The following is a 134279-nucleotide window of genomic DNA, read 5'->3' on the forward strand; positions in this document are numbered from 1 at the left end:
AAACAGCTACATGGTCCTAATCTTCTAGGAAAATAATGTTAGGGAACTCAGCCAAAATATTACATCCTGAGACTAGTGTTAAAACTACTGCTTCCTGTTTTCATATGGTTCATCAGAATGTGTATAGCAATAGGACCGGGAAGATGGAAATCCTTTAGCTGCTCCGGAATAATATTTGAATGACAGATTCGTCAGGGTTTCCTGAGGCCGTGGCATCCATGTTCTGCATGTCCCCTTCCTCAGCGCCAGGTTGATTTCTTGGGTATAATTATTGATGGCTGGGTCGGTGCCCAGACGGCATGTCTGAGGCCCTCCCTAAAACCATACTCTCTTATTTCTTCGAATTACAGCATTCCTTTTAGTTCCCAGCTCTGAAAAAAAGCTAGCAACCGAGTGCTCAAGGGGGCAGAATCCTTGCTCATTAAAAGCCTCCATTACCATCTTGACTTTCGACCCTTCTGACTGTCATTCAGCTCTCCCAAAGCCCTGGGCGGAGTTCCGCCCTGTTTAGGAGGCCCAGTTAGCAAGCAGATCTCTCCGGGGCCATCCTCAGAGACTTCCCATGCGCTGAGGCTTAGGCACCACTCAGGTTAGCACGCAGCTCCCCTGGATGCTCAGCCCACAGCCATTTATTGCTTTGCACCTTTTCATGTGGTTCTTACTTTCCCAAGTACTTTGGAAGCTCTTTCAGAGGCTGGGAACCTATCAGCTGTTTTTTGCACTCAGGGAAGCCCTGGAAATTTGGAGGAACTCAGTACGTGTTTGTGGATGATAAGCAGGTATATAATAAAGAATGAGAAGTTAGCAAGGGAAAGATAGATGAGCAGTTCCAAGTGAATCCGCAGGGCAGCGGGAAGACCCAAGGCTCAAAAGCCCTGGGTTCTGGCAGCAAGATCACGCCTGTTGCGATCCTGGGCCAGCGTGCCTTCCACTGCATCTTGTTTTATGTTTGGAGTCTGGGGTATCTACCAGGAGAACAAAAAGAGAAGCAGGGTTGTCCATACCCTAGGGAAACGTCAAGTAAACCGTTGGGGGGGAGGGTAGCTTCTCTCCATCCGGCCCTCCCCCCTGGCTCCCAACCCCAAGGTTGCTCCCAACCCAGCCTGGGACGCCTCCCACCAGAACCAGAGCCGAGGCCATGATCAAGCACACTTAGCTCTTGCTGGTGGGAAAATTCCCAATTCCACCCACCTCATGTAGACCCTTTTTAGTAGAATGTCCCCAAGGTCACAGGGTGGTGGTCAGAGGCACCTTAAACTGCTGATATCAGGACCTGCGTCAGGGCACTCGGTGGTGGTTGCCATAGAAACAGCAGCAGCCGGGCCACAGATATTTCAAGGGGGACAAGAGGGACGAGCCCTTACTGCCCGTTCTCTTCTGTTCCTCTGCCCAGTTTCATCCCTAGACGGATAGATCTGCTCGGCGACCCACTGAGGACCGAAGCTTCCAGCAAAAGCTTGGCCACTGTAGCAATGGTAGCGGGTGAGTCTGGCAACAGGGAGAAAGAGATTGAGCAGGGCGCATGGGGACAGGTGGGGACAGGTGCGGGATGGTGTCAGCCTGAGGCCTCCGGGAGGGTGCGCCCGAGGCCTGGGAGGCCTAGAGGAGGGGAGGGGGCGGCGGCCAAAGTCTGTGCGTGGCTCCTCTGGGCCAGGTTCTGAGCCAGGCATGTTGCATCTTACACGCTGATTTATTTTTACTTTTAATTATGAAATATTTAAAATATGCAAAGGAGTAGAGAAAATTACATTGTGGATACTCGTGTAAGTGCACCTGCTGTCAACGTTTTGTGAAGCTTATCCCTTCTGAGGTCTTTGTGTCTGGTCCTTAAACCTTGAAGGGGTCCCTGCGGGCCTGTTGGGAAAACAGCAACTACAGGTTTAGAAACAAATAAGCAAGTCAAGACGAAATTTGACTTCCAAAAAGGCCAGCTGTGAGGTGGTACTGATTTTAAATATTTATAGGGATATTCTATTAATGCTCTTATTTTCAAAAATATTTTAGTGATTTTTTTATTACAGGAAATTTTATTCATAATTCTCCTTCCTTACACAACTGCTGCTATTTCTCTGTGCGCTCATGCATTTTTCGCCTTTTTTATGTAGTTGCAATCATAGCTACTATGTAATTCCGAGTCCTATTTCCCCTGTCACAGCCACAAAATATTATTTCATAAACTTTCATTTCATTCCATGGCTGGCATTCATGGTAAATTGTAGTACTTGCTGCCCACTCTGTTGAGCTTATAGGCCCACATTTCCTTGGGTGGAAAATATTAAGTTATTTTGATTGGCTTTGGTTTGTTCCTCTTTTAATTCTATATATTAGGATCATGAAGATATTTTAGATGAATAGAATTGAACTGATCATGCTTCTAATTTCATGGCATATAATCACCATCATTCTATGTTGCAGCCCTGTTATTATTATATTATTTTATTTTATTTTTTCCTCCCTTTTCACTCCTGGGCCCCGGTTTCATTCCCCTCCTGTGTCTGGTGTGTATGCCTTTCCAAATGACTTATGGTGGGTCTCTTTATATGTGCATCCATGAGAGACACACAGTATTGCTTTCTATTACAGAAATGTACTTAAATGGTATTGTGTCCTAAATCAATTCTGTTTCTTGCTTTCTTTTTACAATGAACATGATTTTTAGATCTGTCCATGTTGCGATATTCACAGCTTGGTCCTCACCTCCCATCTCCTTCCTTCTGTACAGCAATCTGCTGTCTGTGTGGGGCACATTTTACTTATCCGTGCCCATTTTGATGGGCGTGGTCATGGTCTCTAACTCTCAGAAACCCCATGTGCTCTACTCGACCCACTAGGATGTAGTCGCTTGGGCATCTGTGAGAGGGTCTCTGTGATAGAGATGCAGGAGTAGAAAGACCATGTCTAAGAGCATAGATGTGTTTAATTTCACAAAATCCTGCCAAATTGCTCTCTAATTGAGCACACAAGCTATGGACCCACTAGGTGTGTATAATGGTTCTTGTTTTCCAGATCCTCATCTTTTTGGTTAAAAATCAAGCCCCAAATGTAGATATTTATCCCTCACTCCTGCTCCCCATGACAGCAAACTAAGAATTAATTACAGTTTCAGCCAATTCCAGGAATGTGACCTTCTCACAGTTAATCTGAAATTTCCTATCAGCACTAAGAGGTGTCTGCATGTTAAAAACCCTGCCATTCTCTTCCCCCCAAAGAAGATGTACTGAAAAACTCTTTTCTTTCGTTTGCTAATAACTTATTGCCCTCCTTTCCTTCTCACAGAAACTTTCCATTGTGTACATTGTGTGAGTGTTGGTATCATTAAGGGAAGAGTTTGTCTTCAAATATGATTACTCAGAATCGAATCAGCTTATACAAATTAAAATTTGGCTTTACTAAAATGTGCAACTTTAATAAGTTACAATTTTAGGAAGCTAATTCTTCCTTGTGCTTTAAAAAGTAAATTACAAATCTGACCTATTTATCAACCTAGCAAATTTCAACAGTCACTTTTAAAGGTGCTTTCATAATCTAATAAAATTCCCTTAAACTTTTACATTGCATTTATAAATTTAATATATTCAATTTTCTTTTAAGTCCTTCACATGTCTGATTAGAAATAAATCTTCCCAAGATCTTAGATATTTTGATAAATACATTAAAGCTATACAGATGGGGAGTCATAAATTCTCTTCAATGTTCTCATACTGTTTAAACCTTAGTCAACTTCTCTTATTCCTTTCATCTTAAAGATTCAGTCTAAACCACATGTTCAAATGCCTTTTTACATTTGGAATGACTAGATTAATCTGTTAGTAACTCAAATTCTCTTGAGCATTACCAGCATTTAAAGTATCTAATGTGCACTGATTGCTTTTATTTCCCTATTTAATGAGATTGCCTACAACCTGAAGTATAGGTCAGGCTATAAGGACTGGAGTCACATGCTGGGAGGGTATTTTTTTCACCATCCAGAGAGACAAACAGAGCGCTGTTTAATGGGCATTTGCCAAGAGGGACTTCAAGTCCATGCCTGTCAAATGGGGTGGCCTTACAGCCCTCTTCAAATTACACATTATTTAATTCTGACATCAAATTGGAGAATATAACCTCTGCCCAGAAGCTTACAACATTGATTGGACTCAACAGATTATTAACTCTTCGGTACCATTCCGAAGTCTTCTCATATCCTCCTCAGCAGGACCAAAATGCTCATTATAATTTTATAAAAACATTCCGTTGGATCCTGCCTGCCTCTAAACGTTTGATCAGGCTCTGCAGTCACAAATCCAAAGTTATACTAATGGCACTCTGCAGCAGAAAAAAGCCAAGTAGGACATACAACGCTAGGTGAGATAACTCACTCGATTCTGTTTATGCCATGTACCCATTTCTGGAGTCATCTCTTACCTGGGCAATGAAATATTTGGAATGGCCTATTTTTGGACAGAGACTTTCTTTTCATTAACTTGACAGTAGGAAAAAACATACACTTAATACATATATGTGTAATTAAGTAAACATAACTATATATAAACATATGTATGAGCATTCTGTTAATAGTTATATGGTACATAAAACTGATATGAAAATATACACTCTATTTTTAAAGGGTAGATGTTGAATTTTAACAATTGCATTTTGAAAATAAAGATCATATTTTTCTGATTTATAAAAGTGTCAAATTATATTATAAAATGGTAAATTATATTATAAAATGGTAAATTATATTAGATTTCCTAATATTAAAACTTCTATCACTAATATGAATCCCACCTGGCACTGGATTTTATTGCTATAAAGTATTGATAGAATCTCTTGCCAATATTTTGTTTTATTACATTAATAGTTAAAATTGAAATTCCCCAGGAATTTTCTTTTCTATGGGTTTTTTTGGTCAGGTTTTGGGATTATATGTAATTCTAATTTTAAAAAAAGGAAGATTTCCTCCTTGCTATTGTTAGTAGCTGAGATGCTGCACTTCCCAGGATTGTGTCTAGGAGGCGATGAAGAATGAAGCCAGCTGACAAGAGTACAGAGCAACCAGTTAAGCTTTTAATGAGGAATCAGAAGGAAATAAATCCTGCTAGCCAGGAAGGGCTCCAAGAGAGGATACCATTGAGTTAGCTGGGTCTAGAGGTTTATACGCTTATAGGAAGGAGGAATTCCACATCCTGTGGACCTAATAGACAATGGAACTAATGACATCACAACTCATTCCTGATTGGCTGAAAGTACAATGCTTCATTTGCATAGGGTATAACTAATCAGGGCTGAGGTCTAGCTACCTAAGTGTACCTTTGAATGGCTGGGTTGGATTGGAGCTTTTTGAAAGAAGCCCCCATGACTGGCCGAGATGGGGATTGGAAGACTTTCCCATCTTCTAGGCCGAATTTACCAGGAAGTGGTTTTTGTTGTTTACAGAGAAGCCCTGATCTTAGTTCCCTCTGGCTATGTCTTACTGGAGCCACAAGTTCTATCTAACTGCGTCCCACTAACTCTTGCCTCACTATGTGCTCTGAAGCAATTTAAATAATGTTATGTTTAAAAGAAACAAGAGACCCCAAATGGAGTCACTTATGTTAAGCCCCACCAAGATTTAATACCCAATCTAAATGAAATGTCAGCATCTCCCAGGAGTGGAATTTTAAACCAATCAATTTCCTGATCATCACTAATGAGGTAATCTGTCTGATAAGACCCCCTGCCTGTCCCCTAAGAGAAGGTGACCTTGCCTGAAACAATCCTTTCTTTTCTTTTGCTAATGAACTTCCTTGACCAGCTGCTTCCTGCCTACAAACACCTTCCATTTTGAACAACTCCTTAGAGCTCCCTACTATTTGTAAAACAGGAGCTTCCTGATTCATGAATCATTGAATAAAGTCAATTAGGTCTTTAAATTTACTCAGTTGATTTTTTGTTAACCATTGGAACAATCTGTTCTTTAAAATGTTTAGAATTATTTCTCATACTTTATCTTTTTTTGTTGTTGTTTCATTCACTTTCTCTATTTCTTCTTTTGGGGAGGAAAAATTTTTGTCTTCTCTTCAAGGTTCTTCTCGTTGGTCTAAGAATTAAACTGGGGTGAGACGGTGACTTGCTTGAGGGCTTCAGCCCTGGGCAAGTTCACTTTGGGTTCTATGAGACCGAAAAATGACAACAGAATGTTGGGAGTAAACGGGTTCCTACCAAGCTTTATTCTCACGATAGTAGGTCAAGTGTTAGAATCACGTCTGCACCCAGCAGTCTAAAGTAGCAATCCCATCTCAGTCTCTGCTCCCCTGGCTTAGCCTTGGCCTCAGGTGCTGCCTCCACTCCAGGATCTGTCTCTGCTCCTGGCTTCTGCCCTCCCGGTCTCCTCTCTCTTGTTCTCTTCTCTTAGCACCGGGGAAACTCTTATATAGCAGTATTGGCAATAATGGCTTATTGCCAACAAGTATGCAAGCATGTACCTGTGCAGTAGGCCAAGAATTACCTCATCACATGTCTTTAAGATATCAGGTAAGGATCCTGGACATAGAACTTCCATTTTCCTACAGACAGATTAACAGGAGAAAAACAGACTTACTTTTACATGCATGGAACCTCACATACATGAAAGGTTCAAAGACAGAAAGGTAAAATGAGGTCTATATGCCATCCTGAGCTAAGGAATGGGATAGGGGTGTAAGAAATGTGGCTTCAAGGAGAGGAGGGTAATTCACAGGGCAAGAAGAGATGTTTGGTAATCAGATGTTTGCCCTGCTATACAGATGGGTACCACAAATAAAATCTATCTCTGGTAATAATCTTTATTCTAGGAAGGATCCCAGTTTAGATCTAGCCAGTTAGGGGAGAGACAAAAGCATCTCTCAAGCCCACAGGGTCTCAGTTGATGTACACTTAAAATAGTCCATATGCCAAAGAGGAACATCTTGGGGGGGGGACTGTTCTGAACCCCTTCACTTCTATGATAATTTGTTTAGAAGTCTAATCTTTTCCATAGTCTCTTGGAAATTCACATTTTCTAAAAATAAAAAAGATTAATTATATATAGATTCTCAAAGTTACTTGCTTAAATTTAAGAGCTCCATAATTTTTCAAACACCCTTGAATCAGGTGACTTCTTCATCCTCATTCTTATTTTGTTTACAGGTACTTTCTACCCTTTATTCTTGATTAGATTACATCAGGGTTTTATCATCTTTGGCGTTACTGATGTTTTGGGCCACACAGTTCTTCCTTGTGGGGGCTGTGGTGGTTTTGTGGCATGTTTAGCAGCATCCCTGACCTCTGCCCACCAGCAGCACCTGTTATCACCCCAGCTGTGACAACAAAATATGTCTCCAGACATTGTCAAATGTCCCCTCTGGGTGGGCTTGGGCAAAACCTCCTGTATTAAGAACTACTAGATTAGGTAACAGCTTTCTGAATTTTCAAAATTTCACTTTGTGTTTAAAGAACCAGCTGTTGGATTTATTCTTTAAGTTCTATCATTTTCAACCCTCTGGATTTATGGATTTCTGCTTTTATATTTATGATTTCTTTTGGGCTTTCTCTGGATGCATTTTGTTTGTGTTTGTTTGTGTTTGTCTAAATACCTGGGTTGGATGCCTCACTTATTTATTAAAACTGTTCTTTCTGCGCCCACCACTCTGTGGGGTCAAGTGGGATGCAAGGGGGATGCACCACCAGGCACAGATCTTCCTGTATCACACTGGAGGCCATTGGCTTAGCCTATAGAAATTTCATCACTTTGGAGAAATCCGTGCTCTGCCAGCTCTTCCCAAAGTTCCCAGCTCTCTTTGTGATTTGAGTTTTTACTATTTTCTATTTTCCTCAAAGATTGCCATTTCTATGCATTTTCCTCGGTGCCCTCTGTTCATTTCAGACTGTAAAAGAGGGTAGAGGCTCCTTTAATCCATCATATAGTCTAAAGTCCAAACTAGTAATTACTTAGGGTCTGACTTGGGCAAACTGTATTGTTGGCTGGTAATTTTCAACGAGTATGTACAGTTCGTAGAACCATTGACTCTGCATGTCACTTGCTTAATCAGCCCCCAGAACCAACATCCAGAGCTTTGTTTTTGACAAATGAAATCAGGATATCCCTCTATTATTAGAGACTACAAGCAGACAAGTCCCAACTCTGATGCATTGATGACAAATTAACACTTTTCTTTCCACGGAGGCATTTCATGAATGATGAGCTCTGTAAATATAGTGGGTGTCAAGGAGTGTCCCTTGAATGACAAAGGCTGATTAATGGCAGCCCTCTGCTTCCTTGTGGAGCACGGAGGCTAAGGACAAAATTGTCCAACCACACATTTATGAGTTTTTGTATTCCATTTGTCTAAATAAAATGTGCTGTTTAGCTCTTAAACTAATCTCATGTTCAAAATTTAAACTTGAGATGATAGCTACCCTGTCAATCTCAAAATTCTCTGTTAGGCTAAAAGGCCTTGAAATTAAAGAATATTAAACTCTGAAAATGATCCACCACTAGGAGGCAGTAGCGACCATTTTATTAAAAACAGTCATTGTTAAGTATAATGTCAAGTTTGGGCTTGGGGTGGCACTGTAGGGGCTGAAGAAGGACCACCTAGCTGTTTTTCAGTATTTTATTCTTCCCAATTCGTATAATTATCTATTGTGTAGGGGAAAGTGTGGTTTTTTAAAAAATTATTTATAATTAATATCATATCAAATCAGACAAACAAAATGAATTATGAAGTGCTTCTGAAAGTTTCAAAAATATCAAAAATTTGGTGCAAAGTCTACTCTCATTTCAAAAGGACCATGCATTTCTTTGTACAACCCTGAGAATGCTATTAGTGTCAGAGAAATGATATCTTTATTATGTGAATCATAATTCTTGGTACTGTTTAACAGTGAAACACTATTAATAACTTTAGGTTAATAGCATAGGTCTCTTTATAGCTTCAAAAAAAGGTGATTTTGGAATTTAAGTCACTGACTTATGATGACAGTCTAGTAATTTACGGAGCTTTACCTTTCTTCATTAGAAACTGTGATGTGTGGGTAGGTGTTGTTAGAATTTTGATATTGCACAAAAAGTTTCAAGGCAAGGTTTTCTGTATTGCCCTGAAACACTTTTCAAAAATGGAAGTATTTGTATTGACTGAATTCACCACTTGTATTGAAGCAGTCAGACACAGTGATTGACTAAAACTCTTAATCTGTAACACATCAAAGGGACCCAAATGTTTTGGGGTGGAGTTGCTCCTTACTTGCTGGAACAACACTTACTAGTCCTAAGTCAACCCTTAAAAGTCCTAAGGGACTTTTCTTCCTTCCCCGTTTGCTGCAGAAAGTCCTTTATTCGCCAGGTCCCTTCCTCCTACCCGCCCACTGTACCCGCTAATCAACAAAGAGGAGAAGAACACCATGCTAGCTGCAAAAGAGATCAGATTAAGCCACATTAAGAAAAATTCTGGGGAGAGAAGGAAAATAAGGTGCTTGAGTTGGAGCTAAGGAGGGAGTATGAGGGTTGGGCTTGTGAGGGTTCCCTGAACCTTAGGAAGCAGAAGAAAGGAGGTGGGCTTTACTTTTATCCGCTCTAATGAGCTTTGACTGGGTTAAAGCCCCTTTACCTCCTAGAAGGTCCTTGATATAGATGACCAGTATGCTCCCTAGAAATGTTTTCCTACTTCATTCTCTCCAGGAGTACACAAAAGCACCGAACTCAACTAGGTCTTGCTAGCATTTCGTATTATCATTGACAAGAACTATTTGATAGGTTGACAGGAGAAAAAAAAATCATCACTATATTTGCATTTTTATTAGTAGGACTAAATTTTTTTCATATGTTCATTGTCTGTCTGCATTTCTTCTTTGCAAATTGTCTTTTTATGTCTTGTGCCCATTTTCTGATCTCTGCATTCAACCCCTTGAGGCATTGTGCTGACTGAAATTAGTATGTCCAGAAAGGAGGAGATTGATTGGGTTTTTCTGTTTTATTTTTGTGTGTGTGTGTCAAAGATTGAAAACAATCTTAGCACAACAGACTTCCTTAGGCTATAGAGAACTCTCAGCTCCGTGGTAAACTATTTCTTGGTTCCCTTATAACCTAGGGAACTCAAGTTCATATTGACTTTGTCTGGATGCAGCTGGTAAACCAGAAAGACCAGAAAAGACCCTCCACCTGCTCATTCTGGAGTCTCTAAATTCTCGGAAAAGAGTGAAGCCATGCTGCCTGATCTCCTGCAAATAAAGGCTACTGTCAGAGTCCAGTGACAATTGATTAGCTGACTGGTACAGTTGGCATGGTGTGTGAGGAAAGACCACATTTCGATGGGAGAGAACTAAGCTAGCGAGAGCCCAGGATGGGAAGGACACACCAAAAAGGATATATGAGAAATGGTAGCTCCTGATGCTTTCTGCTGCCTGCATTTATGTGTCACGATTAACCAGAATGTCCTCTGCCCATCTTTATTAAAATGTTCAAAGTGGAAGTGGGGTAAAAATCGCAATATGTTTTGACATTTGCATTGTGGTCTCATTATCCAGCATGTATTAAGAGGCATGTCATTCTGCTCTAACAGTTGTTAGTTGAGCGAAGTATCTCTATGCTTTAATTAGAGACCTGAGTACCTGCAGCCTCCACTGCTTCAGGAGTAGTCAGTCTTGGGCTGATCTGGCCAACTTCTGAACCCTCTTTCAGAGAAAATGGGGCTCAGCAACTATATGTGGTCATGTTTTCTGGCTCTTAAGCAGGATCCCTTGTAGTGTGGTTGAGAACAAAGCTCTTTGACCCGTTTGCTGCAGCCATGCAGCAGGACACCAGTCCAAGCCAAAGTTGATTTTAATGGTGAGTACATATTTAATACAGAAAAATATTCCTGTTAGCATTCTTGATAAGTCACCCACAGGGTCATCCAACTTGAGCTGTCTACACTGAAGCCCATCTGTCTACACCGAAGCCCATCATGTGATACAACTCCCTGAGAGATATCCAGGCTATGCACAGTTGATAGTTATCCATCTCTAAAGGCAATTGACTGGTTTGGCTTTAAAATGGGTTCTCTCAATTGTGACTTGAACAGTGAAATAAATCACAATCTAGATTTTCCAAAGAAATAGAAGAAAAGCTCGTATTTTTGATAAGGGGAAGAGGGGGTCAGGAGAGGTCATTTCCTTCAATACTGCTCTCTAAATGGCAAGGGCACTTGACAGTTACCAAGGGTCAAATCCAAGGTTCTATATCTTGGCAGAAAAGGGGGTTACTATCTTTTTTGGGGAGGTTCATGAAATAACCTGGCTGCTGTGATCAGCTGGATTGTACAAGTTAGAAGTAACTTCAAAACTCATGAAATTTAGGCAAAGAAAGTCTACAACAGAAAGAAAAAAAAAGTGCATTAGAAGATCATTCTCAAGACACTTCACAGTTGTCTAGCCAATTGCTCTGGCACCTAACACGGTGGACCCATGATGGGCAGCCTCTTCTTTTAATCACATGAAGTTGCCTCTCAGTTTGCTTTTAAAGTTTTGTGGTCTTTTAAAAACAGTGTCACGACCAATAAAAACTCTCTAGGTGGAAGCAATGTTTAACATATGTTGGTATTTAAACCATAGTATCTAGTTACTTTTTCTTGGAATTCCTTAGCACTTGACCTGATGTATCAGATGATGTAGCCTCTTAGAGGCTCATTCTAACGAGCTTCAGAACATGAGAGATGCTCTGTTTTGTGCCATGGAAGAACTTCTAGCCCCGTCAACTATGAATGCAGTGATGTAAATCAAGCACCTCTAATGAGAAATTAGTTTAAAACACGTAGCCTGCCCAAATGCTGAGTCAGCAGCAGCCGAGCTCCATACCAAGAGTAAGCGCTGCTGAGGATGCAGGTGTTTTGTAGAAGCTGCACCAAATCCTTCAGGCATGGAGGCCCTGTCTTGGGTCTTGAAGGTCTTATCATAATGCTGACGCCCCCTTGTCTCTCTGGCCTACCGCATGGCTAATGCCCATGGAGGGCTAGAGGTCAGACCTGGCAGGGATCTTCAAGAACATTTTGTCTGATGTGGAGCTAAGGAAACTGAAGCCCAGGGTGTTTGACTGTAGGGTTTAAATATGGATAATTGCGAATCAGAAAGTAAGACAAGGTCAAGGGGCAATGTATTCTCTGCAAAGGACACGATCTCAAAGCCGTGACTATGTCACGCTCACCATGACAGAGCCAACATTCAGTATGACAGATCCACCGTGAGCTCAGAAACTGGTAATACTAGATGCGGCTTCTCAAAAGGACTTCTTTTGCTTTCTAGGAATACGTTATATTCCGGGGATATCTTTGCAAAAGATACCTGAACTCTGAATCAGATTCCAGCTCAGGTAGGGGAATGGTCGCATGGCTCCAACTTGAAGCTCAGGCCCTGGAAGCCCAGACAGTTCCGATCCATCCTGTTGTTCTGCACCTGGAGCCGAGGTCACAGCCCAACCCCCTGGGTCAGGAGGATCTGGGAGCCAGCAGGGTCATGAGTCCCAAAGTCTGGGCAGGGAAGCCAGTAGGGCCGTGGTGGCTGGGTCCCAGTGTGAGCGGTGACACTGAGTAAGGCTCAAGGCTGCCGCAGGCTGTGCCATCCCTGTCTCAGCTCACAAGGGACCAGCCTGGACTAGCCTGGAGCAAACTGGCTGAGTCTCCCAGGAGATGCCCACGGTGGACAGATGCCTACAAGACTACAACCAGAAATATGAAGTAGATAGAAGCAAGCTTTGTGAAGAGCATTTAATAGTAAGTGAACATCAGAATCTCTAATACTTGATGTGCTGTGAGTTAATTCTATAGACTGTATGTCAGAATTGACGTTAGTCCCAGATTCTTTTCATCCCAGAGACAAAGTTTCACTTGACTTTGGGACAAATGGAATGGAAACCCACAGAGGAGGAGGGAGTCTCTCTGGATACATTTGAAAAGAAAGCTAATTTGAAAAGAAATCTAAGACACAATGGTTATTTTAAATGCGATACCACCATGGCTCATCCTGAGGAGAAGCCAACCCCTCCGTGGCTCGCCCTGAGGAGAGGTCGACCTCTCCGTGGCTCATCTTGAAGAGAGGGTAACACCACACATCTTATCCTGAGGAAAATCACTTCCAGGAAACAGGCCTATATGAACAAAGCTGTTGAAGAAAACGTCGCAGACTTAAGGATAAGATTTGTTGTAAAGACCCTTGGCCTTTAATTCTAAGGGTTTTTTTTCTTTTGGTAGAAGCTAGTTTTCCTCCATATTCAGAGGTTTGCTAAAAATATTTGTCATTTCATTTATCATTCAGAGGGTTAGGCCTCTCAAATTTAAAGTCTGGTATCCACAGCTTAAAGGTATCCTGACTTGGAAAGCTTTGGTGTTATGGTCCAACACTGAGAAATGATCCTGAACCTAATCAGCAGCTGAAACAATGTTTTATTAAAAAAAAAAATGTTTTTCTACCAAACTGCTTTAGAAGGGAATTATAACTGTATTGATTATCCAATTACCAGACCCCCAATTTCTGATTTCAGATAAATGACCAGTCCTATAGAAAATAGTGTAGATCCCCAAAGTACTTGCAAATATTAATCAGGAGGTGTACCTATGGGGCAGAAGTGTCTTTTCTTCTAAAAAATTTTACTGGACAAAACAAAGGGATTAACAAAGAGTAAATCCTTGAGATTATTTAAAAATCTGAAAAAAATTAGAATTTTGTCTTGTTTATAGATCCCTTGTTAATAGAGGGTGGTGGCTGGTTCAGCACCTCTGTATTACTGCCAATACCTTTACCCCTGGATACTTACCTGGTGTTTTTGACCACATATATATATATGGTCATTGTGTGTGTGTATATATATATATATATAATTTTTCTTTTTTCTGTGTTTACAAGGTCATAATGATACTGCCACTTACTAGCTGTGTGCCCTTGGGGAAGTTATTTAACAGCTGAGTGCTTCATCCATAGAGATATTAATAATTTCTGTATTTGAAGGTTATGAAAATCAAATGCAAAGTGCTTAGAATAGCTCCTGGCATGCAGAGTAAATACATAGCAAGTGTGAACACATGTTCTGTAATAACCATTCACATACATCACATATACCATTTTACTTGCTAAAGCGGGATCAGTATACTATGCTGGTATCAGTCAATGTATTGCCTCTTAGCTCCAAACCCACTTTTCTTTGTCCTGCTTGGTGCTACTATAGCTAAGCCTCTATAAAAACATCTCCTTTGCCAACTGGCCCAGTTTTACGCTTTGTTAATAGAGGGTGGCTGGAGGGAAGCCCTTGTTAATAGAGGATGGCTGGTAGAAGACCCACCAGTGCTTACTCTCCATAGTATTTTGTTGGCACCCCAGTAGGCAGTTGGCTGCAGACAAGCTCTGGCTCACAACACCCCAGTGAGCTTCTCTACCATCAGCTGGGCACAGACACAGCTTCTTCAACCGGTTTTAATTCCCAACCTCAGTGGAGTGGGGAGGAGAGACATCTTCTAAATTTATTCCTTCCTTGTGTACTAATACATACATTTTTTATGAGCTTATATGAGTTTCCTATTGCTGCTGTAACAAATCACCACAAACTTTGTGACCTAAAGCAACACAAATATATTATCTTCCAGTTGTGGAGGTGAGATGACTGAAATGAGCCTCACTGGGCTAAAATCAGGATGTCGGCAGGCGGGTGTTCCTCTGTGGAGGCTCTGGGAGAGAATTTTCTTGCCTTTTCCAGCTTCTAAAGGCCACCCACATCCCTAGTGGCTGTCTTGCATCTTCAAATCCAGCAAGGCCAGGCCGGGTCCCTCCCTCGCTGCCGTCTCTCTGGTTCTCCCTTGCTTGGCTCTGTCTCCCCCTACAAAGATCCTTGTGGTTACATCGGGCCCACCTGGATGATACAGGCTGCTCTTCTCATCTCAGAGTAAACTGATCAGCAGCCTTAATGCCATTGGCAACCTTCAGTCTCCTTTGCCAGGTAACCTGACATTCTGTGTTTTCTGGGGATTAGGACATGGGCATCTTTGGAGGCCCATTATTCTGCTACCACAGAGCTTTTCAATATTCCTCGTCTTCCCTGTTCAAACCTTTTGTGTCCGTCATTTCACCGCAGGGAGCTCCTTGGGCTTCAGTCTTCAGCTGGTTTCTAATCCGGGCTTGTTCTTGGGCCTATGGGAACGTTGCTTTTATGGAAAATTGATATTTAATTAAATATTTAAGTGGACCATGCTGTCATTTTTCAAACATTAAGCATATGTTGATGGAAATGCTAACTGAAGACATTTTTTTAATATGAAAAAAGTTCATGATCTATTTTTAAATGGGAAGGACAGATTGCTGGGCAGTTATAAATATAACTGAGAAAAGTGAAATTATTAATTATGTCTAGCTTATAAATAGGGACCTTACCTCATCACCTCTGTAACATTTATTAAACTACCTGCCTCCAGCTAAACCTGAACATTGCCTTTTTTAATTATTATAAAGCAAATATTATACCATTATAGGTATGCAGGAGAAGCTACCCAAATAAGCTGAAATAGTTCAGTTGGGAGAGCGTTAGACTGAAAATCTAAAGGTCCTGGGTTTCAGCAGTGGTTTACATTTTTACACTAAATGTAGCTTCCTGGCAGTCTAAACACAGGATAAGCTTTAAGGGCAATAATTAGTTCTTATTCTTTTGGTGGATCCTTCAGGCAGGAGAGGTGTCAGGCGTCTCAGTGGGCCTTGTTATATAAATCCACCAGCACCATACTTTCTGACTGTAATGATAATAACTAACTTATCTTGAGTACTTGCTATGTGTTGAGCCTTCTAAGCTCTTTCTATGTACTAACTCATTTTAAATGACCTCTAATATTCTAGGTAATTACATGTTAAATAAATGGACAGTTTATGCCTGAGGCCTGGCATGTGGGAGGGTCACAATCAATGATTTCTACTCTATCATTATATTGTTTCTATTGGCTAGAACTGTGCCAGCTAGAGCTCTGAAATGTGAGTTATTTCTAAAGACCCTCACCCTACTGTCTAATAAGGCAGCTAAAGGCCATCATTTCCCTGTACCCTCCTAATTATTTTTAAATTCTGTACTAATGGTTCCTTGTTTTTATATGGTAAATGTGAAAGGATGTTTTCTCACTGGCTTTACATTTCTGCTGAGGGATGTAGCTCCTATTCCAATGGCCTTGCCTCCATCGAGCAGGAGGGCTCTGAAGTCTCCAAAACTGAATGCAAGTGTGAGTGTCCACATGCACGTTTCCCTGGGGAGAATGCCAAGAGGTAGCATCGACTTCTAGGTTTGTATCTAGAAAAGGTTTGGAAAAGTTGAGTGTAAAAGATCTCACTGCAAACACTGGCCAATAATTTGGGGCCTTACCTATGAATTTTCCCAGGGTGCTGAGTGATGGGACTTGTCTTGATTGTTGTGTTTGCCCCTTGCCAACCAATGCTGTATCTAGAGTGAGGTAGTTTTCAAGAAAAAGTCCAGGGTGTCAATGAGCTTTCCTTCTGTCCAGGTGGTGGCTCTTGAGGGGCGAATTTCCCCTAGAAAAGCATATTTGACCATTTTGGGAGGCCTTCCTGCTACTTTGGGGCACCCTCTCCTTGGCCCATCCCTTATCACTATGTGTACTCTGCAGAGGGGGTCCCACTCCTCCTGTCTCTTTTTGGGGAAGATAAAGAGTGAAGTCTGCACATTACGTTTATTATTCTACTCTTTTCCTTTAGCTGTCATTTCTGTTGGTGGTATCTGTAGGCAGTCTGGATGTCCAGGAGCAATGGCTGCCTGTTCTTCCATCCTTATATTCTTTAATTTCCATCACTTCAATGATATGAGCATGGCTTGGCTGTGCTCCAGTCAGTAGGTAATGTTTTCAGTTCATTCCAAGCATTTTCTGGGCTTTAGGCATTGGCATAAAGGACAAATGCTGCAAGTTACCCTGTTTTGATTTCTCTATTCCCTGGGAATTTAACCACACTTGGAGAAATGTTGTTCCCTGAGAATGGATTAGTTTAGGAATTTGGTTCCCATCATGAGGCTGGAGCTAGGGGGGAAGTTCCTATTGAAGTCTGATTGCTGAAGAAGTGAGCCATGTGCATGAGAAGCATCTAGGGTCCACCACCATGGCCCTCTTCCAAATGCAAAGCCCACTGGGACAGAGGCAGGATCTGGGTCAAAATGATGAGACCAAGCATTCTAGGCCAGGCTAGCTGGGAGTCTCAGGGAAGCAGATGGCGAGCAGGCTTTAGTGGGCAACAAGGTGAGCATGGTATAAAGGCTCTGGGCAAGATGGACAGCACTTTTAATTATTCCCAATAATCTATCCATCATTATTAATGAGATTTGGTCTCTGTATTATTTGTACATGTGTGTGTATACACACACACAGTAGTATTGGTGTCTAAAGGGAATTTGGATTGTATTGACCAATATAATTAACAGAGACAATCAAGTATCTTTTAGAATTTTTTCATTGATTTTATGATTATAAGAAGTATAAACCACTGAAACATTGAAATTTTTGTAGAACCATATTGATTAAAAAATAAAAGATAGGTCTACTCTGATCCCATCCCTAGAGATAATAATTTTGAACAGTCCATGTCTATTCTTTTTCCAGAATTTTTTCTATGTATTGCTAATATAAAATGAATGTATATATACATAAATGCACTTACGTTTCATACAGGAATTAGATCACATCATAATATTTTCCATAATTTCCAAACAGCAGGACTGAATGCCTAAAACAGTAATGGAAGTTTGTGTTCTTGAATATGTTTTCTTTTTGGGCTTCCTTTAATGGAAACCAAGTAAAATATTCAAGGAGGCTCTGACACGAAAACTAAAGCCCTAACTATAGGATAGTCCAAATAAAAGTAGATAATACATCTATAAAATCTTAAATGAGCAGGCCAAATGGGTCTCCTTGGTAGCAACGACGATAATAGTAAGAGGTATCATTTGCTGAAGTTTTATTCTGTGTCAGATCCCAATGGAGCAATTTACAGAAATTAGTTCATTTAATCAGTGATGAAGAAATCTATAAAGCGAGGAGCAAATATGCATTTAAAGCAGTTTGAGAGTATCAAGGAAGGAGCTTTGTGTGACAGAGTAGGAAGTTAACAGTGTCACAAGGCCTAAGAAAGAGCCCGTGAGGACTGGCAGTGTGCAGTGTTTAGGGAAGATGCTGCCATTATGCTTTTAAGGCCAGGTGTCAAAAATTGTCCAAATACAGTTCTGTTCAGTAATAAACATATAAATAAGTGTTGATACCTTATATATCTGTTATTTAATGCATATTGATCATAAAACTACCAAACTTGTTCTTTTAATTTCTCATCCTTAGTGTGATGTTTAATTTACAATGATACACAATTTTATAATCATTAGTGTTACTAATTATTATAATTTATATGAAATCACTTTAAAAGCTGCAATGGCACATAAAATAAGATGGAGTTATATTTACATTAGCCACATTTTACAGATGAAGTTAAACTTGAGGAGTTCCAGTGACCTGTTCAAGGTCACATGAACAATGGTCAGATCAGCATTTGAACTTGTCTGATTTCCAAACCCTGGCTTCCTTGCTTGGTCCCTAACTGCATGAGTGGCCTGTCGATCAATTCCCTATGACATCACATCAAAGACTCTATATTAATCAAATAATTTCATCCTCAACTTCTTTCCTAAATTAAATGTTCACACTGTCATGGGGACAGCATCAAGTTACTGGTACTGATCATGTGCCAGACACTCAGTGGTATAGATCCACATACCTCTACTTACTCACAGTCACAGCTCAGGAGGAGAGCATTGTCACCTCCATGACTCTAGGTAAGAAGACTGATACTCAGGGAAGTAATCCAACTGTGAACAATGTGAACTAGGGCATCACATGGTGAACTCGGGACAGGACCAGGATTTAGCACATGGCAGCTGATGCCACATCTATCTTCCTGGAGCTAATGGTGTCATTTGATGACTGCCAATGTTTAATTCATGTTCACACTTCGCCATTGGCTGACCAACCAGATTCTTTCAGCACGTGTTCACTTGGTTTTTTAACAAACCACACCCAATAATTCTGGATGGACTTTTATGGGAAATAACTAAAAGACATTTTGAAGAACTAGACATTTTTCCTTTCCTCTTTGATCCTTAATTTTTCTTTTAAGTTCCCATGTAAACATTTTCATTTTTTTTAAGGATTCTCTATGAAGATACAGATCTCAAAACAGTTTTGAACATGTGTGGATCAGTAACCACACATGTCAAATCTTCTGGACTGCCATTTTATTTTTAAATAAAAATTAATCTTTCACCTGGGAATGCACTAAAAGTAAATGTGGGAGTCCATTTTGCATTCAGAGGTGGAAAGGACTTTGAAAATCTTATGATTTTGTTTACTTTGACTCAAATGTATATTTCAACCACAAAAATTGTCATTTGTGCCTGGAGAGCTGTGGAAAACCCAGGGAAAACCACTTCCTGCAGTAGATTGCACATTGTGCCATTCACACGCTGTGTACTCTGCAAAAAGGTATTGAAGGCTTCTTCCCCTGTTCAGTCAAAAACGTGTACCCATACCTTGTAATAATGGAGGTTCAGCGGTACCTTCTTCACCAATTCTGTGGAGACCCTTGGGTATGTAGGCTGTATGGCGACGTAGACCTGGCTGGAGTTCGATGCGGTAGCTGAACCCTCCAAATGCAGGCAGACCAAGCTCCAGGCTTCAGTATTTGCCAGATCCATGATAGCCCAGACTTCCTGCTTAGGTGAGACGACACTTCTCTTCTGAGACGAAGGACAATTTTAATGCCAGGTCATGGCCTCTTTTGCCTTCTTTGGACTGTTCTTAGATGTTGATCATTCCTGCCATCAAAAATGCACTTTCTAATGGTCTCTACTTGACCTTTCAGATTTAGCTCAATTCTTATCTCCCATGGAAGTGTCTCGTAATTACTCAACCTTAGGTTGATCTCCTATCTGCAAAGTTTTTTCATCAGCTAATTTTCATGTATTGTTGTTTTATGTGCTTTTATTTTATCCAGACTGGCTTTCCCTGGGTCATACACACTGCCTTTCACTACTGTTATGTGCCATAGTCCTGAGAATAGAGCAAGTGACAAAGTCTTACAACTTTACAAACTCTTAGAAATACATTATTTACTCATAGACCCACAAGCGCAGGGATCAATGTGCCATTGCCAAAGCAAATTAGTAGTTTTAAGCAATGTGTTTCACACAAGGTGATTTTCAACTTAAAAAAAAAAATAGGTCTACAACACGCTTAGAGAAGTTAAGACTTTTTGGGTCACTTTTTATAAGGAAAAACTAAATAAATAAGAGCCTGTGCAATCATCTTCCAGGCCAAGAGTCCTAGAATCCTATTCTGTAGAATTTGTATCTTTTAAATTTGTATTTTCCTTGAATAGCAGCAACCACTTTAGATATTAAAAAGTAAGTTTCAAATTTAAATTTGGTTCAGACTTAAGACTAGTACCATGTGTATTCTTAAAAAAATTTTTTTAAATTGAGATTTAATTTATGTACAATAAGCTTACTATTTTTAGTGTACAGTTTTGAGTTTTTACAAAATCAGTCACATAATCACTACCACAACCAAGATAGAGATACAAGACACCTGCGTCACCAGCCCACCTAAACCTCCCAATCCTTTATAGTTAACCTTTTCCCCCAAGCCTAACCACTGATCAGTTTTCTCTTTCTATAGTATTGCCTTTTCCAGAATGTTTTAAATAGAGTCGTGCAGTGTGTAGCCTTTTGAGTTTGTCTTCTTTCACTTAGCATCATGCATTTGAGATTCATCCCTGTCATTACATGTATTAATAGTTTATTCCTTTTTATTGTTGAGCATTCATATTCTTTGATAGATTATTGGAATCTTGGTTTTACAGGGAGTGCTTGAGAGACAAGGGTAGGTGGTGTCACAGTGGCGGGAGGTAAGATTGAACCAGTAATTGTAGCTAGATCATAAAGGGCCTTTATGCCCCACTAGGGAGTCTGAACTTGATCAAACAGGGTCACTAATGCAACTTAATTTAGAAAGTATTGCATTTCTCAAATGCTATCTTGTTTAATATTAGGGATTTACCTTAGCTTGACTATGACTTGTTGGGTTAAGAACGCTTTATTTTTTCCAGTCTAAATCCAGACTCTTTTATGCACATAGGAAGTTGAGGGTCTAGAAAACTGGGCTGCAATGCGTGCTTTCAGCTGAGTAAGAAAGAATTATGTATTAAGCATTCTTGTGTAAATATATGTGCAGGTCAAATGAAAAGTGACATTCTGCATCATCCTACCTTGTAACAAGAAAATTGTGATTAGCATATTGAAGAGAATTCTCCATGAGAAATACCTATACTGAGATATTGTGTCTTCAATAATTCCTTTCTTCAACTGCAGAGGTTCCTTTAGCCATTTCAATAAATCAAGATTCTCAGGAGAAAAAGCAAAAAAGCAATCTCTACCATCTTTCTTTGTATAGCTCCTCATTTCAGTTCCCCAGGATCTAAACTTCAGTCTTTCCTCTACCCCAAACTTTCTTGTAGTTTTTTTCTTCAGCACTGTTCAGATGTCTTTAGCCCTGAATTCAATGCATTTCAGTGACTCAGGCTGTTCAGGCCACAGATGAGTTCTATGGTGGCCTGAATGCGACAGGAAGCAAAATTGACTTTTCCAAGGATTTTGCTGATCCTTGGTGTCATTAAAGATATCAGTGAAGATTTGCCTGCTTGTTACATTGAAGGTAACTCGTCATGAATGTCCAACAAGACACAAAATGAATCATTTGGTTAACTATTGGGCTTAAAGGTTTTCCTGCAATTGCTTTCAGTAATCCAGTGACATAGGTCACATCCTTCCAGGAATCTTACTACTTATTAAAATAAGCTGTTTGTCTAGCTAAGTCTGAATGCTAGGCAAGTGATGTCCCCATTGATCGATGATCAATGATATGTCTGCCTTGTTCTTAGTGCAATAATTCAAGGGGGATGCAAGGATCCAGTGATTGAAAAATTAACTTTTGATTGCTAGAAATTACTGAAGTGAGCTTTATAATAATCTAAATAATCCATTTTTAGTACTCGACGAGATGTTCAAATTTTATTCCTTTGCAAAATCAAAATCCTATTATTATGTTAATGTGGTATTTGCAAAGCTATCACCATGATTTGAAACCCCAAGTATCATGCCAACCCCCTGAAATCCTTGCAAATCAATCAAAGAAAAGTCAGGCATTCAATATGCAAAGCCCATACATCTCTCCATCGCTGTCAAGTCAAGAAACATAAGACACGAGGTCTGATGCATGGGTTCCAGCTCTGGCTTCATCAACACTTGTCGTTGAAGTCAAAACTTAAGGCTTGGTTTTGTTTTGTTTTTCAATCTGTAAAATAAAGGACTTAAACCTACTTAATTAAAATAAACATATTAGAATTCTACCAAACTATATATCATCCTTTTGCTCTTATTTCCAGTAGCTAATAGCTTTCTGCTTTTAACTTCTAGATAATAAGCTCATAGCCTGGGAGCTTAAATTATATCATGCTTCTGAGTTAAAGAATGAGATTAATTAAAAACAATCTCTAAACTGACAAACGTAGGCATTTTCCTATTGCTTTCATTTATTTGTACCACTTGACAATTATTAACAAGCAATGACTTTTTAATAAATATAAGATAATTACAATGAGAATTTCTAGGAACCGACCTGGACATAGGTATTTTTTTAAACTCCCCAGATATGTTAATATGCAACCAGAGTTAAGAATACTTACTGTATAGGTGTTCTGATCTTTCTTTTGTACAGATTAGGTAAAGCCCACTGTGCTAACGGGCTTTATTTCTGTGACCAAAAAATAATTCAGCTGAACTAACTCATGCACAAGAAAAAAAATCACTGAGCTTCTGCAAACGTGGCTAACTAAGCCAAGAAATCTTTGAGAAAGAAAAACTCAACTACAAGTGCAATCTGCCCTCCATTTTCTCACAAAACACAAAACCACTGTAAGGATGAAGTCAGAACAAAGGGCAGACCAGTAATTGTAGATTTAGATTGTATATGTGTTTTACATTTTAAAGGGATTTCATCAAGTTCTTTGTGATTAGAAGCATTGAAGCATCCCAACACATAAGAAATTAATTATACTGGAGAATCAGGGCCATGGCCTGTTTGTTGGTTGCCATAGAAACAGACAGCATTTAGACTGGATTTCTTAGGACATTGTCAATTTCATGTATTTTATTGTTTTTAATAAAGTCCCTTCATGAAATGTGTGTGATTTGATTAAATCATTTTGTTAGCTCTCTATGTCTGTGTTTGTGTGTGTGTATCTCTGGTTAGGAAAACCTGGGGCCCTTATACAATTCTTATACCAGGGATTTTTGCCATTGATGTCCTGTGACCACATCAGCTCTTCATAAAGAAATCAGAAAGCATCCTAGAATCTCTGGAAACACTGGATCCCAATCCTCTTAGAGCTTGGAGACTGGTACAGCATGTCTGTTATACACTCACAATGACACCAGTAGGAACATTCCTTAAAATTCCTTTCAGACCAGTATATTTTTAGTTCTTCTAAAAATATTCTCAATTAGCCAACATACCATTAATTTTTAAAATTTTTAAAAAGTTGTATTTTATTAACACATATTCTTCTATAGAGAACAATAAATATTATTATTGTTAAATCACATTTATTCAAAATTCAAGATTTAAGAGAAGGCCTTCCAAAACGATATGCTTAAACACATTATTGGATCATTTTGCAGCATTCCTTAAAGATGCATTTTATCCAAATTAATTTGTATCCCAGAAATAAATTGTCTTTCATCTCCATTTGAGTTGAAGCAGCCATTCAGGGCTTGCCATTGTTTCCAGGATGAAGGTAGATTTTGTCATCTGATTTACAGAACTCTGCGTGGTCATCCCCCTACTGGCCTCTGCACCCTAGTTTCATGCCAGTTCCCCCTATTTATCCCTTCCAACCACACTCTCTTCTTCAACCTCTCATAGTCTCCAAGCTTTGAGGCCTCAGGACTTTTGCCCATGCTATTACTGCCTGGATGGTTTCTCCTGGATTTTGTGACCTCATTAATTCCTATTCACCTTGAGATCTCAGTTTACACACCTCTTGCTCAGGGAAGACTTACCAGATCAAATTTACTAGATAATATCCTCACTCAGATAATCCAGGATCCTTAATTCCACCAACAGCTTTAATTCCCTTTTGCCATTTAACCTAATATATTCACAGTTTCTGGAGATTAGGATGTAGACATCTTTGGGGACCATTATTTGACCGGCTTATCACAGGTGCCTAGTATAAATGGGGCAGGGGCAGGGTCTCTTCTCTTCCTGGAGATGTGCTATCACCATTTCTATTTCTGTATCTTTGCTTCATTGCCAGTCTGGATAACAGGACTACTTACAAGCCTATCTAATTTATTATATGTCTTTTGAGAAAATGACTTTGAAGAGTAGTGGAAGAAAATGATGTAACTTTACATCAGCCAATTGACTCTTGAGACCTTCATTTTATTTCTGAAATGCAAGGATGGAATCAGGTGTTCTATAAAGTATGCTGAGGTCTAAAATCCTAGGAATCTTCAAACATAGCATAAGAGCAAGACTTTAAGTGTTAGGATTTAGTCATCCTGAGAAGGTTAAATTGCATTGTTTCTGAGAACAGGCAACTTAAAAATGCTAAATGCCTATGTGACTTGTGTTTTCTTTCTAACCCATTTTGCAAATTGAATCATAGAGAAGTTTGGTAAAGTAAAGGAGCTTACTTGGAACTTAATTTTAAAAAATTGGATCATTTTGCAGCATTCCTTAAAGGTGCATTTTAGCCAAATTAATTTGTATCCCAAGCTTTCTGTAGATAAGCTTCTTACCTACAGAAGGATTTGGAAAATGTATGATACAGAAGACACTGAATTTTTCATTATCTGTAAGGTTTCTTTTTTAAGCCTGATATTAACTGGTTCTTTGACGTACATGGATTCCTGGATGAGGTCACAGAACTTCCCTCCATTAAACCTCAGGTAAAAGGGATTGTACCCCAGGCACTGACTTAGTGCCTCTTGTAGGATTCACCAAATTCAGAAGGTTAAGTGCCTTTTGCCCATTTCTAGATTCCAAAGAACCTGGAGCGTTGATCCCTTGATGTTTCTCCTACAGAGTCTTTGAACATAATAAGAAGGGATTAAGCAAGATTTGTTGAATGAGCACATTTATCCTAAATGGTATTTTAGGGAAAGCTGGACATAACAAAGGGACACCTAATCTCAACTCACGGTAGTAAATAGAGGTAGCAGCTAGTGTTCAACAGCTCATCGGTACTTTCCAGTGGACAAAGTAAATGGTAATACTCATTAGGGGTTGGTCAAGTCTGTAATTTGGTAGATTAAATAGCTCCCACTTTGAAGGTTAAAGAGAGGAAGCATTTCTTCAGTTAGATATCATGGATCATGGTTATTATTTTATGACACTATTTCTGCACACGTGTCACTGTTACATCACTGTTAGTTAAACTTTTTCTTGCCTTGAGGCTTTGTTACCTAGAATACTCCTCCCCGGATCTTTTAGGTCGGCTTAAGATCAGATGCTACTTTGTGTTCAGATAGACTGTTACTTTTAAGAGACACTGACATCCACCACATTTAGTATACATTCTTTTTTTGTCTGTCTTCTTTCACTCCGTGTAATTATTCTGAGAATCATTCACGTTGTTCCATGCATCAGCAGTTCATTGTTTTTAATTGATGAGTAGTATTCCATTGTATGCATATACTGCCATTTGTTTATCCATCCATTTGTAGATGGATATTTGGGACACTTCCAGTTTTTATCTATTACCAATAAAGCTTCTATGGACATTCATGTAGAAGTGTTTGTGTGGATGTATGCTTTCATTTGTCTTGGGAAAATACCTAGAAGTAGAAGAGCTGAATCATATGGTTTGTGTATGTTTAACTTTTTTAAAAATAACAAACTATTTTCCAACATGGTTGAATCATTTTACATTCTCACCAGCAGTGAATGAATGTTCCAGTCGTTCTACATCTTTACCAATACTTGGCATGGTCTGTCTGTTTTGTAAGTAGTGGTATTTCTTATTGGTAAGTAGTAGTATCTCCTTGTGGTTTTAACTTGCAGATCTTTAATGACTAACGATGTTAAGCACCTTTTAATGACTTATTTGCCATTCACATATATTCTTTAGTAAGTGTCTGTTCAAATCTTATGCTCAATTATTTTACTGGCTTTGTTTTCTTTGTTTTTTTTTTAATTTTGTTATCATTGATCTACAATTACATGATGGCTTTGTCTTCTTATTAGAACTTTTATATATTCTACATTCAAATTGTATATATATATATATATATGTAGTATACTCTACAGTCAGGTAAGATATTTGCAAATATTTCCTGCCAGATTGTAGCTTGCTTTTTCATTTAATTAATAGTATCTTCTTTCAAAGAACAGAAGTTCTTAATTTTGATGAAGCTTAATATTTTATTTTATTGATTATGGGACTTTGGTCATATGTAAGAAATTTTTGCCTAACCCAAGCTCATCAAGATTTTCTCCTATGTTTCTTCTAGAAATTTTATAACATTAGGTTTTGCATTTAGATCTATGATACATTTTGAATTTAGCTTTGTATATAGTATAAGACATGGATTAAAGTTCTACATAGGAAATGAAGAGCGCTGGAAATGATAACTATGTGATTAAAAACATATTTTTTATTATTTAATTTTCTCATTTAAAGCAAAAATAATAATGCTGTATGGTATTTAAAATATAAACAGAAGTAAAATTTATTACAATAGCATAAAGACTGGGAGGGAAATGAAAGTATATGATTTTAAACTTACACAATGTAGGAAGTCTACAGGAAGGTGAACCGTGATGAGCTAAAGAAGATGCTATTACCCCTAAAGACACCATTGCATCATGATACGGAGAGTTATAGCTGATACTCCAGCAAGAGACCCAAAAGCAGAGAGAGAAAGGAAAAAGAGAGCAAAGGACAGATGGAACAAACGGAAAACAGACGAGATGGTAGCTTTAAACTCAACTACATCAGTAATCACATTCAGTACCAGCCACAGTGTCTTTTACAACTAGATCTCAAATATTCCTCATTAATAGGCAGGCTGCGGGTAGGTGGGTAGATATGGTCTGTTGGAGTCCGTAGAAGTTTCCTTTTGATTCTTCAGATTTTCCTGGTAAGGTTGGATGTGAGATCAGGAGCTGAAAAACTGTTGTTTAAATGAGCTCTCTACCCTTCAAGCCAAGTATCAGCCTGAATTTATTTTTATTTTCTTAATTTGGTTCTGAACAGGTGAGGCATAAAACAGAAACTCCAGATAAACACTCAACTGGTTCTAATTAAACAGAAAAATGGGGAGCTAAAATTTGTTTTTGACAGCCTAAAATCTAAAAGGTAAAAAAAAAAAAAAATTAATAATTAACACACAGCTGGGGATCTGCGACCAGTGCAGCTGCCTCCTCCATTTAGAAAGCTTACTGGGAATTAATATTAATGGCGTAGTTTGCATTCAGACTTGTACAGCTGCAAAGACAATTCGATCACAGCAGCAATGCCCCCGGCAGCTTTGAGGCTCGTCTGTGCCCCTCCTTGGGCAGTGCATTGTTTACAACCAGCCTGTCTGCAAGTATTTCTTGAGCTCTGTCCACGTTAGCAGCATGATATTAGACACTTTTAATATTCCCGTAGTTCAAGGTCAAGGGTGTTAATTCTGCAGCTTGCTTCTAAGAGAATCTCTCTCATAAATTCAGCAGAAAGTGGAACATACATACTGGAGAGCTTCTCTATTCCTTTGCTTATCATCATGCCATGCAAACAGTGCTTACAGGGCCCACTGACACCATGGAAGTAGCTCCCATGGGCAAAAACATAAACATATCCCTGTGGACCTCACTTGGCAGATCCTAACACAGCACTCTTAAAGCTCAAGATCAGAACTCTGAGGAAGGCTGTAAAGTTACTGAGCAGGCTGCCGATTTGAATCAGTTCTTGTTGGTCGTGATGGGCCAAATACAGTTTTCAGTCACACCTGACAAGACCTCCATGCATTTGGAGGAAAAGTCACTTAACACCTAACTTACCTTTGTGAATCCATTTGCAGTTTGCAGATAGAATGGAGACATTTCAGTGTGGGAGATGAAGTTTGCCTCTTGAGACAAAATTTCCCTGAATTCTGACCCCATCATCCAGGAAAGAAACAGAAGTATAGATGTTTCCTGAATAAATCATCTCTATTAGCTTAAAAAAATGCTCCCTCTATCACTTTTTGACCTAAATAGAGAGTACACAATTCAGTTACCCTAAAATATACATAGCTTTAGCCCACTGTGCTCTGAAATTAAGGTCGTAAATATCTTAGATTTTAGGCGTGATTGTGTGTGTGTGTGTGTGTGTGTGTGTGTGTGTGTGTGATTCTTTTTAGGGAACATCAGCATGATGTCTTTGATAAATTAATATTTCCTTTCAACTGCCACATGTGGTTGGGTTATAACTTCACTGTTGCTAATGGGGCCAGGGGAGGGGCTCAGGGAGAGGTGAGCAGGGTGTTAAGACATGGGTTGCAGCCTCTCAGTTTTTATCCTGTTGAAGTGGCGGCTTCCTACTTTCTGCGTAATCACAGTCATGAGAAGGTCTGGCGAGGCCAGCTGTCCCAGGATGAATGATCGGGTTGCTGGCAGCCTTGCTGTTTGGTTGGGTTCCTAAGGGGAAAGGTGGAACTACAAGACGTCTCTGGCAGGAAGTTTTCTTGTGTGGATGAGGGCTGCATGGAGGGAGGAGCAATAAGTGATCCTGTGACCCTGTGATCCTTTCTCTGGACAGAACAGTTGTGGAGTGAGGAAGACGAACCACAGCTTTGCCTGGAAATGGTCCACGTCCGCAGGCGCTGTCTCTTCTCTGTTTGGAGAGAGCAGTCAACCAGTGTTCCCTAAGCTCAGTGAAGAAGTGCCTGACATCTTAGACAGCTAGACGTGGCTCCTTAGGGGTTTGCCATTCTCCAGGGTGTGACAGGGCTAGCTAACACTCTCAGTTGGCTGCATGCCAGCCTGTGTTCTGGGCCTTATATATTTTCACTTGTCTGGTCTGCATGCACAATAACCCTATGAGGTAGGTGTTATGACTCTCTTTTTAAAGATCTGGAACTGAGGCCCAGAGAGGTTAAATAGCTTATGTGAAGTCACACAGCTGCCAAGGGGCAAAGCCAAGATTGAACACAGGCTCACAGGACACACAAGACACATGGCATTCACATAAGAAACACAGCTGCTGCCGCTGCTGACGATGATATAGCCTGCATTTTACACAACTGGGACTCCATTTATGACATCACAGGTTTTTTCACAGTATTTTCAATTTTATTAGTGTTTTAATGAGCAATATTAGCTCAACTCAATGGCTAATATTAAGGCTAACAAAGGTGTATTATTAAAGTAAACTTAAATAGGCCTTATTTGACTACTGTGATATATGTTATTTTTAATTTTGAGAATATTTTAATGTGAGGAATCATGTTATTACAGATCTTATTTGCCTCCTGGGGCTGAGCAGAAAGCCCCAGGAGGCTGCTATGGGAGAGAGTGGTGCCATCGACTGGGCATTGGTGAAGACCTCCCGGAGGAGGTGACCTTTGCATCTCAATCTGACTATCAAGCAACCGTGGGCCATGCCGAGGCCAAGGGGAAGGGCATTCACGGCAGAGGGAACAGCCTGTGCACACAAATTCCTTAGCAAATAAATAAACAAGATACTTACAGAGGATGATGCAAATCTTTAACAATTAAAATATGTAAATAGATGAGATTGTGAGAGTGCCACCCTTAGCCAGTTAAGAAAGAGGTTTGCAAACCCCTGAGGAACTATGTCCACCTGTGCAACGGGTCAGCCCATGACTTCCCATGTGCTTCTTCCTTACCACCCCCCTACCCCTGCCCCCTAAAACAAAATGTTGCCACACTTAGCTTCCTGTCTCAGATTTCTACTTTGTTTACAGATCAACTTCCCAATATAGGGTGCCATCCTTATATCCTTCCTATAGGATGGCATTTTATACAAGTTATATAAATTTTTAATAAGGACTATAGCCACGACTTATTCAAAATAAGGACTGTAGCCAGGATTGTCACTTGTCAAATCTTTGTGACATGTCTGAGATTTCTTTCTTCAAATTTTGATTTCCTTTGCCCTACTAGCTACATTGTATTCGGCGAATATAAGTAGGTGGGGGAGAGAGGAGGATGTGTAGGGTCACTGGGGGGAAGATGGGTGTTCCAGGAGCAGAGAACCTGCTCTGGAGGTTTGGTGCTTTTAGAGAAGAGGGAGGGCTGGGAGCTTGATGGGCGAGCCGAGCAGGGGGAGAAGACGGGAGGAGCCAGTGGGCACCAGAGCTTGAAGGACCAGCAGGTCATGGGAGGGGCTTGGGTTTTGTCTCAGTTGACTATGGGAGAGGTAAGTGCACAAAAGACCACTATTTTTAATTGTGGAAAGAAAAAAGAAACAATATATTTAATCAAAGGTAAAATATATAGCACAAAATTGTCATTTAGATAAAGAAAAGGGTACTTTCTTCCTATTCTGTTCTGTTCTATTCATTCAACTGGACACCTTATTTTTGATCCACTTTTTAAAAGAAAATGGTGTTAAGGCTTGGACTCAGCAGAGGTTTGCTATGCTGGTTGTCTCAGCCATAGAACATGCTGGAAGAAAAGGAGCTGTGTGTATCCTCAGGAAGAAACTGGAGGCCGTTAAGACTTACACACAGATCTGAGACCTGGAAGGCTGCCATGTGTGCAAAGGGGCTGGCAACCCTGTGGGAATTTATATGGAACTTATATATAAAGTATAAAAATCATATGTATAAGCAGTTTTGCCTTTATGGTTTGTTTATGGTTCATGATTGTAGTCAAGACAGAAACAGTAGCCAAGCCAGAAAGAGTTTCTGTGTTCGTTCACCATGAGGATTTGTTCGTTATCCTTCAGAAGGTGAAACTGTTGAGAGTTGGACTTAATTAATGATTGTGCATGGAAACCCCAATATTGTTGTTAACAACAATTTTATCAATAAATATGAGAGATGCCTTCTCGGCACCGCTCTTAGGCTGTCATGCCTTGAGTCCCCTGGCTGGTCCTTAGGTCTTCGAAGAACAGTCATGTCTCTTCCCTCATCTGTGGGTCAGAGACAGGGAAGGGACCCGACACAACCCCAAACCAAATTGCTGAGCAGGCACAACCCATATCCCGTGCACGTACAGGTACAGGTACAGCCTCCTGTACCTGAGGGAAGAGCCCCTAAAGATGGTAACTGAGCACTGCACGGAAGTGGTGAACCAACCGAACCCCAGCCAGGGGGAGAAGCAAAGCGCAGCCAGCCCCTTAGAACAGCAGCGTCTCGTGTAAACAGAATACAAGCCACAAGTGTAATTTAAAATTTTCTACTGCCCACATTAAAACAGGAAAAGAAGAAACAGGTAAAATTTAATTTAGTGATACATTTAATTTAACCCACCATGCAAAACAGGATCATCTCAACATACAATCGATATGAGATAATTTATAATCTTGTTTTCCTAGGAAGTCTCCCACATCCAGGGTATTTACAGTACATTTCAATCTGCCTAACAGCCACAATGCAGCCTCAGGAATTAGGGGCTGGGGTTAAGCAGCCTTGGGGTATGGGACCAGACTATTCTCTGGAGAATCCCACAGCAGAGATTTTCCTGGGATTTGCAATGCAGAGAGCAGGTCAGGAAAAAAAAGGCCACTTCTGGATTACATTCATCAGAAAAATCACCAGGTCATGCCTATTGTGGGACTTTAAGCCACTCCAGCCATTAGCCCTCCCAGGTGCCTTCTGCATATTTGACCTTGTTCTAGAAGCCACACTCCTGTATGAGTCCAGTCAAGAGCAATTATACAAGGACTACATCAAACCAAGCATCCCCCAGTCTCCTTAGACTTCCAATCAAAATTCACTCCTCTAATTTGATTATGTTGGAAAACATAAGCTTCCATGAGCAAAAGGTGTTGTATATTTATAAAATCTATTTCTATTATAATAAGCAAAGTTCATTTTTGCAGTATTTAACCTTGCAAATTCCCTTTGAATTGAGTTCATCTGTACTAAGAGTGAGCTACACCTTTAGGAGCTAGGGAAAGATAGGTACCTTCTCATGCAACATTGTATTTTTTTTTTTTTGAGAGGGCATCTCTCATATTTATTGATCAAATGGTTGTTAACAACAATAAAATTCTGTATAGGGGAGTCAATGCTCAATGCACAATCATTAATCCATCTCAATCCTAATTCTCGTCAGTCTCCAATCTTCTGAAGCATAACGAACAAGTTCTTACATGGTGAACAAATTCTTACATAGTGAATAAGTTCTTACATGGTGAACAGTACAAGGGCAGTCATCACAGAAACTTTCGGTTTTGATCACGCATTATGAACTAGCAACATTGTATTTTTGAGATCTACTCACATGGCTATGCATGGAGCTAACTAAGGAGTGCCACCCTTAGCCAGTCACTTAGCGTTCTAACCATTGCAGAGTGTTCTATTTTATTTATAGTTCTCATTTGGGTGGGCACCTGTGTGTCTAGCCCCTTGAAACTGGAAGCAATGCTGTGCCACACTTACCAGTTTATATCTTCCTTAGCGCTTGTGAGGTAGTTTGTATGGGGGGTACTTGCACACAGGCCTGGGACTGCTGTGTGCTAAGGCATCTGCATTCAGTTCCGAGCAACTGCCCAGCAGTTCTCCAAAGGCGGTGCACACTGGTTTTCTCATGAGCTGTGCATGAGGGCCCTTATTCTCCAACATCCCACCAGGGCTTAGTGTTCTGTAAGTTTCTAATTAGTGACAGCCTGATGACAGCGGATTAGTATCTGGTTTTATTTTAATTAGCTTTTCCTTGACAATCAGAGAGGCAGGGATCACTCTAGTTAGTTTTTAGGTGAATTATCTATTAATATCCTTTGCCTTTAAAAAAAAATGTGTTTCCTAGATTTTTCTTGCAGACTTGCAGGAATTTCTTTTATATCCTAGAAGTCCTGAATCTGGCATAATTCCTTTCTAGTTCTATTAGAAATGGCCTAATTAGATCATGATCTATCTATGCATATATATGTCAACACATAGGTTAGATATAATTCACCAGTTTGCTCTCGCCACTCTAGTTGGATTCTGCATAACTCAAAAGGCTTGGCCCGTGTCTTCTGTCACAATTCAAAGGTCTTCCACTTCAGAGGAGGAAAATCTCTTTCTCATTAGCTCCAGCAAAAATCCAGGGCCAAGATCTCGTTGGCTTATGCTAGGTCCTAAAACCTTCCTAACCTCTCTGTGCTCAGGGATATGGAGTATTCTGAGACAGGTCTTCGAAACGGCTTCCATTTGGCATGCCAGTAGACACTTCCTTTTTACATAGAATACGACTCCATAGAGACACATGAATAAATAAATTAATCTATATCACTAAGATGTACACCTGATCTTAAGGAATTCCCCATCTATCCCCTCTCCCATTAAATAACTGTTATTGAATTTTATCCAATGCCTTTGGTATCTGTGGGGATGATAATTTTATTTTTAGTCCTACTTAGATTTATTAAAATGCCAAATATATATTATTTTAGTTCCTCTGATGAAACTTCCTGGCGGTCCTCCTCTGAATCCCACTGGCTGATCAGGTATTGTTATTTAATGTGACATCAAGACCTGTTTTTGAATATGGGTCATTTACTATTTCTGCCTTGAGGTTCATAACTGAATGGCTCTCTATTTTTCTTTTGACATGCTTTCGCTGTCAGCTGTATTATGCTCTATGAAAAGAATTTAAACGATTTTTAGTCCTTCTCATTCCTACCATAGTTTAAATAACCTTGGAGTTATTGTTGCTTAAAATTTTGATAGAATTAGGCTGAGACATTACCTGGTGATCCTACAGTCAGGTTCATTTTTTAAAAAAATCAGTTTTAGGGTTTTTCCCCACTCGTATTAATTTAATTTTGTTTTTTGTATATGCAAAACATTAACATAGTTTAAGAGTCAAAATGATTGAAAAAGGCATATTCTGAAAAGCCTCATTCCCATCCTCTCCCTTATAGTTCTTCCCACCCACACTCAGTAGGCAACACACTGTATTAGCTTCCGCTTGATCCTAATGCAAAATAAACACATGAAATAGCTTCTCATTTTCCTTTTCTCTGATACACCTGGAATAGTGCTAATAATCAAGGGGGAGATAGCTGCCAGTAGAGACTCATATTACTCACTGTTAGGATGACAAATCTCAGGAGAACGGGAGCCCTCTGCCTACTTCTGGAACACAGATTTTATGGGCACATTCAATCAGTGGGGTAAGTTTAGAGGTTTCCATTTTGTGGTTGTCCTTGTTATTCTCTCTCACTTTCCTTTTCCATGCTATTTTAACTCCTAACTATGCTTCTCTTTCTGGAAGTTGACTGTTTGAAAATTCAAATTATAAAAAAGGAAACCTGTAGGCAGAAGATGAGATTGGAGTGACTTTCCTAATAAAAAGATTCATATGAAGTTTCTTTTGAATAATATGTATTCTTGTACTCTAATTTCATATTGAAATTTTAGATTTTCCTGAACGTATTCAAGCAAAATGATATACCTGTTAATTTTTTTTGTGCAAAATAATATACCTGTTACTTTTTTTTGTACTCCAATGGAATTTTAAACCATGACATTTTTTCTTCTCATAGAAGCAGGCGTGACTCTTGTTAAAACAACTCATTGATGGTAACCAGCGGTCTACTAAGCTTCAGCCTGCAGTGGCAGCACAAGAAGCAAGACCAGGAGGCCCATTTTTGTTTCAATAACTTATTCTTCCTCCCTACAATTTTGTTTTTTGTCAGTTGAAAGATGTATCTTCTGTTTACTGCATTATAATTATATACTGCTCATTGTTAAGTAAATAGAATGACATTTAAAAAGTGCCTCTGAAGGTTACAAAAAAATACATGCAATGTTAAAGACTTTTATTCTTATTTAAATAAGTAAGGATTCATTTTTACCACCCTGAGAATGTGATTAGTGTCAGTGCAGTGATGCCTGTATTATATGAGGCATAATTCTTGGGAACATTTATCATAACAGACCAATAATTACATAAGGTTCCACCAACCTCTTAGCTGTGACTCTACGGAAGTGATTTGTAGTTTAAATGGCTCAGCTTTTGGTGGTGAGGTAACATTCCAGTGTAGGGGAGGAAAAAATGTTTTGCCTTTTATTCTCCTGAGCTCTCCAGATGGAGCTCTTTAAAAAGAAGACTGACAAAAGATAGACCAGCAAGAAAAAAATGGAGAAGCTTATTAGCATGTGCATTGCACATACGCATGGCAGAACCCAAAGCTGGGTAACTCAAAGAGATGGTTAGAACTTGGGCTTATATAGTATCTTAATAAAAAAAAGTCAATACATTTTTGGAGAAGTGATAAGACAAAGGAAAATGACTTTGAGTTTCTTGAGTGGCATGGTGACTTCACAGTTGTCTGGGACTCAGGTCAGTTGCAATTTTCTGATTGGACACAAACAGGATGAGGACCTTATCTTCATGGCCCAGGATGTAGGCCTGCTGCCCACATTCCAAGCGGCACAGAGAAGGAAGAATAGACTTACATCAGCCGTCTTTTAAGGACATTGCTTGGAAGCCCACACAGTATCTCTAGCACATCCTATTGGCTTGGTCAGTAATCATTAAGTCCGTGTCTGGCTGTAAGAGTGGCTGAGGGATTTAGTGTTTATTCTAGACAGCCATGTGCCCAGCTAAAATCCAGGGATTTAATTACCTAGAGATGATAGAGAGGATGGTTATTAGGGGCAAATTAGCAAGCTGTGCTGTGGTTTCTCAGCAGTGGAATTCCTGACTGTTTTTTTTTTTTGCCTTTTGAAGCCCTTGTTATTGTGAAGATAAATTGCTTCCAGAAAACTCCTACCACTCAATACTCCTACCAGTGGTACACGAGAATATCTGCCTCATCACATCCATGCTAATACTGAGTGCTATCATCCAAAATAAAAATCTTTACCAGTTTGATAGGACAAAAAAAAAATCTCATTTGTATTTGAATTACTTTTATCATAAAAAAGCTTAAAATTGTTTGTATATTTGCTAGTCATTTGTGTTTCTTTTTGAAACTATCCTAAGTCTTTGTCTACTTTTAAATTAATGTTCAGCCTTGTTATATACGATTCTACAGTTAGAATTGAGTGTATCAGAGGGAGGGAGATTTTCCCTTTTAGTAATTAGGATTAAAACAACATCTTAGGTTCATAGGAAATCTTATAGAAGAAACATCATTGAAAAGTAATGAGATAGAACATTTTATTTAGTCTTCTTTTGACTCAGGAAACTTAGATTCCAATATGGCTGTGATGTTCCAGGCACAATAGAAAGACTGGAAACTAGCATGAAGTACAATTAATTGTATTTTCTTAATTCCTTGGAAAGAGTTAAATCACTGATAATTTAGCCCTTTCAAAAATGGGCTCTTTTCTGAGGCAATAATTTGACAGCCATGGTTCTGTTCAATGTATGAGCAAATGTTACCACATGGAAGACAGTCACTTTAAAGTCCTTCGCAGTGGCAACAGGAGGAAATGACAATAGAAACGAGACTTCAAAAACTCATAGTGACTATTGCTATTGCTAGTTCCTGCACTGATGTCTCACTGTCATCCAGGTTATTCTAATTACACCTTCAAGTTGGGCCTGGTTACATGCTTTTATAAAAGCACTTTAAAAATTTTAGAGTGTAGAGAAAACGAAATTTCCTACAGCCAGGATTCTCACCTGACCCTGGTCGACTGACTCACTGCACACGTGTGGGCAATACGTTGTTATTGACTCTATATAAAGAGCTCTGCCCGGTGCTCCGGGCTACACGGCTGCAGGAGAGCAGAGGCTGGAGTGGTGGCAGCGCCAAGGACAGAGACTGAGACGGCTGTGGGGGCAGGGAGGCCCAGAGGCAGAGACCAGCCTGCTGCCTGCAGACTCGCTCTGAGTGAACAGATGGGATTCTAGCACTTGACCTGCCACCGTGGGAACAGAGTTGGGTATAAACCCTTTCACCCAAAGACGTTCATTATTTTGTCTCACTGAATCCGTAGTGAACTTGCCTGGGCCTGAAGCCCTCAAGAAAGACAAGAGTGAGCTAATGTTAGGCAGTTTATTGCTCTGTTTGGTTTTTTTCATAACTGGAGTGTGTTCGGGCCTTATCTGTAGAAATCTGTGCACTTCCAGCCATTACTACTTCAGTAGCGGGCTAACTTTGGTCAACACTGTCGGCATGAGCGGAGTGGACCACAAGAAGCTCACCAACAGCAGGCAGGTGGTGCTGGCAGTCTTTCATGATCCCTTGCAGGGCGGCTGAGAATGAAATGCCCCCCATTTGCTGCAGCCCTGGGCAGCAGCACAGTTGATTTTTATGGTAAATATGCACATAAAGATGAAAACAGTTTCTATGAGTGAATTGCCTTAACAAGTGGACCATTAATACGCAGCACCCCAACTTGAGTGGAGACTGTGCCGATCCCCCTCAAGGGAACCCTGACACAGTTGTTGCCGTAACAGCGGGTTGTGATTAGTGACAGCTTCTTAATGGAGGAAATGGTTAACATAAGTCTCAGCTGTTGATAGGGAAGAATCACCAGAGCTATTTCCAAAGAAGTAAAGGAAAAGCTCTTTATTTTTGTGGAGCTAAATTTCCTATTTCAAAGTTGCCTTTCAATTCTCCTTTTGAGTCTCTGACTTGTGGATAAACCATTTATAATTAATATCCTTCAGATGTTCCCGTGTGGATAAATAAATACCCTTGATTGGCAATTTGGGCCTCTCTGCATACATGTTCCTAATAAAATGAGTAAGGCATAAAACTTCTACTCAGTGAGGTTCTCCTTGCCAAACACAATAGAAAACAGCAACAACAAAAAACCGGGACAGACATTCTGGGTGAAATTTGCTTTAGAATTCGGACTTTTCAAAAGTGCTATAATCTGATCTGGAGAAGGGGGTTAGGCCAAGAGCAGGAGCTGGTCATGGCCATGAACCAGACGTGGTGAGGTTTGCCCTAGGATTCGGACAACTCTAATGTGATATTGGAGACTTCCAAGGACTGAACAAAAAATTGTATTTAGATCACAACCCAACCACCCACCACTCCGCCATTGAATTGTTCTAGTTCTAGGCTAGAAAATTTCGCAGCAGGGGTGGGAGTTCTTTTTTGAAGACAGGAGAATTCTCTGAAAGTGATTTTGGGAAAAGAGGATAATCTATAAACAAAGAGTAAGATTTTGTCTCAGATACGAAATTCTGGTGATGATAAAATTTACCAGCAGGGGGCGCCATCACCCCAAATTTCTTTCTCTGGGTGCTAAAGTTCATCCCTAGGCTTTCTATCTCTGCAGACAAGCAAAGACTAACTGTAAGTTCATCAAGTAGTTGTGGCTCTCAGACAGAAACCGTTCAGATTGGCATTATCCTCATGAGATGGAACCACTAGATTTCTTCCCCACATGATCTGTTTTTGTGCCATGAAGGTCTACCCCAGGCAACTGGCTCTCAAATGTCTATTTTTGGCCAGAAGGGGACAGGAGAAGATGATGTGAATAGGTTAATAGAAATTCAATACCCTTAATGGAAAACCCTCCCAACATACACTCTGCTAAGGGAAAGTCAGAATGTTTGTTTTCTTTAAATCAAAATCATTTAGATTTCTATTATGTTCATAGATTTTAAATGCTGTTTAAAGAAGAAGGTCTTCTAGCTTTAACTTATCAGTCATATGTTATCTTCAGAAGGCAGAATTAAGGCAAGGCAGGCTTGCCATTTCTTATTCTAATAGTTAACTTGTTAGCAGATAATTTTTTTCAAGCCCTTTCAGTTTGCTTCACGTTACTGTTCGTGTATTTTAACACCAGTCCACTGCAGGCGTCTTCTGGGGGTACGCAGCCAATTTGCTCCAGATGAGTCCCTGTGTGAGCTCAGACTTTCAGGGAAGAGCCTTGAACCTTGCTCAGTGTCACTGCTCACAGTAGGGACACATTGGCTTCCCTGCCCTGCTGCCCCCAGATCCTCTGACCCAGGTTGCTAGGTTGTGACCTCAGCTCCAAGAGCAGAATAGAAGGGGCCGAACTGTCTGGGCTTCTAGAGCCCAATCTGTCAGCTAGAACCACCTGCCTCTCCTGACTCCACACGAGCAGGCGTCTGATTCAAGCTTGGTTTACCCTTCACATCCTCTAGATGAAAAGGCAGTGCACAAGGGTTCAGAAGGGCTGGGCTCCAGGGCAGGCTGTGCTTATGGGGCTTAAACGAGGCACCATGCATGCTGAGGCCCTTTGTGTGCCTGAGTCCCTACAAGTCTAAATGAAACCTGAGCTTTCTCCTTCCCATTTCCTGTCTTCCTCCAATGCCATTTCTCTCTCTCCTTTTGCTTGTTTCTATTCGGCCAGCCTTTCCTCCATTTGAATATTAAAATATTCCAAGACCCTTGACATACTAACAGTGATTCTCAGCCCCAGGTAGAGGTTCGCCTGTGTAGTCCCTGCCCTGCTGCCCTCCACAGACGTACCGGATTAGACATCACTATTTCTCAAAAGCTTACCAGGCCCTTCTGGTGCACAGCTGGGATGGGGAACCACTGAAGGGTGCAAATAGGCTCTAGAGGAAGGAAGTCCTTGGAAAAGGGAGGCTCCTCCCCCTTGATAAAATGGCCTAGATTTACCTTTTTCTGTGGTGTTTTCCCTCCTTTTCTCTCCCCTCCTCATAGACGGAGAGAAGGGGTAGAATAAACATCAGATTAAAGAAGACTGGGCCAGGAAGGGCTAGGGAGACTCAATTAAAATGGGAAGCTGAGGATTGCAGGTGTAAAGACAAGTCCTGGCAGCCCCACTTGGCCACTGGCCACCCAGGCTGACAGCTCAGGGGAGATTTTCAGAGGCATAGCATCTACTTAGAGGGCCCTGGGCCTGTGGCCAAGTCGCAGGAATCCTCAGAAGCTCACTCCTTCCAGTGTTCCAAGATCCTTCGCCTTCAAAACATGCCCTTTCCTAAATTCCTCTCCCTGCAAAATGATCTCTTCTTTCTTTTACTTCCTAGAGAAAAACTTACTGAGACCTAATTACTGCCTAGACATAAGAACCCTGATTTGACAGTTGGTAATTAGCTGTCTGTGCCATCTAGGAGGTATTGTGGGTGTTGATATACACAAATGTCTCCAGACTTACTAGGTATGGATAAATTAGAGTGGTACTGCCCTAGAGATGGTGAGAGGAAAATAGATTCTAGAATGATATAAGGGGTAAATATCAGTGATGAACTGGCTATAAGGTGTGAGAAATGGGTACATGTCAGGAATACCTCCGGGGTTTCTGGCTTACATAACCTGAATGAATTTGTCCAAATTCTAGAGAAAAGTGTAACTGAATGAACCATAATCAGCCTTTACTACTCCTAAACACCGTAGGGGTTATAAAGACGGGTAAGCCTATGACTCAAGTCTAGTAAGGTCGTCTACCCTAAAAAACCCAGAAGGCTATAATAACTATTCCCCTTGCATGTACATATTCTAGAAATTAAGCAGTTAATAGAATGTTCCGATTTTAGATATAAATCAAAAGTGAGTAGAGACCGATAACTCGTTTAGATAATATCTACTTAGGATATCGGTAAGACAGTTGCATATATAATCAGATTCTGAATTGGGGTGAGTACCTGTTTGTTCCAAGCAAAACCAGACCAGTACGAAGGGCCAGAGCAAATGTGACTTATGGGAGGCAGGGTTCGGTATCATGAAAATTTGTTTTTACTTAGATGTATGGAATTACTGAAGTCCCTTCTTGTGCTGTTGGAAGGGCTAAATTTAGGTAATAATGCCCAGTAAATAAGAGTCTGTCCAATGTCAACTTTGTCTGGGAGGGGATGATGGAATCACAGAGAGTTTTGTGCAGTGGGCTAAAGTTGCAGGGTTCAGTGTTTTTCAAGGTGCATGGCAAGGCCACTTGTTTGTCTGCTGAGACCTAGCAGCTTTTACACACCTTTGATTAAGTCCAAGTGAAATCAATATCTGTTTTCTTTAATAGGTTTCAGGACCTTGCCTTTGCCCCTGGAGAAGAGCCACTTTTTAGCAAACCTACAGGCTCATGGCTTTCCTATTGCACAACCTCCCTTCCATTCTAAACAATATTGAATTCCTTAAACTGCTATGTAAAAGGAAAGAGTAGGCTTTTTCTCACCCAAGGTCTCTGATATTATAGCTACTATATAGCGACTAGCATAACAAGTCATTTAATCCTTTGTGTCTTAGTTCTCATCTATAAAATGGAAGAGAGTATCGAATGTCTCTACCAAAAATTCTGGGATTCCATCTGTGCTTTCTACTTACTTCTTAAGTATTCCAAACTCTGTCTCTAAAATATGCAGCCTTGAGTTATTAAATTAAAAACATCCAACGATTTGTCATAGAATATGCTTTCATAAAATCACAGAATAGCTAGACTTGCTAGAGTGTTATGAATACCAGGCATATCATCAATTTATTGGCTTAGTGTAGCCCCAAATTGGATCAAAATCCATGAATGTGTTTTAACATACGGATTCCTGGATCTCTCCAAAGACCTACTGAATCAGATTCTGCAGGGAAACAGGAGTGGGAATCTACTTCCCTGGTTAAATATGCAAAACATTCATTCAATGAGACTGTATCTTCTCAGGGTAAATTTGTATAAAGCTTTAAAATTTCAGTAGTGTTGAGCTCTAAGCTGCATCATAATTTCTGCCTCTGAGTTTGTTCACAGATCTCTCTCCCTGTTCCAAAATCTCTCCCTTCATTTTAACAAAATTCTGTCCAAAAATTCTATCCACTAGTCAAAACCTTGATCATGTCCTATCTCCTGATCAGTAAAAGCTCATAATTATGTGGCAGGCACTGTGCTAAGCATTTCTGGCAATTCTCATGAGAACCCGTGAGGGAGGGAGTGTTCTTATCCCCTACACTGCTAAGAAGTGAGCCAGCTGACATAACTATCACTCTGCAAACAAGTGACAGTCATGGGGTCTAACACCATCACTAGGTAACATTTTTCTGTCACCTTCTACAAACACCACTTTGCTCGCTGCACAGTACAGCTTCCAAATCTCCCTCATGTCTCAATTCCCCTGCAAACATGCAGTCCAAACCCCACAGATGAGCACTTCTCATTTATTTATAGGCTTTGCTAATCCTTCTCATGTGTTTCCTATTTGCCCAGCAGATCTGAAATCCAGCAAAGGCAAGGGCCATTTTCTATAGGTCACACACAACAGGCTTAGGTGATAATTTGTCAACTGGGGAGACATGGAGAAAACGTGTGAATTGTGCAAATGTGCAAGATCATTTTAGTGCTTACCTGTATAAGAATACCAAGCAAGAGAAATTCAGCTTCAATCTTTGTTCTAGAAATATATAGTTTTTTCTACATTAAGTTAAGGGTGGGGAGGAGGTACAGTGGTGGAAATCTCACCTGAGAGACCCATTTCCTAGCGACCGTATTTAGGTTCTTGGGGATGTTGCCCCCTGCCTCTGGGACCACTCTATGGGATTGTGCTGACCCAGAAAATATGAAAACTTTGGTCTTGTAAAATGTTTTTTTTGGCTCATATCAGTTCCACATGAGCAGAGCAATACAAGCTCTATAGAATTTACACCTTGGAATGGCAAACCGCTAATCTTTTAGCAGAGGATTGGGTAGATGAACCTGCTGATGCAGTCACAATTTCAACTTCGGGCATTTTATAACATGTATGAAGTAAAGTGTGTTTTGCTTTGTCCTGTGAATATTTTTTTTTGATGCTTGCCATATTTAAATGCCTTAAGAGTAATGTCAGCTTCAACATTAGTAACTAAAGTTAACTTTAGAAGAGAAACACTTTTAGATGGCTTCTGACTTTAAGTGAATTCTATTTGAGGGGATTTAAATTCTCTTAAGTGGAAATGCAAAATATCTGCCAGAGTAAATGTGTGCAGTGTTAATGGCAAAATATGCTCATTTTAACTTGTTCACTTGTCTTCTCCCATTTTTTTCTAATTTACCTCAGTATATCCTTAGATTCTAAAACAAAAATTGTAATGTTTATCACCAGTTTTCTCCCCCCCAAACATCTTGAGCCTTTTGAACCATTTAGGAAACTTTTTCTTCACATTGCTCTTTTGAGAATTTCCTGAGAATGTTGGGAAATCTAGGATACTGAAACACATTATTTTTATTATAGATACAAAAGTTAACAACTATCGAGTTGCTTTGGATTATTACAATGACCTAAATGGACAAAGCATCTTTTTTTCCCAAGGGTAAAAACGGATTGTGAACATGGGATTTGAATGTTATTAATGAATTGTAAAGAGTTACAACTAGAGGAAGTAAACATGTAGGAAGGAAAGACAATAGTGTAGATCTTAAGTTCTATAGAATTTCGGTTTGGGATTTAGAGGTAATGTGAAGCTGTAGATTAATTCAAAGATGTTATTCCAAATATAATTTAGGAAATGTTATTTTAAGCATAGAATGAACATATTTAGTTAGATCTTATTAATTTTTCAGAGTGTTATTCATAAATGAGTTTAATTTCCCCAAAGCCCCATTGCTATAGTCTTCAATTTTCACCCTGTTGCCCCCATCTACTGCCAGTTGCTCCCTTCGGTGTCCTACACCACCACTGATACATGTTCCAGATCACAGTGGAATTCCACAGCTTGATTACCCACTTTCCTCACCTGACTTGAGCTAAGTAGCTTTTAACTGTTTTCAAAAATCATCCAAAGGGCAAATTAATTACCATTAAGGGTAGTCAAAAGAACAAGCAATGTCTCTAAAAGCCATTCAAAAGAAGTAGTTTCCCAGAATACCTTGTGCGTGGCTGAGCAGCTGTCTGGGATGAAGATCATCTCCCAAGGGACTGCTTTGAAGGAGACCATGCCCACTGGGTATGTTTGTTCTGAAGCCAGAAACAGTATTTTATGTTCATACCTCATGCATTTAATTTAATTTTGTATCATTTCTCAGGCCAGACACATTTCTGTGAATAGCTTTGGGGAGCAATGTTTCATTTTTAAAAGCATCACACTGTGCCAACATTCTCTGCTCTACAGTGTGAAACGCAGACTTCAGCTTCTACCTTTCTGCAAAAGGCGAGTCTATCTCTAGATAGGTTATAATCCTACAAGCAGAGCGTAATCAGTGTAGAGGCCCTAGTGAGACATGAACTCAGGAAAGGGAGCCCTTGGTAGGTGTTTGGGAAACTAGACTGGAGACACATCTTAGAGCTTCATTAGTGTAAGGACTCTTAGAGATCATCTAGTTACAACTTCTCCTTTCAGATTGAAGAAATCAGCCCCTAAAAGCTTACATGACTTTTCTAAGGCCAGAGAGGCTATTTTCAGTCACCAGAATGTCTAATGCCTCAACCCTTTAGCAGAACACCAAGCTACCATCTAAACTGCCCCAATAGTGGTAGTTTCCCCAGAGTCTTCATAACAGAAATAATCTTAGACATTGTGCGTTCATGAACATGTCTCCATTTCTTTAGCTGTCTCCTTATATAGAATTTCTCATTGTTTTCAGAAGTAAATATATATATTTTTTTATCTAGAGATGCCTGAATTTCTACATAATGTGTATCCTTGACTTTGTATTTCTGATATTGCTGTTAGTCAATTCAAAGTTGCTTTTTATATAATATATAGAGTAAGAATTTTGTTCAAGGATTTCTGTATCTGCAAGAATTTTTTTTCCTGTGTCACTGGTTTAAACCAGATGCACTCCTTTTCATCCTTTATTTCTCAAAATAAGTGTCCCTTCATTGGGGAAGTCTTTCCTAATCAATCGGACCAAGTAAGATACACCTATTATTAAACTTTGACATTGGAAACCTGAGCCTCTCGCTTATAACTCAGCAAATTTGTAATCAATCGTTCATGCCGGGCTTCCTTGGTAGACTCTGGACTCTATGAGTAAGAGACCTCATCTGTCTTAGATCCCAATATATACCCAATGCATAGCATCTATGTGGCCAGCACTTCTGACCAGGACTCCAGGTTGCAAGCAACAGAAATGCAATTCATAACAACTTTGCAAGAATAAGGAATCAATGGATAATATACTAAGAAGTCTAGAGATAGAAGTAGGTGCTTTCATTCTAATTGTGACTCTGGACCCATACTTTGTCCTTTGGGTGATTTTTCCTTTTACTTTGGGACATGTTTTGCTTTTGTAGGGGCCAAGATGGCTCTGCTTGCTCCAGGCTTTTGTGATTCTCAGTACCCTATGTCTTAGAAGACAATCCTTAAGCCTGCTAGGGTTTGGGACTGCTTGGGTCAGGAGTCCATCCATGATTCATCACCATGGCTGAGGAGTGTGGTATTCTGACTGCGTTAGTTGGGGTCAGGGAACCTTCCAAAAACTAGGATCAGAGGTCAGGCTCATCTGACCCACATAGATTGAGAGTGCAATGAAAGTGACTTTCAATGGGAGAAAAGGGTTTCATGTACCACACCATGAGGAATGGATGCTGGGCAGGCAGAAATATTGATTAGATGAAGAATATTAATAGCTAATATTCATTAAGTCCTCTTTGTGGATTTACTAATTTTAGATGTCCATTAAAATGCTCCAAAAATTGGTGTTGAGGGAATGAATGAATGAAACAAAGTTCTATGCCCAAGACTCATGTTTCATGCCTATGACATATTGGTAATATTGTGACTATTAACATTATTATTATTATTATTATTATTGTTATTGACTGGCAGGAACTTTGCAAACTGAATTCCTACAAGTTGCAAAGAGATAAGTTATGTTAGTAAATCACCACTTATTAAGAAGAAATTTGAAAGGCCAATGTCCCTGTGACTCTCTCATGCCTCAGGTATAAAGAACTTTGTACATGTCTTTGTTGTGTCTTGCAATTTGCATCTTGTTTCTGGCTTTTATTTTTCTAATTTTAGCTCAGTTACCTGCTATCTCCCTGTGCTCTCATGGATACCCTGGCTAAATTTCTTTTTGTAATTTTAATTTTAATTTTGGATGTTTGCAAAGTCAACTTAGTTTCTTCCCATATTTCATATAAAACAGCTCCACCCCCTGCCCCCCCAACCTGGGAAGGGGGGCTGCTGTTCTATTGTTCTTCTGAGGAAACATTCAGCTTTACTGGATGACTTTTCTGTTTAAATTCTGGTCCAAAGAGATTTTGCTCTTTTACTAAGCCTCTTAATCTTGTCTTTCATTTTATTGTTAATTTTCCTATTTTCATTTCCCCCACAGTTTCCTTGAGAATTCTTAACTTCACACTAAGAGCTTCCTGTTCTTCCACTGAATTTTAACCTTCTCCAAGGAAATGCATTTATTTAAAGATTCTTAAATAGGGTTCTTGAAATCCTTAGCTCATGTAAACTTCTGTGTAATGTGCATCTACACATATTCAGGGGAAAGTGCGATTGTTCTTATCAGAGTTCAGGTGTAGGACTCATGAACTTTGCAGAGCTGTAGTCCCGTCACCACGATGCTGCTGATAACCAGGGCACTGATTTTTGGCTTCTTCCCCAGTGGGTAAGGGCTATGGATTTTCTTCATGGCTGCTTCTTGACTTTCGGCTCAATTCTGTATGTACACTGGGGACGGTTTCAGTAGAAAGGCAGTCCAGACATTAAGAAACTTATCTTCTGTCCTGGGTCAGTGGCCCTCAAAGGGCCAACTTCACAGCATAACACACTCTTTGAAGACTTCCCTGATGCTTTGAGGCACCCTGTCAGGATGCAACCCCTCCCTTCCTGCCACGCTTTATCCGTGAAGGTGGCACCCACTCCCTTTCCACACTTCCCTTATTTGGGAGATTAGTGATACATTATGTTTGCTGTCTTCCCATTCCCTTTGCTCCAAGTCTCCCTTTAATTCTTAGACTTAAATACATATGTACTGAACTCAGATGAACAAAAGCCACTCCAGACAGTGTGCTCCTGTTCTTTCTTCTTTATGTCCTTCATTATTCCACATAAATGCCACTTTGGTTCTGCTCCGTCCAGGAGCAGGCATTTCCAGTCCCTTGGGCATGTTTGCCAGGCTGCTTTGAAGCCCTTTCCTCCCCCACAAATTGCCCACACTTGTAGATGTCTTTTGCCCTGGCCATGGCAATCAGAACAGATGAGCTCAGAGACTGGGACCCTTTGTGAATGCTGGAGCTGGGGGCAAGAATTCCGGCAAGGTCTCTGTGTCATAGCAGTAAACCAAGCTAAGGATCAAACACAACAAACGACTTGTAAACACCAAGTTCCTAGGACTAGAGGTGAGATTGATGTCAGTGTTGCAATCCCAAGGGTTCTGAGGCAGACAAATAAGGAGTCAAAGGGCTAGGAACGGGATACAGTGGACCAGCAGCTGTGAGCTGCATGACTGAGCTGGATTAAAATGTAAGAGGCAAAATGGACAATGCCTCTGGTTTTCCCTATAAGCGAGGCTTTCCTCTGCATGATTGCAGGATTAGTGATGTGCTAATATACCCTGTGTGTGTGTGTAATGATGTAGGAATGGGATCAATATATACATATTTTTGGCCCATATGATTGGGAAGGGCATCAAATATAATTTAACCTTTATTGGTTAAATATTATGGAAGCATATTCTTTAAAAAATGAGTCTCTTGCAATCTCAATTTTCAGAGATAACTACTTAACAGCATGGAGTCTATTCCTCCAGATGCTTTCTATGCATATATTAAAATAAATGTGATGTGCGTGTACCCACACACTTATATTGCATATAGAAATGTGACCATCCATAATCCTGTTCTGTAATTTGTTTATTCAGTTACCAAGTATGTTAAGTACCATCGTTTTAAAAATAAATCTTCAAAACAGAATATATGAATATTGCCTGAAAATTATAGTGAAGAGTACTTGATCTGATTAGATTTCTAAAGAAACACCAGGGAGAAATTTAAAAGATCCTAATGACTAAGTCTGGAACCACTTATTAGAATCAATTATTTCATTTTTTAAAAAGTAAAAATAATGCTGGAGCAGGATTAGAGATAAGCAGAGCTTGATAATTGCAGCCAGCAGCTGACAGTTGATGAAACATGATGGCTCTTTGGAGAACGTCTGTGTCACAGTCCCAAGGGGGTCCAGTTTTATGTTATTTCCTACCATTTAATGGGGTTCAAATTAGAGCAGAAACTATTAGAGAGGATTGAATCAGTATTAGATGTTACAAACTGAAATTCCATCAAGTTCCACAATACTTCACAACTGGTTGTGATTATCAGAATATTCACTTTCCATGATGTTACTTTAGTAGTTAAACTGGGGCCATCAAGGTCAAAGGCTAAGGCCATGTGGGTAGCAGAAATAAGAGAACTGATATCTCTATCTCCTCTCTCCCAGCCAATGCTTTTTTTTGGTAAAATGTTTATTATTTCAAAATAATTACAGTCACAAAAAGTACAAAAATATTACAGAGAGGACCTGTGTATGCATCAGTCAGCTTCCTCCGATGGTAAGTGACATTTTACGTAACTACAGTACATTATTCAAACCAGGAAATTGACATCAGAAAAGACGGCTAACCAGATGACAGATGTTACCTGGATTCACCAGCTGCCGAAGGCACTCACTGGTTTTCTTTGGGGAGGTGTGTGTGTGTGTGTGTGTGTGTGTGTGTGTGTGTGTGTGTGTGTGTGTGTGTGTGTGTGTGTGTGTATCTGTGTCTGTCTACCCCATTGTATCCCACATGGAGATATAGCAGCCAAGATACAGAACAGCTCTGTTCCCACCAGGGATCTCCCTACTGCTACCTCTTTATAGTCATTCCCTTCTCTCCCTCTCTAAACTCTGGCAGCCCTGACCTATTTTCCATTTCTTATATAGTCATCTCTATGATTTTCTTTACACCATCCTGTGGTAGCTTCCAATCAATATTTTGGGGCAGATATTCTCTGAAATGCCCATCTAGTCCTGCTCAGTCTTTCCCCTTTTGAAACCTAGTGTTCTCTGAACCAGTTAGCCATAAACATCCCAGATGACCAGTGGCAGATGCAATGGGTAAGGCAGGGTCCACACAATCTAATGCCAATGATGACCTGACTCAACCTGTTTCACTGAAATATTTCTAGGCTTCCGCAACAAGTACCACAAACTGAGTGGTTTAAACAACAGAAAATTATTGTCTCACGGTTCTGGAGGCTGGAAGTCTATGATCAAGGTGTTGGCAGGACCACGTTCCTTCTGAAGGTTGGGGGGAAGGATCTGCTCTGTGCTTTTTGTCTAGCTTTTGGTAGTTCTTTGACTATGGCCCCAAAACCCAGTCTCCACATGGGGTCTCTATGGGTGTATGTCTTCACATCATCTTCCTTCTACATGTCTCTCTCTTGTCCAAATTTCCCCTTTTTACAAGGATACCAGTCATATTAGATTTGGGCCCCTCCTAAAGAACCCATTTTACCTACCTCTGTAAGAACTCTGTCTCCAAGTAAGATCCCATTCTGAGGTACTGGGGATTAGGAGTCCAATGTACCTTTATGTGGGGGAGCACAATGCAACTCATAACAACTAACATTCAGGGAGCATGCTCAGGATATTTTAAGCACAAGGGAAATAAACATAGAAATAATAGTAGAAAAGAAAACTGAGGGACTGTCATAGAAAATACTCCCTAAGTTACTAAATTAATCACCTCTAACCTTCAGGATTTGACCTAAAAGGAGACGCTCCTGATGGGGCCGAGGGCTGATGTAACAGATCTGATTTGGACCCCTGGGTGTCACTGCCATTGGTGGCTATAGCACCAGAAGCCCATACTCCATCGCTCAGATCTCTGGCCCAAGGGCAGCCATAGTCGCCTTCCCTTACCTTATCTAATGTAGGTAAGAGGAACTCAGAGCAGAATTTACATGTATCAAGGAAGAGTAGAAGAGAAATAAAGCCAGAAGCTTCAGATAATGCATGTTTTTTTTAAAGAGTAACTTCCAGATCCTATCCAGCCATGCCTTTCACAGTAAAATAAGAACTTCAATAGCACCCTAAATGGGCTGCAGAGAGGGGAATCTTTCTTACATTGACCATGATCATGAAGGAGTCATGATGCCTCGGTGATGGCTTCCAGGTGACCTGCTCCACACTGTCTTAGGATGTTGTTATGAACTGAATGCTTGTGTCCCCCTGCCCCTTCTCCAAGTAATATGCTCAAGCTATAACTCCCAGTGTGGCTGCATTTGGAGACAGGGTCTCTAAGGAAGTCATTCAGGTTAAATGAGGTCCGTGATTTGCTCGAATTAGTGCCCTTATAGAAGGACCCACTCAAGAGCGCTCTCTCCACCTCCCTCTCTCTCCCCTCAAATACGCATGCAGAAGAGAGGTGGCCGTGTGCAAGCCAGGAAGAGCGCTCTCCCCAGAAACCAAATCTGCTGGCACCTTGACTTGGACTTCTGGCCTCCAAACTGTGAGAAAATAAAATGTTGAAGCCACCCCAAACTGTAGAATTTTGTTATGGCAGCCTGAGAAGATTAATACAGAGGTCTACTCTTCAGCTGCAGAAGATGGGCACAATTTCTTGGGAGCTCAGCTCCCAGCCTCTCCCCAGGTGCCACCTTGACACCCTTCCCTGAGGAGCTGCTTCCTACATACCCACATGGCAGAATCCGGGGCGGATCCTCTTCCTGCAGCTCACATAGGCTCTGAGTTCTTGTTTCTGTTATAAGAAACTTCTCTCTCTTCCAGTTAACTTTGGGCATGACCTCACCCTTTCCAATGGTGCCTCGCTCCTCCAAAGTGGTCTGAGAAAATGAGAGTTGTTTACAGTAAATATAATTTCTAGGCAGCAAGTCTTGAGTGCCAAAAATAAAAAAAGGGAGGCCTGGTTTTCAAATAGGATGACTTAGCTTTTTCTTTAAGCTAATTTGTTCTCAGAGTAATTGCTGAACTACGACAGACTGTAGACTAATAAAACAGGGGTATGCCACATCTTTTGGGACATTGTTTGGTTGCATTAGGTAATGAAGATTGTAGAATTTTTTTTAAGTGCTTTTTTTTTCTCAAAACCAGTTTTGAATGTGAGAGATGCTCCAGTATTTTCTCTTTTCTGGTATTTTCAATCTTTGCATATTTTCATTTCAGTAGATCTTAAATAAAGCAAAATATTTTATTACCAAAGAATAAAAATCAAAAGTCTAAACTAAAGAATTTAAAAAATCTCACTTCTAAAAGGCATTAAAGGGAAGTGGCAAGTCAAACATTGATGATGTTATCTATAATTTATTAAGTGCTAATTTGACACAGGTACTGTTTTAAGCATTTTATGTGAATATGCTTATTTCTATATGTAATCAGGTAATCTTAAAAATAGGATATGGTATGTAGGAATTTTAGCATACTGGAAGTTTTGTAGAAAAATGGGTTTTGTGTGGCAGAGTAGGGGGCTGAAATTATCACAGAGATGTAAAAAAGGACTAGGAAAGAATAAAGACCTATAAAGCTTTGGAGAATAATGATTTGAACTCTGAGATGCAGGAAATTGAAAAGAAAATGTGAATTATTAAAGGTAACAGTCTTAGCTCTTTGGCAGATTGGGTCATGGAATAAGAAAGGCTTTGTGAACTTTGATACATCTAAAGAAAGTAACAACTTTTCTTGGAGATGAGGGCAATAGAGGGTTTTGAGGAATGACAGATCAAGGGGCAAGTCCCTGAGGCTGGGACACCTCACCGAGGCAGGTCACTCACAGGTCGTCCTGTTCCGGGTCAGCCTGGTAAACTGCCAAATACAGTAAGTACAAGGGTAGCCAACTGATAGAACAAGGGGATGAAAGCATTTTATAATTCATATTGACTTTTTAAATGATTTTTTATTTTCAACAAATTATGGACTCACCAGAAGTTGCAAAATATGTGCCGAAAAGTCCCGTGCCCCCTCATCCAGCTTTCTCCAATGATGGAGTCTTATATACTATAGTACATTCTCAAAACCAGGAGATTAATACTGCTGAATACAATTAACTAGACAACAGATCTCACTGGTATTTAACTGGCTTTTACATGCACACTCTTTTTTTTTTTTTTTAATTTGGATTGCCATTTACAGGTTGAAAATATTCGGTACAAGTTCCCCAAATCCTAATGTGCAGTGTCCGTAGTACTGTCCCTCTCTTCCGGCCCCTTCTCTCCTTCCTTCCTGCACTCTCTCTCTTCTCCCTGATTTCCATCCCCCCACACTGAGCACCAATCTAGTACCGGACATGCTATGTGCTGGACAGACTGGTGAAGGCAGACCACTGTGGCTGGTCCTTCCTCCATTTCACCCCTCCATCCTCAGTCAGCCTCACTAGGCCTTCTGATGAGTCTTCCAGGCCCCTGCCTCCCCGCCACCCCGCCAGTCCCTGTATAGGGCTCCAGATTCACCTTCCAGAAGCACAGTTCTTTTCTCACTGCTTCCCGAAAGCACTTTCAGAATCCTCTTCTTCATCCACGGAGCTGATACATTGTGTTCACTCTGCCATCATAGAACATCCCACCTTTCCCATGTTCACAACTTAGGTTCTTGCCAAATTCTATAACCTACTGCTCTGGAACTCCCCCTGCGTGTTTTAACCTCCTGCTACTCTAACCCTCTGAAATGCCACCTCCTCCATGAAGCTCTCCTGATTGCATCAAGCAGATGCAACTTCTTTCTTTAACTCCTCCCTCACCTCCATGTATTTTATTTACAGTCTGTGTTTATTTTCTCCGCTTCCTTTGGTGTCATGTGAATACATTCCTGATACTAAATCACATCCTCCTCCTTTAGGACAGAGGCTTGGCACCACCCTCTTTCTGCTTTTCTTGAATGTCAGGAGAAGGAACATGATTAGAGGTCAAGATAGGCTCATGACCCCCGATCCATCTGCTCTCAGCTTCTGCCACTTGTTATCCATGTGCCCTGGAGCAGGATCTCCCAGGAGGTGTATTGCTGGCTTCACGGCTCAGGGCTGGCATGCCCACATCAGGCGGTATTCAGTGGGGCCATGCTCGTCAGTGCCCCACACAGGGCCTGGCATGGGAAGTATTTGTCAAAATAAATATTCAAGTATGGGTGGAAAATTATCTTTCTAAAAAAGAGAAAATTGATTTTGTGAATATGGCTGTCTTCCTCAAATTAGAGGTGCTTCAGGTTAGTGATCACTCCAAAAAGCAGGAAACCAGTGTTGAGATGAGAATCCTCTGCAAGTCAGAGTCATTCTGAGAGATGAGTTGCCCCTAACTCTAGACAGCATGTGGGTGGGTACCAAGGTCAGGTTGGGAAACAGAAACTCCCAATTCCTTCTCCCCAAATGTCATTTCCAAGGATCTGAAATCCCAGAATCGTTCATCTCCACTTTCTGACCCTCCCCCTCTGTACCCCTGGATGTTTTAGTTACATGGCATCAGGTGTGGGTTACATGCTCCATCCTGTCCTCTTTGAAGTATCTGGTGGAGCCAATTCTTGTTTCTAGTTCAAGGAAAGACTTATGATTTGCATATCTGTGGCCTAATTTGCATATCATGTGTAAGTCTTTTATTACCCTGAATAATTGAGTTGAATCTATACCCATTTTTATCACTTTAAGGGTATACAAGGCCCACATTTTACCAGAGTTGAAGGATTCCTCGGGATTTCCCTGTGATTTAAAACTTAAGGGCTCTCTTTACCAACCCTTCTGCTCGAAGGGCTGGGGGACTTGCTTACTTTTTAAGGAGTGTGCCAATTTGGCTGACTGGAACTCTCTGCAAAGTTGACAGTCATTCTAGGACTTGGAAGCCAAATATTATGTGCTGACCTCCAGTGATCTGGAAAAGAGTTCAGAGGTTACTTTTGAGGCTGATAAAGCTGTTCTGCGAGAAGGCCGAAATCATGTCATTTGACCTTTTGTATATTTATGGGACTTGTACTAAATAAGTTTGCTTAGAAATGAACATTCAAGGGCCTTGATTTGTTCTGTATTGTTATTAAATAATAATGATAATAATAAGATATTATGAATAACAACTACAGCAGGCCAAGGATTTATCTCATCCCAGACTTTATACTAAGTAGTTTATATTCTTTCTCCTGAAAATTCTCACAGTATGTCAGTGTTACTCCCATCTTTACCAACGAGGAGCCCAAGCTTAAAAACTGTAAGTCACTTGACCAAAAAGTTACAAGGCTACTTAGGGACAGAATTAGAATTTCAGCCTGAGTTTCTCTAGAAACCATGTCTTAACCATCATGATCTCATTTAGTACATTTTCTTAACTATTTAAAAATAAGATTCCAAATTAATTAAATTATTTCACCCTACTTGCTTTTGTTATTTTCTAAATTAAATGTTCACAGTATCCTGGGGGAAATGTCACATTTGCTGAGCATCCTCTCTGAGTCAGGTGCTATGCTGGACATGTCCACTCACTGTGTCTCATTCACTTCTACTAGCCACACTTGCAGGTGGGCATTGCTATCTCCATGTTTAAGATATGAAAACTGATGCTCAGAGATGCCAAGCAACCTGCTTGTGTTTACACAGCCATTACAGTCAGAGCCAAGATGTGAGTTTTTTCTGCCGATAACAGCACATAGTGTTTCCTCAGTCAGCCTTACTAGGCCTTCTGATGAGTCTTCCAGGCCCCTGCCTCCCCGCCACCCCACCAGTCCCTGTATAGGGCTCCAGATTCACCTTCCAAAAGCACAGTTCTTTTCTCACTGCTTCCCGAAAGCACTTTCAGAATCCTCTTCTTCATCCACGGAGCTGATACACTGTGTTTACTCTGCCATCATAGAACATCCCACCTTTCCCATGTTCACAACTTAGGTTGTGACAAAGTGAATGAGACAAAGAATCTTCAAGGGGGGGCCCATGTGCTCATTAAAATTCAGACCTTAACTCTCCACACACCAGATTCTCTTCCTCATCAGCTATTGGCTCAGTCACTTTAATGAATCATCCCCAAACAATTTCTTGGGGTGTGCTTTGGAGTTAGGAAGCATGGTGAAGGAGAGACAGTTCTCACTGGTGCTTACATTTTTGTTTCCAAAATCACTGTTACTCATGAGAAGCTTTATTATAAAATTTCATAACATTCTTAGAAATATGTGGGTTGCCAACTACAAATTTAAAATCTGTACAGCATAGAGTTTCCTTAGGTAAAAATCTAACTTGTATTCTGAGAAAGGACCAAAAATCAATTGGGGGACGGGGGTGGATTTTTATGCACCCCTAAGGGAAGGAAAGTAGTTTGAAATTCAGGTGGCTTGCTTTTTCCTGAACTAATATATAGCTTTAGTATGAAAATTAATGCTTGTCCTTGGAAGAGCCGGATAGAAAAGAGGAATATTTGTTAATTCCGTGATACCTAATGTGATGTCATGTATACACCTGGCATTTAGCAAATTACAGAGGGTTCGGCTTTTCCTCTCACTCAAGCCAACACTGCTAATCCGTGCCTTGTAGCAATGGGGCTTCAGCAACACCAAATTAAACCAAATCCTGTGAAACACCACAGTGTAGGCCATGTGGTAGAGGGTGGACCTGTCTTTCAACAGCAGAGGTTAAAGGGGTTCAACTCTACCAGAATTTCTCAAACTGTGGATCAAGGACAATTGGCATCAAAATATCTGGAATGTGTGTTAAAAATGCAGATTCCCTGGCCTTACCTCAGAATCTTAGCTGTAGGAGGATCCGTCAGGCAATTTTAATGTAGAGTTTAAGACCCTATCTTCTGTAGTAACCACTCACATCCAACCTTGTGCCTCACCTCAATTTCACAAAAAGTCTCATTACATTTATGAACATAAATTCATAACGGAAATCCCATTTCCTTTCATCGCATTTAGTTTCTCTGGCAACCTTTTATGCATTAATAGTCAACTTCTGATTTTCTCTGCAAAGGTGGCATCAAGGACGCCTAAATCCACAGACAATGCAACAGGTATAATTCAGCCAACACATTTGACCTTTATCCACACTTGAAACTTTATAGTTTTAAATATGTAGCAAATTTGCAATTTTTTTTTACATCACCCCTTTAAAAACGTTCCTACAAAGACCCTTCGTTCTTCTGATGCTGGTTACCTACAAAAGTGTAAAATTTAGGCATTTGCATGAGAGAAAACTGAGGATTCTTTATGCCGGTGTGGGTGTCATGCCTTAATGGCTGCAGGTAGGAATACAGCATTGGATGTAACTGGGCAGGAACCCAGTCTGAATTCCTCTCTCCAGAGTGATTTTATATTTTTGTGTATAAAAGTACAGGAAATTGACTTGGGGCATTTTGCAATTTCTGAGACACTTTCTCCTGGAGATAATAGGTGCTGGCCTGAGCACTTTTCTGTTGGATGCATCAAAATGATGGGCGTAGAGAGAATTGTGAAGCCAGAAAGTGATACTGAATCTTTCCCAGCCTCCGCGGGGTGTAGCTCACTGTTTTTCAGCATTTGCTATTTTTCGGCATTGCAGGGTGGAGGGTGACTGGAAGGCCAAGCCACACTCTGCAGTTAAGTTTGCAGTTAATGTGAGGACTAGAGGCCACTTCCCCGAATGCGGGGAAGCTGACCTTCAGTTGCAAGCACCTGCCAGGCCCACAAAGCCCTGATTTACTGCCCGGCTGAATGGACACTCTGCGGCTTCCTGATTAAATCCACAGGCCCTGTTTCTGTCACAAAGGACTGTTTTACTGGCAAGTCACTTCCTCTCTTCCCCTCCTCAGAAAAAACAAACCAAACCCAAAAAACTCCCCCCAGCACCCCAAAAATAGGTTATCTCAGCATGTCAGCATAACATAATCCCCTCACTAGAAGGGGTGTTCAGAAGAAACATTCCCAGTTCCGAAATAGTATGTGGTTGGTAAAACATGTTTTTCTTTCTAAGAATAACTGGGAAAGGGCTTTAATGAATTTTAACAATTTTAACTGAGAAAAGCCACACATTTCTGCTTAAATCTCTCCCCGGATGGACGATGGCGTCTCAGGTGGTCATTCTTTCATGAAGGGATGTCTTTAAGCCAATAACTTGGTCAGTAACAGAGTGTTGGAACATCTCTCAGCCTTTCAGAAATACAACCCAAGCCACCTCCTGGGTCCCCCTTGATTACCTTTTTCATTAAGTGACCCACCTGTTCAAAAACCTTGACACCCTATTATTATTTCTCTTACATATGTAGTATTCTGTAATCTAGCCACAGTGTATGGCCAATAGCTATTTTCACTTTTTTCTTATTGGATACTTCTCTTGATTAAATAATCATATAATAATAATAATAAGTAAAATAATGCTACATTTTAGTGAATGCCCTTTGCTCTAGACAGTCTAACGGCCCATTCACCTAATCCTCACAACAACTTTAACATGAGTTCTGATTAGCTGGTTCTTATTGTCTGCACTGAACACACGAGCAAAGTTAGGCACAGCATAGTTAAGTAACATGCTCAAGGTCACACATCTAGTCCTGTCTGATTGTCCTCCTAGTCGCTGCACATTCCTATCATGACTTTTCCAGACACATTGCTTCTCTTGCCTAAAGTTTACTCCTTTTATCTCTATTTATTTAGATCTTGCAGAACCTTGCAGGCCCACCTCAATTCCTGCCTCCTTCAAGAAGCCTTTGTTCATGGCTCCAGCCTCACTGACCTCCTCTCCTCAGAATCCCTGGAGTAGCTCATCACCCTTCTGCTACGGTATGTATGTCAACTTCTCTGAGCAGAGCCCCCATCTTTGCATCTCCCATAAACTCTTGCTTTCTCTCAGCAACATGTCATATGGGTTCAATTAAAGATTTCTTATTTGTAAGCCCTTCAAAACCTACCTGAATGTCAAGAAGCTTTTGCTGAAACAAGTATTTTTATGAGCAATGGGCCACACACAGGGGTTATCACCTCACTTCTTATAGACTCCTTAACCCATTCAGCCAAGCTGATAGTAGTTTTTATATGTTGATCTCCAAACAAGTCAGTAAAGAATATTTACACCTTACTTCAAGAAAAGCCATCACTCTGGGCATTTAAAATACTTTCTGAAGTAGAATATAGTTCGAAGCCAAAAGGCATCCTATGTATATACATATATTTTTAAGGATAAGTGGAATCTCAGTTTTTGCAAGGAGTACGGAATCTGAGATCAACATTGACCTTCCTTGTGGAGTGACTAACACTTCCCTGGGTTCACCGTGTGTTAGATGTGTGACCGGTGTGAGCATAATGCTTCCAAGGATCGTGTGTCTTTTTTTCCAAGTTACATATGACCAATCCGTGGAATTCTTGTCTGACTCCTACAACCAGCAAAATTTGGGAGCAGGTAGAGCAAAAATTTGAATTGTCCTTTTGGGTTGACAAATGTGCTCACAGGAAGACAACAACATCCTTTGGACGCGCTCTGAACGGTGAGGCTGCATGAAGCGTCACAAGGAGCTAGGATAGGAGCAGGAGGGAAGGGCTTTGCCCAAGGGTGGCGCAGTCAGCTTGGGCTGCTATGACAAATACCACGGACTGGGTGTCTTAGCAGACATTTATTTCTCACAGTTCTGGAACCAGGGAGGTTCAAAATAAAAGTGCCTGCAGATGTGGTCTCTGGTGAGAGCCTGCCCCCTGGCTGGCATTCAGCCACTTTCTCAGTGTGCCCTCGCATGGCAGGGGGAGAGACATGGAGCTCTCACGCCTCTTCCTCTTCTTATAAAGGGATACCCTCATCAAGGGGGAATTCCCCCTCAAGAGTCTCTCTGTATTGCGTTACCCCCCAAAGGCTCCAAATGCCACAGCACTGGGAATGAGGGCTTTAACATAGGAATTCTGGGGGGTCACAAACATTCAGTCCACAGCAGGCAGGAGGAGAGAGTGAGTGAGTGGAAGAGCTGGTCACATACAAACTAACTCACTTTAGCAAGAGAAGCAGAAGTGCCACATGCTCGAGGTTTCAAGAAGCAAAATAAAGAAAGACCCCTTCTTCGTATTTGCAACATCAATCAAACATCATTCATTCATGCCAAAGACAATCCCTCACCCGTTTTCGTGTTCTGTCTAGAGCGCTTCTCAAATCTGGCTGTATCCTAGAATTACCTAGAGATGACAACACTGAAGGTGAAAATTAAAACTTAAAACTAAAAAAATGACACCTGAAGACATTCTTGGAATAACTGAATTGGAATGTCTGGGAATGGGCCCCGAAATCTGTATGTTTTAAAACTACGTCTCGTGATTCTGATACTCAGTAAATATCAAGAATGTGTTCTGGGTGATTTTCAGAATTTGGATGCTGCAGAGGTGATATGTAAGGCTTCTTCCTTGCTTACTTCTGACATGTGCCACCAGGGTGTAGCTTTGAGGATTAAGCCCGCTTCTACTGGAAAAGCTCACATAGTTTTTGGACCGAAGGAACCTCTATAGTGAAAATCATAAAAAAGGGATTCATGCTAACAGGTTCTTGAAATATTTTATTCAAAGGCATGTTCAGAAGGATATGAGAGGGGGACATACCCTAAAAGGGTTCCAGGTTGGGAGTCTGGAAGTGACAACTGGTGCCGGTAGAAGAAGTGATCAGAGTTCATGTAGATAGACACTTTAAGTTTTTAAAGGCTTCTTGGGAGAGGTCGGGTCACAATCTTGAGTTTCTGTTTGTCTATAGCTATAAGCTATATTCTCTAAGCTTGCTGAGGGTAGTGATAGTATTTAATTTGTCTTACAATCTCTAGCACTCATGACAATACCCGGCACTGAACAGGCAGTAGATAAACGTTGAGTGAAGTGATTCGGGCCTTGGGAAAAGACTGAGGCTAAATCCTGCAAAACAGACTTCTTTGATTTGACCACTCATGCATAGCACACATTTCCCCCACAGCCAAGGGTAGTTTGACAATTCCCAAAATTATTGATATCTGTTATAATGCAATCTATACCTTCACAGAATAGATGAAAGTTGCCAGGTAGGCAGCAAAAGTGGAAATAAAACAAGTGAAGTTGTCCATCTTCCTTGATTTTTAGATGCTGGATTTATGGAAAAGGACAGATCACCTTTGGTCAATTTTATTCTCATTGGTTCATAACCCTTTATGGGGTTGGAGGAGCAAGATATGGCACCTGACTTCAAGGATTGTCCACTGTGAATAGCAGCTAATAAATATGTCAAAATATGCATCTCTCTTCCCCCCAAAATGTACAAACCCCAAGTGATTACGGAAAAACCCATGTGGCAGCTATAATAGAGATGTCCAACCCCAGGGCCACAGTTGCTCCCTTTTCCCCCCCAACCCCAATATTTATTCCATATCATACAGGCTTAGAGAAGTTCTAGCTACATCTTGGCCGGTGGGCAGTGGGGATGGCTGGGGGCAGGGGCATGGATCACCCCCAAGTCCAGCGTTTCAGAGGGCGGAGGCAAGAGCAGCCAAAGCCAGGACTGTCCCAGCAGTAAGCACACAGGAACATCTTTCATCCTTTCTTGTCCTTCTCACTCCCCCAGTTCCCAGTCAGTGGGGTCCAGTGTGTGATGGAAATGGAGGCTGGGGGACTACGAGCTTCTTTCCAGGAACCAGAGTATGTACATGTGAGGGTATTTTATACATGAACTTGCAAAGATGCTACAATATGTAAAATATCTTAGTCAAATTCATGACAAATTTAGACTTGAAGCCACAGTTTCTCCTATCAAGGTCATCAAATTCTCAGATTTCCTAAGGAAGAATATGGCTATGGCTTAGTCAAAGTCAAGGCCATAACTGGGGCATGTTTTTTGCGTGGTGTGTATCCTGAAGGCACTTGCACCGGGCAAACTGTTGCTGTAGCCTCGTGTCTTTGGGTCCCCTCCACCAGAGGGGGGAGAAGAGCACCCTGCTTCTCAGCTTTGTTTCCTTTGAGTATATTTTTGCCCCTAGAGTGCAAGAGGGGCAATCTCACTCTCTCCTTGGCCCCTCCTTCAGTCTTCCTATGGACTTTCAGAGCCTCAGCCTTAGGCCAACCTGAAACGGGTAGACTTGGTCGGCTCCTTGGCATGGGAGGCAGTGTCTGTCACAGCTCCTGTGCTATCATCCTCCTTGAAGAGATCATCATGTTCTACTCTGAGTTTTCTTCCTACCACAGTGTCTGCAGTCAAGATGCAAGCATAGGCTCTGTGCCAAGGCAAAAAATAGTTGATTCTGCCTTCCTTGTTTCAAGGTGGCTTCTAGGCAACAGCACCTCGTGATATGCACAGCCTCCATTGAGAATGCTCTACTTTTGCATTTGGGACCAAGTGTCCTGCTAAGAAAGCTCTATTGGTGGCCATGTTCCTCTCTGCTTAATTATTCACTAGAGGAGTAGCTGGGCTAGGATGGAAAGTGATATTCCTGGGACCTCTGCCCAAAGCCCACCATAAAATATATCTAACATTCTCCAATCTGTGAGAAAATCCAATTTTTAAAAACAAAAGAATGCCTTTGATTTGCGTGCAAGTGAGGTATTAGAGGAAATTTTGTGGACATGAATATATATTTGTATGATGCCTATTTACAAACCAAACCAAAAGATCCATTTTCCTTTCATGTAAAACATATTACTCCAACCTTAAAACTTGCTGCAACAAGTTCAGCTTTTTATTGCATCTTGGGAACATTTGGAAAGGTGCTTCTCTTAACACAATCCTGTCTAAATAGCTGTACTTAAAAAAATACATAAGCTAAATTTCTGTTTATATTGAGTTGTATTCTGGGAATGAATATTAGCCCTGTTTCCTTATTTATTTACATGACAGAATGGAGATGGAAAAAGAATAAATGACTTGTACAAAGAAACCAGGTCATTAATGCAACACAAATGAAATAGTACTAGGCTTCTTAATTCAATATCGATGACTCACAGCACTTAGAAACTGGCATTTTTGGTTCAGAAAAGGACTTTTTTCTTCTCTTCAGAAAAATTCTTAAAAAACTGTAGGTGCTGGAGAGCAGGGTTGGGGAGTATAAGAAAGATATTTAAACGCTGTGATGGTGGTTGTTTTCTTTGTTTTCTTTTGAGAATCAGTGTTACTTAAATTAACTAAAAGAATTTCTTGAGTCTGAAAAGGGAATTATTGAAAACTTAATCTTCAAGTGAGTTATTTCTAAGAAATTATTTCTCATGCAAATCTATCTGATTTGTTGAAGTTTTCATTTCCGTGATGTAGACAATAATTTTTTGACACAGCAAAATGGCATCTTGGTCTGTGTCCATAGTATATTTCCTCATTCAGCGACATGCATGTTCTCTAGAATCAGCCACCAATGATCATAATCAAGATCTTGAATATGGAGTAAGTAGAGAAAAGTTTTAAACTTACAACAAAACTGAGAGGAAATTGCAGAGATTTCCCACATATACCCTGTCCCCTCACATGCACAGCCTCCCCCATTATCAATATCACTCCCAGAATGGTACATTTTTTTTTAAACCAAGGATGAACTTACATTGACACATCACAATCACCCAAAGTCCATAATTTGCCTTAGAGTTCATTCTTGGGGGTGAATTCTTGGGGGTGGTACAGGTTTGGACAAATGTTTAATGACATCTATCTGTCATTATAATATAATCCAGAGTATTTTCACTGCCCTAAAAATCCTCTGTGTTCTGCCTAATCCTCTCTGGAAACCACTGACCTTTTTACCATCTCCATAGTTTTGTTTTTTCCAGAATGTTACATAGTTGAAATCATGCAGTATGTAGCCTTTTCACATTGTTATTTTTTCGCCTTGTATCTTGAAACCTTGCTATAATTGCTTATTAGTTTCAGGAATTTTTTGGTCAATTCTTTCAGATTTTCTGTACAGATGATTATGTCATCTGCAAACAAAGACAGTTTTATGTCTTCCTTCCCAGTGTGTGTGCCTTTGTTTCCTTTTCTTGCCTTACCACACTAGCAAAGGACTCCAGTACATTGTTGAAAAGGAGTGGTGAGAGGGAACATACTTGTTTTGTACTTGATCTTAGTGGGAAAGCTTTGAGTTTCTCAACAGTAAACATAATGTTCATTTTAGGGTTTTCGTGGATAGTTTTTATCAAGTTGAGAAAGTTCTTTATTCCTCTATTCCTGGTTTGCTGAGAGTTTTTATCATGAATGGGTGTTGGGTTCTCCAAATGCTTTTTTTTTTTGCATCTATCCTTTGCAATTCTCTCAGTTTTGTTGTCATTTAAAACTTCTCTTCAAAAAGAGTCTTAAAAAATTGTAAGTGCTGTAGAGCAGGATTGGGGAGTATAAGAAAGATATTTAAAGACTGTGGTGGCTGTTTTCTTTTCTCCTGAGAATCAGTGTTACTTAAATAATTAAAGAATTTCTTCAATAGGAAGAGGGAATTATTTTTGCATCCACCAATACAATCATAAGATTTTTCTTTTTTAGTTTGTTAATGTGATGGATTATATTAATTGGTTTTTCAATACCTTACATACCTGGGGCAAATCCCTCTTGGAATGTAGTGTGTAATTCTTTTCCCTTTTATTTTTTGGGTAGCACCTACAACTTTGTCTCATTTTCTTTGTAGTGTTGTTTTCCAGACATGTTCAGATATCTCTGACTCTGAGTTCCATGGTGTTTCAGTGACTCAAGCTACTGGGGCCACCAGTGAGTTCTATAGTGACCTGAGTGTGATGGGAAGCAAAATCATTTTCCCCATGGTTCCACTGACCCTTAGCAGAGTCTGGGAATCATAAAAAGATTATCTGTGAAGATTTGCCCACTGTTTTCATTGAAGGTAACACAATTATGACTGATCAAGATGCATAAAAGAGATTAATTAAAAATTAATAAATTGCATTTGATATTGTTATTGACAAGAAACACAAAATACCTCTCAACAGGTGATTAGAAGGAATTCAGTCTTCAGTAGTATTTTATCACCATGCTGCCATCTGAGAAAGAACATCTTAAGATACTCTTAAGCACAGAAAAGAATGATGCATGTAAAATGAACCATTTGTTTACTATTATCCTTACTCCTTTTCTTCCAAGAAGTTTATGTAGTTTCAGATAATCAGTGAGATGAGGTATTTTCTTTTGTGAATCATTTTACTCATTAAGAGAAGTTATTTTGTGTAAGAGGTCTAAAATGATGTGTCCAACAGCACAGCTGTTTAATTCTTAGGGCAGTAAACTCCCTTGGACACACAAGACATTTTCATATGATCCATTTTATGTACTGGGATTTCTGAAGTTGTTTTTAGGATAATCTCAATAATCTATTTTTAGTACTGGGTAAAGTGTGTATTCCCACTGCAAAATAAAAACCTGCTGCTTATTATGCTAATGTGATATTTATAAAAGCCATCACCATGGTTTCTAGCTCAAAGTCCCTCAAAAGCCTTAAGGCTTGGTCAATGAAAACTTGGACTCATACACATACAACTCTTAATTTAAAATAAAGACTTTCTTAAATAATAGAAAAAAGGCTCAAAGACGAACATTTTTGGCAGCGGAAATGTAACAAATATATAAATTGCTGAAAGATATTAAAATAACTATATTGATGTTGAGTAATTTGATCATTGGTGAATAATAGGGTTTTTTAATCCATAAAAGTATCTTTGCTAAAATGATGTTCTGTTTGATACTTCCTCCATGATTCTATGTTTTATAATAATACAAAATTAAGCAAAAATCTTCTATTTTCTATCCAGAAATTCTTTCCTTTGTGATAATATTATTATATTCTCAAGCTTGTTTTTTTTTTCCAATAATATTCTAGGCTGTCAAAGTCTATAGTAATTTGAGAATCCCAGATAGGACAATTAGTTCTGGAAGAAATACACCCCCTTCCCTGAAGACAGTACTGACTGAACCATAGTGGCCTCATAGAAAGTGTGCTACTATAGCTAATTTACTCCAAATATCAGTTAACTGGAGACAACTTCCTAGAGATGGGAAGATAGCAAAGATATTATCTGTATCTTTCTGTCCTCTGACAATCATTTTAAGGGTGTTATTAATTTGTTGAATATTCATTAATATCTTAAAAGAATCACTCCACTTCATACATTCTCAACAGGACACTATCACCCCCGAAGTCACCATAATTTTTCTTCAGGGGAGTGAAAATTTTATGTAGGCATAAAGCACATTTATGCATAAAGCACAGATATACATGCAGTACATGAGCAAATACACAATATATCTGTGGTATTAAAATTTACCATTTTAATAAATTTTAGTAAATTTAATGGGTTGGGGGGACTGAGTAGAAAAAACCTTCTAAAGTGGCTCCTAAAGGGGACAAAAATAAAAGATGAGTTGAGAAAGATTGCTCTAGTTGTATTCAAAGGGATTCATTTACGATATCTGTATTTGTACTTCTCAGGAAGATAAATAGTTGCAAAGTTGTCAGTAATGTTTCAGTACTGCAACTCTTACTATTATTGGGTTTTTAAATTATTTCTTTGGTCCCTAGGCTACTAGCTTGGCCTCTGTCATTTAACTGTGATAACAGTAGGTCAAATTAACTTACTGTAAATTTATGTAATTATGGGTTAACTTCTGAAATACTTTGATCACTTAAGATATTTTACTTAAATATCTTTAATGTCATTTAAAAATAAAATAAACCATTTAATATTATAGACATCTATTTAAGAAAATTCTCCCTATGCCATCTAGATGTTAGCTATTCATTGAACAGGAATTTATTTGGCAACTGCTATTTGCTCTGTACAGAAATTCAACAGCAAACAAAAGAACAAATGACTTTTCTCTATGTAATTTATAGAGAGAAGAAATGGGAAATTTTATAATAGCAACTTAATTACAATTCTTACAATGCTTAAAAGATCAAAGAGTCAAGACTCAAATACCTATATGAAAGAACGTATATTGTAGGGGACTGGTCTTGTTGGCCAGAAGAACCTTCATGAAAAAGAATGTCAGCTGAGATTTAAAGGATGCAAAGACGTAGGGAGAGAGATGAGAAGACAGAGGGAATAACATGCGTGATGATTCTGAGTAGAAATGAGTTTGTCTCTGAGGAGAAACCAAAGAACAGGTGTATTTAGAGAGAGAGAAACCAGGAGAAGATGGGTGTGAGTGAGGCTGGCAGACCATGGGCCAGGAAATGGAGAGATTTGTGAGCTGTTTTAGGATTTGTGGAACTACTCAAACAGACATGGAAGACAATTTGAAAGTTTTAAGTAAGGTAATAAATTTGTATGATGTGAATGTTGAGATCTATTCTGACCATAGAATTTTCACTGGAGGAGTGTGGGCACGGAAAACTAGTGAAAAAGCTTTTGCATGAGCCCAGTAGGACTGTTCAGTAGAGATAAAATGATATTTAGAAATTGGTGATTGGATTTAAGAGGTGAAGAAGAAATACAAAATAAGAGGTATGGTTTCTACTCATGCAACTGGGTGGATGGTGGAACCATCCCTTTGATGGCATACACTGGGGGAGAACCAGTGTAGACCACCTCAGGAAGATCAAGAATAAGGTGTGGGAAGATGGGAACTGAGGCCTGAATACACTATATCTGAGGAGCCCGTGAGATATGTAAGTGGAAAAGTTGAGTAGGCAGTTGAATGTGCCACTTGCCTGACCTTGGAAGAGAGATCTGAGCAGCAGATGAAATTTGGTGTGTATAATTGGAGCCCCAGGCATAGATGAGATAACCTTGGAAAAGGATGTCAAGAAAGAAGACAGTTGGGCCTAGAAGTGAACCCTGTGTTATTCCAACATTAAAAGTCCAGCAAAGAAGACCAAGGTAGGCAGGGAGATTGCAGGAAAGCCAAAAGAGTATTAGGTCACCAAGGAGGAGAATATTCGAGATGGTGGGAGTCAGTTGGGTGGAATGTTACTGGGATTCCAAGTAACATGAGAATGGGAAAACAGCGAGTGGGTTTGGTGGCCTTAGTCTCTCCCACTGAGAACTATGCAGGTGGAGTCAGAGAAGTGAGATTGAAGTACAGGGAGAAAGAGCGGGTGAAGAAACAGAAACTGAAGCACAAACAACTCAACCATGAAGGGCAGAAGAAAGAAAGAACAGGTCCTAGAGAAGGAAGCAGGGTCATAGAGAAAGACGGCAATAAAGGGAATACTGGAGGGAACCAAAGCCAGTCTGAGCATGAGGAGCAGCCTTCGGTGGGGAGGGGCAACTCTTCATTCTACAGAAGAGAAGTTAAGGATGAGGGAAAATGAGTAAATCCACGGGATTGGTCCCAGGAATTTGAGAACGTCCCTGGGTAAGATATTTTCATTCTTACAAATATCCAGCCCAAATCAAGACACTCAAATTCCTGTACCTCGTGCTTAAACTTAGCTCTGTCTTTTCCCGGGAGAATGCAAAAGGGCATCTAACCAGTGTCCCATCTATTCTCACTCCAGATGACCCAGCAAGTTCTCCCACTCTCACTCCATCTTATAAAGAGGAAGAGGGCATGTTGGCACCTAGTGACACTAACAGAAAGAGGCACTATCACTGTCTTATCTTCCAGAGATAAAGCCCTCTCATAAATTCTTGGTGGAGAAGGTAATGCCTGATCCAAAGCTCATAATGGTTTTGCTCCTTTTGGCTCAGGGGCTACAAGTTCAGTGCCAAGAAAAAAATCTCATGTCCCTTCTTGTTTCTGCAGAGTATAGAGCCTAGATGGGACTCCAACAGGGACAAGAGTGACACTTTATTCCTCCCTTTTGCTTGTTTCTGCATAAATGCCAAGGTTTAGATCACCTCTTAATGGGAGATTACAATTCCTTTAGGGATTAATTCAATTGAAATGTCAAAAAGCTGGGTGAGGAGCATTTTTTTCAGCCCTTCGACTCAAAAGAGAAGAAATACTCTTTAAGTAGGTTCATATTTCATGTCTGGAGGGCAGAGTCTTAAAGCTTAAAGGGTCAGTGGTGCTTCCAGGAAATGTCAGGTTTTAGCAGAGTTTCTAGTTTTCTACTCTCTCTCTCCAGAAGGGATTCTTGCCCTTTTCCCACCAAGATGAATCAGATAGTGTACAGCTTTGAATCACACTCCCATGGACAAACCCAGGGGCTCACTGTGGCTGTGACATGGACTCATTGCCTCTGACTGCCATTTCTTTCCCACTCCAGAGGGATTATCACAGTTCAGGAGTAATGTTATATATTAACATAACAGAAACTTTAAGGCCAGCTCTAAATAACGCACATTACGTAGTATAAATTATATATGTTATTTACAAATTATAGGACTATATTATTCAGTAAGATGGTGAGAAAAATACCTGGTGAAGAGCCTGACACATAGCAAGTGCTCGCTGAATGGTTAACCCTGAGGAGGAACAGACAAATGACTGGGGAGAGGCCAATACCATGACAGAACCATTCTTCTGCATAAAATTATTTAACTATCCCTGTAATCTTTTATATCCTACTTCTGAATCAGTTTCCAACATGAAATTTTACAATGATTCTACACATTTTTAAATGGATCGAAGTTATTTGTGTCCAGGCACCACTGATTGCAGGGCTATCCACTAAAAGTATAATGTGAGATGCACATTTGAGTCACACACGTGATTTCAAATTTTCTAGTCGCCCCCCACACAAAAGACAGGTGAAGTTAACTTTAATAATGTATTTTATTTGACACTCTGTATTAAAATTATTCTCATTTCCATGGGTAGTTTAATATGAGAGGAGCACTAATGAGATGCTTGCATTCTTTTCTTCATGCTAAGTATTCAAAATCTGGTGTGAATTTTACTTGCGGCGCCTCTAAGGTTTCAGGAGCTACATTTCAAGTGGTCAAGAGCCACATGTGACTCATGGCTGTGATTCGGTAGTGCAGGCCACACTTCATACGTATAACCTCATTAAATCCTCTTTGCAATCAAATGTAGTTGTTATTATTTTCCTCATTCTACAGATGTGGAAACTGAGCCTATAGAGCTTAAGTCAACTGACCTAAGGTCACTGTGTAATAAGTGGTAGGACCAGGACTCAAACCCAGAGAGTCTGACTGGAAGTTCTCTTCTTTTCCCTTAATGTATCATTGATATACAATCTTCTGTTGGTCTTAAATACACAACACAGTGGTTCAACAGTTACCCATATTATTCAATCCTCACCCCCTCTAGTGCGGTTACTATCTATCAACATAGGGAGATGTTACAGAATCATGAATTGTATTCTCTATGCCGTACTACCATCCCTGTGACCAACTTATACTGTGATTGTAAATTACTTTGCCCCTTTATCCCCTTCACCCTCCCCACACACCCACCACAACCCCATCCCCTTGGTAACCACTAGTCCCTTCTCCGTGTCTATGAGTCTACTGCCATTCTGTTTGGAAGTCCGTTTCTTTAACCAGTGTGCCATATGCCTTCCAAGTTGCTTGGAGATCTAGGGTTTTTATGCCTTCAAGAAGATCTTGAAAACCTGGGGAAACTATTGCAAATGCTTCCTTTTCTTTCCTTCCTTGCCTTTTCCTAACATCTGGTGGCTTCTGGTGATCCTTGACTTGGAGCTGCATCATTCCAACGTCTGCCTCTGCCATCAAATGACCGTCTTCTCTATGTGTGTGTGTGCCTCTGTGTATCTTCACTTCTTCTTATAAGAATACCAGTCATATTGGACTGAAGGCTCACCTAATTCAATATGAGCTCATCTTACCTAATTGCATCTGCAAAGACCCTATTTCCATATAAGGTCACATACTGACGTTTTAGGTAGACTTGAACTTTGGAGTGGGACACTAGTCAATCCAGTACAAGAGTCTAGTTGTACCAGATGCTTTTTTGGACACTAGGAATGTAAACACTAGGACACTAGCACATAGTCCCTGCTTCCCGAGCGCCACCAGTCATGCATGGAGCAGAAGAGAGACATTGATCAAATAACTGCAGAGAAGTTTGCCTGGTAAGACGTAACTAACAGAACTGAAGAGGAAGAGGAGAAGCAACTCAGGCTCATCCTTCAGGAAGCAAACTCCTTGATCGTTGGGACCAGATCCTGTTCATCTTTGAATCCTTTTTGCCTGGTTCATGGTAATCGTTCAGAGACTTGAGTGCTGAATGAAAACTACTGCTCGTCTCATTACTTCATCTTCATTTACCTCCTTTTCAGCCTAAACTTGTACCATTTCTGATTGGTATTTGCATTCAATTATTTTTTTATGCTCATTGAGAATACAGTTAGATAGCTTATTTTTTTAAATGAGCAACAAAATCAAGTTGGTATAGTAAGCTGCTTTTTCTTTTATGAATTCATTACGTATGCTTAGATGTTCATAATTTCAAAACAATGATGCTTTGGGAGAGTCAGACTTAACCATGGGCCAAGTTAGGTGCTCGAAGGTTTTGAGACAATTCAATGATTGAGAATCTTGATTTTTATCTAGGAGGCAGGAAGGACAAAGTGAAGCTAGAGATGTCATGATAGAGAAAAAGTAGTGACTTCTGTTAGCAGGGAGAGGATATTTGTTGCTTTTGTGGTTGCAGGGTGTTCTTGTTTTTATCTACGTTCAGACATGATTCCAGAAGGGCCTTACTTGGGCTTGGCTCCATTGTGGTCGTGGAGTGACCTCATCTGATGTTGAAATTCTGTGAAACTGTTTACATTTTAGGGAGCCCTGTGGGTTGTAACCAGCTGTCAGTTGTCAGAGGCTTCATTTGGTTTTCAACACAGGGACATCTTGCCCCTGCTTCCCTGTTTTCCTCCCACCCCATTAGCTAGCCATTTTTATTAGGTTCTTGTTTATCCTTTCAACATTCCTTTTCTTTGCAAATATGAGCCTGTATGTTCTTATGTCTCCCTTTGTAAACCAGAGGTAGCATGTTACATACACTGTTATGTACCTTGTGTGCTTCTTATCAATATACACCAGAGATCTTTTCATATCAGTACAAAAGCCATTCTTTTTTATGGGTGCATTGTACTCCACTGCCTAGATGTATCAAAATGACTGCAGAATTTTGACTTCTCAGCAACAAATACCCCATGTCTCCAAACTCATATTGTGTGGATGGATGTTTATTTGTAAAATGCTGAGCTTGCATTTATTTCAAAGTATTTGTAACGTAAGCCAGAGTCAAGGCAGATGTGGTAGTCGTCTGCCAAACTGGCTTCTATTCTTGGGGCCACCAACAATTTTCTTGACACATCAAACTCTCTCAGCCTCAGTATCCATATCTGTAAAAACAAGGAGTTGACAAGTATTTGAAGTCCAGTCAAATTTTGTCGTCCATCTTATTCTCATAGCTGAAAACCAGTGGCTCTAGGTAGATATTTAACAGATTGCTCCCCAGACGAAAGAAAGCCCTGCTTTGTAACAATTGCTGATGAACTATGGTACAAACACCCCCACCAGGGCCAGTTTCTAGCTACTAATGGTTTAGCAGCCAGCTAGCAAAATTTCTGAAAATTTTACGGTTGGATCTTGGAGCCAGTATAGTCTGAGTCCAGCAAACGGATGGGAAAACTTTCTAAAATGAGGCACATTGAGATTCAGCCACTATAACCTCCTCAAATGGAAAATATATCCTAAAAGGTTAAGTTATATCACACTCGGATTGAAAAAAAAGAGAAAACTAAAAAACTCAATCTTCTAAATCCATTGCTTTAAGCATTCCCTGAAGCTTTCTATAGTTTATAGCACAGAAGGAAGGTTAAGTAATCTTTATCTATAAAGTTTATTTCACAGGGTCAAAGTTAATTAAATTAGTATCTAATCCTGATCCTTAACTATGGCTGCACTTTTGAGAATTACTGGTGCCCAGGCACTACCCTAAACCAATTAAGTCAGACTTCTGAAAGATGGGGCTCAGACACTGCATTGTTTTATTTTTTTATTTTTTTCTTATGGAGGGCATTTTAAAAATTGAAATATAGTTGATATACAGTATTATATTGGTTTTGGATGTATAACATCTGACTTGGCAATTATATATATTACCAAATACTGTGGCAAGTATAGTTACCATCTGTCAACATATAAAGTAATTGCAATATTAATTGGCTATGTTCCCTATGCTGCACTTTCATTCCCTGTGACTTATTCATTTTATAATTTGAAGTTTGTGCCTCTTCATCCCCTTCACTTAGTTCACCCATCCCGTCACCCTCTCTCCTATGGCAACTACTGACACTGTTTTAAAAGAGTTCCAGTGATTCTAATGTGCTGCCAGAGTGAAGGGTAACCAGTCTTAGGAATTCAGTACATAGATCTTCTCACTTCCATTTCTTTTTTAGGGGACATACACTGTGCAGATATGTGCCCTCCAACAGGTGTTGATTCAACTGAACTAATTCAAGCCGGAGAAAAAAAATATTTGAGATCCTACAAATAGGGTAAATGCAGTAGATCTCTCTGAACAATAAACTCAACAGAATTCAAAACTTAGCCTCCTATTTCACGGCTCACACGTAAAACCCACTGCCAGGGGTGACTGAGCATACCAAAAGTCTAATTCTTCCATGTGAGATCTAAGTTTGTTTTCTTTTAAAGAAAGGCCATGTTGTTTTCTGTCTTCTGCTGGCCTTGAGAAGCAGCAGGCCGTCCCAGCACATGAGGAACTAGTTATCCTGCAGGACCAGGTGCAACCAGTTAGTTGGTTGCCATGGAGACGAAAGCTATCCTTCCGGGATTTTCCAGAATGGTCTCTATTTTGTGGAATCTTATTCTTTTCAATACAGGCCAGTCACAAAAATAGGCAAATATAAGTGTGATTTGATATGTATGCATTAATAATACATAAATAGAAAAAATATTTTGCCAAATAATAAACCTTTGTCTTTAAGAAAATTTGAGGATCGGTAAAATTTGCGCGGATTAGTAAAAAATAAAAATAAAAATAAAAAAAATCATCGATCCAAAGCATTTTCACATCCTATTGGAAAAACTAGAGTCAACTTTTCTGGGGTCCTTTGGCAATTGATGAATGGTGCTGTCATGCCTACTCTAAGTCCAAGTCATGCCCAACATCACAGGCCCAACAGTGCTCGTCCAAGATTCCATAATGAGTTCTGTCTAATTAGTTTACTTTTACTTCTAAATACAACCCAATGTAGAGCTCCATCTCTAGGACTTAACTCAGGGGCATTGTTGATTAGCCAAATGGTAGTATTTTTCCCTTAAAAAAGACTTAAGTTTACACCCATTATTTGAATGATTTTTGAGACATTCCACACAATTGGAGTTTAGTTAATAGTCATGTGCTGATGTTGGTTTTTTAGTTTTGATAAATGTACCATAGTAATTTATATAAAAGGTGAACATTAAGGGAAACTATGTGGGGAGGAAATAGGAACTTTGTATTGTCTGTGATTTTTCTGTGAACTTAAAATTATTCTAAAATAAAGAATCTGTTAATAAGTAAGTTGTGGTCATTAATGGGAATGGATTAATTAATTATAGTAATAATGATACGTGTTGTATTGATTATGTTAGGTTGGCAATGGAAATAATTTGATTCCCAAATAAATTCTGGGTATCTACCTTTATTTTGGGATTTCATACTGAGTTTTAAGCATATTCTAATGAATAACCCAAACCTACAATTTGGGGACTGTTTTTTCCTTCTGTTGCATCATCTATAAATTTGGAAATATCATAACTTTCATTTGAACAAATTACTCTGGAGATTTAAATGGAAGAATTAGCTCTCTTTGAAGTACTGAATTTCTTAATACAAATATCTGATATACTAATAATATACATAGTTTACTAAAGGCCAAATATTTCCATATGGTTCTTTTATTAAGTGAATTCCTTTTGACATTTGAGTGACACATTTGCAATATACTTTTAGTTGCCCTCATTTGAAAAAAATCTGCTTTTGTTTTTCTTTGATTTCTCAAGGCAAATAACATTTGAAAGTATCTCCTGGTACTTACTATCTCCTAAATTGCAGAGAAATTTAGGAAATGTCAATGGTGACCTTCATTTGTACATATATAACATTTGAAAGTATCTCCTGGTACTTACTATCTCCTAAATTGCAGAGAAATTTAGGAAATGTCAATGGTGACCTTCATTTGTACATGTGTCAACTGAAGCTTATTTTGTAATTCATATTTAGTATCAAATGATATTGTGTTTTTAAAAGCCCTAGACACATAGTAGGTATTAATATATGTTAATTAGATAAATGAATTAAATGGTTAAATATAATGTTTTCACATTTAGCTGCTTTTAGTTTGCTTGAACCTATAAACCCGACCTATTTTCAGCAGTTTATTCCTAGGTGTATATTTATCAGTCTTCTATTACTGGGCAATCCAACCGAGTACATGACATACCACTATTGGACAACTTTCCAATCAGAGAACTGATCTGGTTTATGTCTAGCTCAGAGTTTGGGCCTGTATGAGTTTTATACTTTCTTGTGTTTTTTTTTTTCCTTTTGACCTGGATTCCAGGACTAACTCCACAAAAACTGAGTTAAATATAACTTCCAGTTTGTAATATATAAGAAAGATGTAAGGTTGGGATTCTTAATATATAAAGAAATTTAAACATCAATGAAAAGGGCACTTCCGGTCAGGATGGAGTGACAAGGGCTGGATTTACCCTCCAGACTGAAATAACCAAATCATTGGAAAATATATGAAACAAAGCTTTTAAGAATTTGGACATTAAGCAGTGAATGATCCTTGAGAAACAGGAAACAAATGAGGTGAGGCCTATGGTTACTATGGGAAACAGGAGCCCAGGAAGGCCAGCGTGATTAGAGTTTGCTGGGCAGAGTGCCACAAAGGAGGGAGCAGCAGAGAGACAGAGTTCTCGAGAACCACAGAGGGTCCCCCTTGAATCTTCAGCTGAGTGCTGAACAGGGCATGCATGTGAGGCGATGACCTGAGAGCAGGAGAACCACTGATAAGACACAGAGGAAACACTGGCCTGTTCTCATGCAGCCAGGAGTAGTTCATGTTCCACCAGCCAACGTAGAAAATCCCAAATTTCATGGAAAATTAGGTAGAGTGCGCAGAAGGCCTTTGCCTCAGTGAAATTGCTGGAGTCAAGTGAGCCCTCAATAGTAGGGGAGCATTAGGACTAGAATAATACGGTCTGGACCTACCTGACAAAACTTAGCAAGATCTGAAAGAATTAAAATCTTTTCAAGCACCTTAACTTCCAGATCAAAGCTCAAGAATATTTATAGGAATACAAAAATATCCAGCACCCACCAAGTTAAAAAATCAAATGTTGAGTATTCAATTAAGGCATGTGAAGAAGCAGGAAAATAAGACCCCAGTGGTAACAACAACAACAAAATATGATATCAACTAAGAAACGATCAGATGGCAGAGTTATTATGACTGTATTCTCTGTGTTCAAGAAGCTAGAGAAAAGATTGCACCTGGAAGATAAAAAGACAGATATAAAAATGACAGAAATCAAACTTCTAGAAATGAAAGCTACAATATTTGAAAACATACTAGATGGGATTGATAGCAGATTAGATATTACTCAAAAGAAGATTAGTACCATGGACTGAATTGTCTCCCCAAATTCATATGTTGAGGCTCTAACCCCTAAGATGATGGTATTTGGAGATGGGCCCTTTGGGAAACAATTAGAGTTAAGTGAGGCCAAGAGGGCGGGGCACTTATGATGGGATTACTGTCTTTACAACAAAAGTATAAGAGCAGGATCGCTCTCCACCATGTGAGGACACAGTGAGAAGGTGGCCTTCTGCAAGCTAGGAAGGGGGCTCTTGCCAGGAACCAAGTCAGCTTCCTAGTCTTAAGAATTGTGAGAGATCAATGCCTGTTGTTTAAGCCATCCAGTCTATGTATTTTTTTATGGAAGCTGAAGGTAATACAATTGGTGAACTTGAACACATGCCAAAGAAACTTTCAAAATGCATAGAAAAGAATTCCTTAAAAGTGAGAAGGGGAGGCGGAGCCAGGATGGCGGCGTGAGTAGAGCAGTGAAAATCTCCTCCCCAAAACACATAGAGCTATGAAAATATAACAAAGAAAAATCTTCCTAAAATAGAGACCACAGGACACAGGACAACATCCAGACCACATCCACACCTGCAAGAACCCAGCGCCTTGCGAAGGGGGTAAGATACAAGCCCTGGCCCAGCGGGACCCAAGTGCCCCTCCCCCCGGCTCCTGGCGGGTGGAAAGAAACCGGTGTGGTTTTTTTTTGGCGAGTGCTTTTTGGAAGCCTTAAAGGGACGGGCCCCCGTTGCTAGGGAGGCAGGGTGGCGGGACCGGTGTGCAGGTGCCTGGGACCGGTGCCTGAGGACAAAGAATATCCTGCGTTTCTCCCTGCGGAACCGGCGGGCGGGTGCCTGAGACCGGCGCCTGAGGATGAAGGAAATCGCGCGTTTCCCCCCTTTTTTTTTCTCTCTTTTTGGCGAGCGCTTTTTGGAAGCCTTAAAGGGACAGGGACCCCGGTGCTAGGGAGGCAGGGTGGCGGGACTGGCATATCCCACGTTTTTCCCTGCGGGACCGGGGGGCGGGTGCCTGAGACCGGCACTTGAGCACAGAGGAAATCGTGCGTTTTTCCCCTTTTTTTCTCTTTTTTGTGAGTGCTTTTTGGAAGCCTAAAAGGGACAGGGACCCCGGTGCTAGGGAGGCAGGGCGGCGGGACTGGTGAGCGGGTGCCTGGGACCGGCGCCTGAGGACAAAGAATATCACGCGTTTTTCCCTGTGGGACCAGTGGGCGGGTGCCTGAGACCGGCACCTGAGGACGGAGGAAATCGCACGTTTTTCCCCTTTTTTTCTCTCTTTTTGGCAAGTGCTTTTTGGAAGCCTTAAAGGGACAGGGACCCCGGTGCTAGGGAGGCAGGGCGGCGGGACTGGTGAGCGGGTGCCTGGGACCAGCGCCTGAGGACAAAGAATATCGAGCGTTCCTTCCCTGCAGGACCAGTGGGTGGGTGCTTTTTGGAAGCCTTGAAAGGACAGGGACCCTGGTGCTAGGGAGACAGGGCAGCAGGACCAGTGAGCGGGTGCCTGGGACTGGCACCTGAGGACAAAAAAAAAAAAAAAATCGCGTGTTTTTTCCTTTTTTTTTTCCTTTCTGTTCCCTCTCTCATTGTTGCTATTGTTGTTTTGGTTTGGAGAGTGCTTTTTGGAAGTCTTAAAGGGGCAGGACAGGTCACTTAGACCAGAGGCAGGGAATCTGGGGATCTCTGGGCACTCTAACCCCCTGGGCAGCAGGGAGCACAGAGGCCCCTTACGGAGATAAATAGCCTCCCGGCCGCTCCCCCTCCAACGGGGCTCCACCATTTTGGAGGAACAGCCCCAGCCAGGCCAAGCCCACAGCAACAGTGGAGATAAACCCCATAGCAACCGTGCAGGAAGCAGAAGCCCTGTCTGCGCACAGCTGCCCAGCACAAGCCACTAGAGGTCGCTATTCTCCCAGGAAAAGGCCACAAACCAACAAGAAGGGAAGCTCTTCCAGCGGTCACTTGTACCAGCTCTGCAAACTATCTCTATTACCATGAAAAGGCAAAACTACAGGCAGACAAAGATCACAGAGACAACACCTGAGAGGGAGACAGACCTAACTAGTCCTCCTGAAAAAGAATTCAAAATAAAAATCATGAACATGCTGACAGAGATGCAGAGAAAAATGCAAGAGCAATGGGATGAGACGAAGAGAAAAATGCAAGAGCAGTGGGAAGAGATGTAGAGAAAAATGCAAGAGCAGTGGGGTGAAGTCCGGAGGGAGATCACAGATGTCAGGAAGGAGATCACAGAAGTGAAACAATCCCTGGAAGGATTTATAAGCAGAATGGATAAGATGCAAGAGGCCATTGAAGGAATAGAAGCCAGAGAACAGGAACGTATAGAAGCTGACAAAGAGAGAGATAAAAGGATCTCCAAGAATGAAACAACACTAAGAGAACTATGTGACCAAGCCAAAAGGAATAATATTTGTATTATAGGGATACCAGAAGAAGAAGAAAGAGGAAAAGGGATAGAAAGTCTCTTTGAAGAAATAATTGCTGAAAACTTCCCCAAACTGGGGGAGGAAATAATCGAACAGACCATGGAATTACACAGAACTCCCAACAGAAAGGATCCAAGGAGGACAACACCAAGACACATAGTAATTAAAATGGCAAGGATCAAGGACAAGGAAAGAGTTTTAAAGGCAGCTAGAGAGAAAAAGATCACCTATAAAGGAAAACCCATCAGGCTAACATCAGACTTCTCAACAGAAACCCTACAGCCCAGAAGAGAATGGCATGATATATTTAATGCAATGAAACAGAAGGGCCTTGAACCAAGGATACTGTATCCAGCACGACTATCATTTAAATATGATGGCAGGATTAAACAATTCCCAGACAAGCAAAAGCTGAGGGAATTTGCTTCCCACAAACCACCTCTACAGGGCATCCTACAGGGACTGCTCTAGATGGGAGCACCCCTAAAAAGAGCACAGAACAAAACACACAACATATGAAGAATGGAGGAGGAGGAATAAGAAGGGAGAGAAGAAAAGAATCTCCAGACAGTGTATATAACAGCTCAATAAGCGAGCTAAGTTAGGCAGTAAGATACTAAAGAAGCTAACCTTGAACCTTTGGTAACCACAAATCTAAAGCCTGCAATGGCAATAAGTACATATCTCTCAGTAGTCACCCTAAATGTAAATGGACTTAATGCACCAATCAAAAGACATAGAGTAATAGAATGGATAAAAAAGCAAGACCCATCTATATGCTACTTACAAGAAACTCACCTTAAACCCAAAGATAAGCATAGACTAAAAGTCAAGGGATGGAAAAACATATTTCAGGCAAACAACAGTGAGAAGAAAGCAGGGGTTGCAGTACTAATATCAGACAAAATAGACTTCAAAACAAAGAAAGTAACAAGAGATAAAGAAGGATACTACATAATGATAAAGGGCTCAGTCCAACAAGAGGATATAACCATTCTAAATATATATGCACCCAATACAGGAGCACCAGCATATGTGAAGCAAATACTAACAGAACTAAAGAGGGAAATAGACTGCAATGCATTCATTGTAGAAGACTTCAACACACCACTCACCCCAAAGGGTAGATCCACCGGGCAGAAAATAAGTAAAGACACACAGGCACTGAACAACACACTAGAACAGATGGACCTAATAGACATCTATAGAACTCTACATCCAAAAGCAACAGGATATACATTCTTCTCAAGTGCACATGGAACATTCTCCAGAATAGACCACATACTAGCTCACAAAAAGAGCCTCAGTAAATTCCACAATATTGAAATTCTACCAACCAATTTTTCAGACCACAAAGGTATGAAAGTAGAAATAAATTCTACAAAGAAAACAAAAAGGCTCACAAACACATGGAGGCTTAACAACATGCTACTAAATAATCAATGGATCAATGAACAAATCAAAATAGAGATCAAGGAATATATAGAAACAAATGACAACAACAACACTAAGCCCCAACTTCTGTGGGATGCAGCGAAAGCAGTCTTAAGAGGAAAGTATATAGCAATCCAGGCACACTTGAAGAAGGAAGAACAATCCCAAATGAATAGTCTAACATCACAATTATTAAAACTGGAAAAAGAAGAACAAATGAGGCCTAAAGTCAGCAGAAGGAGGGACATAATAAAGATCAGAGAAGAAATAAACAAAATTGAGAAGAATAAAACAATAGCAAAAATCAACGAAACCAAGAGCTGGTTCTTTGAGAAAATAAACAAAATAGATAAGCCTCTAGCCCAACTTATTAAGAGAAAAAGAGAGTCAACACAAATCAACATAATCAGAAATGAGAAGGGAAAAATCACGACAGACTCCACAGAAATACAAAGAATTATTAAAGACTACTATGAAAACCTATATGCCAACAAGCTGGAAAACCTGGAAGAAATGGACAACTTCCTAGAAAAATACAACCTCCCAAGACTGACCAAGGAAGAAACACAAAAGTTAAACAAACCAATTATGAGCAAAGAAATTGAAACAGTAATCAAAAAACTACCCAAGAACAAAACCCCGGGGCTGGACGGATTTACCTCGGAATTTTATCACACACACAGAGAAGACATAATACCCATTCTCCTTAAAGTGTTCCACAAAATAGAAGAAGAGGGAATACTCCCAAACTCATTCTATGAGGCCAACATCACCCTAATACCAAAACCAGGCAAAGACCCCACCAAAAAAGAAAATTACAGACCAATATCCCTGATGAATGTAGATGCAAAAATACTCAATAAAATATTAGCAAACAGAATTCAACAGTATATCAAAAGGATCATACACCATGACCAAGTGGGGTTCATCCCAGGGATGCAAGGATGGTACGACATTCGAAAATCCATCAACATCATCCACCACATCAACAAAAAGAAAGACAAAAACCACATGATCATCTCCATAGATGCTGAAAAAGCATTTGACAAAATTCAACATCCATTCATGATAAAAACTCTCAGCAAAATGGGAATAGAGGGCAAGTACCTCAACATAATAAAGGCCATATATGATAAACCCACAGCCAGCATTATACTGAACAGCGAGAAGCTGAAAGCATTTCCTCTGAGACCGGGAACCAGACAGGGATGCCCACTCTCCCCACTGTTATTTAACATAGTACTGGAGGTCCTAGCCACGGCAATCAGACAAAACAAAGAAATACAAGGAATCCAGATTGGTAAAGAAGAAGTTAAACTGTCACTATTTGCAGATGATATGATACTGTACATAAAAAACCCTAAAGACTCCACCCCAAAACTACTAGAACTGATATCGGAATACAGCAAAGTTGCAGGATACAAAATTAACACACAGAAACCTGTAGCTTTCCTATACACTAACAATGAATCAATAGAAAGAGAAATCAGGAAAACAATTCCATTCACCATTGCATCAAAAAGAATAAAATACCTAGGAATAAACCTAACCAAAGAAGTGAAAGACTTACACTCTGAAAACTCCAAGTCACTCTTAAAAGAAATTAAAGGGGACACTAATAAATGGAAACTCATCCCTTGCTCATGGCTAGGAAGAATTAATATCGTCAAAATGGCCATCCTGCCCAAAGCAATATACAGATTTGATGCAATCCCTCTCAAATTACCAGCAACATTCTTCAATGAATTGGAACAAATAATTCAAAAATTCATATGGAAACACCAAAGACCCCGAATAGCCAAAGCAATCCTGAAAAAGAAGAATAAAGTAGGGGGGATCTCACTCCCCAACTTCAAGCTCTACTACAAAGCCATAGTAATCAAGACAATTTGGTACTGGCACAAGAACAGAGCCACAGACCAGTGGAATGGATTAGAGACCCCAGAAATTAACCCAAACATATATGGTCAATTAATATTTGATAAAGGAGCCATGGACATACAATCGCAAAATGACAGTCTCTTCAACAGATGGTGCTGGCAAAACTGGACAGCTACATGTAGGAGAATGAAACTGGACCATTGTCTAACCCCATATACAAAGGTAAACTCAAAATGGATCAAAGACCTGAATGTAAGTCATGAAACCATTAAACTCTTGGAAAAAAACATAGGCAAAAACCTCTTAGACATAAACATGAGTGATCTCTTCTTGAACATATCTCCCTGGGCAAGGAAAACAACAGCAAAAATGAGCAAGTGGGACTACATTAAGCTGAAAAGCTTCTGTACAGCAAAAGACACCATCAACAGAACAAAAAGGAACCCTGCAGTATGGGAGAATATATTTGAAAATGACACATCCGATAAAGGCTTGACGTCCAGAATATATAAAGAGCTCACATGCCTCAACAAACAAAAAACAAATAATCCAATTAAAAAATGGGCAGAGGAACTGAACAGACAGTTCTCCAAAAAAGAAATACAGATGGCCAACAGACACATGAAAAGATGCTCCACATCGCTAATTATCAGAGAAATGCAAATTAAAACTACAATGAGGTATCACCTCACACCAGTAAGGATAGCTGCCATCCAAAAGACAAACAACAACAAATGTTGGCGAGGCTGTGGAGAAAGGGGAACCCTCCTACACTGCTGGTGGGAATGTAAATTAGTTCAACCATTGTGGAAAGCAGTATGGAGGTGCATCAAAATGCTCAAAACAGACCTACCATTTGACCCAGGAATTCCACTCCTAGGAATTTACCCTAAGAACGCAGCAATCAAGTTTGAGAAAGACAGATGCACTCCTATGTTTATCGCAGCACTATTTACAATAGCCAAGAATTGGAAGCAACCTAAATGTCCATCGGTAGATGAATGGATAAAGAAGATGTGGTACATATACACAATGGAATACTACTCAGCCATAAGAAGTGGAAAAATCCAACCATTTGCAGCAACATGGATGGAGCTGGAGAGTATTATGCTCAGTGAAATAAGCCAAGCGGAGAAAGAGAAATACCAAATGATTTCACTCATCTGAGGAGTATAGGAACAAAGGAAAAACTGAAGGAACAAAACAGCAGTGGAATTACAGAACCCAAAAATGGACTAACAGGTACCAAAGGGAAAGGAACTGGGGAGGATGGGTGGGCAGGGAGGGATAAGGGGGGGGAAGAAGAAGGGGGTATTAAGATTAGCATGCATGGGGGGAGGGAGAAAGGGGAGGGTGGGCTGCACAACACAGAGAGGACAAGTAGTGACTCTACAACATTTTGCTAAGCTGATGGACAGTAACCGTAATGTGGTTGTTAGGGGGAACCTGATATAGGGGAGAGCATAGTAAACATAGTATTCTTCATGTAAGGGTAGATTAAAAATTAAAAAAAAAAAAAAAAAAAAAGAAAGAAAGAAAAGGGGGATTACTCCTTAACAGGATAAAACTATTGGTAAATCAAAGATCAACGCATGCTTTAAATATCCGTAATGTTGATCACTTAAAGGGTGTCAGATGATCGGCTATGGAGGTACTCTTTTCTGATAATATTCCTTTCTCTTAATTAAAAAAAAAAAAAAAAAAAGCAGTTACTGTGTGCTGACCTCCAATGAGTTCTGCACAGTGGTATAGAGGGCATGTCAAAGTGTGGGCAAAGGGTCTGTTTGTTTCTATGCAGAAGATCAAGGCCTAGCTTGGATACCCAGAAAATGAACTAAGATATGATACGAGGAGGAGCTTCCGGCATCAGCACTCTCTGGAGGACTTGTGCCGGGGGATGATCATCAAAAAGCCTCCACAGGGATCCGGATGATGCTGCGGTTGTGGCTGCATCCAGCCCACCGTCTCCTGGACTTGCCATAGGAATGAGGAGGGAGATGTCTAGGCTGGCATGTGCATACAGTGAGACAACGAATTTGACCGGATCTGTACTGTTGGAACTCAACCAGGAGTTGGGAGGGGTGCAAGTTGTAGCACCCCAAAATCTCATGACTATAGACTATCTATGGTTAAAAGAACATATGGGATGTGAACAGATCCCAGAAATGGGCTGCTTTAATTTGTCTGATGGTTCAAGTACAGTTGGACAATATCCATCATATCATAGATAAATTTTCACAAATGCCTAGGGTGCCTAAATGGTTTTCTTGGCTTCACTGGAGATGGATGGTAATTATAGATTTGCTTTGTTTATGTCACCGTATTCCTATTATGTTAATATGTGTGTGCAAATTAGTTAGTAGTTTAAAACCTATACATGCTTAAGGTACTCTACAAGAAGATATGTCAAAGAAATAATCAATCCTTCCATGTTTTCTTCCATATGCTACCTCTATAGCTTTTCTTCTTCCTTCCTAATTACAACCCTTAGATAGAATTCGTGCCTCATATCGAATTTACCGAGTATCATAATTCCTCCAGGTAGTAAAGATACCTCGAGACAAGTGCTGGGCATAGAAGCCACAGGGCATAAATCTGCAAAGAAGTAAAAAGCTAACCTTTGCAAACAATATGGCTTCTCTCTCACTTACCAACTTTACATTTCCCTGTATGGCCCCGGAAGATGACTGGTTAGCCAGAGACGGGTAAGATTCCTCAAGGGAGGAACAACCTAAGACAGGCACAGTCGCAGGGGGGCCATCAGGTGAGAATTTGGGGATCAACAGAGGTGAGGCTCAGAACCTCACCCCCACCTGCTTTGAGAGAAATCTTCTGCATCTGTGGATGTCTTGCTGCCCTTGTCTAGCCTGGATTAATACTTAGTCCATAGGCACACACCTGATCATCTGATCATCTACATTTGCCTTCTTACAGCACTAAACTATGTTTTCTACCTTTATCTTGCATCTACCTACCACTTCAGCATTTTATTAAAAATAAAAATAATAATAATAATAGGAGAAATGTGGGATCAACATATAAATCAAGTACAAAAATCAAACGAATATTCATATTTGACCTGATTGTTTATAGGTCATAATGCATGATCAAAACCGAAAGTTTCTGTGATGAATGCCCTTGTACTGTTCACCATGTAAGAATTTATTCACTATGTAAGAATTCATTCACCATGTAAGAACTTGTTCGTTATGCTTCAGAAGATTGGAGACTGACGAGAATTAGGCTTGAGATGGATTAATGATTGTACATTGAGCGTTGACCCCCCTATACTGAATTTTATTGTTGTTAACAACCATTTGATCAATAAATATGAGAGATGCCCTCTCAAAAAAAAAAAAATCAAATGAACCAAAATAAAATTAATTTTAAAAAAATCAAAAAAAAAAAAGTGAGAAGGGAACGAACATGAATGAACTGTGGGATATGTTTAGGTGGAGATAAATCTGCATAGAAATGGAGTCTGTGAAAGGGAAGCAGGGAGCCCAGGGAAAATATTTCACAGGTAATAGCTGAGATTTTGATAAATGCTATAATCCCATATATTCAAGAAACTCAACAAATCCCCAATACAAGAATGTAAAGAAACATACAATCTATATCATAACCATATTGTTCATAAACAGTGATAAAGATAGATTTTAAATGCAGCCAGAGAAAAAGATACTGAACACACAAATGAACAGGGATAGGATGATATAAGATTTCTTACCAGAAGCAGTTCCAGCCAGAAAACAGTGAATTGTGTTTAATGCACGGCAGAAAAGCAATCTGTCAACCTAGAATCCTATACCCAATGAAATTATCTTTCAAAATACCAAGGCCAAACAAAGACATTTTGAGATACACAAAAACTAAAGGAAGTCATCACCAGCAGACAAACACTACAAGATAAAGTGAGCAAATCCTTTAGACAGAAGGCAAATGATACCAGATGGAAGTCTTGATCTAAACAAAGGAATCTAAAAAATAGAAAAACAGAAAATAGAAATGATAACCGGAAATGGTAACAAAAGAACACTGGAGCACATGTATATAGATAAAGACTTTTTTTTAATCAATGAAGTCTCTTTAAGAGATGATTGTCCAAAGCAAAAATATAACAATGTATGTGGGTTTATGACATACTTAGAAGCAAAATGTATGGCCAAAATGGCACAAAGTCCAGGAGGAGAGAAATGTAAGATTTTTATATTCTATATAAAATGGTATTGTATTACTTGAATGTACACTGTGTAAAAGAGGTATACTATAAACCTTAAACAACTACTATAATAACACCACAGAGTTAATCAGCCAATAAAGGATATTTAAATGGAATCATGAGAAATAATACAATGGAAGAGAGAAAAATAGGAGAAAGGAGACAAGGCAAAGAAGGACAAATGGAAAACAAAGGCAAGATGGTAGATTCAAATATGACTGTATCAATAATATGTTAAATGTAGATGGTCTAGTACTCCAATTAAAAGAGATTGACAGATCAGATTACAAAGTAAAACTCAACTATATGTGCCTACAAGAAACACTCTTTACATATATAAAGACACAAGCAGATTAAAAGTAAAAAGATAGAAGAAGATGTAGTATTATATATGAATAAATACTCAACAGTAGCAGGTTGGTTAAACAAATTAAGAATATTCATAAAATGGAATATTCTGCAGTCATTAGCAGTGTTGATGGAGACATAAGCATGCTCTAATAAGTGAACTGTATGGTAAAGGAAAATATTTAGGAAAGCTTTCCCCCAAATATTAGCATGATTATTATGAGTGATATGATTTGGGGTGATTTTATTAATTTTATATTATGTACTACTCATTATTAATAATCAATTTTTAAAATTAACTGCCAGACTGATAATTAGGCTGTGTTCCTTTGATTATACCCCAGCTTCCACATACAGAAGGTGGATCATTGTGTTAGTGGTTCCCATTGCCCTTTGGAAACTTTTTAAAAAATAAACTTGAGCTGACCGAAGATTTCCTTCCCTTTTCATCTATCTTCCTGTCCCACTATGTGGACTATGATTTTATCTCCTAATTCAGTATAGATAAATGCTCCTCAATCTACCTGTGGTGTGAGACTAAAAAAAAAAGAATTCCAATTCATCTTTGTCAAATTATTTTGGTGTATTTGTAGTTGAATGAGATGCTCCTCCTTAGACCCATGCTTAGATATTACAGCAAAATTAAATTGCTATGAGCATTTCTTGATAGTCTTAGTTTCTATACTAAGACAGGTATCAAAAGGTTTTAGACCATCCCTTGAAGTAGCATTGGTGTAAACAACCATCACCAATCACTACATTCATGCAAAGTTGATAAAGGTTAGTAAGTGGCAGAAAGCTTAAAAACAAGTCATAAGGTAGAAACCTGAACTGGGAAAGACTTGTATTCCTGGACATTGGGACCACATTGGTAAGCCCTGGATGCTTGCAAATGCCACATCCTAAGGTATGACACCCTCACACAATGACTTCACATTTCTGAAATTTTCACTTTAGGCATTTGTGTTTTTGTGTTAATATGAGAAACAGCCAATTCAATTTACTTTAAATGTATGTTATAGAGAAGATGTGTTGCATTCTTGGGTTCAATTTTTATTTCCTTTTGGAAGTAATTTTTGTTTTGAAGCAGTAGAATATATTCATTCCATTTTAAGAAGAAAGTCAGGGGAAAAAAGTTTGCTATATAAAACCCTGCTTTACAGTTAACTTTCATATCTGTTCCACATATTGAGGATTTTGAAAATGTATTCTCCTTCCAAACCTTTTCTATAGACTTGCAAAATGTCGAGAGTAGAAGAGAAAGAATGCTCTTTCTCTTTGGTGAAGCAATTTAATGTTTCTGTTTTCAATTATTTTCATAGGATTTCCATAAAATAGTTGAATAAGAAATATTTTGGCCAATTCTGGTGTCCAATCTTGCTAAGTAATATCAACATAGTTGGGCTAAATCTTATTTTTCCAGGATATGTAACTAATTCTCATTGCTGTTTCTGTTGGCAGATGTTTCCTTTCTGACTCTACATTTTATCTTCAAGGAATGAACTGATTTTTCTGTCTACTAAGAACACTATGAGACAGGAAGGGTTTTTAAAATTTTTTCTTTTCCTTACAGTCAAAGCTAGAATTTCTCAGACTGCCAAAATAGTTCATGTTTTTCCTAAATCAATTTTATTTAAGAGTTACACATTGGGCTTGTAGCTTAAAATTTTGAACAGCTAATCTAGGGTTCAGAGATCATTCAAATATTAAGTGATCAAATATTAATAGATAACTAAGGGTATAACAGTCTTACAGCTGAAGTGAAGTCAAAGAAAAGACACTGAAACTGTTTATTGGTAAACAAGTTATTTCTGAACTTTTGCAAAGGTACCACCCTCTAATTTAATCTAGGAAAAGCATATTTATAAAACAAAGGTTAAGAGATATCATTTCAATTTCCAAAGTTCAGACTGACAATCCTAGCATGCACTGATACAGTAGATTGTTGCAAAGATTTAAGTTGCCTAATTAAGGCCAACAATGTAAATGTGTCTGTACTGTATCTGGGCAATAATTTGCGCCATCCAACCTTTTCGCAATTTCCTGGTGCCAGACTCAGTTCCTAAGTCTTTTGCAATTTGTTTTTTTATAACAATTTACACTTTTTCCTTTCATTACAAAACATTTGCTAAATTACATGTTTAAATATTTTTCCTCCTTATCCTTTACTTTTCTGCTTTCCCCAAATCCTAGACTAAGACATTCTTACATGTGTTCCCCTTGTGTGCTTTCTAGTTATTACTATTTTTCTCCAGTAATATTCCTTCCAATGGCTAGTCATGCAGTTGCTGACTAAAGACATTTTTACAAATAATTTTTAGTGGTATTGACCATGGTTTGGATGTAGAGTGCAATTATAGGATATGGAATTCTTACTAACATTGATTTCCTTGTATGTGCATTCAAAGATGTACTCTGAAATTTGAAAATGGAATATAGTCAGATGTGGGGCGGATGAGGAGCGAGAGAAGGAGGAGGAAATGGAAAAAGTGGTAGAAACCTTCCTTTCTGCCTGTGTCCAAGCGTTACGGGCACATTTTCCAACCCCATCTGCCTTCAGATAACTTTTAGCACCTGAAGCCTCAGCTATAATATTCAGTTATCAATAAATAGTAATATTTTTTACGCCTTTGCTTCACATCCAGAGGCACTGTTTAATTCAGGCCCTTATCACCCTTGTCATTTCTCACTGGAGTTGCTGCAATAGCTTGCGAACCCGTCTCCTTGCTCAGTGGTCTTGCCCTGAAGCAAACCATCTCCTACGTGTTCCCAGGACGATTTTCCTTGTAGCAAATTCAAGCACTTCCAACTCCCTGTTTAAAAATTCTTCAAGGATGGGCCTCATCTGCCCTCCTCACTCATTGTGACGAAGACCAATCAATTTCATGTGCTGAGGCAGCCAAGCAGTGGGGCGTGGAGAAGGTACAGCCACTTAAAAATCCTCAGCCCAGAACCACTCATTCCTTCTGATCATATGCCATTGGCTAAAACATAATCACATGGTCACACTTCTTGGCAAAAACGTCTGAGAAATGTAGTCTATTAATGTGCCTGGGCAAAGAAGATGAGAATATCTTCTGGGGGAAAGTTAGCCTTCTTTGCCTCGGTATAGTCTTTTAAAAAACCCTTAGCAATCACAATAAATATTCATCAATTCAGAGTTTCTCCCACTACCAGAAAAAGAAAACTGACATTTATTGAATGTTTACCATATGCTTAACATAGTTTTTCTAGGAGGGAGATTAGGTCTTACTCATCTTTCTTGCACCTGAACTTAGCAGATTGTCTAGCACATAATAAACACTCCAGAAAAATCTTGGCTGAGCAGGATTTTATAAAAATATGGAATTATTAAAACTATGAATTGTAGTAGCATCAGGCTTTCAAAAGCTCATGCATTTTTTCTTTTTTTCTATTCTTCCCTCAGTCCTGTACTGTTTCTTTGCCTTTTGTTTCTTCTAGTAGTAACCTTGATTATTAATACTCTTCTGCTCTGACCCTAATTAAAATAAGTTCTTCAAACTAGCTTGAAGGCAATTGTTACTGCTCTTCAACAGTTTCCTCAAACTGACCTCTGGTTGGTTCTGTTTTTACCAGAAAGGTGATTCAGACCAGTTCATGAGTTTCACAAGTTTGATTGCTGATGACTCAGGATGGTTTTTCTGTAAGGAGCATGTAGAAGGCAAGGCGGAACTGAAACCCAAGTCCTCAGCCCTCAGGCAAGGAAATTTTCAAATTCCGAAGAAGCGTGTGCCCAGTCACTCCTCTTAATTGTAAAAAGAAGTCACAACCATTTTAGAGGTGAAATGTGGCTGGATGGTGCTTGTTGATCTCGAGGACTTCTCTGTGGAAATCAGAGTAGAGAGGAGGAGAAGTATGGCCTCATATCCTGGGACGTTTAGAAGAGAAGTTGTAGGGAACAAAAGGTCACAGAAGAGAGAATGCTGGCTTGGGAAGGAAAGAGCCTCCTCTCGGCCAGCCAGGTGAGCCAGACCAGCCCTGATAACCAAAGAGGAGACAAGCATGGAAGCCAAATCAACCTCATATCCAGAAGGGAAGTGGGATTCTTATGTTTCAGAAAACAGTGGTAGCTTGGCAACTATAAGGCTAGCCCTGGTTGTACCTTCAGGATGGTCCAGATCTCCTGCCTGGGTCCCTTCCCCGCCTTCCCCTGAATCAGTGAAATGGCAGTGCCATTTGGAGTCTTGTGTCCTGTTGTCGAGGTTAGGTCCAGAAGGGGATGGCTGCCAGGTTCACCAGGCTGAGGGCATCTCAGAGGCTCGCCCAGGGCATTCCCTAACTATCCCCAGAGAGTGTGGCTTGCCCTTCTCGCTCTCATGCTGTTCAGGTTGTGAGTGGCACTTGCATGGACTGCTGAGGACTCCTGAATTCCATGAGTGGGCAAAGCCAGCCAGAATTGGCTTTAAACAAAGGTGAAATTCTCAAGCCTGGGATTCGTACACCCACAACTAGCCCCAGTGGCCAGAGGTGTTGGGCTCTACTTCACTTCTGTACATAGAGGCTGCCAAATTTTATGAGCCTGAAAAGATTCTTATGATAGGAGACCTCTCTCTCTCTCTCAAGTAGACTTTATCCAAGGCCAATGCCATTTTCAAATACATTCTGGAACTCTCTTTAACTTTAAACTTCAATATTGAATGCATTCCCTTATCCTTTCCTAAGATGATTTGGCATAATCTCAAGTGATTTATCAACACATTTGACAACATTTCTCTTTTTTTCCTCTCATCTTTGAGGCAAGAATCTTACAGAATAGCAGATCTCTGTAAAACTTCCATCAGCATTTTCTCTGTCTACATCTCTGTCTGGGGAGCCCACGAAGGCTGCTGCTTCTGGTTGAGACTCTTTGAAAGAACCAGAGACAGGAAAATGGGAAACTGAACTCTAAACTCTGTTCAGGGAACCGAGGAACAAATTTGAAGGTGTCAACTTTTACAATAATTTTGAACAGTTTTATCTTAATAGCTGTCAGTATATTCTTTCTTTTCATGCTTCCAATGGAAGATTTTTTTAGCCTCATTATAAATGTTACTTATGACTCTACAACCAATTAGTTCTGTCTCCAAACTGTAACTGTTCGTCAGGCAGACAGGTCCCACATTACTCCAGCGGTAAGATCTGGCGGAATCAAAATGTTCCTGAAATTTTGTCACTGTTTTGGCCGTTCCCGGAGTGACCCTAACTACCTTGTAAATAAAGCTGGATCAACTGTGTTGATTTGAAGTGGTTGGTGATAAAATTGGTCAAGGAATAATTAGGATGATATCATGTCCAGCAAACGTCTTGCAAAAGAAAGTGCTTTTAGAGGAAACACAGAAAGGGAAATTTCAAATACTATTTGACTGGTACCACGATGGAAAGTTTTTTCTAAGCTAACAGGAAATGCATCTGAAAATTGTTTACCCTAACTGTCTGAGAGGCGAGTGGGATGAATGAGTCCTGCTGTTCTCCACAATTACCTCACCGTGGAGGCTAGCACGGGGTGCCTGCAGCAGCAAGGACCTGGCCATACGTCTACAGAGTGTAGCTGTCACCCCTCTCCCCCAAGCCCTACCCGGACAAAGTTCTTCCTTCAATTTGTGTCTACATCTATGTCTGGGATGCCCAGGAGGGTCGCTTCTTCCCCCAAACTTTGTATTTATCATTTCCACTGGCTCTTCCCCTCTGAGGACGTGTCTCTCTGTCTTCAGTTTAATAACAATTGTTCCAGGGAGGATTAGGAACAAAAAGTGAGGCATTCATGTGGCATTAAATAGGCTTTCTTTCTCTGCCTTTCAGAGGGAAAAAACCCCCAAGACTAAAAACCAGTTCAGTACTTTTAAAAGTTTCAAATTACAAAGATGAAGTTACCCCAGATGGAAGTGGTTTGTTTATTGTGGAACAATCACAGCCAGAAAAAAATGGAAACCAGGAGATTAGGGCTCCATTTTGGCTTTTCTCTCTGACTTGTTAGGCAAGTTGCCTGACCTCTCTGAGCCTCAGTTTCCTCACCTATGATGTCAGGGGCTGCTGATTAATGCCTGTTTCACAAAGTTTTGGTGGAGATTGAATGAAATAATGTGCCTGTCACAGTGCCTAATCAGCTCTCTGTGTCCCTTCCTTCTAGATTCTAAAATTCACTTTGCACTGCTCTTCCTGAAACTATGGGGTTCACCTTCCCTTTCCCCTAACATTATCTTGAGTCATGGATAAAGAGAAGTAAATATCTGAGCAGGATAATGAGTTACACTTTAAAAATTAAGGGTCAGTCTTCTTTTATATATTCTCTTTTAACTGTGAGATGTGCTTCCTCAGAAAAACTATGTTTTGTGTGATACAAATCTGGCTCATAATTACTGAAGTGTTTTTCTAACTAGCTTCAAAAAAATAATTTATTTTTCTTTCATACATTTAAGTGTTCCGACTTACATAATTTTTCGTCTCCATATTTTTGACAGTCTTTTCTTTCCTTCGGTCTTTCTCTGCATGATAGAAATCTTTGCTCAAGCAGCTGCCAAATAATCACAAATCTAAATAAATTCATCATTAGTATCTTTCACTTTTTATCAAGGATTTGGCTCAGTGTAGCAGAGCAAACCCATCACCAGTTAACCACTAGACTTCAGGGAAGTCATTAGGGAAGATCTGAAGTCTCTTTCTTCTCCCAACTTCTGTAAGTAGTTAAAACTGATGTCCAAAGATGGCTTAAAATCTCTTCATGCTAACATTCCATCTTGGAGTGTAGCTAGTTCTTGCTACTCCCCTGAAGCTTCCAGTCCATCTCAAACTAGAGTTCCCAGTCCTTGCTACGGCTACCAGGCTGGCCATGCGCATCCCTCAACGTTATCTTCTACCACCCTCATTACAGCCTTTGTTCAAAAGCCATCTCCTCAGAAAGAACTTACCTGGAGATTCTGAAATAGATGGCCCCCTCTGATAGTATCTGTCCCCTTTCATAGCATATGTTGCTCATGCTGTGTGATGAATCCATTTGTTATTGAACATATTACTTAATAGAATGTAAGCTCTGTGGCTCAGGGTCTGCATTCATCTTTTTCATTCCTGTATCCTCAGCACCTGGAACTCTGTTTAACAAGTGATAAGTACTCAACATATAGGTGTGGAAAGGATAAATGAGCTCAGATATTTTAATCGATTTATACTAAAATTTAGTAAACTGGTGACAGTCATCAATTAATAAGCTGGGGTCTGCCTGTGGTTCTGAAATGGCTTATATTAAAATAATTTTGAAGGTTGTTAATGTTTCCAGTCCCCTTGAAGAAACAACAAAAATTAGAGTTAAGATACTCAAGAAACTGGTAAGGAAGACTGGACAGTGCCTTTCACTGTTGCCCAACTACTCTTTGTTGAATGCATATAAGAATTTCTTATTTAAGTGTGTTTGCATTAAGAAAAAAAAAATACCCTGACTTGTCTCTTCACTACATTAATTTGTTTCAACTCAACATTTTAAAATAGAATTTTCTTGTTTCTATAAATTGGGATAAGTATGAAAATATATCCTTCATATATTTCCTTATGGAAAACTCAAAACTGGCCTTCCATAGGCAGCCCAGCTTATATGTAGCTTTCAATGCACTTCTTTCTCCTTCGCTGGTTTGGGGAGATATCTCACTTTAACTTTTACCAGTTAGAAGAAATTAATAAAGATAACTGTAAGATTCCAGTGGGCAGTGAAAATAACAGAAATATTAAAATACATCGTTTGCAAAGAAACAATGACTCTCCATTTGAAATGAAAGGGGACATTTAAAGGCCCATAGAGAAGTTGAGCAGAGAGAGGGGCTGTTAGGCGATCCATTGCAGGAGGGCCTCCCACTGAAATCAAGATGAACCTTTGAGTGCAGGAAGTCTGATCCAGCCCATTCTGCACTCTTGTCTTGGAGCGATTGACTATAACCTTCAAATTATAGTGAGTGAATTGTGTTGCATCACAGAGGGTGTGGGAGTGGAGGGAGGTGGGAAGCTTTAGGGGAAATGTCAGACTAGAGTGGGAGCTAAGAGCTTGTGATTGCATTCATTTGCTCCACACAGCTGAAGACAGCAACCACATGGAACTGGGATACATGGGAAGAAACAAAATTATATGTTTTTTTTCTGAATTAAATGCTTCTTGTGTTTCCCTTTCTGGCCTTGACTGGTATTTATTTTTTTATATTCCTCTAAGCGGGAAAGGATGCATTTGTTAAAGATGTGCTTGGATTCTGCCTTCCTTGCTGGGAATAGTTATTTACTTTTAATTAGCCCTAAATACAGTTGAGCAGAGGAAGGGCCTTATTTTAAAACCATCATTGCTGCTTTAAATTTGACTGCGATAGAAAAGAATGACTGACAGTGATTAAAAGGGCAGTTGATGGGCACATATTAGAAGTCATTGTCAATGATAAAATCTGACTACAGGAACAACATGTATTTTATGGTCCCATAAGCACAGATTTAGTGCAAGTAAGCCCACATAACAGTACTTGTGGCATGGACAGAATTGCTTCGAATTTAATTTAGAACAACATAAAAGCTCCAGTATTAGCTGCAGCATATGAGCCTTGGTTTCAGCTGGGGGTTGGCATCTGTTCTGAGAACTACAGCAGTTTCTGAGGTTGTGCAGCGTCCCATCCTTTCCGTTGAGGAAGAACCTTATAAATAAATATCGGGGGATCTCTGAAGCTGATTTCACCTTCCCAGAGTGTCAGACAGTACAACCAATCTCAGCTGCCCCATGGCTTTCTCTTGATCGCCATACAGAGACAGATAGGAAGACACACACACACAACTTCATGGCTAATTGAATCTCTTTTTCTTATTTCTTTCCTGCCAACCTAATATAAGTGAATTATCCTGAACATTGTTCACCCTTAGGCTACTTTGGGCAACAGTGAAAGAACAAGCTTCCAGAGGGATTGGGGACAGCTTGGACGTACTGTTCTCCATCTCTCCACTCTTTTCTGAATTCCCAGCATCCCCTTGCTGTAGGTCTGAGGTGGGGTAGCAGAGTAAGTCTCTCCCTCATTGCTACACTCATCCATGCATGCTTCCCACCACCTTGGATCTGGGCCAGAGTTGTAGCATTTTACTGACCTAATTTTAGACCAGCTCACTGCCATTTGCCCAAGGCACATCCCCAACACGTCCACAGGTTTCTCTGATCACAACAACATGGCAAGACTACTACCCCATCCTGTGACCTCTTTCCCTGGGCTAGTGAGCGAATGGAGGAAGTCCCTCTTCTTTCCATCCCAAGGGATGCCCACATTTCCTATCCCAGGATGATAACTGACATTCCTTTTAGTGGAAACAACCCTCCCCACCCCGACTCCCAGCCTTCTTATAAATGCAAACCTCACTCTTGCAGTTTACAGCCATCTTGACCTAGTGGGAACCAATGAATCCACTATTATTTAAACTTGCCATTATTTAAATTAGAACTCTTCAGGAAAGCTGGCCTCATTCCCCAAAACCTTGCCTTCTTGGAGGAAGGGAACAGAGCATTCTGGGGCTCATCAGTAATTTGTCAGTTAAGAGTTTTTCTAGGATGGCCCCTGGCATGAAGTCTCTGATGGTACCAGGGGGAAGATCAGCGTTTTGCCAGGCTGGATTTTCATACTCCGACAAGGTCTGAGTGGAAATAAGGTCATTGTTTTTATTTTAGAAGGGAGTAAAAGGTAAAATATCTTTCTCAGAGACATTTTGCAAACAGTGGTAATTCTCTATGTGACTCTTGATAGTCGACTTATAAACCTTCAAGGAAAACAAAGCTGACCAGCTGGGTGACCCATATCTATCTTAGTTAACCAGGTAACCAAAAATAAATAAATAAATAGCACCCTCAAATCTCTAATGTGAAAGTTTTTATCACAGTAATTGTTAGGGGTCTGTTTTTCACTACTTGCTGTATGAAATCCCTACCCCCAGGAAGGATATGTGGAGATTTAAGTCAAACCCGCAACCCAACACAAAATTAACCCCAGGCCATGCCTTCCCAAGAAAATACAGGGATGACAAATAAAATACAATTGTTATTTTGTACAACAGCTTCCATAAGTCTCCGTTGGCCCTGGAGAAATGAGCAAGATGTTCTTTCTGAAATTCATACTGATTAAACCAAATGTGGCCAAAGGAAATCGTACGGTGTTTTCCATCTTCCTACACCCAATCTCCAGTGGATAAGACAGGGTTGCAAATAGCCTAAAATATACAATCATTATAATTTCAGGAAGCAAAGTGTCTGAAATGGCTCTTTGGAGAAATTAGAAGTAGAAATATGTGACTTAAGTGAAAAGCAGAATCAGTCGAGGAAAGAGCTGTTTGGTGGTTACTAATGGAAGGAATTTACAGAACTCAGCTACCTGGTCTCGGTTTGCAGAGCAGTCAGCAGGGGGAGGTCCCAGTGGACGTCCCAGGGCCATAACAGAAACAGGTCTGGCTGCTTGTTCCTGAGAAAGTAAAGTGGTCTAACTTGTGCAGCTTTCCAAGTTGTCAGGCCTGAAATCCAAGATGTTTAGTTCCTGAGTGTTCACGATAGTAATGTAAAGGTGCAACACTTGTAGAAAATTCAAGGCTCTCAATTTGGGGTGATACCCAATCCTGTTGACAGCTGAAGAGCTCCCCTGAAATTTCTTTCTCCTTTATTTATTCAACAAATGTTAATCTTGAGTTTACTATGTGCTGTGACTCTTCTTGGCTCTGGAGAGACATCCATGAACTCCTACCCTCATGGGGCTTACATTTTAGTAGGAGGAGAAGGACAGGGTTGAAGTAAACAGGGAGCATGTCATAAGTCGATCACAGCAGTGAAAGATAAATAAAGCCAGGAAAGGGGAGTCAGGGTGGTGGGGGTCAGGTGAGCAGAGATGTGAACCAAGCAAGGAAGATAGCATTGAGGAAGAGGGCCTGGCAAAATGCATAAAAATAAAATAATACTCTGTCTCTAGGCTATCTCTCATCTCCATGCTGTTAGAACAAATAGAAGGGCTTAAATACTCCCTTATAATAATAACAAGCAACATTCGCTGAGGCCTTACTGTGTGCTAAGCATTCTGCTAAGCGCCTCCCATGCTTTTTCTCAGCCAACCCATTCATATCCAAGCACAGTAACACGGGGTAAGAGAGGTTCTGAGAAGTTAGGTGATTGGCCGAAGGTCACACAGACAAGACAAAAGTCCTGGATTTAGGGCATAAAGCCAGGCTGACTACCTTTCCAGTTAACGCCAACCTGGATAGAAAGAATAACAGCTGTTATTTATTGGGTAGCTGCTACATGCAAGCATTGTGTGAGGCTTTGCAAATAGTGACTAGATGTGTGGATTTATAGGGAAACCTGAATCACACAGATATTCTTACTACCCTGAGCTTTCTTTGCCTCTGGCATAGCTTCTGACATGACCACCCCTCCCACCAAGATTCCCTCAGCCTTAACACCATGTTGCCCAATAAGCAAATCGTCAATGTCATGCTCTATCAACTGCTAGGGCCTCATCTCCTGCCACCCTCACCCTTGCTCACACCTCTGCAGCCACACGGGCCCCCTTTCCCTTCCTTGGATGCACCAAACACTCACCAGCTTCGAGGCCCTTAATCCTGCTGACTCTGCCTGGAACACTTTCCTCCGATACCCACAGGGCTGCCCCTCCACGTCGCTCAATTTTCTACTCAAATGTTATCCTAAAGGGATGTTTTCCCTGACCATCAGATACAAACTGGCGCGCAAGGCCCTGCAACTTCCACCACTTTCCATTTCCTTTACCTACATCATTTTTCTTCATGGCTTTTATCACCTCCTGACATATTTTATGTTAGTTTTTTATCGTCTGGCTTCCTTTAGTAGAAGCTCTGTATTGTTTACCTGTTTCCTCAGCAACCAGAACAATGCCTGGCCTCTGATGGACCTTCAACACATAATTTTAATAAATTATTAAATCTCAGGGACTGTACCTTATTAACAAGATCTGTTCACCTTGAAGATACACACTTTTTGTTCACTTAACAAAGAAAAAGACGGAACACGTTGCCTATTCAGCATATTTTTCTGGACAAGGATAGTGTCCTTTACTGATAGTACAATACAATTCCTTTGATACAGATATAATAGGAAGCTTCTGTCATCACAGAGTCATTGTGAGGTGGAAGCCACTGGGGCACCGAAGCCGGGAGCTTTGACCTCACCGGGTCCGAGGTGTTTTCTTAGATGACATTTGTAGGAAAAGTGAATAAATTGTATGAAAGATTTAAATGTCCACAAAAGCGATTGTTCCTGATGCTGTCTGCAAGTTAGGAGACTACACAATGGTCCAAAGAAAAGGTGTTTTTAGTGTTTTGGATTAAGGTGATTATAGAATAGATAAGGAGAAGTAGATGACCTTGAGGTGTATTTCATAGATGGAAGCAACAGGACTTGCTGAAGGATTGAAGGTGGAAAACTAAGGGAAATGGAAAATACAGGGATGATTTTTAGGATTTTGGCTTGGTAACAATATTTACTGAAATGAGGAAGACAAGAGGAGGATAGGGGAAATCAAGACTTATGTTTTGGACTTGGTAAATTTGAAAGCTCATCAGATACACAAGTAGAGATGTCAGTGCTTAGGGTAATGCTTTGCAACTGGAATGAGTCTTGGAGTCATGAACATAAATATGGCATCTAAACCCTATGATTAGATAGGTTTATCCTGTAAGGGAGTGTACCATGGGAGAAAACCCCTAAGATAGAGCCTTTATGTACAGTCTTCCATGGCCCAGCGGTAAAATGCTTAGCCTGGCTCAATCTCAACTTCTCAGTGTCTCTCCCTCTCTCTCTCTCTCTATGCTTGCCCTTAGAACCCACCCATCATAGATGGCTGGTCTTCCCATCATCCACCACCGCAAAAGTGAAACAGTGAGCCTCCAGCTGATCAAGCTCCCAGCCTCAAGCTATCCCACTGAGGGCACCCAAAGAGCAGATTTGATTAGTGAGATGTTACTGTTTGAACCCCTGAATGGGGTACTGTTAAGCAACCTTAAATAACTGCAACAGAGAACTTACCAAGGACATGTAGTGTTCAGTAGGAGCTGCAGTAATGGAAGGGTGAATAGGGGTGAGAAAACAGAAAAATGTGTAGGCAACTCTTTCAAGAGGTTGAGCTGTGAAGGAAATAGAGAATCGGGGTGGTGGTGTGAGGAAGATGGACACATAGGCTTTTTCTGCTAACATGGAAGATACTGGAAGCATGTTTGCTGAATGTTGAGAAGAATTCTGTAAAGTGGTAGATAAAATTTATAAGAGTGAAGAGGGTTAGACCAAATGAGCAGAATCCTTGAGAAATTGTAAAAAGTGGTTGTGAAATTGAGCTTCACCCTTATTAGGAGAGAAGAAAAGGGAGATGAGCTTGGGTGGAGGCAGGAGTGCCAATTTATTGGTGGGAAGATAAGGGTTTCCATCCAAGAGTTTCTGTTGTCTTCATGAGGAGACAGCAAAGTCATCACTGGAGTTTGAAGCATGTGGAGGGGTGGTTGGCGGAAAGATGAGAGCAGAGTTGGAAATATCTTACAATGTAGGAATGTGATAGAAACGCTGGGCAGTGCTGAATGCACAGTGGAAGTGGTTGACCCCCTCAGCCATTCAGTGAGCAGTGTAAAAAATTAATCACTAGGTAAACCTCAGTTTTCAGGTCCATTAGAGAGAGGGGCACAAAATCTAAGGGTGTTTGTAAGGTAATAATTATAATAATGGATCATGGTATGCATTACACATTCTAGAAATTCTAGAAAAATCTAACCCTAATAAGATTGAGGCATCATAGTTGGGAAGAGTGGGAAGTGTTGGCTGAAGAGTTCACTGGTATTGTGTAGGACAGCTACTGGGGGTGACAGAGACCAGGAACTATTGCTAATGAAGGAAGTGTGACTGTAGTACTAGGAAATCAACTAATTGGCCTCAGTGATGAGAGACAGAGACTCTATTTTGAGAAATGATGGTATTATTTCAAATGTAAAGTGTTTGCATAAAAAAAAATGGACCCAAAATTCCTTTGAAAAGTTCCTCCTGAGAATTTTCTTTTCCAAGTACTGTAAAAAAAGAAGAAATGAATGCAGTGTTTCTTTCTTTTCCTTTTTCTTTTTTTTTATTCATTCAACCAACATTTATTGAACCCCTACAAGTCCCTTCAAAACCTAATTGGGGTTTTCTGTAAATTTTGAAACAATGACTTGAGCACAATTATGAAATACAGATAAATGTTCATAGTAAGATCCCCTCCCTCCCAGCTGTTTCTCTGAACTTTGACTACTGGCTCTTTACAATAGAAATTTTCCCTGTAGCATTGATCCAGTTGAATACCATTGCATGCATAACAAACCACCCCAAAATTTAGTGGCTTGAAATAGTGATTTATGATTAATTCATAGTCCTGTCGACTTGCTGGGCTCAGCTGGGTAGCTCTTGGAGATCCTCTGAAAATCTGTCATATGGTGGCAGATAGGCAGGCATGTGGTTGGCGGGATCTCAAGGCTGGGTGTCCAAGATGGCTCAGCTGTGTGGCCTGCTGTTTTCTTTTCTTTTCCTTTTTTTATTAAGGTATAATTGACATAGACTCTTATGAAGGTTTCACATGAAAAACATTATAGTTACTACATTCACTCATATTATCAAGTCCCCCCCATGCTCCACTGAAGTCACTGCCCATCAGCAGTAGTATGGTGCCACAGAGTCACTACTTGTATTCTCTGTGTTACCCTGTCTTTCCTGTGACACCCCCACACCATGTGTACTAATCACAGTATCCCTCAATCCCTTCTCCCTCCCTCCCCATCTGCCCTCCCTCACCCCTTCCCTTTAGTAACCGCTAGTCCATTCTTGGAGTCTGTGAGTCTGCTGCTGTTTTGTTCCTTCAGTTTTGCTTCATTGCTATACTCCATAGATGAATGAAATCATTTGGTACTTGTCTTTCTCCTCCTGGCTTATTTCACTGAGCATAATACCCCCTAGCTCCACCCATGTTGTTGCAAATGGTAGGATCTGTTTTCTTCTTATGGCTGAATAGTATTCCATTGTGTATATGTACCACATCTTCTTTATCCATTCATCTACTGATGGACACTTTGGTTGCTTCCATACCATGGCTATTGTAAATAGTGCTGCGAAAAACATAGGGGTGCTTATGTCTTTTCAAATCAGGGATCTTGTTTTCTTTGAGTAAATTCCTAGGAGTGGAATTCTTTGGTCAAATGGTATTTCTATTTTTAGTTTTCTGTGGAACCTCCATATTGCCTTCCACAATGGCTGAACTAATTTACATTCCCACCAGCAGTGCAGGAGGGTTCCCTTTTCTCTTCATCCTCACCAGCACTTGTTGTTCCTTGTCTTGTCGACTTTGGCCATCCTAACTGGTGTGAGGTGGTATCTCATTGTGGTTTTAATTTCTATTTCCCTGATAATTAGCAATGTGGAACATCTTTTCATGTGCCTGTTGGCCATCTGAATTTCTTCTTTGGAGAAGTGTCTGTTCATATCCTCTGCCCATTTTTTAATTGGGTTATTTGCTTTTTGGGTGTTGAGGTATTTGAGTTCATTATATATTTTGGATGTTAACCCCTTGTCAGATTATGTCATTTATGAATATATTCTCCCATACTATGGGATGCCTTTTTGTTCTACTGATGGTGTCCTTAGCTGTACAGAAGCTTTTTAGTTTGATGTTCATTTTGACTGCAGCATTTCTTATATTAAGGTTGATGATAATGTTAAATGTAGAAATAAAAGAAAACCTGTTGGAAGTCCCTGAAACAGAACTAACACACCTGTAGCTGGATTACATAATGAATCTTGCTTTGTTCCTTGGTATTTTGCCCCGGATAAACAGCTGATCTTAGCCCATGCTCGGTTGCCTTCTATGAACTGAGCCTTTGCCAGTGTGAGTCTTGTGGAGACAGATACAATGCCTGCTACGACTGTAGCTGAATGGGGGGTGCTAACATCAGCACTGAATACATTTCCTCACTGGGTGTTTCTGTCATTCTTTTGGTTTCTTTGTTTTGGAGTGGTTGTAGATGGTGAATGTGTAAATATCCTTATTGATACATTCCCTGCACTTGGGAAATGAACTGAAGCAGTTGTTCTGTGCAGACACACACTGAAAGAATCCCAGGCTCAGATCCCTTTGTTGGTGAATGTGATTGTTCAGCTGTGTGCATTAGAATGTTTCTAGAACACTCTACAAAATGAAAAAAAAATTAATATATCAGGGGATAGTTTATAAATATTATTAATGTCTAGAAAATAGGTGAAAGGAGATTATACAGCTTATCTTTCCTTCCGATCCTCTCTCCCTCTTTTTCCATCTCATCATTCCAACACTCATTTATATGAGAATTTGTTTCTCCCAGCTTTCAAAGTTAATAAATTACCCAACCCTAGAATCTAGAGTTCCCATTGTCCAAAAAGAACTTTATGTGATGGTGGAAATGACCCATATCTATTCTGTCCAATACAGTGATCACTAGTCATGTGTGCTTTTTGAGAATGTAAAATGAGATTATATTCTTCAATTCTAACTAATGTAAATTTAAATAGGCACATGAGGTTAGTGGTTACCTTATTGAACAGTGAAGCTAGATAATCAATTCCATTTGTTGTACACCTACCCTGTGCAAAAGAGAGTAAGGGAGTTGCAGAAGAAATGGGACTTTTCCACTGAAGAAATAAGCTCATTGCTGGTCTATCTGGCAGAATTCCGGAAGAAGACAAGCTCCCCAGAACTGTACCAGAAGGACAGCTTATTCCCCAGCCATCATACAAATGAAAAATATGACCCTCATACTTTGATGTGAGATTTAGGCAAAATAGGCATGAAATATAAGTAAACTTTAGTACCTTTGCTTGGAAAATAGAACACAATTGTCAGAAATATTGCTGAACATGTTCAAAAACTGTCTTAACCAGGTTTTTATGGCATAACAACAACCCCTGAATCTTGGTGGTTTATGACACATGTATTTATTAATCTCACCCCCAAGTGTGCAGATTAGCTGGGCAGTTCTGCTTCCACCTCCAGGCTGGGCTTGAGTCAGCTGCACGTGTCTTGCATGCTGGTACCTGTGGCTTCCTGGAGGAAGGTCTTTGCATGGCAGATGATACAGTAAGACAAGTGATACTATGAGAGACATTTAAAACCTCTGTGCACCTGATGTGTGCTAACATTCCATTGGCCAAAGCTAGTAACGTAGCCAGCCTCCCAGTCAGTGAGGCAGCCATTTGTACTCCCCCTGCCTTACTGGGAGGCACTGTAAAGTCACATGGCAAAGAGCATGAATGTACAATTTGTTACCAAGAGGAAGTAAAGAGTTTGGAACAGTGATAACGTCTATCACAGATACTTAGAACTCCATGGATCTGGTTAAGGTCATATTTTCTCAGGGAACAAATTAATCCTTTTCTTCAGTTGGTAGATTCTCCCTCCTCCTCCTACCTAGCCTAACATCTTCTGGTGGAATCAACTTTCCTTGGTAACATAAAAGAGTAGAACAGAGCACCCAAGGAATTACATTGCCTCAATTTCTAGTATCCCAGACCAAATCACACAGGCTCTATACAAGAAGAACAGCCTGAAAAGCTGGGATCTACTTCCACACAGCAGTGACCGTCACGGAGAGCAGGGCAGTTACTGTAGATTTGCCAGTACTCTTAGTTTAGTGACACTGGCTATAGCTGTATGAGAAGACAAAACAGACTTATAGCAAACGGAATATTGATTAGCTTGTGGGCTCAAGGAAATCTTCACAATTTCAAATCCAAGTTCAGCCCCTGGTTATCTTATTCTTTGTCAATTCTCCAATCCCTTCTCAGATCTTCTTCTATGGCAGAAGTAGCAGACCATGCATTATTTCTCTTATAATTACCATTTTATTTGTTGGCCAGAAGGTTTTGAAATCATTCACTCATTCTTTCATTATTCCCTTCAACATAATTGGGCACTGCCAGGCAAAGCTTTAAGATCTGTGGATACTGCAGTGAACAAAACAGAGAAACATGTCTGTCCTCCTGGAGTTTACACTGTGTTTTAGGAAAAAAATAGTCAATTAGACAAATATATACATAATCCAATGTTTTAAAGAGATAAAGGAGGTTAACAGACTTGAATATGACTAGAATGCTGTCTGTCTTACATATGGGGGTTGGGAAAGTTTGCTATGAGGATGTGACCTTTGAGAAAAGACCCAAATAAACTGAGGAATGAAGAAAATGTTCCAGTTAAAGGGAACATTAACTAGGCAGGGATGTGTGAGACATGTTCTAGGAGCAGCTTGAAAAACAATGTGAATGGAACAGAGAGAGGTGGGGAAAGTAGGAAGCAATGAGGCTATAGCAAGATTGGGAGCCAAATTATTAGGACTGTGTATGCTGGGAAGTCACTGGAACATTCTGAGCAGAGGAATAACATGAGGATAACCTGGAGTGAGGAGGTATGCCATTCTGGAGCACAGGGCATGGTCTGCTTGCTTCCAGGTCAAACCAACCTCTGTTCTACGGGAGCTGGAGTCCCCCTCTTCAGTGCTTCATTTCTGCTCACCCCTTCTTAGTTTCCAAGAATTTAGATGTTCTGTGGTCTCCCCTTCTTAATCTCATGTATCTTCTAATATACCCTATGAATTCACTGCCCCTTTTTACTTTCAGCAACTCACACCTAGTGCATTTTCCACCTTCAATGCATTGGGTGGAGTCTGATCAAACCAGCAAATGTATTTCATTCTCTGCACATCTTTATTGTACACTTGCTGTATATAGTAAGTGCATGTCTGAACACTTGACCTCTTCAGTACAGTGTGAGAAGTGAGTAGAGATTTGCCACCTCTTTGTGATAATTCCGTCTCCATCTTATACCTGTGGACCCAAGGAGTAGCACAGAACTGGAACAGAATCCAGGTGATTCGTAGCACCAGTACTCTGATCATAGGGACAAAGCTTAGTGATGGGAATATGTTTGTATCTTCTGTTACAGAAGCTCAGACTTTCAGGATGCCCCAAAGTAAATGCAAACTACCCACATGAGTCCACATGGTTGTGGCCTATGGGAGGCTGGGCTCTTGAATTAATCCCGAGAAGTAGGAATAAGACCAGTTACCCAATTTGCAGGACTCAGTGCAAAATGAAACTGCAGGGTCCCTTGTTCAAAACTTCATTAAGAATTTCTAGATGGTGACAGCAGAGCTTTAAATCAAGGATGGGAAACTTCTGGGCATGGAGCCCTATTTGACCTGTGAAACCAGTCCTGGGGGGCCTGGTGTATATCACAATGACTGCTGCAGACAGTGGACTTTTATTCTAACCCAACACAGTCTATTGCCATTCAGCAATAATAATAGTAGCACCTACTACATGCCAGGCATTCTGCTAAGTGTTTTGTGTGCAGTGTTGCATTAAAATAATGAAATAGGCATTTCTGTTATTCCCATTTTGCAGATAAGGAAACCAAGGCCCAGAGAGTTTTAGTAACTTGTCAGGGCTGGGCAGTTAGTAAGAGGGACTGCCAGGATTCAGTCCCCTGGCGTCTGACTTCAGAATGTAGGCCCTTAACTACTGTGGTTCTGTGTCCCTAATGCTGTTTAGCTTGTTTTGAGGATTAAATGAGAAAACATAGGCAAAATGCTTATTAACTTCAGAGTATACATATTGAATACCTACTATATGCCAGGCATTGTTCTAAGCATACATTAGCTCATTTAATCTTCAAGACTGCCATACAGATATGTATACTAGCAATTATTTTACCATTATGGAAATTAAGGAACAGAGACATTAGATAACTGGCCTAAGGACACACTGAAAGTGAGAAATTGAGCCAAGATTTCAACCAAGGGAGTAAATAGCATGTAAGAAAAAAAAACAGGAACATTGGTTATGATATAGTTTTATGTATATAATATACTCATAAGACTACTTTGTAATTCCTTACAGGAGGGGTCTGAGGGCATTATTTTTTAAACACACCCTAAATAATGGAAGATGAATGAAATATATTTAGAATCAAAAGACATAATAGAAGTAACTCTGGCTTAAGAGGCATCCACATTTTAGGGAAAAACAGGGATCCCGTACATTTGCTGGGTCTACAATTCATGTTTTACTTTTTTATGATCTTGAAATTGATTCTTCAGTGGGATGTAAATAAGGAAAACTCTGGTTTTTTTCCCCCCAGTGTTCCTCCATTTTCGTACTGATTCAGTGTGTCATGAGGGTAATCACCCATCTTCCTCAGCCACCACCCACCCTCCCCGATCTGAGTTGTGCAGAATTCCCACATGGTGCCAATGCCATCTTGCAAAGCCAGACCTGGAGCCGAGGGTGGTTTGTGTGCAGACAGAGACCGAGGCTATTTCCTTACGAAAACTAACAGCACACACACTTCCTGTCTCCTGCCATGAAGTTTGTTATTTAATTTACAAAGACACGGGCTAGAAACCAAACCCCCAGCGGTTGTTTTCACTTTTATTGCCCATTACACAGCACTGATGGGCTGCTGAACATTAGCTGTTAGAGATAATGGAATTACCCTTCTTCTAATACCAGGAGATGCTATCACTCTGCGCTTGAGGCTGCTTCCAGCTTCCCCTAAAACTCCACCAGAGTGTGTGTGTTCGTTCAGCAAACAGGGATGGGGGACCTCTAAACACTTTGTGGAAGAAACAGAGGAATCAAAACGTCAGGTTTTTTTGAGTCTAGTTAGGGACAAAAGACACATACCCTCAGGCATCTGATGAATGCCTGTATACAAACAGTGCCGGGAGAGGAGGGAAAAATGCCTTTTACCAGAAGTTTCAAAAATGGAAGTAATCTATGAGCTGATCATGCAGGAACTAGGCTCTCTTCTGCACGTTTCTTAATGTTCCCAGATCTTCCTCAGTCAATTCAAAGCTTATCTAAGCACTTTCAAATCAGATTCAAGAATTACTCATAATATTAAGGTATTTTGCTAACTTTTTCAGGAGTCAGCTTATAGGAAAAGAAGGGAAATCAATAATAATACAGAAAATCTTAGGGTTTTTAATTGTCATGTCCCAGACCCTCTAGCATTTAAATTCTCATGGTGACTACAGTAGCTTGCTTCCAAGACGGCCGTTAATGACGTTCCTCTTTGTGGCTCGTGCAAGTGCCTCTTTGAGAGGCTGGTCTATTTCACCCTTCCCCTTGGATCTTGGCTGTCTTTAGCAAACTGTGAATGATAAAATGTGGCAGAAGTGTTCTGGGACTTTTAGGCTAGTTCAAGAGAAACCCTGTGCATCCTGTCTGGGTTTTCTGGAATACTCTGGGAGTTCTGAGCTAGAAGTCCACTTATCCTGAGACCACCACGCTGGAAAGGCCACTTCCAGGCACTCTGGCTGGGCCCAGTCTCCTACGCCTCCCAACCAAGGCACAGACATGGCATTTCTCTCTATATACTTCCAGACCAGCCCATCTGCCAGCTGCATATGACTGCATGAACTTAGCATGACATGGAGTAGGAGATGTGCCTCAGTAAGCCTTGCTTGAGTTCCCGATTGACAAAATTGTGACGTATAATAAAGGGGTTGTTGTTCTAAGTCATTCAACTTGGGGGTAAATAATAACAAAACAGTAAAAACTGGAACAGTGATCAATCAATTCTCTTAAAAATTTTTGGTTTCATTTTATGTTTATAAAACAGGATGATATTATGTAACACATAATTGATCCCCATATCTTACAGATGAGAAAACAGACTTCTGAAAATTCAGACATTCATGGTTCCTCTTTCACTGTTCTCTTCTTTCATTAATCTTGGCTTTTCTCAGACTAAATTAGAATTTTTCTAATTCATTTTAATTGTGAGTATTAGTCTTGAACCCATAAATAACTGTGAACAAATCTGAAGTGGTTGGGAAAAGCAAATGTGGAGGAGTAGAAAAGCTCTGCCTGATTTATCCTGTGTCGGTATAGTGCTTCACACAGTTTTAGTCATCCGGGGAGTTACTTTTGAATAAGGGAATGAATCAATGAAGGAAGCCTCCTTTCTTTGTGTAAACGGAGAGTTCTGCAGCAAAGCAGCTCCATGACTGTCTCATTTCATCTACTTTATTGTTCATAATAAATTCATTTGACCCACTGCCTTTTGACAGATGATCCACTGAGTGCCACCTAGAAAGTCATTATGTCAGTCTTTGACTCAATGGCATGACTTTCTGGAAGCTAGAGGGCCTGTGCCCTCCAGGATTCCAGTACTGCAGAGTACTTCCAGAGACCTGCAGAGGCTTTTCTTGGAGGCCACTCTTCTCCGCAGCACATACCACATTTGTTTTCACTGTTGCCTCTTGGTTACCTCCAGGTAACGATTCAGGCAACCCCGACTCATTTTTACCGTGTGAATGAATGCTCTCTTCATGATTGTTTTTCACCATCTTGGAATCCAGTGATTTGGATTCAAGAGCTGGAGGTGATCCGATGAGGGCTGGGGTCCTGTAAAGCGGTTCTGTAAGTGGGCAGTATTTTAGGATGTCCTATTTGTGTGGTGACTCAACACAGAGGCCTGGAAATGACAAGGGTCCTGCTCATAAGGAACTTGGGCTCCTGGTAGAAGAGCAAATGAATTTTAACTGTTTACTCAAGACAAATACTTTGGATACTGAAGAGCACATACTGAAAGAAGCACAAAATTTTCTGGTCGCTAAGCTAGGAGAGCCCCTTTCCCAACATCCTCAGAGACAGGAAAGCTCAAAGCTCATGTCCATGCATGCCACAAATGACACCCCAGCTGAACTTTGAAAACAGTAGTACCCCAAGCCTAGGACAGGAATTTGGGTTTAGGAGTTAGAGGAGAAATTCTCTGGTTAGACTTCATGAATTGAGGTATCCTTCTGCAAAAAAGAGACCCTTGACCTTTCAACCTTTTGCACCCCTGGGAGCACTGAATCTGCAGCTGTGGTATCTCCTGGTCTCTTCCAAGAACCAGAACTCTGAAGGCCCCTTGTGAATAGACAATGTGCTCTTATCCAAGAGGGATGGGATTGCCTCTTCTCAGGGAAATGGTCCAGGGCCTTGTCTTTCAGGGAAGTCACTAAACCACAGCCAAACCATAAAAATTAGCTGCTAAAATAGTCTCCCCGCCAAGAAATTTTTTTAGGACTAATTAAATCAATGAAAGGGACATTGGAGTTTTTAGAGCCCAGCTCCCATCTCTGCTGGTACCCCCATTACTGGGGGAGGCCAGGAGAAGTGTCCATCCTGGGACTCTGAGGTGATGCAGCTCCCCATCTGGGCAGGGGCCTCGGCCAACTGCACCCACTCCATACACACCACCACACTAGCCAGGGAAGACCAAGTATTTCCTGAAGTGAGAACTGCATGCCAGACCCTGTGCTGTGCTGTGGAACATGGAGTTTGCATAAAGAGCAAATGTGGTTCCTGCTCTCACACATGTACAGCCACATGGAGGAAGGAGAATTAACCAAACCGTCCCATGAGCAGTGTGTAGAATTATAATGGTGATAAATGTTAGAAGGGTCCGCACTGCTCATCCATAGGAAGGGAACTGACCCAGTTAGAGAGGTTCAAGTGAGTCTGCTTAGAATAAGAGAAATTTGAGCTGAGCTTTCAGGAGATCTGAAGACGAGTTAACTAGATGACAGGTTGAGGGAGTAGTGTTCCAGCCAGAATAAGCAGCATATGCAAAGGCCCTGGGACAAACAGCACATGGGTAGTTGAAGGGATAGAACATGGCCAGAGAGGGTAACGTGGAGTGGTAAGCAGGGGGCTGACCCTGTAGAACCCTGTAAATCACATTAACAAGTTCTGTCGTGATGATTCAAAGTCAGGGAAAGGAGCGTATGGGAAATAAGAAGATTGGGGTTCAAAAAGACTCACTGGCCTCAGCTGCTACCACTCAGTGGAGTCAGTTGACCATGAGGACATTGAGTCTCATGCTTTGACTCTCATTTCCTGGGCTTTTAGCCTCATTGGACCCCCGTGCCCAGGGTGCCTCCCCTGCGTTCCCTTACCTCCTGACCCTTCTCTCACTTCTCCACTCCCAGATTTGTCCACCTGAGCAAACTTGCTGCTCAGCCAACTCCCTCCTAACCACCTCTTCTCCAAAGGTGCCCTCCAGCTCCTCTCTACCTGGACCTGCTTTCCTCAGAGGACCCAACCTCCAGTGTGGTCGCCTCAGACCGGCGTTCTTTCATTTCTCCCAGCCCTGTGGATCGCAAGTCCGGGAAATGGGGTAGAAACCTTCCTTACCCTCAAACACTCCTTCCAGGTGCTTGTTCCCATCCCTTTTGTCCAATCCCCTGTTCCTGTAAAATGCAGCTGCGTGGCTCCAGCCTTCTCCCCCACCACTTGGAGCTGCTCACCATCCTCCAGTCCCCTCCCCCTCGCTAAGGGTTCTCTCCTGCTCACTCTCCCTCTCACCTCTTACGTCCTCCTGGAAGAACCACCCAGCACACTTGAACTCATCCCCATCAGTGATATTTCTCACTACTCTGTGTCAGCCACTGTTCTAGTAAGCTCTGTATCTTTATATTCCACTTCCTACTCTAAGTCCCGTGAACTAGCTCATCAGAACATTCTGTGCCACATTTTCAACACTGATCCACTGTCATCTTCCCAGCAACCTGCCCCTCCGGCAAATGTTATCATGTCACTAAATGGCAGCCCTGTGCTGTCCTCACAGCTGCTCCCTGGGAAGCTGTACTGCCAAGTGGATGCTGTCAGTGGTGCTCACGTCCTGTTTATTTGATTCCTAAACATAGCGCAAGTCCGCCCGCTTATACCCATTTCTGTGGCCACCAGCCTAGTCCCAACCACCATAATTTTTCATGTGACCCTTTGCATAGCAGCCAGAGCTCCTCTTAAAGGCACATAATGTGTGATGAGATCTTCTCCTTTGTCTCACAGTTGGGTGAGAACAGGAGATGAGACGATGTCTCTAGCTGTCTTTTGGGGAGAGTTTGGACTGTGAACTTATCGTTCTTGCAGCCAGGTATTGTCTACAGGTGGACCCACTGCCCATTATACAGTCCATGACAAAGGTGACTCGGTTATTTGTCAAGGACTATCCCCTTCTCTATTCTGAGTATCTTGGCCTCTGTTCTAGAAGGAAGCCTGGAACCCTGGAAAGGCCAAAGCCATTCTTCATGCAAAGACTTTGGTACTAAATCCCGATGGAGTTGATACTGGGGAGGATGTAATGCTGAGAACCCTGACTTTCCTACTCCAGGCACCTGACCTCATTCCTGTTACCCAATCAAAAAGCAAGATCAGCCCTGGCCCTGACCTTCAGGGTGTTGCCCCCATACACACTCCAGTGCTATTCTGGTTTCTTCTCTGTGTGACTCTCTGCTTTTACCCTCCTGTCTTCCTTAAATCTCTGCCACCTCATTTTTCTGGGCACACTGCCCTCCCTCAAAAGTCAACAAGTCCATATCCCTCCTTGGGTCTATTTTTGAAGACTTCCAGGGTCTGTGGGGAGTGAATACCATCTTCCCTGCCCCTGGGGAAAGGGAAGGGTCAGCTTCAGATCCTCAGAGCTGGAAAGGAAGAACATCTGGCCTGCATTTTTGTAGTTTTCTCCATGAATCTACAAACAGACAAACAGAAAAACCAAACCATTTTAACCAATGAAGATGAATGTCCTGCTCAAAACCTCATGGACTCTTCCCTACTTATAGTTCTCCTCTGAACTCAAATTTGAGCTTATTTTGCTCTAAGAGTGTGTCTGCATCCTGATTCTGAGCTACAAGACAAAGCTTCTTCCCTTAACTGGACAGAGCTCATCCCCCAGACTTATCCTGCAGGCAGAGAGTTAACTTTCCCGTGACCCTGCCTGTCTCATGCTGTCACACTGTCACTGTTTTCTCTTATTAACCCATGTCCTTGCTCACAGTCTCACCCTTCTCCATGGGGGTAACCTTCTCCCCTTTCCTCATGCCACAGTCTAAAAATCTCTCCACTGGGGGACATCTCCCTTGTCTTCTCTGCATTTTTCATGGCATTCACAGCACTAAGCATTCTTCTTTCACAGCACAAATGAAAATTCTAAAGAAAAATTATTGAGTGACTACTTAAAATAGGTCTCCTCTGTTAGAGTGTAAGTCTCATGAGGGCAGAGCTTCTGTCTTCCTCTGTGGTGCCATAGTCCCATACCAGCATCTCCTCATCTTGGTTAACTATTGAATAAGTATTGGGCATCAAGCATTTTCTATAACTGAGCTTATTTATTCCTCACATTTCAGGAAGGTAGGCACTTTACTGAGGAATGCAAGTGAGGCACAAACTCTCCTAAGATTGCCCAGCCATTACTGTGGAGCCAGGATCTAAACTTAGGAAGACTGGCCAAAAAGACATAGATTATATGCACATATATTTCACTTTTAAAGCTTCAGTTTCCTAATATCAAATTAAAATCGTTATTAGGGAGACCTGAGAGTTAAGAAGAAATATGGAGTTTTTAAGTGAGTTGCCAAACTTGGAAATTTCCCATCGCTGATTTCTAGATAAATGACAGTGTTCAGAAACCAGTCTTCTCTTAAAATAAGGCTTTCTCGTTTTCTCACCCTCATCTTTGGTTTTTATTTGCTGATGTGTTCCATTATTTTGGAACCAAGCTAACTTAATAATTTGCTAAAGGAAAAATTTATCTCCATATGGGACAAAGATGGGCTTTTCTCAGTGATGATATGGGAAATATTTTAAAATCTTAATTGAAATCATCTTGTAGTTCAGAAATGCTTGAAAAAAACATCTGTGCATGTGATTTTCCAAGATGAGAAGGTGTGTTGGTGCATTAGCTACCAGGAACTTGGGAATTTTTTGACACAGCTTGGGTTCTGGCCCCCAGGACACCCTTGGCCATGTTACTTGGCCTCTACCAGCTCCAGAGTGGACAGTGGAAACTCAGAGGCTCAGCCAGTTCTTTTCACAATAAAGAAGAGATCCTTCAAGTCACTGTCATAGGAATAGATGAAAAGAACATGTGCTGGACCAGGTTGCCAGGGGGATTTAGTGTCTGCCATTTCATAAGGAGCCCATGTCCTTCAGCCCTTCTTGACTGAGCAATGCGTTTAAGTCATAAACATATAATTGATCATAGAAGCTCATGGCCACTTCACTGCTGTATTTGTTTCCTTCATTCAGCACAAAAGTGAGTATGAAACTCACCTTCAGTGGATCTAAATCTCACAGGAAAACCCAGAGCATCCTTGGATGATCACTGAACATGCTGAATGAGAGAATGAATGCTGTTCTAAATAATTTTGTAAGAAGGCTGTGTTGGTGTGTTTTGTGAAAATGACAACTCAGGGGAGGAGGTTAGTGAGGTGCAGAAGACAGAACTTACTGGAAGTAAAATGGCACATATTAAGAAAGAGACTGGAACATTGGTGCTTTGAAGTAAGGACACATCATGTTCTCTGCAGACTGTGAAAAATGAGGAGGCAGATCATGGGGTGGGTATTGCAGAGAGATATTTTTAGGAGCAAGACTTGTAGAGAGAGGACTCCCATGGGCCTCTTTTGGCATAAGAAAGAGAAGTCGAAAAAAATATCTATTTTGGAAAATCAAGCTATTAGCTGCACTCCAGAGCCCTTACAGATATTTTAAGGTCAATAACACAGTGTTCTGGGGAACCGTCACAGCTCCTTTCCTTCAGACCACCTTTTCTTTCCATTCTGTCATCCTCTTATCAGTGTGTAAGAGCTAAATCGTTAGAATAGCCAATGCATGTGATCATACAATAATTCATTTCAAGAGATGATCTGGATGTCAGTCCCACTGTGTGGCCCTTGTGGCCCCTGATGTGCAGCCTCGGAAGCCCTGCGTTGGATGGGAGAGGATGCTTGTCGAATGCGGATTGCTTGAAACCACCTAAAATTTATTGGATTTGAATCCCTGTGGGTGCTGTCTGGGAATCTGCACCTAACAATTTAAATTCCTCAGGTGATGCTTATGCACACCTACTTTTGAGATCAGAAAGTGGCGACGGGCACTCTGCTCTGCTGATACAAGTAGCAATGCAGTGCATATACCCTGTCGTTGTCCCATGGCTCACGCCTTGGTTTCATGATCGGTGACCTCTAATGTGCTCTGTCTCCAGTGGTTTCCACTTGCTGGGCATGGAATATAGCTCGCACCCAAGTGCTGCGTGGCCTCTTTTCCTCTGTTTCCTAAACAATCAAGATTCTCCATTCCAAGCATATTTGTTCTTATGCCCAATGGACTGAATTGTAGTTTACACAATGTATTTTACATGATCGACGTCTGAATCCAATCAACTATGAGTATGAAATCATTAAAATTGCCCACACTTTAAATCTCATTATAACTCTTTAGTAGTTTCAATATAAGTACCACAATTCTGTTAACTTTAAAAAATCACGGAACTTTAAAATTCTTCATCTTTGGTCTTTCCTCAGCATGTTTGATATGTTTGAGGATTCAAATATGTGATCTGCCTAAAAGGTAAGGTCAAAATAAATGCTAAGCCCCAATGTAGATGGTCGTGAGCTTCAAAGAAATGAATTTAGATGAAAAGCAGCAGACTGGGCATTTATGACAGTTATCGCAGATATGGATCTGGTCCTTAAAAAACTTTTTTTTTCATTTCTAGTTCCTTCTTGCCTTCTTCCTGTGCTGAGCAAATTTACTTTCTCACACTTTGGTATGAGATGTATACAGTTTCTTTCTTGAATAACTGAAGCAGTCTCTATCATTTTAAAGCAAACTCTCACCTGGAAATTAGACTCTGGTTTCCAGGAAGACACTGCTAATCGCAAAGGTTATTTAGAGTAAAACCAGGCAGTTTGAATTTGCATCTGGTTTCCTTGATTGTGTCAGACACCATTTGAAATGAGCTTGTCATATATTTTAAAATTTATCTGCTACACACTGTCCATTACAACATTATGCAGGTATACTTTGGGAAATAACTAATAATGACACCAGCTGAAGAATAGGGAATACAAAATGACCTACTGCAATCAATAATCACTTAAGGAAATGCAAGTGTCACCCAATAGAAAGAATCTGGCTGTTCAGGGCCAATGTTGAGACCCCACAGAGCACTAATAAGCAGAATCCACGATAATGTCTTAAGGGAAGTCTCTCAAACAAACAGCAAGGGAAATCCCATGCAGGACACATGCCAAGACTTCTTAAAATCATCTCCAAGTTTCTTGCACATCAGAGCAGCTGCCCCTAATGTCTTCCTCTCACATTGTGGTGTGGCCGGCTGGAGGATGTGGCTAAGCCACAGGCTCTTGTTTCTACCCAGGGTCTAAGGCAACAGAGGGAGTAATAAAGCTTCATTTTGCTTTATTCTGATCTGCCAGGTCTTACCTTTATTTTCAACACTTAGCCTTATTTGCACCTTTAGGACTAGAATATCAGGCACAAGATTAAAACCACCATCGCTACGTGGCTACTTCCCTGTGTGGGTGAAACTAACATTTCTAGCCCTTAAGTCATTAATGTTAGTCCTGAAGTAATTTAACTGCCCCCAAACTTATGAGAGAATGCCAATATATTAGTAGATATTGTTGTATTTTGGGGTGGGGGTGGGGGGGCCCAGGAGTGAATCAGATGACATTGTAATGATACTTTTAATGTCAAAATTTGTATTCCAGAGAAAGTCACCCATACACCATTTTGAAATTCAAACTGAGAGCATTGATGGATGGCCAGACTAACTTCTGTTTATCTTACCTGACTGTGTGGGGCAGATATGCTTAAGGAATGGTGTTGCTCCGTGTCCACACACTCCCTCCCCCAACCAAAGGGCACTTTGAGGTCTCCTGTCTCTATGGGCGGATGTCCTTAGGGCATTTCCCTCCTTGGTAACCTGGTATTGCTAATCAGGTCTCCTGTGAGCTGAGATCATTTGTCCTTTTTTAGTGGCCAGAAGGTTTCTGACTTAAGGGAGACTGTGCAAAGAAGAAAAGCTCACATTTTACCCAAGAAAATCTTGTTGTTACTGCAAATGCATTTCTGTTTCAAAAGACAAAAAGGCACATAAAGGTAAGTTAGCAAGGAACATCCATTTAAAGCACATCCTCAATAGTTCTATTTTTAAGGAAGTGTAATGGATGGCATTAGGTTTCCTAATAATTATTCTAATACTGTGCTCTACTTTTGCATAACACACTTAATAAACAGTATGAACTAAATGAATCAAGATTTAACTGCAACAAAAATATAGGAGTCACATGATCATTGTTCTATATTTGATTCATTAGACCTTCATCATAACCATAACCAACTTGATCCTCAGAATAAATGATCTAAAGACCACATGACAAGAGAACAAACTTCCTAGGAGAGAAATTCCAAATCCAGGATTAAAAATAGTCTCTATCACCCTGAAAAGCTTAAAGAATAGCCTTAGGGGCACTTTATGGAAAGGTAGCCAATAACCTAAACCTCTTGATCCCCTTGGTAATCAGCCCCCCAAAATTGGTATTATTGCTTCTGCAGCCTATTAGATGGCCGTCGTCATCTGGGCCCTTTTCTAAGCAAAATCAAGCTGTTTGGTGGCGTCTCCTGTCCTTCTTAACCCCTTCCTTTGCCCCTTTGCGTCAGTCAAGACTCTTCAGGTCTGGCTTCCACTCAGTTCATACTGGCTGAAGCGAAAACAGAGTTTATTGAAACAATGATGGGGACAGAGCTCCAGATGCAAAGACTTGCTGAGGACCAGCCGAGCACCTGGGGCCCAGGGTTCAGACTCAACAGTCATCGCATTATTCTGTTTGTTCTGCAGGGCTTCATCCTCGCCAACTGTAGGCAGGCCTTCTCAGTGTGGGAGGGATGTGGCAGCTCTCCACTCCCGGGGTCCTCGGCCCAAGGTCCAAGAGAGGAGCTCAGCTGCAGTAGGAGAACCCAGGTAAGGACTCTGGGCCATGTGTGTCGTTGGTCCATCCCTGAGCTAGTTACCAAGGCCAGTGGGACAGAGTCGACATCATGGGTAACCCCTTGGTCTCACCCACCCTGCTTCAGGGTCTGTTGGCAAGAAAGGAGGCAGGAGAGGTGCTGAGTGGACAGATGGTCACCACTGACATGGACTGGGTCCTTCGTGTGTTCAGGTACTATCACATTTCTTTTGGGTATAGAATCTCCTTAATTTTGCTACAACACTAAGCTATAGATTCAATGATCGTCACTGTTACACAGAAGAGGACCGAGTTAGAATAATTAGGTCACTTGCCTGGATCACATAGTTGTTGAATATTAGAGACAGGATTTGAGCCCAGACTGGCTGACCCCAGATCCAGCCCCCCGGCTACCCTCCCACCAAACCTGCCGAATTCTCTCTTCCTCCCTTTTGTATCCTTCGCTCTTCCTCCCTCCTCTGAAGGATGACTGACAGAGGGGCTTGGTGAGAGTCCGGCACTGAGGTGAGGGTAATTCTCTGAAACCCCTTCTGCCCCGAGTACAAGCTCAGAGAGCTTCCTCTGCTCTTTCTCCACCTCTTCTAGAAGTTTCTATTGCTATTTCTACTTTATGCAACTACGAACTCCCAACCAGAACCAAGAACTAGATCCAGATTTCCTGATCTGGACAGAGGGCCCTGTGTGATATTCTTCACTAAGGCAGAGAACAAATGCCCACTGAACACCAGAAAACAATTTTACATGAAAGTATGTATGTGGTGTGGGGGGGAAATAAATAGAAACCTATTCAAAATGATGAGTCACTATTGTTTTATCAGATCGCTGCCACACCTTAGGGCTAAATACCCACTAAAATGTAATTGAACACTTGATTGTAAACTGTCTTCTCTGCTTCTCTGTTTATTTCACATCTGTGACCGAGTCTTTGACATTTAACCAAATGCCACTCCCGCTGCAAGGCTGGGCCTCACTGCCTCCCTGTCAGGTGGATAAGCTGGAGCGGCCCCTTCTCTGCGTACATCAGGTCTCTGACACATATACTCCCCTTTGCTCCATCACATTTGTTCTCCCACTTTCCTCCCATCAACAATTGTGACTTTTTTAAGAATAGTAACATGGCTAGTGATTCTGTATTTTTCTACGCTCCCTAAAAATGCCTGGTACAAAATAGTTCAATAAATATTAATTCACTGATCCCCCTGGTCCTCCTTCAACTCTGGCGGTACGTTCCGCATGTTCCTGCCTTAAGGCTTGTGAGCGTATTCTAACTGGTTGAGCAAACATGTCAGACTCAGTGGGGCGCCTTCTGCCGAAAGCAGCTCTACTCTGTCTTCTTCTGTTTCCTCCTCAAGCGGACTGCTCAGAGCTGCTCTGAACAGCACCCAGATGAACCCTCAGGCTAGTCGGGCAGTTTCTCTGTTCACTCTGAGGCAAAAGATGGATTCTCGCTTTGGGAGGCGGGAAGGGGTTAAATCATTTAACCAGAGTCACAGAGCTAGTAAGTGAGGAGTCAGAACCAGTGTCTGGCTGTCCGGACTCTAGGCTATTTCTCCCTCCTTCTTCCAAAGTCATCGACTGAGAAAATCCTTCGGCTCCGGAGGGACCTGCCTGAAAAGTCAGTGCACTTAGAAAAGGCTTTACCTTCTAACCAATCCAGAACCTGCTCTGGAAAGCCCTCCAGGGCATTTGTGTCCTTTGTCAACCTCCAGTTCACATGGCAGGAAGTCAGATGTCAGCCTGGGTTGGGTGTTCTCTGCCCCTCAGTCACCCTGTAACGTGTCACACTGTTCCATGCCTTCGCGTTTGTGCCCGACACTCCTGCTTCCTGCGCCCTTGTGTAAGGCAGTGCCAGCATCTCCCTGTCTCTGAGGCTTTGCAGCTAGCTTTGGGGGCTCTTTCCACTGCTTCTTACACCTCTGTTATACCAGTACCAGCGTGTGTGTGTGCGTGTGTGCGTGTGTGCGTGTGTGTGTGTGTGTGAGTTCCTGGAGAATGAGGATCATGCCTTCTTACCTGTGTAGCCCTGGCATCTAATTCAGTGCCTGCCCCTCAGGTATAGGTCTTACTGAGCACTTAATACCTACCAGGCCACCTCTGGATATAAAGTAATAGCCTCTGCCCTGAAAACTGCTCAGTCATGGTAGTAAGTGTTGCAAGTTTCCCCAGCTCACCCCACTGTCCCCACCATGATTTTCTCTAAGTTCTTGGGGTCCTGTGTTGTGCAAAGGAATTGGGGTGCAGGGTCTCATTTTCAGTTATTGTTCATGCAGGGCTCTGGCACCCTGTCTAGAGGACCCCTAGGAGTCAGACTCCCTGTGTCTTTAAAGCTAGTGCTTTGTACAAAGACTTCTGTCCCTGTGCCGCTCACCCTGCCTGGCCACAGGAGGCTCTGAGAGCCTGACCAAGACCTTGGCTGTTTCTAGCTCCTTTAGGGCACGTGGCAGCTGCTCTTAAGCCTCCCTGAATCTGTTATCATTCATGCAATACACCATATGCTGCAAGGCATAAGGGTCCTCCAGCCCAAGGCATAAGGGTGCCCTTGCTCAGGTCCCACGAATGTCTCTGCCACTCTTTCCCCAAACTGAGGGAAAACTTTCCAAAGGTGGGAGGCTGTTCCCACTCACCGTAAGTTCTTGCCTCCTCACTTTTGAATTTGAAGGTCAAAAGTCTTTTCCACTTCTTTTAGCTGTAGCAATTTCCCCTAAAGCAGTGGTTCGTAATGGTAATGCTCCAGATAGGGTAAGGGGGAGAGGAACAGAAAATACCAAGAGAATATATTTCAAAACTATCACTGAAGAACAGTAGTAACAATAGCAGCTAATTACCTCTTAGTTCTTATAACGGGCCAGGAACTACAGTAAGTAATTCATATGTCTTACATAAATTCATTATCATAGCAACCCAAGAAGTATGTTAAATAATTATCCCTGCATTACAGATGAAGCACAGACTAGGTTGCCTACAGCCACAGAGTGGCGGCATTGGAGGCTATTGGGCACTCAGGCTATATCGCCCCAGAATCCACTTTTAACCACCACTCCTATTGCACCCTTACATTCTGTGGCTCACCCTGCACCTGGCGTAGTGGACAGCAGTGCAGCGTGGCAGAGTCCTCTCACAAGCCAGCGCAGAGCAGACCTCCAATAAATATTTGCTGAAAGCAAACAAGCAAGCAAATATAAAAATATGGTTAATAATACCACACACAGAGGTGATTTGTCAGGGAAATGGTTTGGGGGCTGTTCACCTTACCCTCCAGTCAAATAAAAATGTTATAAATTGGACATTTTTTGCATTTCTAGGAGAAACAATGACTGCTCTGAGCACAGAACTCTAACTCTTCTGTGTCCACACATGCTACGGACCAGAGCCAAAAGCTAAGGTGAATCGAAAAAGAACTCCCTAGAGTGAATATGTTTACATTTACTCCATAAACTTGTGCTTCTTTTCCAAGCAATGACATCCATCAGCCACTCTTCAAAGTCACTCTTGCTGGGCTAAGAAAGTGGTCACACCAGCAGAGCTCTATTTTTAGGTGGCCTGTGGGTTGGGGCACACAGACATATTTACATATTTACATATTCTGTTTTGGTCTTGATATTTTTCTTTGCTTCCCTTAGTCTTGGAGGCCATGTTTACTTCATCAGCAGTTAGAACTAAAAATCTCGAGGGTTTCCAGCCAGGAAAATCAGTTTTGAGTGTTTGTAAAGCTCAATTCTTGATAGCACTGGTACTGGCTTGTCATGAGGAGAATGAAGGGAATAATAGAGGTTTTCAAGAGACCTCAAAGTGTGTTTTAGCTGCACAAAAACTGGTTTTAAAGAGTGGTGAGCCATGCAGACTTTGAGCTGGAAGAAATCCTTGTATTTTTAAAAATCAATGTTCCTACTTTAATATGGCATGAATATTCAAGCTATGATAACTTTATATAATATCTCATTGATATGTGCCCAGCACTGTGGTAGGTTTGGAGAAGGAAGTACTCTGGTAAGCATATCGACTTCTTAAAGGAGTGAGATGCTCACACACTTAAAGCAAAAAGCACTTGAAGGGCCAAACAGGAAGTAAATGACTGAAAGGCAAATGAATCACCCAGGCGGCAAGTGGTAGGTGATTCCAGAAGGGTGAGGTTTGCTGTTAGGGCCTGAATTGTGTTCCCGCCAAATGCATTGTTGATACAGACTATGGCTGTATTTGGAGACAGGAGCTTTAAAGACTTAAAGGTTAAAATGAGGTCATTAAGGTGGACTCTACCCCAATACAGCTGGTAGTCTTATAAGAAGAGGAAATTAAGATAAAGACACACAGATACAGAGTAAAGACCCTGTGGAGAGAACTACCATCTGTAAGCCAAGAGATAGAAGCTGCAGGAGAACAAACCCTGCCAACTCCCTGAACCCCGACTTCAGTCTCCATAACTGGAAGAAAACACAGTTCTGTTGCTGAAACCACACAGTGAGCATCCTCAGTTACAGCAGCCTTAGCAAAGTCATGATCTCGGTAAACTGGAACAAGGCAGGAAGACCTTGCAGAGGACGGAGGAATAGAAATCGGCCAAGGACAGGTAAGACCCCCAGTGAGGGCAGGCATTCCTGGCAAAGGGCAAGAGATATTTGAACCAAGTGAAACTGCTGATTATCTGACTTCTTCTTTTCCCATAAAAAGGGGCAATTTCATCTGGCTCAGCTCAATATAAGCAAAAGGCCTGGGGCAAGAATGTGCTGCTTCTCACACTTGTGAATAGTGATGTATTACAGAGCCTCGTGGTTGCAAAATACCCATTCCATGGAATGGCTGGGGGCAAGTCTCCTCTCAGACCCTCAGTTTCCTCTTCTGTGAAATTAGGCCAAAACTTGCCTCACCAGATGGTTGGGAACTTTAAAGTAGATGATGCCTGGAAGTGCTTAGCATGGGGCCTGAACGTATTTAAGATCTCAGTGAATGTTAAGAGAGCTTTTAGGACTCCTGGTGTAGCAGGTGATAAGAGCTAAATCAAAATAGCTAAAGGAGAAAAGGGCGATTATTAAAAGGACAAAGCTGCCTCACAGAACACAAGGAAAGAACTTAGCTCAGTGGTTCTCAACTGGATGAATTTGTCCCTTGGGGTTATGCAGCAATGTCTAGAGATATTTTTGGTTGTCATAACTAGGGAGGTGCTACTGGCATCTAGTGGGTAGAAGCCAGAGATGATACTCAGCATCTTATACAGAACAGGACAGTCCCTACAACAAAGAATCATACAGCCCCCTTGTCAACAGTGCTGAACTGAGAAACCTCAGGCCAGCAGCTGGAGAGTCACCTGGATGTGACTCAAGGTCATTACATTTTTGTCTAAGTACTAAACTCAATCTTCTCTTCTGTAAGTCTCATAAATCACATTTGTGCTTTGCCGACTGATTCCATGTCAAACTTGTCAAGGGCAAGGGTGCTAGAGGGAGACTTAAAGGCTGGAGGAGGGAAAGGAACTTGCTCCTGCCCGTTGGCTTGCTGTTCATGGCTGTCACCTAGCCACATGTCCCACCTCGGCCCCAGCAGTGATTCTAGTTTCCAGCTTTGCTCTGCACACTCATAACCCACCTCATGATGACCCTTCAGAAATATCAGCTCCAGCCAGCTAGTGCCCTCTCCCTGTGGTCAGTCCATGGAAACTTCCTGTGAGTTCCAGAAGCACCGACATCAGCCAGACAGGACCTCTTCTTTAGAGGTCTGAGCCCCAGCTGTTTCCACCCCTCTTCCACACTTCCAGGTTCTGACGACTCCAACTTGTTCCACTGTTCCCCAGTCCTAAGCAAGTTGGCTACTTCCCGATGTTAGTCTCTGTCTCATGCTAGTGTTCCCTTTTGATTCTAGAGGCTTCCAGTACCCTTAGCCAGTTCCCATTATTAAGTCTTCTGTTAAACTGCTTGGTGTGGTTTGTTTTCCTGACTGAACTTGACTGATAGACACAGCACACTGACTTCATCCTTTTTCTACGGAGTGGCTTCACTGCTCCTTTGGGCCTTACTCCATGGCTCAAGAGGGTGGAGACTGCAGGTTCGGTCACCTGACAAGAGGGACTCTCTCTTAGTCCCAAGGACAAATTCCTGCCAGAGGAAGTTGAATTGGCCCAGCCTGAGTCATGTGTCCACTTTTGTCCAATCAGCTGTGGCAGAGGGTGGAGCCACTGTACAAAACTGCAGCCCCTTCTCCCCAGTCGAAGTCTAGGATTTAGTAGGAAGTTACTCTCTGGCTCTTTGAAGTTCGAAAGTTTGTCCAGTTAATATAGTTTTGGCTGGTTGTAGTTGTAGTTGTGATGGGTTGTAGTAAAGTCAAAGAGGTGCCCTTAAAGTGGTTCTCAGTAAATCAGTGTTAATATTGAGCTTTTGCAATTTCCCAATTGATAGAAAGCAGGAAGGTGATATGTTTTAGGAAAAAGGATGCAAACGCATAGATACCCTAAGAAATATGGTACATGAGATTTAGTGGAATCCTCATCTTCCTTTTCTACATATTACCAGATTCTGAAACTAATGTAAATACAGATTTGAAAGAGGACTAAATAACTCTGGTTTCCGAAAGACTGAAAAGTCCTAAATGTTAAATTTTATAAATAGCTCAAAATCTTAAAAAGGTTTGCATAAGTGATGCATCCTGTTCCAAAAGTTTCCACTAGCCTTGAGGGCTTACACAGGTGTAAATCCTAGCTCCAGAACATATGCCTCAAGTAGCCTCTCTGAGAATCAGTTTTCTCAGCTAGAAATTGGGAGTTTTATGCTCAACCTCACAGGTTTAGTGTCATAATTATATAAAATATTACCTGTGTAAGCTCCTAACAGAATCTGTTGAACAAGTGCCTCCGTGTGAATTATATTTTTTCTGTGTCCTGCAGCATGTTTCTGAACGGAAGTGTTTAAACACAAGTCAAGACTGTCATAACACTGAAATGTAGACCTATCACTCTGAAAAGGGGCAAACTGTCCCTTGAACATGGTCTTATTCAGTCACCAGTCCCTGTATTCCAAATGTCAACACATAGGCTTCTTGGCAGTTGGGCAGGCAGAGCCCAGGGACACAGCAGTGTCCGGCTAGGAACACGAACTCGGAAGTCAGAATGACCCGGTTTCAAATGCAGGGTTGCTATATACTAGCTGTAGGACTTTGGGCTAATTGTTTCCACTTCATCCATAAAATAAGGCCTATAATGACAGTAGCCTTCCAATTTTCTTGTGTGGAATGAATGAGATAAACCATGCAAATCACTTAGTCAGTGAATGTCTGTTACTTAGGAAATGTTCAGTTGGGTTAGCTTAGCTCTTATTATTTTCTGTCAGTAAGCCTTTGAGGATTAGTTGGAGAATTTTGAAAAGGCTGAAGGCAAAACCATTCCCATTAGATGGGATAAAGAGACGAGGAGGATTTTTAAGGCATTATACTTCCTTAATTTCAGAGTACATTCCTTTATTAACACTTTTGTCTTGTAGCTGAAAAATCTTCCCACTGTTCTCCAGCTAGTTGTCAGGGCACCCCATGACCACTTTTCACTGGGGTCTGTGTGTGGCATCAAGTAAGACAGCAGGCTTGTCATTTGGCCCCACACATTTCTCTTTTTGTTGATAGCTCTTGTGCAAGATTCCCTTAGATTGGGCGCAGCCAAGAGGGAGGTCAGTGCTTATTTGGGGCCATGTGACCATTGGCCAATGGGCCAGAGAGAGTCCTTCATGAACCAAGACCAGCCTCTTTGAGCACACTGCATAACAACTACACCAGAACTGCTTTCAGTCTGCAGACTTATCTTAAAATCACTCTCAATGAGACAAGGTTTTGAAAATTACTTAAAGGAGACAGCATGGTTTAAAACTTATGCCAAATGTTTCATATTAATTTGCAAAGCTAAAAATGTCCAGTGAAAGAAAAGTTTCTGCATATTTAGGACACAAACGACTTGCCCATGGCCATCAACAGAAGACTAGATAGATTGTGACAGTTTCATAAATGGAATAATATGCAGAACTAAGAAATGAATGAACAACAGGTTCGTTTTGAATATAGGCGACTCTTAGAACTAATGTGGAGTGAAAAAAGGAACTTGAAAAGAATTCAGTTCTTATAAAATGTTATATACACTTTCTAAAGTTCATAAGCAAACAAAACTAAATAATGTATTGTTTAGGGAAGAATTCATATATAATACATCTATAAACAAAGTAGAAAGGATCATTTTTCTTCCAATATGAGAAGTCCCTCCTTTAAAATAAAAAGAGGTGGTGTGATATATTCATACAATGAAATATAATTCAGCAAGAGAAAAGAATGACTTACTGATGCACGCAACTATATGGATGAATCTGACAGACACTGTTCTGAGAAAAAAGCAAGAACAATACTCACTGTTATAATTTTATTTATATGAAGTTCAAGAAGAGGCAAAGCCAGTCAATAGGGATGGAGATCAATAAAAAGTTAGCTTTCTGGGGAGGGGGGATGCAAGGAGTGGGGTTTGAGATATTAACTGGGAAATTCGCTGGGAAAGGGTCTGAGGGAATTTCTGTGAAGTGATTCTATTTCTTGAACTGAGTAATTGTTATTCTATGTGCAAAATTTCATCAAACTGAACGCTTCCGATATGTGCATTTTACTATATGTAAATTATACCTCAACTAAAACAATAAAGGGTGATAATACTAGATAGTAATATACTTTTTAAATGTTAAGGTCCTTTCTGGTAATATGAAAAGTAGGGAACTCCACAGAGTCACTAGAATTTTATTTTGATAGTATATTGGTCCATGAAATCGCAGATAGAACCTCTGTTCTAACCTGGTAAATTTTTATAGCATTTAATCCATCTTCCCTTATTTAATCTATCCGACTATAAAGACCAGGAGAATAGAATCCATATCCCCATGGTCCTAAACTGTGCTCAAGTCACCCTGTGTTGTAGGATATTTTAATTTTTTGAAAGAAACAGCAATATCTCATCAGACACCAAATGAATTTATAGCTTGAATCAGTTCAGCTTCCACTTTAGATTAGGCTGCAGACCTGCATAATGACATATTTTTTGCAAAGCCGAGTTTAATGGCCATTGTCATGAAAAGCAAGCAAGCACAAAACCAGTGTGGAACAGGAAATGGGGACGGTAGTGTCCAGTTTGATTCTAAAGACTGAGAATGTGTACAGTGTCCAACAGATATTTGCATCTCATTAGTAAATAATTGTGATGACTTAGCAATGAAATTAAAATACTATTTTTCATTAATTGCTGTGTAGCACAAATGAGTACTAAATTGTTAATCTGTAAGTGTTTATTAAATTGTTTTAACTATTAAAAAAGAACCCTTTTAGTTATTGCTTTTAGCCTAGGGACATTATGAAAATATTACTGAGACTCTAAGGATGCCATCTGCAAAAAAGATGAAAATTGCAGCCATGACTCTTTACAACACGCACATAAACATAATTACACACACACATACACACACACACACAAATTACCCAGCAAAGTTTCTGATGTCTAATAACTTCTCAACAAATGTATTGAGGTATGAATGAATGAATGAGGGAGGGAGCAGTGCTTCTCTGGCTTACCCTCTCATGCTTGAAATTGATGATCTCAACGTGGCTTTCATTGGACAGGCTGGAGACAAGGAAATGGAACCCAAGTGAGGTTCAGAGATGACGGTGGCACCACCAGGGAGGCACATAGGAAGGCTTCACAAAGGAAGGGAACATTGCAGAGACTGAAGGTGTAACATCGAGCTCAGAAAGAAGGTGGCATCTGAAATGAAAAGCCTTTCTGGCATAAGGGCTCTCATGCCTGGAAGCATATAAGAACGCCTGAGAACAAAATCGCAAGGGCAGCTGAGAAGGAGCAGAGGGAGAAACCAATCAACATGAAGGTAGAGGTGTGACAAAGCAGGAACAGAAAGCATAGCTGGCCGAAGCATGGAAACGAGACACGAGTGAATCAGGTCAAGTCGGTGAATTTGAATTTATTTAGAATGTATTGAAGGAAAAGAGAAGGTCAGATATTTAAGGAAGATCAAGGTGGTCAGAGACTCAGGAAAGAAATGTAATTTTAGCACCAATGCCTGCAGCAAGACCTCGAGGGTTCCAAGGCCACCTGGCTGACACGTGCCTTGGAGAGTCCCAGAAGGGCTCCGAGCAGGGTTGAAAGGTGTTTAGAAGCATGAGGAAGTGTGCAAAATAGAATCCAGCGTAGACTTATCTGGGTGAATAACCTGCTATGTTAGAATGTTGCAAATGAAGAAAACATTTATGTTTTCTCTTTAGTCTGCAAAGTTCCACATTGGTCACACTCCTACAAATGGGGTCTAGATAAGTTTCACCTTTAGACTACCCATGGAGGCAAGTGGGGTGTGGTTTGAATATCAAAACCTGCTCGAACACAGTTATATCCCCCTAACAAAGGCTCCAGATAGCTCACCAGGTTGGCAGTGGGTTCTGCCTGCAAAGCTCATACCAAGTTTTGTTTCATTCTGTCTTTAAGAGGGGCTTGTCCATTTTGCATGTCACTTCAAGTTTCAATGTAGATCTTATTTCAGTGTTATCCCTTCATCATCATACCATTTAAAACAATGAATTTTCATCTGCTTGAACTTGGAATGTCTTGTATCTTTATGTTAGAACTTTATTCTTGGTTAAACCATTATTCTCTTGGCATATAAATACATTTATTCTAAAGTATCAGTTGTCTTTTTACTAATTCTTGGAGGTTGTGTTGTGGTGTGGTCCTTTGGATGCCTTCTTGAAGCAATGCTATCTATGTAGTCAGTCTCTGTAAGAAATGCCTGGGAGGCAGATGAGTTTAATGGAAATTCACTCAACTGGGAAACCTAGGACCACACCCTAAGTCTATCACACATTCACTGTGACTTTGGCTTGGTCAGGTCTGGGCCTCTGCTTCCCCATCCATCAAATGACAGGAGACCGTATGTCATGGTGGGCAGAGCCTGAGCTACAGGCTCCCACAAGCCCAGGTCTGAATTCTAGGTCCACCATTCACCAGCATTCCCAACCCAAAGACATTTACTCACACTGAGGCCAAATTTTATTGTAAAATATGAACAATAATATCTTCCTCACAGGGTTATTAAGAGAAATAAATACAATTTTGAGTAGAGTTGCCAAATACCTTGTTTTGAACCTCATTGCCTGGTATTTGAACCCTCCGTTAAGGGTAGAGCGACAGGGTGATTTTTTTTTTCTTTAGTCATTGTATTTTATTTAGGAGCCACAGAAGGAAGCATACATACTTGCAAAATATTGTCTTTTCCTTTGTCCATTTTTTTTTGCTAAGGTATCATTGATATACAACCATATGAAGGCTTCACATGAGCAACATTGTGGTTACTGCAGTCACCCGTATTATCTAGTCCCGCCCCCACACACCCCACCACAGTCACTATCTGTCAGCATAGCAAGATGCCACAGAGTCACTACTTGTCTTCTCTGCACTACACTGACTTCCCCGTGACCCCTCACACACCATGTGTGCCAATCATAATGCCCCTCAATCCCCTTCTCCCTCTCTCCCACCTGCCTCCCCCCAGGTGATTTCGTTTTAATTGGTCATTTACACACACACACATGTGTGTGTGTGTGTGTGTGTGTCTATGTGTATACTGTAACAGCAAGTGTTAAAGTTATCTTGTCATGCCATGATTTAGGTGCAATGATTCTTGCTTACTCTCTAGGCTTACTATGCTGACTTGCAAATTAGATGTTAAGAGTGGGGCTTAGTTCCTCCTAAGTTCTGATGCACAGGGCAAAATGGCTCTGTGCAGCGAAGCACATTCAGAACTGTGAGCAGGCAGGGAGCAATTATGGAATGGTGCTGAACCCTTACCTTATAAACACACCCTGTGTGTGAAAATATAGATGATTAAAAAACCCCTGTGATATACCCAGAAATACCACCACTAATATTTTGGTGTATAAATTCCAGTATATGTGTGTGTGTGTATAGATTTATATAGATGACTGTATGACCATAAATACAATTTTTTGTTAAAGTATCATTGATATACAATCTTAATGGTGGTATCAAATATACAACACAGTGGTTCAACAGTTACCCATATTATTAAATCCTTACCCCCTCTAGGGCAGTCACTATCTATCAATGTAGTAAGATGTTACAGAACCATTAACTGTATTCTCTGTGCTGTACTACTGTCCCCATGATCAACCTACATTGTGATTGCAAATTATTGTGCCCCTTTATCCCCTGCTCCCCTCCCGCCTACCTTCCCCAACCCCTCCCCCTTGGTAACCACTAGTACCTTCTCACTATCTATGTGTAAATACAATTTTGCAAATTTTTTTCAGGTAACTTAAAAAAATATTTACATAACATAAAATTTACCATTTTATCATTTGAAAATGTACAATCCATGGCATAAAGCACATTTATAATGTTGTGCAATCATACTATTATCTAGTTCCAGAACTTTTTCAAAACCCCAAAAGGAAACCCCAGATTTATTAAGCAGTCACTCCTCATTCCTCACTCCTCTTAGCCTGTGGCAACCACTAATTTGCTTTCTATTTCTATGGATTTACCTATTCTAGATGTTTCATATAAATGGAATCATAAGTGTGTGATTTTGTGTCTGGCATCTTGCACTTAACACAATGTCTTCAAGGTTTATTCATGTTGCAGCATATATCAGTATTTCATTCTTTTTTATGACTGAATAATATTCCAACTATATATATGCCACATATAGACCTGCTTATGGGGACTATATTTCTAATAACTCCAGTTCTTACAACAATCCTGAAAGATGTATGATGTTATTCATATCAAATTTCCTAGTTGTGAACTGAAAGTTCATCTTATTCAGGTGCTAATATGACTCAAACCCCTAATAATGTCCTTAATGGACTTGCTAGTACAAATTTTCTTGACCTTTTTATTTGTTGTATTAAGGAAATACTTATATGGGTTAATGATCTTGGTTTTCAGTCATACAGTCTGATTTCATTCATAGCGCAGTGACAACTGCGGGGCCAGAGTTGACATTTTCAAAGTCGTTAAAGATTGTGTTACTATTTGGAGATTTAGAAAGGAAGATCCTTTGTCTTTCCTTCAGTGAAGGGATAGTGAGAACCACTGTACTATGCAGTGGTGAACAACACGGTAAATTAGCACGTCAGGAACTCAGACAGAGAGGGTTATACCAATGCACATGGTATTCATGCTGGAGCAGGGGCCAGAACTCAGGTCTGTCTCTTTCTGAATCCTGGGCACTTTCTATCCAAGTGCCATTGCAGGTCTACTTCCGTAGGATATAGTTATAGAAGTTGAACTTACAAATCAGAGGACAGGCAAATTTTTAAATTACTCATTGCAGAACTTTTTGAAGGCAAAATACTTTTGGTAACTTCATCAAGTTTGAATCAAGAATTTTCAATATTTTAGTCCCAATGTGCCTTTCAAAAACTGATGCTACAATTTTCTGGCATGAAGGCCATATTCACATTGCAGAAAAATGAGTTTCTTTTTATGCAGATCATAAATTGATTGCAAAGACACAAATGTGAACTTAAGAAGTCTCGAAATCTAGGCGTAGTTAGAATTCATGATGTCATGCTCTGAGTCTTTTGCATTTGGCTGATTGTGACCAATCTTTTGATGAGTAATTCAAATCCGGAGGTTGTCAACATGAAAAAAAGGGGATCCCTCCAAATTGTCTTTAGGAGAAGCATTGGTATTTGGGACATGATGTTCAAATCCCTTGAGCAATCATCATTTCTTGGTAAATAGAAATGTGTTTTCCAAGGGAACCTGCTATGCTATGTAAAAATTAGTTTGACAATTGCTCTAACTTCTGTACTGAATACTAGATTCAGAATAAGTTTTTGTGCTATGAGTAATCTTGGTTTAATGGCTATAACAGAACCAGTACTGAGTCAATAAAAACCAAACTGTGTGGTTTGTTGGAGGTTTTTAAATTACTCTTACTTATTTGGTAAGAGAAAGAATGTAATGCTGATTGTCATCATTAGACATTCCATAATATAAATAATTTTGAACTGAAAAAGAGTTTCTATCTAGTATTTGTGTTAGAATAGTAGGACAACCTTATTCCGATGGTAAGTACTATGTCTGTCCTCTTAGAAATTATTAATTTCATTACTTGCATTGATTTCAAGAAGTGGTGATAAGATAAAAATGTACTTCCTTAAGCAACAAATTTTTTTTGAGCACCAACTCAGTGAAATCATTTTGGACATATGCAAATAGCTCTCTATCCCCATGAAGTCAGGCCAGGGGGTGAAATGGTTGGAGGATGTGAACCAGATAGACAAAATGCTCTATATCCAAAGGTGATAAACAAAGAAAAAGCAAGATGAGGGATATAATGTATAAGGAGGGTAGCTTTTGAGCAAAGATCTGAACCACAGAACAAGCTATGTGGTCATCTGGAAGGAAAAATGGTTAAGGGAGTGAGATCACTGGGAGTAAAGATCCGGGAGAAGGATTTCCACTGGAGGACTTGGGAAGAGCACGTGGACCAGTAGGACCGAAACAGAGTGAGCTGGGGGAGGGAAAATCAGCGTGAGGTTACAGAGGTCTAGGGCCAGGGAAGCCTTTCTGAAGATTTTGGCTTCTCCTTTGAGCAGGAAGTTATCTGTAGGCCTTGAGTAGGTGTGACACACTTATTGAAAGGCTAACTCTGGCTGCTATGTGGGAAGGAGACCGTGAGGAGCCAATAGTATAAACAGGAAGGACTTCCAGAAGTTTTGCATGGTGATCCAGGCTAAGAGGGTGATGGCCTGGCTCCAGGGGAAGAAATGGTTAGTGTCTGGGTATATATACTCTGAGGGTAGAACCTAGACTTGCCTGTGGACTGGATGTAGAAAATGAAGGAAGAGAATGCTCAGGGAGGATTTTGCAGTGTTTAGCCTGCAAAAATGCCGTTTATTGAAAGGGGAACATTTCAAGAACAGGTTTTTTTTTAAAAAAAACTTATTTTTATTATTGGTTTTTGGCATGAGGTGATGTATGAGTTTGATTTCAGGCATGTTAAGGTAGCAGCTGTAGTCCAACTGGAAATGTCCAGCATGTCGGGGAGCCTGCTGGATGTAGAGACATGAGAATGCAGGAAATGGACACTTGAGAATCATTAGTGTTAGATGGTGGTTAAGGGCAAGGCCACGTCAGACGTAAGTACAGATGTTGAAGAGAAGTCTAAGGACTGAAACTCAAGGAGTCTCAAGGTTTAAAGAAAAGAAAGACAAACAAATCAGCAAATGGAACTGACAAAGAATAGCTAATCACATGGAAGAAGAATCAAAAGAGAAGAGGGCCCCATAACTAACAGAAGAAAGTGTGTTCTGAGGCACACGGAGATCTACTAGCAAATGATGCTTAAAGTCAGGTATTGTCTCAGCTCAGCTGCTATAACAAAATGGCACAGACAGGGTGACTTAAACAACAGACATTTATCTTTTACAGTTGTGGAGGCTGGGAAGTCCAAGATCAAGGTGCCAGCAGATTCAGTTCCTCCTGAGAGCCCCCTTCCTAGCTTACAGATGGCCGCCTGCTAACGGCATCCTCACACGGCAGAGATGAGGCTCCGGTGCCTCCTCGTCTTTTTGCAAGAACATCAACCCCTTCCTAAGGGCCCCACTCTGATGACCTCTTCTACACCTAATCACCTCCCAAAGGCCCCACCTGCTAATATCATCACACTGGAGGTTGGAGCTTTAAATATGAATTTGGGGAAGGGGACAAACATCCAGGCTGTAACAGGTATAATAAAGAGAACCGAGCATTGCATTTCACAACATGGAGGTCACTGTTGGTGTTGAAAGGGGAGCTGTACTGGTGTGGCGGGGTAGGCTCGATCAGAGAGCATGGGAGGACGTGTGACTGCCACGAAGAGACTGCACAAAAGTACCCAGCTTCAGGGCAAGCGGGGATCCAGTCTACCCAGGTGGACCTTCACTGGTCAAGTCCTCCACCCTGGATGGGCTGTGTCACTCTAGAAGAAAGGATGGTTTTTTTGGTAATTTGTCTGCATGGAATAGACAGAATTCTAAGATAGCCCACAAGATTCTAGGCCCTGGTTTATACATACTTCTCCCGGATATTCAATCAAACAATAGTCTCCGTACTAAGCACTAAGGTGCTGCTGTGAAATTAGCAGACATAATTAAGTTCTCCCATCAGCTGACCTAGGCTGGACCTGACTTGATCACATAGGCCCTTTAAAAGCAGAGAGTTTTCTCCTCTTACTAGGAAAAGTCAGAGAGATACACTCCAACTGGCCTACAAAAAGCAAAGCCTCAGGCTATGACCTGCTTCTGGGGGCCACAGAGAAGGAGCTATGGGCATCTCTAGGAGCTGAAAGAGGCCCTCAGATAATAGCTTGAAGGAAAACAGGACCTTAGTCCTATGACCGTGAGAAACTGCCAATGATCAGAAAGCTTGGAAGCCGACTTGGAGCCCAGATGAGCTGCAGTCCTGGCCAGCGCATTGATTTCGTGTCAGGAACACCGTGAGCAGAGAATCCGTGCTGTGCCAGAACTGACCTACAGACACTGTGAGATAACTCATGTGAACCGTTTTTACAAAGCTTTTTAAAACTCATACTGTAAGTGCCAGCAGCAGCCCTGAAGAAAAGGAAGTAGAGAAAGCCAGGAAGCAAATCTTTCAATGAGTTTCGCTGGAAGGAGAACAGAGAAATGAAAACATATGGAGAAGGTGGTCAAAATAGTGCTGTTTTTGTTTTAAGTCTGGAAATATTGTAGTATTAGACACTCTACTATTGCATACATGTAAATAGAGTGTTACATACATGGTGGGAATGACACAGTAGCACAGGATAAATGGAAGTATACACCAGCAGGAGAACAGCAACGAGGGAAACAACCTGGAGAGAGGGATGGGACCCCGGGAACCCCAGCAGGGTGGGCTTGGTCTTCCCTGGGAACAAGATCACTCTTCCTTAGTTCTGGAGGGAAGGCACAGAGAGAGGCCAGTGGTGAGAGATTCCTGACTGCTTCCATCTTGTAGTGACATAAGAAGGAAGGCAAAGGTTGTAGCCCAAACAGGAGGGATGGGAGTGTGATAATCATCATCTAGGAGTGTGGGTAAGAGAACAGACCATGGACCCACGGTGGGCTTGCTTGGGTCCTGTGGAATCAGTGGTTAGGAATTTAAATGAAGCCATCAACATAGATGAGATGTTTTTCTCCATCCACATCCAGCTTCCTGGTGTAAACTTTCAAAATTCAGAGAGTTGAATTTAGCCAAATTGGGAGTTTTCAGACAAGAACAACAAAAGAAGAGAGGCACAGGGGAGTTCAGGATACAGTCAGGGGATGGACTGTGATGTTTGCCATGGAATCTAACGGGCAAGGAGGCTGTGAGGAGGCTGGAGGAGGAGTAAAAGGTGGCAGGACCACACGCAGGTCCCTGTGGTAGGCTGAAGATGCTCCCCCAGAGACGTCCGAGTCTTAATCCGTGGAACCTGTGAACATTACCTTCTGTGGCAAAAGGGACTTTGTAGCTGTGATTGCGTTAAGTCCTGAGGTGGGGAGAGCACCCTGGGCTACCCCAGTGGACACAATGCAATCCCAGAGTCCTTCTGAGAGGGAGGCGGAAGGATCAGAGGCAGAGAGGAAGGCACTG

The 134279-nt window shown here is 40.7% G+C and overlaps 1 long non-coding RNA gene across 2 annotated transcripts; it reads left to right on the forward strand.

The window, feature by feature from the left end:
• Positions 1–1310: 1310 nt before the first annotated feature.
• Positions 1311–116627, forward strand: LOC140844734 (uncharacterized). 2 transcript variants are annotated; one of them, XR_012123216.1, is made up of 3 exons: positions 1311–1482; positions 57625–57750; positions 116503–116627. It is a non-coding gene; the product is annotated as an uncharacterized lncRNA (long non-coding RNA). The 2 variants fall into 2 exon arrangements; XR_012123215.1 differs by lacking the exon at positions 1311–1482 and adding an exon at positions 36972–37126.
• Positions 116628–134279: the final 17652 nt, after the last annotated feature.

The sequence above is a fragment of the Manis javanica genome, chromosome 12 (genome assembly GCF_040802235.1).
Source record: "Manis javanica isolate MJ-LG chromosome 12, MJ_LKY, whole genome shotgun sequence".
NCBI classification, from domain to species: domain Eukaryota; kingdom Metazoa; phylum Chordata; class Mammalia; order Pholidota; family Manidae; genus Manis; species Manis javanica.